Source organism: Bufo bufo, chromosome 6, assembly GCF_905171765.1.
Source record: "Bufo bufo chromosome 6, aBufBuf1.1, whole genome shotgun sequence".
Lineage (NCBI taxonomy): Eukaryota > Metazoa > Chordata > Amphibia > Anura > Bufonidae > Bufo > Bufo bufo.
This window is the reverse complement of record NC_053394.1, coordinates 22,385,278-22,529,456: the sequence shown is the minus strand read 5'-3', so window position 1 is coordinate 22,529,456 and position 144,179 is coordinate 22,385,278. Positions and strand designations below refer to the sequence as shown.

The 144,179-nt window shown below is 44.6% G+C and overlaps 1 protein-coding gene across 1 annotated transcript; it reads right to left on the bottom strand.

Annotated features, from left to right (window-relative positions):
* Positions 1-70,509: 70,509 nt before the first annotated feature.
* On the bottom strand, positions 70,510-140,090 carry LOC121005463 (transient receptor potential cation channel subfamily V member 6-like). The gene is made up of 15 exons (XM_040438232.1): positions 139,981-140,090; positions 124,444-124,541; positions 115,758-115,880; positions 113,141-113,281; positions 112,413-112,511; positions 111,602-111,765; positions 111,376-111,525; positions 83,808-84,020; positions 82,045-82,131; positions 81,755-81,831; positions 79,118-79,280; positions 76,381-76,447; positions 74,380-74,648; positions 72,933-73,033; positions 70,510-71,308 (listed from the first exon to the last, which is right to left on the bottom strand). The coding sequence occupies exons 1-15, from the start codon at positions 140,088-140,090 to the stop codon at positions 71,077-71,079; spliced, it is 2,094 nt and encodes a 697-aa protein (XP_040294166.1). The 3' UTR covers positions 70,510-71,076.
* Between the last annotated feature and the right edge of the window lie 4,089 nt (positions 140,091-144,179).

The following is a 144,179-nucleotide window of genomic DNA, read 5'->3' as shown; positions in this document are numbered from 1 at the left end:
AACTTAAATATGTGGACCTTGAGAGAGGAGGGAGAAGATGTAAAACACATAAACCATATAACACGGTACACAGGTTAAACTGTACGTCATGGAGAGAGAAACAGGTTTTGATGCAGAGAATTTATCTACAAGAATTTCACCAACTAGGACAAGCCACCTATCTGTGCACGGTGTATGGGACTGTTGTTAGCTACATTTGTGTAAACAGAATCGCGTGGTACCTATTCTCTGGTACATGGCTACTGACATGTGGCTGCTATATGTAAAAGAACATTGAAGTTGTTAGTGGCATACTTATGGGCACTGACATGAGTAGTAAATGTCCATGATTAAGTGGTAACTACTTGACCCGTACAGCTAAGCACAAGATAAGAGCCGGTGTGCGCTGGGCGCATGTGGTTTCAGGCAGCTGCACCGAGCCGAATGTGCCGAGCCGCATGTAATGGAGCCGAACGCTGGCCAGACGTGGGGCCCAGCTGTAGGAAGGAAGCGCCCGCGAGTGCAGGACTTACCCTACCCGGACCGGACACACACGCTGAAGAAACGATCAGGAACACAGTCGGTCGTCCGCTGGAGCGCGAAGGACGCTGACCCCGCTCGCGACCCGGAAGTGACGCCGCGCCTGCGCACACGGCTGCTGGATGGTAATCGGAAGTAGCTACACACCGCTGCTGTGGACGAGAATCGGAGGTAGCTGACAGGGGGGAGGGCGCAGCGGTGCTTTAAATAGGATGTGCGGGAGCCTCCCCTCCCACAAATACGGCAACTGCGTTGCCTACACTTATGCAATTTATTTAGCTTTATTGGGGGTTGTATCTATTATATAGGCGCTAATATAAAAAAAAAAAATAATGAAAAAACTGTTGTTACTTCCAAAAAATTTTCATTTTTAAACAGATTTTTAACTATATCAAAACTGTTGAAAAACTGGCTTATTCGTACATAGCAACCAATCGCATTCCATCTTTCAGTTTCCAAAGAAGCTCTGAAAAACGAATCCAGCGGAATCTGATTGGTTGCTGTGGACGACTAAGCCAGTTTTCCTTTAAACTATTTTTGACAAATCTCCCAAATGGTTTTGTATGGGCAACAAAAAATGAACAGTTAGGATTCCGATAGACAGGTTGGATCTGCCACCACCTTGGCTTGTAGAGTAGGGCACGCCTAGCACAGAGATAATAGAAAAAAATGCATATAGCAGCACAACGAAAAAATATAAATAAAACCTTTTCTTGTGGTGGTGCTAGCCGTGTTGGGAGCCAGTCTGAAGTTCCCCCTTGGATGCGTCAAATATGAAAAACCGCAGCACTCACTTGTCTTAAATTCTGCAGAACAACAATGCGACGTTTCGACGGTAGCGGTCTTTCTCAAGCCTAGCACAGAGATAAGGCGTGCATTTGTGAGCTTCTAAAATAGTAGGCCCAAAGAGAAGCCTCCTTCAGGAAAGCACCATCCCTAAGACTAAAACTTAGTAGTGTAAGTCCAATAGGTCGGCGCTGCAGGTAAATACTTTGTGGTGCTTGTATCCTAGGATTGGCATCTAATAAAACAAAATCAAGAAAGGACCGGCACTCACTATAAGTTGTCTGCAAAAAGTTCTTGTTTATTGTCACATAATCCTGTGACGCGTTTCGACACTCGCAGGTGTCTTTTTCAAACATAAAGACACCTGCGAGTGTCGAAACGCGTCACAGGATTATGTGACAATAATCTTTTGCAGACAACTTATAGTGAGTGCCGGTCCTTTCTTGCTTTTGTTTTAAGACTAAAACTTGTCAGAGAACAATCAAAGTGTACACCTGAGAGAAAGAGACTGATGATTTACTGGATAAAGACAGTAAAGTAATTGCGCGTTTATGGCCAAATACTTTACTGCATGTAGAATATATGTACTGTACAGTATATTGCTTTTGTGCCTACCACACCCTGAGACTGACTTACCATCCGTATCCATGGTGCACCTTGCAGCCTGGGCATTGCAGAAAGAGTCAATGAGAATGAATTTGCACACTTGTGGTTATTTGGGAAGATTGCAAAGTATACTTAGAGTAAGACTCAAGGAGGATTTCTACCATAATTGCTGCTGCCAATACACAGCTACTGGGAAAAGCCTACTCTGTAAAATTCCTTGGAACTGCACCTGACGCTGCCCTGTGTACTGCAACTCCCATCATCTATTCTGTAAAGCAAGACTTGCAACCTGGTCATTTTGACCCCATCCAGCCTCTAAATCTGTGCTCCTTCCTTGCATCCATTCAAATAACATCAAAGGCACCCTACCTAACACCAGATAGGAGCCTCAGGAACCCCAGGTTGTTCCTCAAGGGAAGAAAGGGGGCAACCTCCAACCACTGCACACTAGACCTAGATAGAGCTGAAAAAAAAGGACAAGCCACATGAACAACTACCACTGCCATCCCTCTCCAACGCCTCCATCCACCATGCCCTCCCCCTGACGTCCAGGTTACTGAACTCTTAAGAGAAGATGAATGGTGTATTCATGTGGTGTGGAACTGATCTGAACCATTACTGCCCTGTAAACTCTCTTTTTTGTTAAATTAGAATATGATTTTTGTTATCTATTTATGTTTTACTTTACACTTTCTGATACGTTTGTGATGTATATTTTTTATTTATGCAATTTGCACTAGGTATTACTATAGATATCTGCTTCATGGTTTTGCTTTTAGTCTGTTTAGTCTGTTAGTATATTACACTATAAGTGGGCACCTCAAATTAGGATCTCCTTATCAGCTAGAGTGGAGAACCACTGGTGGACTAAACATAGTCATGTATTACAGGGTTGCTCATTTATTTGAATGGCCTCCTTGCAGGGATCAACTGCATGGACTTGATCCGTTGTTCTCCAGTTTCATGGTCGAAGGGGTTGCCAAAAAGGTCAATGCTTTCAAGGGCAAATTCAGTGTTTAGAACTGAACATCATACACATGCGTTATGTTGTCCTGGACCTGGCACAGAAAAGGAGACTCAGTGCAAGTATCTCGTTGGTCCAGGGGGTGGGATTCGAATTTTTTACAGGTTCCCTACTCAACGGCAGACACGCAGCGTCACAACACGCGTTTACATATACATACACCATATATATGCAACACATGTTAATATACCATATACATGGTACACATACATAAATACACCATATACATGGTACACATACCTAAATACACCATATACATGGTACAAATACACACCACCCAACTAAGGAGCTAAACTATCAGCAGTGCGCGAAGCAATGGAAGTGAACATTTCCAGCTGCCCTGCAGGTAACATCTGGAGAGCACCTAGGAATTTTGTCTAGGGGGGGTCCGAAAGGCAAAAAATGTGGCACGTGTAGCGCGCTGTGCCAATTCTTTTTCCCACCCATTTTTCAAACCCCCCTTTATATTTAAAAATGCGGGGCATGTAGCGTGCTGCACCGATTCTTTTGCCTGGCCATTTCTAAATGCCCTGTAGGAGTGGAAAAAAATGCGTCTCGCCACACATTTTTTAACCCCGCCCTTTATTAAAAGCCCCTCCTACATATAATAGGCCACTCCCAAAAAACACTCTACAGGTGCAATTCTATTGTTGAGGCCGGTCTCTACACATCATACGGAGAGGGGGGGCCCGTCCTGGCTGCACTGCCTGCTTCACATTATACAATAGACAGCAGGCTACAGCCAGGAAGCTCCTCCGCTCTCCTCCCTCCCCAGATCCTGCTCAAGGCCTGTGGTTCCCCCCCACCATCTGCCACCCGCCCGTGGCCTGCTGCCCACCTTGGCCGTCCTCACCGAGCTCTGAGTCCTCCGTCTGCAAATGGCAGGAGAGGAGCCGGAACATCTCCTCTGCTACATAGCGCCACATACCTCTTACATCCAGTGATGTCACCTTTGTTGTAGACGTTCTCTTTCCTCATCTTCTCCATTCAGACCAGACCGCCATGATGATTTTTCAGCCATCTGCCGTCTCTGCAGAGATTGACCAACAGACATTAGTTTCCCACATTTCCATCATCTTCACATCTTCTGAACACCCTTTCCTGCCACCCCCAATACTATACTACAGAGAAAGTCCCCCTGGAAATACTACTACCACACAGATAGTGCCCCCTTCAACAATTATTGGCACACAGTGCTCTAAAAAACAACTGCGCCCAGACACTAATAGTATAAAGATAATGTTCCCCAAAAATAATTGGGCTAAGCTGATACTGTGACAGGGTGCCCCCCAAAGTAACAGTGCTCCCCAAAATCCCACCAATATAAATAAGTCTCTGCCAGAGCACACTTAGTAGTATTAATGCCCCTATAATGCACATACTAGTGATCATGTTCCTCATAGCCCCCCAGTAGTAGTAAAGCTCCCCATAATACCTCCTAGTAGTAATGATTCTCCCTATAATATGACAGTACATGAAATACCCCCGCTTAGTGCTCGCAGTTGAGCTAATGTCCCCATAATGTATGCCAGTATAAAATACCCCCTACCCCTTTGCCCCAGTAAATGCTCTCATAGTGCTCCTCTCCCCCTTCCCCATAGTGTCCCCCATAATATGCCAGTAAAAAAATGCCCCTTCTTAGTGCCCCCAGCAGATGCCCCTATAGTGCTCCTCTCCTCCATAATGTGCCAGTAAAAAATGCCCCCTTAATGCCACCAGATGCCATAGTCCCCCCATAATGTGCCAATAAAAAAGGCCCCTTTAGAGCCCCCACTTCCCCATAGTGCCCCTAAATAATGCCCCTATAGTGCCACCAGATGCCCCATAGTGCCGCTCTCCCCTATAGTGTCCCCATAGTGCCAATAAAAAAATTCCCCTTTAGAGTCCCCACATGCCCCCATAGTGCTCCTCTCCCCCATGGTGCCCCCCCATAATGTGCCAGTAAGAAATTCCCCCATAGTGCCCCCCCAAAATGGGCAAGAAATAAATGCCCCCAGAGTGCCACCCCCCAAAAAAATGGGGCTGTAAGAAATACCAGATGCCCCCATAGTGCCAGCTCCCCCCCAAAAAACAAAACAAAAACAGTGTCCCCCGCTCTGTGCTGCCCGGCTCAGGCGGCGTGATGATAATGACGTCATCGCGCCGCCTTAGCCTGCCTCTGATAGGCCGCAGGCATTAGTACCTGCGGCCTATCAGAAGAACAGGGAAGGGAGACGCCTCTCCCTCCCCTGTCCCGCCGCAGCACAGGCATCTGTATCGCTGTCCTGAGGACGGCAATACAAATAAATATGGAGATGAGCGCTTCCACAATGGAAGCGCTCATCTCCTACTGCCCCCCGGAAACTAGAACCGTGCTGCCTGTGGTGATCGGCGGTGCAGCCCTGAGGGATAAAAAAAATAAAAATTATTCACTGGTTGTTCTGGGGGGGGGGGGGGGGGCAGGCGCAACTGGGTAACATGGTTCTCTGATCCAGTTGTAATCTGGAGAACTGGAGGGAACTGGCTGAATCCTATGCTTGGGTCCAGGTGGGTCAAAAGATTAATTACAGGATTATTGTTTTGGGGGAAATGTGTAAAAAAATTTAATCTACTAAAAACATAATAAAACTTATTAAAGAAATAATCCTTGACTCGCTAGGCGTGTAGTATGAATGGCTATCCATGAAATACATAGACATCTTGAGCCCATCAGAATGGAAGCTGCAAGATGTTACTCTGGTTCATAGGTCATGGTCTTCATGACACACCACCTTTAAGGGATTAATCATAAGTAAGTTCCCTTCTGTATGAAACTTAAAGAGAATGAAAAAATAACTTCTGCTTGGATTTTTGACCCAGAACAAGTTTACAAAGAAAATTGGCCACAAACAAATTTACAACGAGTGTGGTTATATTTAAAACCTCATGAGTGTCAGCAATGCATTAGCAGTAAATTGGCCATAAATATTCTTAAATATTCTGCCTCGGGCTCCATGTGTTGTACATGTGAGATCAGGGGAACAAACTAGAACCGGATTAGTCAGCTAAAAGCTAGTGAGTAAGTGGTAATGTCAGGTGAAGGAAGAGTTTCACTTAGCGTGATCTGATGCCAAAACATGAGTGGTTCTTACCACCTGTGTCTAGTGTCAACAGGAGGAACATCTCGTGTGTACATCACTTGATATAATCGCTGCACTCAAGAAAGAAAGATATATGGGTAGATAAATATGAGCTAGATGGATAGATAGAAATATAAATTGATTATGTAATTAACTGATTCACATGTATGTACACTCACCTAAAGAATTATTAGGAACACCATACTAATACGGTGTTGGACCCCCTTTTGCCTTCAGAACTGCTTTAATTCTACGTGGCATTGATTCCACAAGGTGCTGATAGCATTCTTTAGAAATGTTGGCCCATATTGATAGGATAGCATCTTGCAGTTGATGGAGACTTGAGGGATGCACATCCAGGGCACGAAGCTCCCGTTCCACCACATCCCAAAGATGCTCTATTGGGTTGAGATCTGGTGACTGTGGGGCCATTTTAGTACAGTGAACTCTTTGTCATGTTCAAGAAACCAATTTGAAATGATTGGAGCTTTGTGACATGGTGCATTATCCTGCTGGAAGTAGCCATCAGAGGATGGATACATGTTCTCATTCTGTTTACGCCAAATTCGGACTCTACCATTTGAATGTCTCAACAGAAATCGAGACTCATCAGACCAGGCAACATTTTTCCAGTCTTCAACAGTCCAATTTTGGTGAGCTCGTGCAAATTGTAGCCTCTTTTTCCTATTTGTAGTGGAGATGAGTGGTACCCGGTGGGGTCTTCTGCTGTTGTAGCCCATCCGCCTCAAGGTTGTGCGTGTTGTGGCTTCACAAATGCTTTGCTGCATACCTCGGTTGTAACGAGTGGTTATTTCAGTCAACGTTGCTCCTCTATCAGCTTGAATAAGTCGGCCCATTCTCCTCTGACCTCTAGCATCCACAAGGCATTTTTGCCCACAGGACTGCCGCACACTGGATGTTTTTCCCTTTTCATACCATTCTTTGTAAACCCTAGAAATGGTTGTGCGTGAAAATCCCAGTAACTGAGCAGATTGTGAAATACTCAGACCAGCCCGTCTGGCACCAACAACCATGCCACGCTCAAAATTGCTTAAATCGCCTTTCTTTCCCATTCTGACATTCAGTTTGGAGTACAGGAGATTGTCTTGACCAGGAGCACCCCCCTAAATGCATTGAAGCAACTGTCATGTGATTGGTTGACTAGATAATTGCATTATTGAGAAATAGAACAGGTGTTCCTAATAATTCTTTAGGTGAGTGTATATCTCACTCTGGCTACATTGCTTGAGAAAGGCCCCATTGAGCTGGGCTGAAGCGCTTCATTTTGGGGTAATAAAGCAGGTCCATCGTCCTTCTACCTACATTAGAGTGCTGCCTCATTTTTTAAGTTGAAAGTTTGGACTAGAAAAAAAAAAAAACTACTGAAATAAAGTGGCCATGGGAGGAGTTGCTCAAAAACCCCAAACACTGTAGCGTGTTTATAACCGGGGAAACAATTCCTCCGCATGTGATCCGTTGCTAACGGCCATCCCCAGCAAAAATGCATACAATGGAGGATGTCGGCAGCGGACCACATGCACCACAATGGCATCCTACAAAAGATGGGATAATGTGTGGATGCAAATATAAAAATGCATAAATCACTGCGAAAGGTGCACCACAATGATATGCAGTGATTTATGTATTTTTATATTTATATAAAATATTTTTATATTTTATATAAGGCTTACAGCCTTATCATCTCTCCCACTGCCTGAGTGATCTCACTATGGAGGTATGTGGGAGCTTGGCTGTAAGTTGTATCTTAGCACCTCTCAGACCGTTGTTCAGACTCCGTAGGTAGTCTAGTGGTAGGAACCCATGATGCTGTTTCTTAGATAGTTAGATAGACAGACAGACATAGATGATAGACAGACAGATAGAGATAGATAGACATAAGGAGATACAGATGTAGAAGGGTTAACACACAAACTCTTAACTCAAATTTCTTAACTTATTGCGTTATCTTGAAACAAAAGCCATTGAAAAGCAATTGAAGGTGTTTACTTAACGCATTTAGTTTAGATTACACATCTCATAAAGCATGAGTGTTAACTCTACTACATCTGTAGATAGATAGCTTGACAAAGGACCCTTCACTGGAACAGAAGTGCTGCCTCATTATTTGTTTTTGGATATTATCTATGGGCTTTTTGCCTGAATTCCAAGAGAGATTGCACCCAACTTTACCACTGACTGCTGCTACTCTTTTTTTTTGTATTAGATAGATAGATAGATATTAGCCTAAATTTTCTTACCGAAACGTACCTTTCCTTGAGTCCAAAGGCAGCACAACACAAAGGGTTAATGTCTTGCTTCTCCCGTCTAGAACAGAAGATAAATCATTAGTAATTCAGAATAATAAACCCCCATATAAAGGAGAGCACACCCACTAGGCAGACGTGTTTTTTCTAAGCAATGTCCTTTTCAGAGAGGGATATTTGTGCTGCCTTTGGACTCAAGGAAAGATAAATTTCGGTGAGCAAATTTTGATTTTCCTTATCGTCCTTCAGGCAGCACAACACAAAGGGATCTGAAAAGCACTAATAGGGTCCATTCACATGTCCGCAAAATGGGTCTGCATCCGTTCTGCAATTTTGCGGAACGGGTGCAGACCCATTCATTTTCAATGGGGCCGGAATGTGCTGTCCGCATTCGCATTTGCAGATCCTCACTTTCGGATCTGCACTTTCGGATCTGCAAAAAAATAGAACATTTCCTATTCTTGTCTGCAATTGCGGACAAGAAAAGGCATTTTCTATGAGAGTGCCGGCGATGTGCGGTCCGCAAAATGCGGAACTCACATTGCCGGTGTCCGTGTTTTGCAGATCCGCAAAACACATACGGACGTGTGAATGGACCCTAAAACAAGGAGGGGTAGAAAAAGCAGCTTTAATAATCACTTGTCTGTCAAAGGCTGAATCGCAAGCACCGGATGCATCCAGGTTATATTGTTTTGTAAAAATGCATGGAGAAGACTAGTGTTAATCGAGCACCAAAGTGCTCGGGTGCTCGAGTAGAACACCTCGGGATTCTCGGGTGCTGAAGAGGGGAGGGCGTCTGGTTCACATGAAAAGGTCAAAAATTTATGGAAACACCACTGAAATGGTTCGAGAACAGCATGGGGAGGATGTCTGGATGCATCTTGGACTCCCAGTTCACTGCTGGGAACGATGTTGTCCGAGTAGTACGCCACTTTTACAGACTGACACTAATAAGCACAAAACCGAAGATAAAATTGATTTTAGAGGAAAAATTGTTCGGAAGCATTCTTTCCTGTATATTTACTTGTATATAAAGTGCAAATGCTGCCAAAAATTACAAGGAAGAGGCACTCCGATACAAACTGTATATCACATAAAGGAGGGCCTCATTCACATTGTGGTACAATTGTTCAGGTAGTGGGACTCCTACACTTATAAAGCCTATGCACTAAGTGAAAGGGCTGCCAAAAATTAAAAGGAACCGGCACTCCAATACACCCTTTATTACACATAAAGGAGGGCATCATACACAGCCTTGAAAAATTATGATTGATGGCCTGCTGGTGAGCTGACCCTGTAAAAGATTGTAGGTGAGGGCCTGCTGGTGAGCTGACCCTGTAAAAAATTATATGCGAAGGCCTGCAGGTGAGCTGACACTCTAAAAAATTATATGCAAAGACCTGCAGGTGAGCTGACCCTGTAAAAGATTGTAGGTGAGGGCCTGCTGGTGAGCTGACCCTCTAAAAAATTATATGCGAGGGCCTGCAGGTAAACTAACCCTCTAAAAAATTATATGTGAGGGCATGCAGGTGAGCTGACCCTGTAAAAGATTGTAGGTGAGGGCCTGCAGGTGAGCTGACCCTGTCAAACATTATATGCGAGGGCATTATATGCGATGAATAAGCATGTTGATATGATGGAAGAGGAGGAGGAGGATGAGAAAAGAAAGATTTCACCATATACCCTTGTTTGTGGTGGAATGGGTGCATGGGAATACAGTGTATTCAGTCCATTATAAACAACACATTTAAAGTGCCTTTATGTTCATCAGCTTTCCTCTGGTGGAGTCGAGAAGTCATGGTCAATCCAGGCCTTGCTCATTTTTGTAAGAGTTAACCTGGCTGTCAGCATTTTTAGTTGACAGGTGGATACGCTTATCTGTTATAATGCCACCAGCAGCACTAAATACTCGCTCAGACAAAACGCTGGCAGCAGGGCAGGCCAGCACCTCCAAGGCATAGAGCGCCAGTTCGTGCCCCGTGTCCAGCTTGGACATCCAGTAGTTGTCAGGCACTGAGGGATCATTGAGGACACTGACACGGTCTGCTATGTACTCCTTCACTATTTTCCAAAATTTTCCCCTCCTTGTGACAGTAGGCCACGCATCAGGGTGAGGGTGCTGGTGGGGTGTCCTGAAACTGTCCCAGGCTTTTGAGAGTGTTGCCCTACCTCTGTTGGAACTGCTGTGTGTTCCCCTTGTCTCCCCTCCTCGGTTGCCCAAGAAACTATGGACTCTGCTGCCAGCGTTGTCAGATGAAAATTTTTGGAGCAATTTTTCAACAAGGACCTCCTGGTATTGCACCGTTTTGCTCGTCCTCTCCACCAGAGGAATAAGAGATGGGAAGTTCTCTTTGTAGCGGGGGTCGAGAAGGGTGAACAACCAGTAATCTGTGTTATCTAAAATGCGTATAACGCGGGGGTAACGAGAAAGGCACCCTAACATGAAGTCAGCCATGTGTGCCAGAGTACCAACAGGCAAGACTTCACTGTCGTCATCAGGAGGATGACTCTCAATCCCCTCATCCTCTTCCTAATCTTATGCTCACCCACGCAGAACAGATGGAATAAAACTTCCCTCTGTAGCGGAGGCAACTGTCTCCTGCTCCTACTCCTCCTCCTCTTCATCGTCCAATTTGCGCTGAGAAGACGAACTGAGGGTAGTCTGGCTATCACCTTGTGTAATGTCTTCCCCCATTTCCACCTCTTCCACATGCAAAGCGTCGTCCTTAATTGTGAGCAGCAAGCATTTAAGTAGACACAGAAGTGGGATGGTTACGCTGATAATAGCATTATCGCCGCTCACCATCTGTGTTGATTCCTCAAAGTTTCTTAAAACCTTACAGAGGTCAGACATTCATACCCACTCCTCGCTTGTGAATAGCAGAAGCTGACTGGAAAGGCAACGACCATGTTGCAGCTGGTATTCCAATACTGCCCTCTGTTGCTCACAAAGCCTGGCCAACATGTGGAACGTCGAGTTCCAGCGCATGCTCACATCGCACAACAGCTAGTGAGCTGGCAATTTCAAGCGCTGCTGCAGCGTTGACAGACCGGCTGAAGCTGTCGATGACTTTCGGAAATGGGCACACACGCGGCGCACCTTCACCAGTAGCTCAGGCAAATTTAAGTAGGTTTTGAGAAACCACTGAACCACTAAGTTTAAGAAGTGGGCTAGGCATGGGATGTGTGTGAGCTTGCCGAGATCCAAAGCCGCCACCAAGTTACGGCCATTATCAGACACAACCATGCCTGGTTCTAGGTTGAGTGGCAAAAGCCACAGATCAGTCTGGTCTCTTATCCCCTGCCACAGCTCTGCGGCGGTGTGCTATTTGTCCCCTAAGCATATTATCTTCAGCACGGCATGTTGCCGCTTCCCCACTGCAGTGATACACTGCCTCTAGCTACCGACTGATGGCTGACTGGTGCTGCACGCGGATAATTCGGAGATGGAAGTGGAGGAGGAGGAGAAGTGGGGGTTGGAGCCACTAACATAGGTCCTGGCAGAAACCCTGATCGACGTAGGGCCTGCAATCCTTGGCGTCGGTAGCACCTGTGCCATCCCAGGGTACGATTCGCTCCCGGCCTCCACAACGTTCACCCAGTGTGCCATCAGGGAAATGTAGCATCCGTAGCTGAATGCACTTGTTCATGTGTCCGTGGTTAAGTGGACCTTCCCAGTAACTGCGTTGGTCAGGGCACGTGTAATGTTATGGGACACATGTTGGTGTATGGCGGGCACAGCACACCTTGAAATATAGTGGTGGCTGGGGACTGCGTAACGCGGGATGGCCACTGACATCAGGCTGCGGAAGACCTCAGTGTCCACAAGGCTAAATGGCAACATTTCCAGTGCCAGTAATTTGGAAAGTTGCGCATTTTGTGCTATGGCCTGTGGGTGGGTGGCTGGGTATTTGCGCTCGTGTTCAAATGCCTGGGGTAAGAACATTTGTACGCTGAGCTGGGACACGGAAGTGGATGTGGTCGCTGATGGTGCTTGCGAAGTTCGAGGTGCAGGGCGGGAGGCATCGGGGCCTGCACCTTCGACAGGGGATTGGCCAGCACGAAACACAGGGGAAGAGGAGGCAGTGGTGTGACCCTCAGACACAGATTGTGGACCCAGGCGTTAATCCCACTTATTACTATGCTTGGATACCATGTGGCGGATCATACTGGTGGTGGTGAGGTTGCTAGTGTTCATGCCCCGGCTCCTTTTGGTACAGCACAGGTTGCAAAGTACTATTCTTTTGTCGTCTGCACTTTCCTCAAAAAAACGCCAGACTGCGGAACACCTACCCCTTGGCAAGGGAGATTTTTGGAAGGGGGTGTTCTGTGGAACAGTTTTCGGGCCTGTTTGATGTGGCCCGCCTTCTCCCTTCTGCCACCCCGCTGCCTCTTTCAGTCTGTTGCGGTGCAGCAGATCTCTCCCCCTCCGTACTGCTGTCCTCGCTCGGCTTTCTACCTTCCCAGGTTGGGTCAGTGACTTCATTGTCCACCACCTCCTCTTCCACTTCCTCACTCTGCTCATCCTCCTGACTTGTTGACCTAACCACAACCTTAGTGATTGACAATTGTGTCTCATCCTCTTCATCAACCTCTTGAGACAGTAATTGCTGTTGACTTATTGGCAACTGTGTCTCATCATCATCCACCTCATTAAACAATAATTGCAGTTCCCCACCGTCATGTTCTTAGGACTGTGAATGCTCAAGAGTTTGGGAATCAAGGCACAAGATCTGTCCCTCTTCAAGCATGCTTGGCGAGAGGGCCAAATCAAGGAGTGGCGCTGAAAAGAGCTCCTCGCTATATCCGAGTGTGGGATCACTTGTTTGCCCAGACTCTCCATGGTGGTAGGAAGGGGGATCAGGGTGAGGATTGTGTTGAGCACACTCTAGGCTACTGAGACTGGACTTGGTGGAAGACAGGGTGGTGCTTAAGCGCCTGGAAGCATTATCTGATGCAATCCAACCGACCACCTGGTCACACTGGTCTGACTTCAAGAGTAGTGTCCTGCGCCGCCCTGCAAACTGTGACATGAAGCTAGGTATTGTGGATGATTGTTTTTCTTGTGCTCTTGCAGCAGGCAGGGTTTCACCGCGCCCAGGCCCACGGCCTCTGCGTGCACCATCAGCATCACGGCCACTGCCCCGTCCCTTACTGCTCGTCTTGCGCATATTAAATGTTATATATGCTTGAAAGTCTGTCACACGTACAGTAGCGTAGAATTTGGAAGTGTATGCGCAAACAAATTAAAAAAGGTATTTGGGATGTGGAAACGTCACACAGGAGATATCTCGCAGATAATGTCAATGCTGTCACCAGCTGCCAATAAAAAAATTACACGAAAGGTCACAGGTATTTGCGATGAGTAAACATTATACAGGAGAGGTACTACCGGACACCGTCTATTGAAAAAGTACACTAGATGTCACTGATATTTTAGGGATGCGCACACTTTACACTGGAGATGTGGCGCAGCTAATGTCACTGTCCACAGCAGACACCGTCTACGGAAAAAGTACACTGCATGTCACAGATATTGTTTGGATGTGCACACTTTACAGTGGAGATGTGGCGCAGCTAATGTCACTGTCTGCAGCGGACACCGTCTACAGAAAAAGTACACTGGATGTCACAGATATTTTTTGGATGCGCACACTTTACACTGGAGATGTACCCAAGGTAATGTCACTGTCCGCAGCGGACACGGTCTACATAAAAAGTGCACTGGATTTCAGATATTTTTTTGATGCGCACACTTTACACAGGAGATGTGGCGCAGCTAATGACGCTGTCTGCAGCTGCCTAACTATTGCACGCTATTTAGCGCAGGATGCGCTAAAAATAGATATTGCTGCCACACACAAGAGTCCTTAAAAGGACTTTTGGGTCTGTAAAGTTTTAGCAATTTAGCGCAGGATGCGCTAAAAATATATATTGCTGCTGCCACACACAACATTAGTCCTTGAAAGGACTTTTGGGTCTCTGAAAAGTTTTTCTAATAAAATTATTCCTATATCACTCCCTACACTGTCTGTCCCTTCCTCAGCACAGCGGTCCCTAAGACTGAGCCGAGCACGTGTCATCGGGTGCCATATAGCACCCGATGACGCGTTCCGGCCAGTCAATCACTGTAATGCCAATAACCAACATGGCTAGGGAATTACAGTGAGGGCAGTACTTATCTGCACGTTTATTGGCTGTGTAGCAGTCAAGAAACTTGCGGAGAGGAGACTCGAGCATTGTGCTCGCTCACATGCGGTATTCGGCCGAATACCGCCATGTGCCGAGCATCGAGATACTCGAGCCGAACAAGTGTTCGGATGAGCATCCTCGATCAACACTAGAGAAGACCATGTAGCGGCCCTGCATACTTTATCCAATCCCTTTTTTCCTCCTCTTGTCTCTACCCAAGCGACTAAGTGGACTGAGTTGAGTGTGCTGTAACTCCACCTGGTAACTGGAGTACTTGAAATCTAGAAGCAGACTTTAATTATATTCTTAATCCAAGCAGTGTAGGCTTGCTGGCTTTTATACTTCTCTATAAACAGCTGGTCAGCCGACCTGAAAGACCCTGGTTCTCCAATGACCAGTAGATGAAGCTTGTCTTGTTCAGCTGATTGGGGATTCTGATAGATTAAAGGGAACCTGTCATCAACTTTATGCTGACCTCATTGAGGGCAGCATAAAATAGTGACAGAAATGCTGATTTCAGCGGTGTGTCACTCATGAGCTAAAAGTAAGTGGTTGCCGAGAACCAGCATCATAAACATTGCAGCCCAGGCCTTGAAAATAAACAAATCTACCTGAGAAGAGTCATAGTTATTCATAATCTCCTGCTCTCCCTGCCCATCCGCTGATGGTTGGCAGTTCTCTCCTAGAGAGAAAGGGAGAAAACTAGATAGAAGACTATCAATCATCAGCAGGTGGGCGGGAGAGCAAGAATTCATGAATAACCAGGACTCTTCTCAGGTGGCCGTGACTCTTTTCCATATCCAGTCTGCAATAATTGTGATGTTGGTTCTCGGCAACCATTTACTTTTAAATGACAGACCTCTGAAATCAACTCACCTGTCTCTTCTTTATGCTGCCGTCAGTATGGGCAGCATAAAGTTGATGACAGGTTCACTTTAATTTCTTAACTTACAACTTGCAGGATAACAGGCCGAACTGGATGGACAAATGTCTTTTTTCTGCCTTATGTACTATGTTACTACTATGTTCATGTCAGATGAGAGCTTCAGTGGGATATAGGGCATCAACTTTAAAAAGTCTTCTTGATGTACTTTCAGATATGGCCCTTTACATGATAGAGCTTGCAAAGTATGACACCTTCTTGGCTGATGCCATTGCCAACAGAAATAAAACCTTCCAAGATACCAACCTTACTGGTTCTTCTGTAAGAGGCTGAAATAGAGCTTCAACTGGGGTCTTGAGGAGAACAGCCTGATCCCAGGCTGGAATAAGAGGCTAAACCAATGAATTTAAATTGAATAAAGAACGTAAAAAAATGCACGAAGGCTCCATCTATGCAAGCAGTGGCAGCCGTGAAATGCACTCTAAGCCTCATGCACACAAACGTTGTTTTGGTCCGCATCTGAGCCGCAGTTTTTGCGGCTTGGATGCGGACCCTTTCACTTCCGTGTGCTGTCCGCATACGTTGCTCCGTTCCGTGGTCCGCAAAAAAAATATAACCTGTCCTATTCTTGTCCATTTTGCAGACAAGAATAAGCAGTTATATTAATGGCAGTCCGCGCCGTTCCAAAAATTGTGGACCGCACATGGACGCCATCCATGTTTTGCAATTTGCGGACCGAAAAACACACAACAGCCGTTTGCATGTAGCCTTACAGTGTTTGATTTTAACCCAAACTGGAAACCTTCCTGTAAAAAAAATGTAAGACTTCAGACGGATCAGGATTCTGCAAAGTTTCCACCACCACATCTTACAAGCCCTTCAGTCCTGAACCGTCAGATTCCAGGCTGCAAGCTGAAACATCTCCAGCTTGGGTGCTGTAGGCCTGCTTGAACTAGAAGATTCGGCTGGATTGTATCTCCAAAAATTTCCTCTGGAAAGTTGTAGCCAGTGAGGGATCATGTCCTCCTTGCCAGGTGAGCACTATGTCTATGGCTGAGACTATGGTCTCATTTTCCTGAGCACTCAGGATATGAGGGGAAATGGAAGAAAATTTTGATGACAAATTCCTTCCCAACTGAAAGACAGGCCAACTATTCTTACTGGTGCATCCGCTGGATTCAGGAAGCAGAACTTCTTGAGCTTTGTATTGAAGACTGTCCCGATTGCATCTAAATGGGGGTACCCCATCTGCACACAATCTGTTAAAAATACAGTCGCTGAGACTTCAACTATGACCTACTTAACAGATCCGCCTGAACATATGTAGTGTCCCACTACGTAAAGGTGGGCACTACTCAAGGGTCAATTGGGTCATGTTGTTCCCCACCTCTTGTGGAACATGGTCATGGTGTTTGGTATTGCATTGTAATGCATATTTTCATGTTATTTCCTGTGTACCAGGCCTGCTAGGGGTGTAGTTTCTCCTCCCAAGCTGTAGAGGGAGTATATATAGACAGGTCCAGTCCAGGAGAGGGGTGTGTTTTAGAAGTCAAGATTCACTTCAGCCAGGCAGGAGCTGAGAACCAGCTTCTAACAGGCAGCTAGATAGTCCAGGTTCCTAACCTGCTTCTAGGAGAAGAAGTTTCCTCCTGAAGTGATCCTGCATCTAGCAAAGTACAGAGCAGTGCTAATTGTATCCAGCCAAGTAGAAAGTTGAAGGGCAGAAGTTTATTGACAGCAAGTGGATTTATACCAGAGGAAGGTTTCCCTATCCAAGGATAAAGCCAGCTATTAGGCATTTGGGCCTTGGAGAAAGTCAGACAGGATTCTGCAGAAAGTACAGCCTGATCTGTGAGTTTATTCCCTCTGAGTTATCTTGCTAGGATTCTACCTGCCATTTATGTAAAGCCTGCCTGTTACCAAATCTACTTCATATGGAACTGTCTGAAACTTGTATATAGTTGAACTGTTCAGTAAAGATCAATTCTAGTTCACTACAATCGTGTGCACCTCCATTATTCCTCCTAACAAATCGGTATGCCACCGTTACCGGCACTGGCGTCACGAACTGTAAGGGACCTTGCCACAGGCACGCTAAACCTTCAACACCCAGGGCACCTCACTAATCACCCGGCCTGGTCCCTATATCTAGAGAGTGCCCCAGAGGACCTACGTGCCAGCCTCTTCAACACTGCTGTACGCCTGCCATGGGTATACTACAAACTGCGAGTACTAAGAGCAACCCTCGGTCTGCCTATTGACCCGTGACCTCACATTCGCTCACACTGAAGCTGGCGTACTGCATATTTTGGCGTTACGAACAGGATGCAAATATTTCTACGCCATAGTGGAATCTGAACTGTGTGCCATAATTGCCTATTAAGTGATAAATGCCCTATCTGTTTATTTGAAAATTTGGGGCCAAAGAACTGTGGAAAATCGCGGTGTGAAACTGTACATTGTGGACTGTTTGCTGGTTTCTTAGTCACCGCTTGCTGTCAGTGAATTGACAGCATTATGCTGCAAGATGGCCGCCTAAGCTGACTGGAATTATTGCTGCGCCATCACTACATTTTGTTGGCGGGAAAAAATTGGCGCCTTCCACTGAGAGAGCGGAAAGGACTGTATGTTCGCCTCTTCATTTAATTTACATGTATGTCAATATGGACTCCGCCTCCCCATGTTGGAGTACCTAGGGAGCGGCCTCCTGGAGCAGTAGGAGGTCCTGTGCGAAGTCCTGCGTGCCGCCCTGCTGTGTGCAATAGAGGGATCGGACATGTCGCCGAGTGGAGATTCTCCTGCCGGAATGGCATTACCTGCGGACAAGACCCCGGAGCCTGAGATGGTCGGAGAGGGAGAGGAGCCACCCGCCTACACTCTGGGACCAGAGAGGCCACCTTGCCCCCCACCGCGGTCGCAGCCCGAGCCGTGCTCTGGCTCGCGCAGAGTATTCACTAGGCCTTCTGCGCAATGTCCTCTGCTGATGGCCGAGATACGTGCCGCCGCGATTCGCAAAACTACAGCTAAGAAGATTTATTTCGAGGAGCTCGTAAAGACTGTATTCGAGCACCATGCAAATACCCAGCCCCGTCTGGAGAGAAGGATGGGAGTGGTTGTGACTTTTGATAAAGGCCGAGGTTTCGGGTTTATAAAGGACTTCTCTACCGCCCGAGACCTTTATGTAAATCGGAGGTCCGTGAAGTGCAGCTACTTGCAAGAATCATCACCTGTACCTGCTGCGACAGCATCGGATCCCTGCTGCGCAGCATCACAAGAGACTCTGGAAGAACAGATCGCAAGGCTAGAAGTTCACCTTGATGGCCTGCGCCAAGTTGCTGCGTCCAGAGTAGCCCAAATACAATCGGATGATGGCGATTCGTTCATGAACTCTGTTCTCCACGGGCCTGCAACGGAGGATCCTGTCGCCACCAGTTCGGCGACCACCATCACTGCACCAGCAGAAAAACTTTGTTATGTTAGAAGTCGGGTCCGTCGTCCAGGACAGACGACCTCCAGACTTGTGGCGCCTGTACAAGGGACAGGCCCATTTGCATTCCAGCTTCCAGACAATACTATTTTGTGGGCCCAGCCAAGTGTCAACCTATGTCCCAGGCCAAGACTCAGAGCGGAACCAGGCTGCACCACTTCTGATGATCAGGACGAATTTGACACATACCTGTGAGTAGGCCTGCTAGGCCATGATAGCTGAGAGACCCATATAGTGAATCTAATTGTTTCAGGACAGGAGTCCTATGTCTTTGGCATAATTGAGCTGCTGCCAGTTTTTCCACGGCCCAGTGGTGATTGTAAGGCCACTGAGAATTCCATTGCTTTTCTGCCATGCTGTTTTCCAGGACTTCCTGCCTGCTTTAAGTGCCATTCCAAGTTTTGCCTGCTGTTTTGCACCTTACCCTTTTTAACCCCCTTTTCAGGTTGAGCGGGGATATTACAGCACCATTTTTATCTACCAGGACTTGCCAGGGGAAAGTATCCCTGAGATGTAGAGTTCTGTGCTGTGACTTTTATATGCAATATTAGTTCAAGAACTGTGCCCAGAGATGACCACAACGGATGTGGGCCTCTGAGATGCTGTTTTATGGGACTATTGCATTTTATTATTATGAACTATCCTGGTTATTCCTTTTTTTTTTTTTAATCAATAGATTTTTATTGAAAGGTATATTGTAAAAGGTACATTTTACAGGTTATGCACACTGGTCAATAATAATGATAATACATACAAAGTAAATAAATAATAATACAAACGAAATAAATAATAATAACACAAATAGGTACCGTCGATATTTACATCCAAAAGTGCAGACAGAATATGCACCGTGTGCGATGAGGCGGAACATCTATCACAGCTCCCCTTACATATCCTAGCATATGCATATTATATTTTTTACCACAAATCTAGAGCAAGTAGTGAGGAAGTGGGGCCGCATAAACGCTGGATAACCAAAGTAACCATGTGTTATGTGTTGCAATTCTATTTTTCATAGAGGAGGCAAAGGTGAATTCGCACTGCATATGATAGTTAACCAGCCCAATGACTTCACTAGTTGATAGAGACTGAAGACCCTTCCACTGGCGAGCAATCACTGTTTTTGCAGCTGAAAGAATCTTAGCTACTATATTTCTGCTATCATTAGGTAAATCCCCTAGACCGATGCTAAGAATCGCCAGCTCTGAGGACAAAATTCCCTTAATCCCCGTTACCTCTTCTAGTATTTTTGATATTGAGTCCCAGAAATGAGTTAAGGCTGTGCAATTCCACCACATATGATACGGCGTACCCGGCTGTCCACACCCTCTCCAACACAAAGGTGAATATTCTGGATTGGAATGGGCTAATCTATTGGGGGTGAGATACCATCTTAATTGGATTTTTCTATTCTGCTCAGCATGGTTTATGCATTTCGAGGATTTGATAGACCAGTATAGCGCATCATTCCATTCCTCTAATGTGAATTCTTTCCCCATTTCAGCCTCCCATCTAGACATGAAGGGCTTCTTACACTCTCCTTCTGAGGATTGCATAAGAGAGTACCAAAAAGATAGGCTGGAATGGGGATGGGCATCCACACTGAGAATCTTGATAAGAGAGTCTCCCATGATTACCTCTTTGTCTAAGGTGAGAGGTGAAAGAAAGTGGCGAATCTGAAGATATTGGTAAAATACAGAGTTTGGTAATTTAAAGATATTGTGCAAGGACTCAAAGGAGCGTAGGACAGAATTCTCAAATATACTCCCTATAGTACCTATTCCGCAGTTCAGCCAACCTGTAATTTGGAGCGTGGGGATGTGGTACTCAATGACTGATAAGGGAAACTGCTTCTTCTCAATAGGGAAGGGCGTTTTATTTTTAAATATATGGGCCCAAGCAAATATGGAAGCTTGCATCGTGTCTAATGGTAAGGGGAAAGTTAAAGGTTTTAATAAATATGCCGCCAGCAGTGATTTTAAAGATCTCCTTTTAACATAAACCTCTTCAATTGTTAACCATTTGTGTGGCGAGGTCGGAGACCACCATTCCATAGATTGGTCTAGTAAGTTGGCCATATAGTACCTGTGGAGGTCAGGGACCCCCAAACCCCCCTTACTGAGAGCTGGGAATAACACATGTTTGCTAATTCTAGGGCGGGTACCTCCCCAAATGAACCCTAGCATGTCGTCCTGCAACTTTTTTATGTGAGCTCTAGGGAATTTTAATGGGATACATCTGAATATGTACAAGATCTTTGGGAGCACCATCATCTTTACTAAATTAATTTTAGCTATCCATGAAAGTAACACTTTGCCATATTTGGAGTAATCTTTTTGCAGTTCCGATCTTAGTAATTTGTAGTTAAGCGAAATCATGCCCGTTAATGAGCTGGTTAACTCCACCCCCAAATATCTAATCGATTCAGATGTCCAATTGAAAGGATACCTATCGCCAAGGTCTTGATGTAGGTTGGCAGGTACATTGATGGGGAGCACGTTTGTTTTACTAACACTTAACTTATAGTAACATACGCTTGAATACTGGTCCAATATTTCTAGTGCAGCAGGTAATGAGATCAGAGGGTTTGCTAGCGTCAAAATGACATCGTCGGCATATAATCCTATGCAGTGCGAATGTTCCCCCACTGTGATCCCCGATATCCGCGTGCAGTTACGCATTTTCTCTGCCATGGGTTCCATCATCAGCGCAAATATCAGGGGAGACAGCGGGCACCCCTGCCTAGTCCCATTGGTAATTGAAAAAGGGGCAGATAAGAAACCCGAAGCCAAAACGTTTGCGCTAGGCGCTGTGTAAAGCCCTAATATAGCTTGCAAAAAGTGACCATCAAACCGCGTGCAGTTACGCATTTTCTCTGCCATGGGTTCCATCATCAGCGCAAATATCAGGGGAGACAGCGGGCACCCCTGCCTAGTCCCATTGGTAATTGAAAAAGGGGCAGATAAGAAACCCGAAGCCAAAACGTTTGCGCTAGGCGCTGTGTAAAGCCCTAATATAGCTTGCAAAAAGTGACCATCAAACCGCGTGCAGTTACGCATTTTCTCTGCCATGGGTTCCATCATCAGCGCAAATATCAGGGGAGACAGCGGGCACCCCTGCCTAGTCCCATTGGTAATTGAAAAAGGGGCAGATAAGAAACCCGAAGCCAAAACGTTTGCGCTAGGCGCTGTGTAAAGCCCTAATATAGCTTGCAAAAAGTGACCATCAAACCGCGTGCAGTTACGCATTTTCTCTGCCATGGGTTCCATCATCAGCGCAAATATCAGGGGAGACAGCGGGCACCCCTGCCTAGTCCCATTGGTAATTGAAAAAGGGGCAGATAAGAAACCCGAAGCCAAAACGTTTGCGCTAGGCGCTGTGTAAAGCCCTAATATAGCTTGCAAAAAGTGACCATCAAACCCGAATTTCCTAAGGGTCTGCTCCAGAAACCCCCAGTGCACTCTGTCAAACGCTTTTTCAGCGTCTAGGGATACAAAGATCGTGGGAGTCCTGGACCAACCAGCAATCTGGATTAGATCTATCATTTTTCTCGTACCATCTCTACACTGCCTTCCTGGCACAAAGCCGACCTGATCCTGATTGATTAGGGCTGGCAAAACCGTGTTCAGACGAGTGGCAAGTAACTTAGCGAACAGCTTGAGGTCCGCGTTTAATAAAGAAATTGGTCTGAAATTTTCAGGGGCATCCGGAGATTTTCCTGGCTTAGGCAGAGTTATTACAGTGGCTTTAAGCATTTCTGGCGGGATATTTCCTGACTGTAGGAATGAATTATACAGTTTGGTTAAGTAGGGGAGTAGAGTTGCATGAAATGTTTTGTAATATTCCACTGGAAAGCCGTCAGGGCCGGGGACCTTGTTAGACGGGGTGGATTTAATGGTTTTTAAAATTTCTGCCGGGGTGAATGACCGATTAAGACCTTGTAGATCAATTGCCGAAACTCTAGGTAACTTAAGGGAGTCCAGAAATGTTGATATCGCTTCCACGGATGGTTGTACTGTGTTATCATCTGCTCGTAAATTATAAAGGGAGGAATAATACGACGCAAAGGTATCCGTTATATCTTGTGGGTGCGTATATACTTTATTTTTATACTTTAGGCTTGTTATTCTAGCTGCGGCTTTGTTGCTTTTCAGTCTGCGTGCCAAAAGTGCACCAGCTCTGTCCCCAGCATGATAAAAGTTTGACTTCAACCTTTTCATCCCTAATTCTTGTCTATAAAGGAGGAGGGATCTAAGTGCAGATCTGCACTCCTGAAGAGATGTCAACGAGCTGTGATTATTATTGGTTTTATGACATTGCTCCGCATTTTGTAGGCGTGTAAGAGCATCTTGTATTGCCTGACTTCTGCGTCTATTCACTCTCGCCGCCATTTGCAATAATACCCCTCTCATAAATGCCTTGTGTGTAAGCCAAAGGGTATCTACTCTAGTGTCAGGAAGATCATTGAATGTTAGGAATTCCTGCATGGTGTCTGTAATCCCTTTCACCCTATCCGGACAATTGAGCAGGAAGGAATTCATTCTCCATTGCGGTCTGGGCAGGCTCGGAACACCATCATCTATAACAATGCTGACTGGGGCATGATCAGACCACGTCGCTCCCCCAATGTCGGACCGTACAACCCTATGCAGGAGGTTTTTAGAGACTAGAATGTAATCAATGCGGGACTGAGATAAGTGCGCAGTTGAAATATACGTATAATCACACTCATTACTGTGCTGATAGCGCCAAACATCATGAAATGCAGATTCGTACAGTACAGATTGGAGCTCCGCCCTACGACACCCTTGAGCTGATTTAAAATCCAGTACAGCATTAACCGGAATATTGAAGTCCCCTCCCATTATTACCTCTCCCTCTGCCACTTTCTCCACCTTATTGAACAACCTCCTACAGAAGGCCACCCGTCCGACATTGGGGGCATAAACAGACACCAAAGTGTACGGTTTACTGTCTAGCATACACAATAAAATGATATACCTCCCCGCCGAATCAGTTATACACTTTTTAAAGGAAAAGTTGATTGTAGCCTTCACCCCAATAAGTACCCCTGCTGCCTTCTTTTTCCTAGCATGCGAGTGGAAGAGAACTGGAAAATTTTTATGCTTACATCTAAATGCATCCTTAACCAACAAGTGCGTTTCTTGCAGCAGGATGACATCACTTTCAGTTTTAGATGCCTCTAACCAAAGTTGCGAGCGTCTGAACGGGGAGTTTAGGCCACGCACATTGAGGGATAATACTTTCAGCCCCATTGCTGGTATATTGGGACTCTTAGTGACTCACATCTCCACCGATTCATATGAGGACCCACCACGCTAAACGCACACATAGCACAGGTTGCATACATAAAGTACATCGGTACCGGCACAAAAACAAAGCATAACAAATGAAAAATAAAATTAAACGTTAACTGTAACGTGGTCATTAAGGCCTAAGTAGCCTGACCAGATGAATGTAGGTCAAGGGACCTATAGAACAAGTCCAGTAGGGGCGAAAAAGAAGACGAGCTTCAGCTCCTTACTACGGACTAACATTGAAAAATATGATCAGTCAATCGACTACCCCTTGTTAGGGAAAACTCACTCATCAAGCAACATCCCAGTCCGGCGAAATCCTATCTGGCCGCGAGGTTGTCTCCTTTGCTTTACGCCGATCCTCACACTGGATACCCCATTCGCTGAGCTGTTTAACCGCCCCTTGCGGTGAATTAAAGATCTGCAGGCCGCCATTGTAAGTGACCAGTAGCTTTACTGGAAAGCCCCAGCGGTACTTTATTTGCTTTTCCCGTAGAGTTGCTGTTATCAGGGCAAATTCTCTTCTTTTTGCGAGGGTGGCTGCAGAGAGGTCTGCATAAACCGCTATACCTTTAAAGTCCTCCGTTGGTGTCGCATTCTGCCTCAGGACTCTCAGGAACGCATCTTTGATGGTGTAGAAATGGATCCTGGCAATGGTGTCACGCGGAAGGGAAGGATCAAGGCCCTTTGGCTTTGGCACTCTATGGATGCGGTCTATAATCAGGTCTCTTTCAGCAGTTTCTGGCAGTGCGGCTTTAATAAGTTGCTGTAGAAAGTGCTCTAACTCATTCGCTTCCACAGATTCTGGAATTCCACGGATTCTGACGTTGTTCCGTCTGTGTCTGTCTTCCAGATCCTGAAGTTTAGCCGTTAATTTGGCTATGTCTTCCTCCATAGCCTCATGGGCATCTATTAGAGAGTTGTGGGATGTGGCGAATTCAGCCATCTTGGTCTCCATGTGGGAAGTGCACTCCTCTATGCTCTGAATATCTGCTTTAAGGTCTTTCAGCAGCCCCAGCATGTCCTCCTTCATGGAAACACGTAGGTTCTCCAACATGGAGCGCATAGTGTCTGCTGTTAGTAGCGGAGGATCCGGGGCTTCCCTTTCAGACCCACGCTTATCTGCGGAGAAGCACGCAGGTGGTAATGGCGTTCCCGCCAAAGAGGCCGGTGTACGAGCCGGAGATGGCGTCCCTCTCTGTCTGGATTCTGCCGGCGGCACTTTACCAAAGAATTCCATCAATTTAGCTGGAGCAGGTTGCCTCTTAGCTTTCCCCATGGCAGGAGTGATAATTTATGCTTCTAGGAGAAGCGATATAGCAGAGGAGTAGTAGCTGTGAGCCGCTTGAGGAATGTTAAGTCCGGAGCAGACGCGCTATGCGACCGGCGCCATCAGCGTGCAGGCCACGCCCCCTATCCTGGTTATTCCTGATACGCTGTACCAGGTCAGTGCCCCCATTCCATGTACCAACTTATGAAGAGAACGACACCCCTTTTCACCGCACTTGTCCTTTGCCGGCGGAGGTGCCTGTTAATTTCATTCGAAATATAGTGATTGTTGTATATGCCTGCTTTGAATTTTTGTCTTTCAGGTCACAGTTTCCAGCTGGGCGGGCCCCCTGTGTTGCGCCGAGGTCGGGCAACCTCAAAGCAGCGGTGTATGTAGTGTCCCACTACGTAAAGGGGGGCACTACTCAAGGGTCAATTGGGTCATGTTGTTCCCCACCTCTTGTGGAACATGGTCATGGTGTTTGGTATTGCATTGTAATGCATATTTTTATGTTATTTCCTGTGTACCAGGCCTGCTAGGGGTGTAGTTTCTCCTCCCAAGCCGTAGAGGGGGCTAGGGAACCCCTAGTATATATAGACAGGTCCAGTCCTGGAGAGGGGTGTGTTTTAGAAGCCAAGATTTACTTCAGCCAGGCAGGAGCTGAGAACCAGCTTCTAACATGCAGCTAGATAGCCCAGGTTCCTAACCTGCTTCTAGGAGAAGAAGTTTCCTCCTGAAGTGATCCTGCATCTAGCAAAGTACAGAGCAGTGATAATTGTATCCAGCCAAGTAGAAAGCTGAAAGGCATAAGTTTATTTACAGCAAGAGGATTTATACCAGAGGAAGGTTTCCCTACCCAAGGATAAAGCCAGCTATTAGGCATTCGTGCCTTGGAGAAAGTCAGACAGGATTCTGCAGAAAGTACAGCCTGATCTGTGAGTTTATTCCCTCTGAGTTATCTTGCTAGGATTCTACCTGCCATTTATGTAAAGCCTGCCTGTTACCAAATCTACTTCATATGGAACTGTCTGAAACTTGTATATAGTTGAACTGTTCAGTAAAGATCAATTCTAGTTCACTACAATCGTGTGCACCTCCATTATTCCTCCTAACAAATCGGTGTGCCACCGTTACCGGCATTGGCGTCACAAACTGTAAGGTACCTTGCCACAGGCACGCTAAACCTTCAACACCCAGGGCACCTCACTAATCACCCGGCCTGGTCCCTATATCTAGAGAGTGCCCCAGAGGACCTACGTGCCAGCTTCTTCATCACTGCTGTACACCTGCCCAGGGTATACTACAAAATGTGAGTACTAAGAGCAACCCTCGGTCTGCCTATTAACCCGTGACCTCACATTCGCTCACCCTGAAGGACTGGCGTACTGCACATTCATAATACCTTGAATGTGGTTGGCTGTCTACAGTTTGACATTTCATTGCCCAAGTCATAATTTGACTAGTGATGGACGAACATCTGCTGGGACGGTTCGCAAACGCGATCAAATGTTCGTGAACCGCAAGTTCGTGGCGGGTCCCATTCATTTTAATGGCAGGCGAACCTGAAAAACCTTCAGCTCATATTTGTAGCCAAGAAATAATTACTAGAAGTGCACAAATAGTCCCACAACATGTACAGTGACATACCAGATGGATTATTGGAATTTGCGATCTCCATTCATTATTTTTTTCAATGCAAAATATCGGCAATATAGTTTTTGTGTACGCGCATGCGCAAATGCACTATACAGTACCCAAATGCACTATAAAGAAAGTATATTGGTATATAACACCCCGCTTCAATCAGTTTTTTTGCGTTTGTCACTTTGTGTGGCTGCAGAACCGCTCACAACTGCTGCATAATACAAATGCACTATAATATGCTTTCTATGTTAGAAAGTATATTATAAGTATATTGCACCCCTCTGTACTGCACACCTATCGATAGCACACCTATACCAGTCCTTAAAAGGACTTTTGTGCCCTATTAGCTAGTGTTTGGTGTCCCTAACAGCCTGTCCCTGCTCCACACAGCAACCTCCCCCTACACTGACAAAAGACTGAATGTAAAATGGCGGCCAGATCAGGGCTATTTATAAGGTAGGGGGAATGTCCATGTGCTGAAATGTCTCAATTCGCTGATGGATGTGTCATGGGTCAAAGTTCTTCACAATGTAAAAGAATATGGCAGTCGCGAATTGCTCCATATGTTCGCATATTCGCGGCGAATAGCGAACGGGCAAAGTTCGCCGCGAACCGACCGCTGGGCGAACTGCAAGGCCATCTCTAAATTTGACTGTATTGACTGTTCCGTGGATCAGATCGAGTCCTGTGCCAATATAGCACAGATATTATTTGTTTGCTCGACCACTGACTGGAGGCTGCCCTAAATGAAGAGCTAGATATATTGCTTCCAGGTCTCTTATATTGGATATAGAAACATCTCCTGAGGAGACAATCTCCCCTGAACTCAAAGAATGTGGATGTGTACTTCCTGACCAGAGTTATTGGAATGGCCAGAAAAATCTACCTTGTTCAGTATTTCTCGGACGAAGCCATCAATACAGGTCTTTCCAAGTTTCTGGCTTGATCACTACAAGATGAACCAAACTTGAAAAATATTGGTCTCTTCCTGAAACAATACTGGTTTGCAATGTACACTAATGCCCATGTTACGGCTTCAAAGAGGAAAGTGTATATTTGTAGACAGAGCGGCTGCCTAGCAATCTTGACTAGTGACAGGGGTGGCGGTTGCATGGGGGGGGAGGTACTTGCACAGAAGTTGCTGGGGGGAGCCCTGTTCAAATATTCGCTGTGTGGCCCAGTTATGTCTAGTTACTAAACTGCGTCCTGACTGGCACTTGGTGATGGGACCTTAGATCTCACATCCACCTTGATTTCTGGATCCGCTCCTGTGAGAGCTTAAGAAACCAGTTTGTGGAGTCTAACTGAAAGCTAAGGGCTGAGTTAGTGCCACAACTAACTTAGTAAAAACACCAGGTGATGATGAGAAACCAAAGGCCAGTGACTTGAAGATGAGAAACCCTGGTGAGTGATGGCCATAAAATTTTCCTACTGGCGAAAGTTGATAACAAAACAGAAATTCACACCATGAATTTCTTACGGGAGATATTTGTTTAGACACGCAAGACCTAGCCTCAATCTTACCTGTGGCTTTAGTACTGCATCCACTCTTGAAAAGACCCAAGAAATTTCCTGTGAAAGAAGTCAACATTTTCCTTTGAAGTCCTGAAACAACCACCATATGAGGCTATGTGAAGGGTTGACTTATTTGCCTTGGGGGGGGGGGGGGGGGGGGGGGGCGGATTTCCTTAACCTGAGGGAGTTACCTGGATAGAAGATTCTACCCAGGTGTCTGACGTAATCCTTGCACAATTTGAGAAAAGGTTTTGTAATCTTGCTCCCACTGGAAGCCTGGTGTCATAAATTTGATGTTTCCCTGTTCCAAATTTCTACTTCCTAGTGCTTGGAGAGCCTGGACACTTAGAACTTACTCTTCTCTATCTGTCCCTTCTGAGCCCCTCTTAGGTGATCTTTGGAATGAAAATGATAAGAATGAAACTAGACCTAGAGGTATATTGTTGAAAGGAGACCCCTCTGTAACAACGACGGATTCTAAATAGAATTAATTTGATGAGGAACAAAATGGCGCTAACAGAATGTCCCTCTGCACAGAGTATCTATGGGGATCACATGAACTCAGAGGCACATTCAGGGCCCATTCACATGAATGTATTTTTTACTTCCGACACGTTACGCAATTTGCAGATCTCATGCGGACCCATTACTACAACGGACTGAGAGACACGGACAGCACACAGTGTGCAGTTCGCATCCGCACATCCATTCCGCAGCCCCGAAAAGAGATAGAAAATGCCCCACCTTTGTCCGTATTGCGGACAAGAATGAGCATTACCATCATAGGGCAGGATGTTGCAGCATACGGGTAGGTTACCCGACACTGCTATATTATAATGTGTATCTCCCTTTAAGAAAGTTAGGCCTGTTGCAGGCAATTCTTATTCCAGCCAGCAGAGGGAGCCCCCAGTTTAGTATAAATAGGCTAGGGCCTAGCCTAGAGAGTTAGTAGGAAGTTTCTAGAGTTAGTTCTGAGAGGTTCAGGACTCAGTAAGGAGTGCAGAAATTGCACTACTGGTGTGGAGGACCATTCCCACCCTGATTTCCATGTTAATTATACCTGAGGTACTCCAAAGATAGAGCCTGCCTTCAGGAGAGAAGAAACCTCTACCAAACCTTTACTCAAGGGTTATCACCAGGATTTAGGTGTCTGGACCTTGAGGGTATTGCCTACAGCCAGGAACTAAAGCAGGAGAAGAAATAAGTATACCCCTGCAGAGAGAATAGTTGCCTGAAGGGTATTGCTGCATTTTGCGTAAGAGGAAATCCCTGATCCTAGGAGGCCTGTCTTGAAGTTAGTCTTTTTGTGACTGTGAGTAAAAGCCTGAACTACTGCTGTAACTGTATGGTAAATTGTGGAACAACTCTGGAACTGTATTCACTGACTGTCCATCCAACTACAAATTCATTCAGTAAAGTTAACCTGTTAATATCCGGATTGCTCCATTATTCCACCTATCACTACACGGTGTGTCACCGTTAAATTGGCACTGGCGTCACGACATTTATCAACTGCCTGTTCCAGTGTTGACCCGGTTGAAGACGTCAGTGAATCCCAGGTTAGTGGGTTGCCCTGCACTACAAATCCCCGCATACTTAAAAGCTACACTACTGACCCCCTGGGACACTGCATCGCTCTTTTTGGCGTCACGAACAGGATACGCATGCTTCTGGAGTGCAGAGAAGTGTGAACTCTGTGCTTTAACTATTCTACCACCGTATTGCAAGGACTGTACCCTGTATTTCCGAGTCGGTGGATTACAATTGTGCCTGGGAGGAATCGGAGGCGCTGTGCTGTGTTGCGCAACCCCCAGGAAAAGAAAATCGTGTTTGTGGATTACAATTTATTCACTTGTCAACACCCCTGCTTGCTGTCAGGGAATGGTGACCAAGATGGCCGACGGCCGCCAGGAGTAAAGTTTCCCGCGCTGCTGAGGACCTTCGTGGGCGGATCCCTTCAAAGACACAGAGAATCCCGCCCCTCTTCATCATCGCACCGCCGCGGCCCTGCTTCTTCTACGTCAGCAACGTCACCGCGTCTACAGGACGTCCGGAGCCTCGCGAGAGTTGGCCTGCGCAACCCGGCGATACCGGTAAGGACTTGTAACCGGAGGGAAGGGGATTGTACCGGCTCCTTTAGTCGCCCGCGGCCACATCTGGATAAACTAACATGTCAGAACCGGGAGTTCCCGAGCAGCCGGCCCCGGGAGAGCTTGCGGCTCCTAATCATCCTATAGCCCCCAGCATGATGCCCTTTACTATGCCTTACTATTTTGGGGCCCCATGGTTTCCCCGCTATAAAGGAGAGACCCATACCTTAAGAGACTTTAAAGAAAAGTTGCTGGCATTATTCAAACTGTACCCCATAAATGCCGAACAGCAGATGGAAATCCTGCTAGCGCAACTGGAGGGAGCTGCCCGCAGAGAGGTATTATCCTGGCCTGCTGCTGAGCGGAGTACTCTAGAGCAGATATTCACCCGCCTCAGGGCCACTTTTGAAACCAGAACTGCCTCAGAGATAAAGATGCTGTAATGACCGACGACACGCACAGGGATCTGGAGGGTAGCGTACTGGACCAACTACCAGCGAACGCAGCAACACAGCTCCAGAAGGTCAGAATAGATGTCCAGGCAGGAAGCTCTATCTCTGGCAACCAGAGAAGTGTGAGAGAGAAATATAAGGAGGTTTGGGAGTGCTGGACAAGGAACAGCTGAGGAGAAGGAGCTACGGATCCCTGAGTGAGCCAAAAGGGTTTGCTAAGCAAACCCAGAAAGCTACCATAAGGAAAACAGCCCTATCTTAAATAGAGCGTGCAGCCAACCGCTGCGACTTCCTGACCCCGGGTATAACGGAGTCAGGCGTGGTCCTCGACACCCTCGTGACAGTACCCCCCTCTCTACGAGGGGCCTCCGGACACTCAGGACCAGGTCTCCCAGGATGAGAGGCATGAAAAACCCGAACTAACCTGTCGGCGTTTACCTCAGACGCAGGAACCCACATTCTTTCCTCGGGACCGTAACCTCTCCAATGCACCAGATATTGAAGAGAGCGGCGGACCCGACGAGAATTAACAATTTTGGATATCTAAAATTCTAGGTTACCATCTACGACAACAGGAGGGGGTGGCAGCGGTGATGGTTCTAGAGGTGGAACATATTTTTTGAGTAACGACTTATGAAAAACATTATGAATTTTAAAAGTCTGAGGTAACTCCAGGCGAAAAGCCACGGGGTTGATGATGGCTACAATTTTGTAAGGGCCAATAAACCTAGGACCCAGTTTCCAAGAGGGAACCTTCAATTTAATATTCCTAGTAGACAACCACACATAGTCATTCACTCCTAGGTCCGGACCCGGCGACCGTCTCTTATCAGCCATGCATTTGTATTTACCTCCCATATTTTTCAAGTTAGCTTGCACCTTCTGCCATACCGATGAAAGAGATGACGAAAACCGTTCCTCTTCGGGAACCCCAGAAGACCCCCCCCTCTTTGAAAGTACAGAATTGGGGATGAAAACCATATGCACCAAGAAATGGTGACTTGCCAGTGGATTCCTGACGACGATTATTTATGGCAAACTCAGCTAACGGTAAATATGATGACCACAACTCTTGGTTTTCAGACACAAAACATCTTAGATATGTCTCAAGGTTTTGGTTGGTACGCTCAGTCTGTCCATTCGACTGAGGATGGAAAGCAGAGGAAAAGGACAAGTGTACCCCCAAACGAGAACAAAAAGCTTTCCAAAATTTAGAAATAAACTGGGTACCCCGATCCGAAACAACATCGGAGGGGACCCCGTGAAGCTTCACGATTTCACTGACGAATACCTGAGCAAGAGTCTTAGCATTAGGTAGTGCGGGTAACGCAATGAAGTGTACCATTTTGCTAAACCTGTCCAATACTACCAAAATAACTGTTTTACCCGCAGACAAAGGTAAGTCAGTGATAAAATCCATTGACAGATGTGTCCACGGTCTATTGGGAATGACGAGTGGTAATAGAGACCCTGCAGGACGTGTATGTGAAACTTTTGCGCGCGCACAGGTAGAACAAGAAGACACAAAATCCAATACATCCTGACGCAACCTTGGCCACCAAAAACGACGAGACAATAGTTCCAAGGTTGCTTTACTACCCGGGTGCCCAGCAAGTGCCGAATTATGATGTTCCTTTAATAATTCGAAACGTAAGTTCAACGGTACAAACAATTTCTCTGAGGGGCAAGAGACCGGGGCGTCCCCCTGGGCCTCTAACACCTTCCCCTCCAAAACAGAGTGTACCGCAGAAACAACCACTCCTCTTTGAAGAATGGGTACCGGATCACTCACATTACCCCCTCCAGGGAAACAACGAGATAGTGCATCAGCCTTGGTATTCTTTGCCCCAGGACGATAGATAATCACAAAGTTAAACCTGGTAAAAAATAGCGACCACCTAGCCTGTCTAGGGGTGAGACGCTTAGCTGATTCGAGGTACAGAAGATTTTTGTGGTCCGTAATCACAGTGACGGGGTGGACTGCCCCCTCTAAGAAATGACGCCACTCCTCAAACGCAAGTTTAATAGCTAATAGTTCCCTATTGCCAATATCGTAGTTCTTTTCTGCTGCAGATAGTTTTTTTAGAAAAGAAAGCACAAGGACGCCATTTGCCAGGAGACGGACCCTGAGACAGCACCGCCCCCACTCCCACCTCTGACGCATCGACTTCAACAATAAAAGGCTGAGAGACATCAGGTTGGACCAGTACAGGTGCTGAGGTAAACCTCTCTTTTAGAGAGGAAAAAGCAACTTTAGCGGCGTCAGACCATTTAGAAAAATCAGTCCCCTTCCTAGTCATGTCAGTAAGCGGTTTTACAATAAGTGAATAATTTTTAATGAATTTCCTATAGAAATTCACGAAGCCCAAGAACCGTTGTAGTGCTTTGAGGTTCTCAGGAAGATCCCAATCTAAAATTGCCTGGACCTTCCTAGGATCCATACGGAAACCTGACGCAGATAAAAAATAACCCAGGAATTGTATCTCCTGAACGGCGAAGACACATTTTTCAATTTTAGCATATAATTCATTCGTCCATAGGACCTGCAGTACTTGTCTGACATGCACCTCATGTGTTTTCAGATCGGACGAATAAATTTAAATATCATCTAGGTATATTACCACAAACCTGCCGATTAGATGACTAAAAATGTCATTAACGAAATGTTGAAAGACGGCAGGAGCATTGGTCAGACCGAAAGGCATGACTAGATTTTCATAATGCCCCTCAGGGGTGTTAAACGCTGTCTTCCACTCATCCCCCTCCTTAATACGAATCAGATTGTAGGCACCCCTAAGATCAAGTTTGGAGAACCACCTAGCACCCGCAATCTGATTAAACAGGTCAGGAATGAGAGGAAGAGGGTATGGGTCTCGGATGGTTATCTGATTTAATTCGCGAAAATCTAAGCAAGGACGCAGGCCCCCATCTTTCTTTTTAACGAAGAAAAACCCTGCAGCCACGGGTGAAGAAGAGGGTCTGATGTGTCCCTTAGCCAAGCTCTCGGAGATATAATCTTTCATGGCTTGTCTCTCTGGACCCGAAAGATTATATAACCTGGTCTTGGGTAATTTTGCGCCGGGAATAAGGTTAACCGGGCAATCATAAGGACGATGAGGTGGTAACTTCTGACAACCCTTTTCAGAAAAAACATCCTCAAAGTCCGAAATAAATGTAGGTAGGGTAGTTATGGAGGCGACTAAGCAATTGCTATTTAAGCAATTTTCTCTGCACTGCTCACTCCACTCCAATATCTCCCTGGCCTGCCAATCCACCACTGGATTGTGCGCTACCAACCAGGGAAGACCCAGCACTACCGGAGTGGGAAGCCCCTCCAGAACATAACCTGAAAGCATCTCGTTATGGTGGTCCCCTACCCGAAGGTGTAAATTATGAACCATGTGTGTGAGGTTTCTCTGAGACAGGGGAGCAGAATGAATAGCGAATATGGGAATGGGTCTCTGTAAAGTACAGAGAGACAAACCCAAAGTGCGGGCAAAATGGGCATCTATCAAATTTACCCCTGCTCCACTGTCTAGAAAGAAAGAAATAGTCTCCGTCTTATCACCAAAAATAATAACCGCTGGCAACACAAATTGCGATGTACGTATGGAGGAAACGTATACCCCCCGGCTGACATCCTCCACACAGCCTGGGGTTAGTAGTTTTTCCGACAGTCTTTTGTTTCTGAGGAAAGAAGGACAGACATTAATGAAATGACCCCTCTCCCCACAAAAAAAACAAACCCCACGCCTACGGCGAGCCTCAGGAGGACGGACCTGACGAGTAGTTGCTCCTAGCTGCATAGGCTCGTCTAAGTCCGTACAGACTAACTGCTGCTTGGGAGGGGTTACCAATTGCTCTGTTTTTTTCAACCTGACCCTAAGGCGTCTATCTATTCGGATAGAAAGGGACATAACCGCATCAAGGGAAAAGGGGGTCTCATATAATGCAAGCGCATCCTTAACCCTTTCGGATAACCCAGAGCAGAACTGACTCCTGAGAGCCGGGTCGTTCCATTGGGTATCCGTAGCCCACCTACGGAATTCAGAGCAATACTCCTCTACCGGCCGCTCTCCTTGTAAGAGTCTCCGTAATCTTGATTCAGCCAGGGCGACTCAGTCAGGGTCATCATATATGAGACCCAAGGCCCCAAAAAACTCATCCACTGACCGAAGAGCCTGGGAATCAGTAGGTAAAGAGAACGCCCAGGACTGCGGATCCCCCTGCAGCAGGGAAATAACAACCCCCACCCGCTGATCTTCATTACCAGAGGAGTAAGGGCGCAGTTTAAAATATAACTTACAGGCCTCACGGAATGTCAAAAACTTGTCCCTTCCCCCAGAAAATCTGTCAGGGAGAGGGACCTTGGGTTCCGCAACAACCTGGTTACCAGTAGCAACCGCTGGGCTTGCAGTCAGTTGTAATTGCTGCTGTTGCTGGAGGACCGACGCCTTCAATCCTACCACCTCCAAAGACAGGCCATGAAATTGTTTGGACAGAGCAGCAATTTGATCCATACTGGATTCTAAGTAGGTAAAATTATTATTTTTTTTTTTTACCTACACAAAATAATGGCCAGAGATAATGTAATGACCGACGACACGCACAGGGATCTGGAGGGTAGCGTACTGGACCAACTACAAGCGAACGCAGCAACACAGCTCCAGAAGGTCAGAATAGATGTCCAGGCAGGAAGCTCTATCTCTGGCAACCAGAGAAGTGTGAGAGAGAAATATAAGGAGGTCTGGGAGTGCTGGACAAGGAACAGCTGAGGAGAAGGAGCTACGGATCCCTGAGTGAGCCAAAAGGGTTTGCTAAGCAAACCCAGAAAGCTACCATAAGGAAAACAGCCCTATCTTAAATAGAGCGTGCAGCCAACCGCTGCGACTTCCTGACCCCGGGTATAACGGAGTCAGGCGTGGTCCTCGACACCCTCGTGACAGATGCACTTCTTTGGCAAGAAGCAGAAGTCCGGTGAGTCCCTCCGTGACTATGCCCTATCACTTCAGGAGGCTTTGGGAGCTGTAATACAGATAGATCCCAAGGAGGCTGATAATCAAGACCAGACCCTGAGGGAACAATTTATCACAGGGGTGTCCAGTGAGCAAATGAGGACCCAATTAAAAATACTGTCAGCCCAACACCCTAGCAGTACCTTTCTGGATTTTAAAGAACTGGCTATAAAAATTCTGGGGTCAACAGTACCTGCAGAGTTGAACATCCCACCGGAGTCACCAGCCTGCAGGCCAAAATCCCTTATCCCTGCTCAAGCTGAGGCCGGCCAAGCTGTTCAAGCTTCAGCTACTGATGCCATTGCCGTACTGACGGAACGGGTAAATCATCTCACTAAAAGTCTAGAGAGAGTGTGCAGAAAGATAGAAGAATGGGAAAAACCCATAATGTCAGAGGAAGAGTTCCTGTCACCTCCTAAACCGTTCTCACCTCCATACCAAGAGACTCACCCCAGGGATCCTGGGAGGCGTAATAGAGATTGTTCCAAGGACCGCAAACGGCCCGTGTGTAAATACTGTAAAAAGGTGGGACACACAGAATCCACATGCTGGCAGTTAAACGGGCTACCCTCGAGGCTGAGGACCACCCCTCGAGAGGTAGAACATTAGGTCCAAAAGATCCAAGTTGGATGCCCCGGTATGTAGGATCCCATCCTAAAATCAATGTAGAGATCAACGGGGTCCCCTTTGAAGCCCTACTAGATACTGGGTCCCAGGTCACTACCATTCAGCTGCCCACATTTGAAAAATTCTGGGACACCAACCAGTTAACCCAGCCGCCTGAATCCTGGGTGGAGATTATCGCCAGCAATGGCAAGCCAGTAAAGGTTCATGGATACTGGGAACCCACTTTGCAGGTGGGAGAAGCAACCTTGCCCCAACAGGGGGTGATAGTAGTACAGGCCGGCGACAGAGGAGGACATCCTGTCATTCTAGGCACCAATGTCTTCAAAAACTGTTATTCTGAAATACTTGCCGCATTACACCAGACTTTGCCCACTGCTTCCTCTGCATCCAAGAGGGTGATTCAGAAGACTATTACTGTGTTAAGTGCTCAGCAGAGGTTTGCTAATGGGAAAGGAGAAATTTGTACTGCCAGGATCCGTGATATTAAGCCTGTGACTTTGCCTCCTAATTCTCAAACTCTTTTATGGTGTCGTGCTATCCTGGGAGTTCAAGGCCAAGATTATCCAGCCCTGGTGGAACCAATCCAGATGGAGAACTACCCTTATGTAAGAGCTGCCAAGTGCCTGGTGAACGTCTCCCAAGGTAAAGTACCTGTCCGTCTGATTAACCTGAGTGATCATCCTGTTGCGCTTACTAAGCATTGCCCTGTTGCCCAGCTGTCCCAGGTGTCCTTCCAAGACATCATTCGTCTTCCAGTGACAGAAAAGCCGCCAGCTGCAGTCAGCGGACGTCCGCCGGTGACCCAGCCACAAGTGCCCTGGTGGGAAGAGCTCCATGTCGGGGACGGGACTACCCCCCAACATCAACAAGAAGGGATTCTACAGCTTGTCAAAGAGCACCACCAGGCCTTCAGTAAACATGCTACTGATTATGGAGAGGTTAGTGCCATACAACACACCATACCTACTGGCTCTCATCCTCCTATCAAGGAGAGATACAGACCCTTACCGCCTACTTCATATCAGACTGTAAAAGAAATGATCCAAGAGATGAAAGACTCTAATGTAATCCGGGACAGCCGTAGCCCGTGGGCTGCACCCCTGGTCCTTGTAAAGAAAAAGGATGGTGGTATCCGTTTCTGTGTGGATTATAGAAAAATTAACCAAATAATCCACAAAGATGCATACCCACTGCCCCGCATTGAGGAGTCACTAACTGCTTTGGGCTCCTCCGCTTATTTCTCCACATTGGACTTGACCAGTGGCTACTGGCAAGTACCTATGGCCCCTGCGGATAGGGAAAAGACTGCTTTCACCACTCCCATGGGCCTGTTCGAATTCAATTGTATGCCGTTCGGGCTATGTAATGCCCCAGGGACTTTCCAGAGACTAATGGAGCGGTGTTTGGGTCACAAAAACTTTGAAACAGTGCTGCTGTATCTAGATGATGTCATTGTATACTCAAAAACATATGAGGACCATCTGAAACATTTAGCAGAGGTATTTGAAATCCTTATCAAATATGGCTTGAAAGTAAAACCATCCAAGTGTCACTTGCTCAAACCTGCAGTAAAATACCTGGGGCATGTGGTAAGCGAAGAGGGCGTGCAACCTGACCCGGATAAGCTAGCGGCTGTTCGTAATTGGCCGGTCCCCACTACCGTCAAAGAGGTGAGGAGTTTCCTTAGCTTTGCAGGCTACTACAGGCGTTTTATCCCCCATTTTGCTCAAATAGCTGATCCTATCCAGGAACTCCTGAGGGGGCAACCCAAGAAAAGTCCTAGAACTCCTGTGCCCATTGAGTGGAATGAGGAAAGAGAGATAGCGTTCCAATTGTTAAAAAAGAAACTGACCGAGCCTCCGGTGTTAGGTTATCCGGACTACAACAAGCCCTTCCACCTGTATACCGATGCTAGCAAACAAGGTCTGGGAGCTGTGTTGGCCCAGATCCAAGAGGGAAAAGAAAGAGTGATAGCTTATGCAAGCCGCTCCCTGAAAGGAGCTGAGAAAAATGACCAGAATTATAGTTCCTTCAAACTAGAGTTCCTGGCATTAGTGTGGGCAGTGACGGAGAAATTCAAAGATTATCTAGCCGCCACCCCCTTCATTGCATTCACCGACAATAACCCTCTGACGCATCTGAATACAGCTAAATTGGGGGCCTTGGAGCAGAGATGGGCCTCTCGCCTCGCCAATTATGATTTCTCTGTAAAATACCGTGCTGGACGTACTAATGACAATGCTGATGCTTTATCCAGGCTTCCCACAGAGACAGCTCCTGATGATGGGCGGGATGCTTGGGAAGATGTAGAAATGCCAGCCTTTTATAACAAGTTTGCTCAACAGGATCAGGCTCGAGCTACCAATGACAGAGCCGCAGCCCTTTCACCCTCCAGTAGGCCTGAGCCCAAAGAAGAAAGGTGGGTGAAATTACAGTCTGAAAGTAGAGTGCTGGGTGAGTTGTTGGATTTTATTACTAGTGGCAGAGCCCCTGAGAGGATTAGGCGTAAGAGTGCAGATCCAGAGCTCATCAAACTGTGGAGACAGCGCCATCAGCTCTTCATACAAAAAGGCCTATTGCTACGGAGAAGCCTAGACCCAGTATCCAACGAAAGAGTGCACCAGATTCTCATACCCCGGCGAGATGCAGGTATGGTGTTGGAGATGTACCACAATCAATCCGGTTATTTTGGGGTCCAAAAGACTGAGGCTAATATCCGCCAGCGGTTTTATTGGGTGGGCATGAGAGAAGACATTGAGAGGTGGTGTCGGGAGTGTATAGCCTGTGCCTTAAAACGAAGTGAGCACCACGACCAGAGGGCACAACTGAGACCCATTGTAAGTACCCGTCCTCTTGAACTTGTCGCCATCGACCATGTGAAACTGGAGCCTAGTCGCTCAGGGTATGCTTATGCCATGACTATTATTGACCATTTCACTAAGTTTGTTGTAGCGGTGCCTGTGAGAGACCAGACGGCCAAGACTACAGCCGAACTGTTCTGGAAACACTTCCTCCTGCCCTACGGATGTCCAGAAAAGATCCTCACTGATCAAGGACCTGCTTTTGAGTCCCATCTGTTCCATGAACTGTGCCGCTTACACAACTGTAAGAAGATCCGGACAACGGCCTACCATCCTCAAGGTAATGGATTGTGTGAAAAAATGAATCAGACCTTGATAGAGATGCTGAGGGCCGTGCCTCCTGAAACCAGAGGAGATTGGCCCAGTCTGTTGCCACAGCTCATGTACACGTACAACCATACCATCCATTGTTCCACGGGGTATACCCCTTTTTATTTGATGTTTGGGCGCCAAGGGACATTGCCTGCTGATCACTCATTGGACATACATGTACCTGATTGCATTAACCCATTACCTAACACCGACTGGGTTGCTGAGCATCAAAGGCGATTGAATACAGCCAAAGCCATTGTTCAGGAACGTATGGATTATGCTAGAGACCGACAGCAGAGAGACTATGATCAAGCAGCCCATGCAGAACCCTTGACAATAGGGGCTGTGGTATGGTTGAAAAATAACCGCCGTACAAGTAAACTGGACAGTAAATGGGAGCAAAATCCCTATGTTGTCACTGCAATCCCAAATGTTGGGACCCACACTTATGAGATCACCCGGGAAGGCAGGGGATCCCAAATTGTGCACAGGAACCGGTTAAAGCTCTGTCTGACGCAAGAACCCAGTGCTGAGAGTTCTAGATCTGAATCACCTGTGTCAGAGCCATCAATACAGCCCGAGGATCCTATGCAGGCTGTCAGTAATCTAAGGTATGACTCTGATCCTATGCATTGGCTCCTGACACCATGGTTGAATTTGTTGGTGCCCGCTCCGGCACCCACTGTGCCTTCCCCTCCAGAAGAGCCGGTTCAAAATGCCCCGGATCCAGTCCCCCTTATAGGGGATCTTGTTGTTCCTGTTGTTCCTGACCAGGGTCTCACTGATGGAGACCCTCCTGTTGCTCCTCTCTCTTCTACCTCGATGCTAAGGGAAGAGGAGACCCCTGTGTTGAGAAGGTCCACCCGGATGAACAGGGGACGTCCGCCAGTCCGTTTAGGGGACTTTGACTATGCTGGTGGTGTCTCCTCCCGAGCAGTTGCTACTGGAAATAGCTTGCTTGACGTTTGTGCGCAAGAATGGACTCCTCCACGTGAGCCCTTGCCTGTTATACACCCGCAGGAAACCCCTGTGTAGTTCCTTTATTATACTGCAGCCAAGAAAAATGGACTAACCTGGTTCACCTTAAGTCCGCTGTGCCAGGTCAGCGGCCGTGTCTAAGAAGCAAGAAGACGCCCCTTTCCCTTGCGTCATTTGTTCATTAAGTTACAAATGTTATATCTTCTGTGTGAAATAATTATTTATCATATTTATAATGTAATGCTTAAATTATGTACCATTTTATGCCGGTTCAGGAAGGTGTGTGTGAGTACGAGGCCTTACTCACGTTAAAGTCTGGGGGTGTGCAGCATACGGGTAGGTTACCCGACACTGCTATAGTATAATGTGTATCTCCCTTTAAGAAAGTTAGGCCTGTTGCAGGCAATTCTTATTCCAGCCAGCAGAGGGAGCCCCCAGTTTAGTATAAATAGGCTAGGGCCTAGCCTAGAGAGTTAGTAGGAAGTTTCTAGAGTTAGTTCTGAGAGGTTCAGGACTCAGTAAGGAGTGCAGAAATTGCACTACTGGTGTGGAGGACCATTCCCACCCTGATTTCCAGGTTAATTATACCTGAGGTACTCCAAAGATAGAGCCTGCCTTCAGGAGAGAAGAAACCTCTACCAAACCTTTACTCAAGGGTTATCACCAGGATTTAGATGTCTGGACCTTGAGGGTATTGCCTACAGCCAGGAACTAAAGCAGGAGAAGAAATAAGTATACCCCTGCAGAGAGAATAGTTGCCTGAAGGGTATTGCTGCATTTTGCGTAAGAGGAAATCCCTGATCCTAGGAGGCCTGTCTTGAAGTTAGTCTTTTTGTGACTGTGAGTAAAAGCCTGAACTACTGCTGTAACTGTATGGTAAATTGTGGAACAACTCTGGAACTGTATTCACTGACTGTCCATCCAACTACAAATTCATTCAGTAAAGTTAACCTGTTAATATCCGGATTGCTCCATTATTCCACCTATCACTACACGGTGTGTCACCGTTAAATTGGCACTGGCGTCACGACATTTATCAACTGCCTGTTCCAGTGTTGACCCGGTTGAAGACGTCAGTGAATCCCAGGTTAGTGGGTTGCCCTGCACTACAAATCCCCGCATACTTAAAAGCTACACTACTGACCCCCTGGGACACTGCAATGTTCTGAACTGCACCCAGCGGCATCCGTGTCCTATGTATCCTTAGTGACTAAGCGAGACTTTATGGGGAAGCAATCTCTATGTCACTAGGAAACTGAAGCCAAAGATGCTTTGCCCTCTGCCAGAGACCAGCAGGGAAACAATCTTTCTGACCATAGGGTCCCTACCAGAAAAAAAGGTCTTCCTGGGACCACACTCCTGCCATACATGCCTTTAATATAGGATCATCAGGAAATACCCTACAGTTTCCAGAGATCTGTAACGTATTACTTCGCTCACATATACATACAAGCTACATACAGTATGAGCCATTCCAGAACACAGGATCCTTAATTCTGCTGCTGCAGTAAGATCTCACACTGTGCAGAGTCACGACTCTGATAACACAAGGCACAGAGTTATCTCCTACCATCTTGTGACAAAATATTGAAATACATTAAGAGAGTTAGTTAACCTCTTGTGCCATTTTATACCTAACATGTTACCCATCAAGTTTAGCTCAGCTGCACCTGTATACTTCTACTCCAAAATGGCTCCTGAGATGGAGACACTGCCTGCAGGCCTGAAGGTAATAACAGCTGACCCAGCACTTCTGATAGGGACCCGCCCTGAAACATACATGGATAGTCTGCAGGGAACACCCGCTGCATATGAGAAACTCACCAGGAACACTCCAGGATAAATCTCAGCTCGACCCTCCCATGGAACATCCAATGGGGAAAATAAACCCTGGAAACCACTTCCAGCTCAGAAATGTCATGCAGTTAATTCTGGAGAACACCTCCAGCTCTATAACATGCAAATAACTCTGGACACTTCCAGCACCTCATATGAATCATGAGACTCTGGAAAGCACTTCCAGCTCTATAATATCCAGACATTCCAACCTGCAAAAACTCATTTCAGGGAGGTGCACTTCTCATTTCAGGGAGGTTTTCTTTTTTTTCTTTCACAAACTTTTTATTACATTTTCCAAACATATGCAGTATCTGCACACTTTGCTCTATGGTGTGGAGGACGGGGCTCATTACCCTGCCCCAAATTATCATATTTATGTATATGATTAGAGGGATTCTGTCACCACCTATAAGCCCTGTGAGCTAAACATCTGCTCATGTCCAGGGCAGCATTCTGATTTCTAAGGTGGCCTTATAAAAGCTATTTGTGGCTTTATTCTGCGGAAAATCAGGTTTTACTAACCTGTCAATCATTGAATTAAGGTGCCCAAGCAGGGGAGGTCTGTGGATGCATGGTGCCCGGCCGCACGCATCGCCGTTCGTGCCCAGCGCCGCCTTCTACTACTCAGTGCCGCCTCTCCCTCCCTCCCCCTCCTCCCGCTTTGAGATCCTGCGCGTGCGCACAGGCTCAGCCTGATGCGCCGTTGCGGACTACTGGCATCGGCTTCTTCTTGCATTGTGCGCACGCGCCGAGAAGGGGACGCTGCTACAGGTTGCCGGAAAGGTTTACTGCGAGTAAACTAGAGATGGGAAGTTCGGATCTTTCAATGCGCATGCGCGGGTGCTTCCATTAACTTGCTGACTCGGCTCTTGGTCTGAGTCAGGAAGTTTATTCTTTAAAACCCTGTGTGTAATTATCTGCCCCACTGTAGGAAAAAAACAAGCATCCGGGGGGGGGGGGGGGGGGGGTATGAGACAGAAGAAGGGATGCCTTTAACATATATATCTCCTTGAGAAGCCAATTTGACCCTAAAGGGTTAATTCAACCTGTAATCTAAACTCTGTCCTGTCACTTCTCTTATCTCTGCTCTGCTATCAGTGAACCTTTCCGGGATATATTGTCTATCTAATAGCGGGAGACTCCCTGAACCTCCGGGAGACTTGAGATCCCTGAATATTAGGCTTAGCAGCCATACTGGACATCACAGCAGCAGGAGCCTCTGTATGTGTGAGCTTCACTGTCCTAGACAGAAGAAAGAAACATCTACCTAGTGGATGTGCCCTCCTTTATAGGGGGGTTAATTAGTCTGATTTACTAATGATTTATCTTCTGTCCTAGATGGGAGGAGCAAGACATTAACCCTTTTGTATGTGCTACCTGAATGACAATACGGAAAGATAGATAGATATGAGATAGATAGATATAGATGAGATAGATAGATATAGATGAGATAGATAGATAGATAGATAGATAGATAGATAGATAGATAGATAGATAGATAGATAGATATGAAAGATTGAAGAAATTGAACTTCCTACATTAAACCAATGAAAACATAGTGAGAACTTTGCTTAGGAGGACTTTTCCATTACATAAATCTGCTCTAAGAAATCTAAGAAAAATTACGGGATGCAGAGGTCCCCAGCATGCCACTGCCACCACTGTGGACATTTCCCAAAGTGCAGCACATTATACTTTGCTAGCAGAATCTATTACCAGCAGAATATAATGCTTTGCTAGGAGAGGAGGTCAAAGATGAAGTGCTTGCTTCCTGCACTTTCCTATATAGATCAGATAAGGCCACCACTTTTGGCTGACCCGTCAACCTACCTGTCATCAGTGACCTGCCAGTCAGATGCCCATGCTGGTTAAACAGCTGCAATGCATACAGATCTAATAAAATAAGGACGTTGGGAAGGGGGTCCATCAGAGAAGCAACTGACCAGATGAGGATACCCAATACAGAAGGGGTTAAAACAACAACTGGTTCCCAAAACCGGGGGATAAGTAGTATGCTGCCCCTGTCCCCTTGGTCAGCATTGAAATGAACATCCTGAGAAGAGATCCCTGCCTCACCACTGGTCGCCATCAGCGATGTCCTGCCGGATCCTGGCCAGAAGACTTCAGGCCTAGACTGCATTGCTATAAGACATTGCGGGAACAGGGGCTGCTCACTGCTATTTATTGGGCAGATATTTGGCAGGTAGGCTGCCAACAGAATAAAGAGGGCAATTGTCAGTGGACACATGGCAGTAATATTTTTATGGGGCATTTTTCTTAGGGTGCACAGTCTGTGGTGACTTTTTTGGGGTACACAGGAGGAATCTGATTCTGCTCAATCTTCCTGTTGTCCTGCTGCCATGTGATAGAATAGAACAATGACTTGTGATATTGTGTCATGGGATGTCTATCCTATAGCTCTCTATGAGCAGCCACCCAGTGGTTGTCCTGTGATTTGGGTCCTGTAAAGAGTTTTGCTTGCATGTTGTGTCACTTTAGGAGCTGGTTCTTTAATGTAAGAGCTGTGAATCTAAGTAATAGTCACCTTAGGAGCTGGTTCTTTACTGTAAGAGCTGTGCATTTGTGGAATATGCTGCCTCAGAAGCTGGATCTTTTCTGTAAGAGCTGTGAATCCATGGAATAGTCACCTCAGGAGCTGGTTCTTTACTGTAAGAGCTGTATATTTGTGGAATATGCTGCCTCAGAAGCTGGATCTTTTCTGTAAGAGCTGTGAATCCACGGAATAGTCACCTCAGGAGCTGGTTCTTTAGGGTAAGAGCTGTACATTTGTGGAATATGCTGCCTCAGAAGCTGGATCTTTTCTGTGAGAGCTGTGAATCTGTGGAATAGTCACCTCAGTCAGGAGCTGGTTCTTTAGGGTAAGAGCTGTGAATCCACGGAATAGTCACCTCAGGAGCTGGTTCTTTAGGGTAAGAGCTGTGAATCCACGGAATAGTCACCTCAGGAGCTGGTTCTTTAGGGTAAGAGCTGTGAATCCACGGAATAGTCACCTCAGGAGCTGGTTCTTTGCTGTAAATCTTTTATGTAGTCACCTTAAGAGCTGGTTCTTTGCTGTAAGAGCTGTGAATCTATTACATAGTCAACTCAGGAGCTGGTTCTTTGCTGTAAGAGCTGTGAATCTATTACATAGTCACCCCAGGAGCTGGTTCTTTACTGTAAGAGCTGTATATTTGTGGAATATGCTGCCTCAGAAGCTGGATCTTTTCTGTAAGAGCTGTGAATCTGTGGAATAGTCACCTCAGGAGCTGGTTCTTTAGGGTAAGAGCTGTACATTTGTGGAATATGCTGCCTCAGAAGCTGGATCTTTTCTGTGAGAGCTGTGAATCTATAGAATAGTCACCTCAGTCAGGAGCTGGTTCTTTAGGGTAAGAGCTGTGAATCCACGGAATAGTCACCTCAGGAGCTGGTTCTTTAGGGTAAGAGCTGTGAATCCATGGAATAGTCACCTCAGGAGCTGGTTCTTTAGGGTAAGAGCTGTGAATCCACGGAATAGTCACCTCAGGAGCTGGTTCTTTAGGGTAAGAGCTGTGAATCCACGGAATAGTCACCTCAGGAGCTGGTTCTTTGCTGTAAATCTTTTATGTAGTCACCTTAAGAGCTGGTTCTTTGCTGTAAGAGCTGTGAATCTATTACATAGTCAACTCAGGAGCTGGTTCTTTGCTGTAAGAGCTGTGAATCTATTACATAGTCACCCCAGGAGCTGGTTCTTTACTGTAAGAGCTGTATATTTGTGGAATATGCTGCCTCAGAAGCTGGATCTTTTCTGTAAGAGCTGTGAATCTGTGGAATAGTCACCTCAGGAGCTGGTTCTTTAGGGTAAGAGCTGTACATTTGTGGAATATGCTGCCTCAGAAGCTGGATCTTTTCTGTGAGAGCTGTGAATCTATAGAATAGTCACCTCAGTCAGGAGCTGGTTCTTTAGGGTAAGAGCTGTGAATCCACGGAATAGTCACCTCAGGAGCTGGTTCTTTAGGGTAAGAGCTGTGAATCCATGGAATAGTCACCTCAGGAGCTGGTTCTTTAGGGTAAGAGCTGTGAATCCACGGAATAGTCACCTCAGGAGCTGGTTCTTTGCTGTAAATCTTTTATGTAGTCACCTTAAGAGCTGGTTCTTTGCTGTAAGAGCTGTGAATCTATTACATAGTCAACTCAGGAGCTGGTTCTTTGCTGTAAGAGCTGTGAATCTATTACATAGTCACCCCAGGAGCTGGTTCTTTACTGTAAGAGCTGTATATTTGTGGAATATGCTGCCTCAGAAGCTGGATCTTTTCTGTAAGAGCTGTGAATCTGTGGAGTAGTCACCTCAGTCAGGAGCTGGTTCTTTAGGGTGAGAGCTGTACATTTGTGGAATATGCTGCCTCAGAAGCTGGATCTTTTCTGTGAAAGCTGTAAATCTGTGGAATAGTCACCTCAGTCAGGAGCTGGTTCTTTAGGGTAAGAGCTGTGAATCCACGGAATCGTCACCTCAGGAGCTGGTTCTTTAGGGTAAGAGCTGGGAATCCATGGAATAGTCACCACAGGAGCTGGTTCTTTGCTGTAAATCTTTTATGTAGTCACCTCAAGAGCTGGTTCTTTGCTGTAAGAGCTGTGAATCTATTACATAGTCAACTCAGGAGATGGTTCTTTGCAGTAAGAGCTGTGAATCTATTACATAGTCACCCCAGGAGCAGGCTCTTTGGTGTAGGAACTAAAGATTTGTGAAATAGTCAACTCAAGAGCTGGTTCTTTACAGTATGACTTTCGAATCTGTGGAATTAGCTACCTGATGAGCTGGTTTTGAATATTTATTCCATATGATTGCCTCTTCAGATCAGGAGGGGATTTATTTCCTTCTTAGGGCAGATTGGCTGGTGTCTTTTTATGTTCCTCCAGTCAATAGGGCGATACAAAATTATACATTTTACCTATGATCCTTCCCTTCATCCACATTTTCTCCTATCTCCTCATTGAACTTGATGATGAACATACAGATAAACATTAAAAGTGTTGTCCCACAAACGTATTCTACATTCTTCAAACCAGCACCTGGGTCTGAATACTGATTACATGTAATTACAATTTTATTATAGCTACTGAGCTATTCAATTAAATTAAATCTGTCTGTATAGCGCCACCTGCTGTTTGCTCTTTTTCTAATTTCTCTGTCCTGCTCATTGAGTTGGAAGCACACGCTCAGTTCCATCCTTCAGCTGCCACCAGCTGCAGCAGAAAGGACTCCTGAGAAAGGACACATCCTCTAAGCTGACAGCTTGAAATAAATATAGCCGAACAATTGGAGCAATGAATGTGGAGATCTCTGGATCCATGTGAGTTACAGGGCTGGTTCTAGCTTTGTTAGAAAGAGACTGTCATGTATTAAATTATGTTTGATTTTCCATTTTATACATTATTCACGGGATAACCCCTTGATCTTGACACTTGAAAAATTCAAGTTAAAGTTCACGCCACTGTGTATTGTATTTAATGCGTTAAGTGTGAATTTAAAATTTCTTACACCAGCATGTCCTCTTTTAACCGAAAGTAGCAACGGGGAAACATACCACGTCGTGTTAATGTTTGTTACATCTGTATGTCCTCTTTTAACTGTACTAACTATGCAACTGGGAGACATACTGTACCATATTTACATATTTCAAACTATGGCATGCAGAAAATAGGTCAGAGAGTAAGATCAAATAAATAGATGAAAGTTCAGAGCGCATTGAGTTCTTCATGGCGCATAAAATAGATAAAAATGCAATATCAAAAACATATGGTCATGTCCAAAACTATTACAATTTTTTGGGAAGAAATATTGAATAACTTGAATTTGATATTTAAGCCTAACTTTACTTTTTGATTAAGTTCTATATTTAGGGAGATTACTGTATGGCGCACCTCCAAGATATGTCCTAACCATAAAAAAATATCATTTTTGGTTGCGAAATGTTACATTTTAAAGAAATAATTACCAAAAATTGATATATTAAAAAAAAATATATATCTTTATAAAAATGGAAAGATAGTGTTGCTTATATAATCTTTTGAATTGTGGCTATTCGCTATGGATGGAATTGTACTGGTTGTAGGGATAGTTTTGGTGTGCTACCAGGCCATGAACTACTTTTGTCTCACTTCCTTTTAATCATTTCTTGAACTAAATTTTTTTTTTATTTCTTTGATTTTTCCAACCTATTTACTATTGGCAGTAGGGTGTAAAAAAAGCAAACTAACATAGTAATATAATTTATAAGGCTGAAAAAAGACATGTGTCCATCCAGTTCAGCCTGTTATTCTGCTAGTTGAGAAAATCCTGCAAGAATAGAGAAAATTCGAAATGTACTGGTAGTGTTGGGGGCTTCTAAGTTTTATGATTACTTAATTTTTCTGGATATTTTTTCCATTATTAAAAACTGAATAACATACCTATATTTGCTGCTGTTTTTTAATCATTTTTTTTCTGTACATTGTTATAGTGGTAGCTCTGTTGCCTTAACTGCTGTTAATAGCATTTAAAGATTTGCTTTACAGCAGCCACATGGACCATGGAAACCTATAGTCTGCTGATATTTATTGACATCTATGGGAAAGTTTTGTGGCACATGCGTTTCCTCCAGTTCTTAAAGGGGCAAAGCACACCCAATCTTCACCAGCCAATGGCTGGCAACTGTATACTGGATTTTGATGCTCCTCTGCCTAACTTGACCTGTGTCTGACTTCCAGATTGACCATTCGCTTCCTGCCCTGACCTGGGACTGTTTACCATACAGCTCATACTCTGCCTTCCCTGAGCTCAGCCTGTCCCTGACTATTAATTTGCCTGATCCCTCAGTGTCTCTTAAAAGGCCAGCATTCAATCCCTAATTTAACCCCAGCCTATGGTTGGCTGTCCTTGGGTATTTAGGGGATTGTCTTCTGTGGGAGGGTGCCTGAGTAATAAGTGTAACATTAACTTGTCTGTCTGTGTATTGACTTCTGCCTGACTTCTGGATTGGATCCTTCACTTCCTGACCTGATGTCTGCATGGTCTCCATGCAGACCATAAGCTGCTTGCCGTGATCTTGGTTTGCTTATTAGATTGCATGTACTCTGCCTGCCCTGACCTCGGTCTGTCCTTGACTACAGCTTTGCCTGATCCCTTGGTGCTCTGCACTGGTGTCTCTTGTCCCCTGTGGGTCAACAGTCTACTGAACAGAGACTACTCCAAGAAGTAGTGGCCTGGTCTTTCCCCATGCACTGGAGTTCAGATTCCTGTACAGGGGTTTAAGGGTAAACACTAAAGAGGCCACTTAGATAAGTCTTTAAGGAGTAACTCCAAGACAAATCTGGTAAGTAGACATAGAGGATCCACATCTTCTCCGTAACAGTGATAATATACAATAAAGTGCTGCCACCACCAGACAGTGTTCGAAAAATACCAACAAGCAGTGATCAAATAACATCTCTATAACTCATGTAATAGTGCTATACAATTTCTACCTAATACTGCTACACAATTAATATTCAAGGGAGTCTGTCAAGAAAGCATACTGCCATATAGGGTTGGTGCCCCGAAACATAATCATAACTTTATTGTGAAAATCCGGTCCTCTAAGCCTGAGAAATGGTTACTTTGAACCCAATTATGGAGATGACAAACATCTCGAGTGCCAGGCTGTCTACGGCACCACCTTCTGCAGGAGTGTACAGCCTTGCTTACGGATAGGCTGCTTTCACACTGCCGGCAGGCTGCTCCAGCATAGAATGCCAGAAAATTGACAGATAAAAACCACTGCATGCGGTGGTATTTGTCCGGCCGATTCACGGCATATTTGCCAGATCGCACCCGGATTACCGCGGGGCCCCATTATAGTTAATTAGACCGAATGGCATTCCGGTAGCTTCTAGCCATGCTGGAACTGGCAGGCTGCTCCTGACCGGAACAGCCTGCTGGATCGGCACATGCAAATGGGAAACAAGCCTTAGAAAACAATCAACTAATTTCTTAGCCATAACTACAACTCCTTGTCGATGGATAAAATGCAGGGAAGCAAATGGTGGTTGGAAGATTTCTGGTAATTGATTGCAATTTATGGGTTAAGTTGTTGCACAGAATACAAGTTTTTGTGTTAAATGTAGCAGAGTTTAAACCTAAACACTCACTGACAGCCCTCCAGCAATAAGCAGCCACAGAAAATTCTTCAGCCGACCAGACCGGTGGAGAGGGTCAGTCAGGACATTGGGGTAGATTTATCCGAACTTGTGTAAAGCAAACTTATCTTAGTTAACAATAGCAACCAATCAGATTCCACCTTTCATTTTTGCAAAGCTCCTTTGGAAAATGAAAGGTGCAATCTAATTGGTTGCTATGGACGACTAAACCAGTTTTCCTTGACACCAGTTTGATAACTCTCTCCCATTGTCTCTGGCTTGTGGTTAGTCCGGTCTGACAGTCATCTATCCCTCTATCTTCATTGAACTGCGGAGAAAAAGTTGTCAGGTGGCTTCATTCTAGGATAGTTATTTAACCTGCTACAAACCAGGCTGCGGAAAGTAAATACCCTCATGTATAGCAGGCTAAAAGTCGTTGTTTTTTTTATGATTTTGAGATAGTTACACTAAGTACTTGGCCCATATCATGAAGGTGCAAATATCATGTCTATGAAAACTATGTGCATGCAAGTTTCAGTTCAGTTCAAGACATGGAGTGTAAAGTGCTGACGAGCTTACAATGACTACTGTGTTTTACAGCGTGACACAATCATTTGTGATCGAAATCATTCATTTCAATGCTTTAGTCGTCCCATTTTAGCCACTACATAGGTATCGTTTTAAGAGGCAAACCTCTTAAAAAATGTGGCATTTCAGTGGCTGCCCTGCTCCACACAAAGTTTAATCTATGGCAGATTTAATTTACACCAATTTTTGTTGTAAATTGTAGTAAATGTTTCGAGCTGGGGACACCATACCCTTTCCCACCATGTCGGAACAACTTTTCAGTAAATTAGCAAGAGGGTGGTGAAAAAGGATAAAAAGCTACATACTTTTGCACATGTAGGACTTTTGCTAAATCTTCAACTTTTTGAAGTCGGACAGGCCGTTCCTAAATTCCCTCCATACACTTTTCAACTGTAGTGTAGGGGGTATTTTCAAATGGTTTGTTACTTAAAGGAGCACTCCCACAACAGTTTTTATCATATGACCTGTTAGAAAGGTGCATGATGTAATCTGTAGTGAAGGCAATCTTCTCATCAGTGACTGTATTAGTTAGTTATAACCTCGCTTCTGATCCTCAGCTGTGTCCTGTGACCAGCACTCTGATCTCCAACTGATACAGGACAGGAAGTCAGTTACATCTCTATTCATTCTTATAAGACTTAGAGTGAGGCTCCCATAGGGATACATAGGGATACTTCCTGTCCATACATAAGGTGCTGTGTTCTTTGGAAAGTTTGATTGTTGGTCACATGACACAGCTGAGCATCAGAAGGGAGGGGATAGCTCATGAATACAGACACAGGTAAGAAGATTACATTAATCACAGATTACATCATGTACCCTTCTAGCAGGTCAGAGAATAAACATTTTTGCTGGAGTTATTCTTTAAATGTTATGTAATTCATTACTATATCATATCGTGTATTGAACCTAGTATAGTGTATATGGATGGCAAACCCATGGGTAACAAACCCTGGCTCAGCCCCTGTAGAAGGGTAGATGTGGGCTGACCCCATCCCTAACCTTTAGGTGAATTCTAGTCTGGAGTTTCAGAGAGGAAGGAAGAAAAATCCATGTGCTCCTTCTTCTCAGGCCCAAGAAAACTTCAGAGACTAACTGATCTCTGTGTGTATTACTGCAAGAACTACAGAAAGAAAGAGATAGAATTGGAGAACTGAAATATGCATGGCCAAGCATAGGAGTCAGTAAGGTAATCTTCGACTACAGAACTTTCTGCAAATGAGGGACACTGTTAAGACTTCACACTTGGGCATATCCTGGCTAGACGTGCCACCAAGACCCTGTTTCCCACAGTGGACCATACAAAACCATTTCTAGAGGACTTTATTAAGATAAAGAGGAAAGAGGGCCATAACTCCCATTCTTGCCTAAATCCATACACTGCTATATGGCAGAGAATTGTGCTGTGTACAGTTGGAGCTGTGTTATGCTATAGTTGGATGTACAGTACTACTACTTCTATGTTGCACTACAGTAAAAAGAGACATTTATTCTTCTAACTCTGGCTTGGTTTCCTGACTCCTACACCATACGCTGGCCATTACACTTTACACCCCTTGCATTGCACCCATTCAAACACCTATTATCAAGGGCACCCCAACTACCTTCACATAGGAGCCCGCCCCAGAATAAGGGTATGCCCTGAGGAAAGAAAGGGTGCCCCCCCCCCCCACCTCCTCTGCATGGCCAGATGGAGCAACAGTGTATAGTAGCCATCGTAATTGACTGGAAAAGCTAGAGCAGTTACCATTCTCATCCTCAGCTTTGGATTCTCACTGGTCGCTGCACAAGCAGAAATAATATAAAAAAAACATTGTGTTAACCTTGGATATATGATGACATACATTTCTCAACATTCAAATTGCAACACCTGGAAGGAATAGTCGTGGAATTACAGAAATATTTGCCAATGATAAAAATGTATTAAGATGTTCAAAACATCTCAATTTATGAAGTATTGAGTATGAGAGCCATGAGCAGTGAGGTTATTAATGGTTGTCAGAGGAATTTTCTGCCATGCTGAACACACTTGGGCACACAAATCATCAAGATCCACTGCTCGCAGCTACCTTTGCATTTGTCTACCAATGATGTGTCAGATATCCTCGATGGGAGACAAGTCCAAAGACGCTGCAGGTCATGGTGACACGTTTAGGCCATGAAGACATCTCACAGTACCAAGAACAACATGCGACCCTGAACTGCTGTTAATAGCATTTAAAGATTTGATTTACAGCAGCCACATGGACCATGGAAACCTATAGTCTGCTGATATTTATTGACATCTATGGGAAAGTTTTGTGGGCACATGCGTTTCCTCCAGTTCTTAAAGGGGCAAAGCACACCCAATCTTCACCAGCCAATGGCTGGCAACTGTATACTGGATTCTGATGCTCCTCTGCCTAACTTGACCTGTGTCTGACTTCCAGATTGACCATTAGCTTCCTGCCCTGACCTGGGACTGTTTACCATACAGCTCATACTCTGCCTTCCCTGAGCTCAGCCTGTCCCTGACTATTAATTTGCCTGATTTCTCAGTGTCTCTTAAAAGGCCAGCATTCAATCCCTAATTTAACTCCAGCCTATGGTTGGCTGTCCTTGGGTATTTAGGGGATTGTCTTCTGTGGGAGGGTGCCTGAGTAATAAGTGTAACATTAACTTGTCTGTCTGTGTATTGACTTCTGCCTGACTTCTGGATTGGATCCTTCACTTCCTGACCTGATGTCTGCATGGTCTCCATGCAGACCATGAGCTGCTTGCCGTGATCTTGGTTTGCTTATTAGATTGCATGTACTCTGCCTGCCCTGACCTCGGTCTGTCCTTGACTACAGCTTTGCCTGATCCCTTGGTGCTCTGCACTGGTGTCTCTTGTCCCCTGTGGGTCAACAGTCTACTGAACAGAGACTACTCCAAGAAGTAGTGGCCTGGTCTTTCCCCATGCACTGGAGTTCAGATTCCTGTACAGGGGTTTAAGGGTAAACACTAAAGGGGCCACTTAGATAAGTCTTTAAGGAGTAACTCCAAGACAAATCTGGTGAGTAGCCATAGAGGATCCACATCTTCTCCGTAACAGTGATAATATACAATAAAGTGCTGCCACCACCAGACAGTGCTCGAAAAATACCAACAAGAAGTGATCAAATAACAGCTCTATAACTCATGTAATAGTGCTATACAATTTCTACCTAATACTGCTACACAATTAATATTCAAGGGAGTCTGTCAAGAAAGCATACTGCCATATAGGGTTGGTGCCCCAAAACATAATCAAAACTTTATTGTGAAAATCCGGTCCTCTAAGCCTGAGAAATGGTTACTTTGAACCCAATTATGGAGATGACAAACTCCCTTTACCCTTCATGATTGCACATCTCGAGTGCCAGGCTGTCTACGGCACCACCTTCTGCAGGAGTGTACAGCCTTGCTTACGGTTAGGCTGCTATCACACTGCCGGCAGGCTGTTCCAGCATAGAATGCCAGGAAATTGACGGATAAAAACCACTGCATGCGGTGGTATTTGTCCGGCCGATTCACGGCATATTTGCCAGATCGCACCCGGATCACTGCGGGGCCCCATTATAGTTAATTAGACCAAATGGTATTCCGGTAGCGTCTAGCCATGCCGGATCTGGCAGGCTGCTCCTGACCGGAACAGCCTGCTGGATCGGCACATGCAAATGGGAAACAAGCCTTAGAAAACAATCAACTAATTTCTTAGCCATAACTACAACTCCTTGTCGATGGCTGAATGCAGGGAAGCAAATGGTGGTTGGAAGATTTCTGGTAATTGATTGCAATTTATGGGTTAAGTTGTTGCACAGAATACAAGTTTTTGTGTTAAATGCAGCAGAGTTTACACCTAAACACTCACTGACAGCCCTCCAGCAATAAGCAGCCACAGAAAATTATTCAGCCGACCAGACCGGCGGAGAGGGTCAGTCAGGACATTGGGGTAGATTTATCCGAACTTGTGTAAAGCAAACTTATCTTAGTTAACAATAGCAACCAATCAGATTCCACCTTTCATTTTTGCAAAGCTCCTTTGGAAAATGAAAGGTGCAATCTAATTGGTTGCTATGGGCGACTAAACCAGTTTTCCTTGACACCAGTTTGATAACTCTCTCCCATTGTCTCTGGCTTGTGGTTAGTCCGGTCTGACAGTCATCTATCCCTCTATCTTCATTGAACTGCGGAGAAAAAGTTGTCAGGTGGCTTCATTCTAGAATAGTTATTTAACCTGCTACAAACCAGGCTGCGGAAAGTAAATACCCTAATGCAGTGATGCCCTACCATTTTTCGTCTGAGGGCCGCCTAGACTTGGTATAAATTTTGCGGGCCGGAACCAGGTAGCTTTGCCAGGAAAGAAATGCAAACGCTGTGAGGGGGCACATGTGAGCATTACTACTGTGAAGAGGGCACATATCTGGCATAACTACTGTGAGGGGGCACATATCAGGGTATAACTACTGTGAGGAGGGCACATATCAGGGTATAACTACTGTGAGGAGGGCACATATCAGGGTATAACTACTGTGAGCTGTGAGGAGGGCACATATCCGGGCATAACTACTGTGAGGGGGCACGAGTGAGCATAACTACTGTGAAGAGGGCACATATCTGGCATAACTACTGTGAGGGGGCACATATCTGGGCATAACTACTGTGAGGGGGCACATATCTGGGCATAACTACTGTGAGGGGGCACATATCAGGGTATAACTACTGTGAGGAGGGCACATATCAGGGCATAACTACTGTGAAGAGGGCACATATCTGGGCATAACTACTGTTAGAGGGCACATATCTTGGCATAACTACTGTGAGGGGGCATATATCTGGGCATAACTACTGTGAGGGGGCATGTGTGAGCATTACGTCTGTGAAGAGGGCACATATCTTGGCATTATTACTGTGAGGGGCATGTGATGTATACATGTATGTAGTGCAGTATGTGATGATCACAAACTGCACTACATATATTACACACATGTATACATCACATACTGCGATGTCACCTTCTTCTGCAGGTCTACCTTGATGTCTGGTCTTTAGGCTTCAGTCAGATCCTCCACCGCCATGCTTGCGCCGTGTGCCCGACACCACCAGGAGCTGGCCCCTCCTCCTTTCATCTCCCGCCGGCTTCTCCTACAGCAGGGCGCTCTATTGCTCCAGTGCCCGCCCAATCTTAACAATCAGGGGCGTAGCTAGAAATGACTGGGCCCCATAGCAAATAAAATTATGGGCCCCCCCTCCCAGATCTCCCACCCCCACATACCTATCGGACCTCCCACCCCTTCCAGAGCTCCCACCCAAACACCCCTCCAGGACCTCACACCCCAACATCCCCACAGCCCTCCCTAGATCCCCCTTCAGTGTCGTCCACAGATATCCCCCCCTTCAGTGCCGTCCACAGATATATCCCCCCTTCAGTGCCGTCCACAGATATATCCCCCCCTTCAGTGCCGTCCACAGATATCCCCCCCACCCAGAGCCGCTTCCTAGCTAATTTATTCACTGCACTTGCCTCTGTGAAATTGAAGAGAAGCGCCGTAATCTCGCACAGGCGCACTGGCAGAGGCTAGGAAGACGGTGCATGCGCACTTCGATGCCTCTGCCAGTGCGCCTGTGCGAGATTACGGCGCTTCTCTTCAATTTCACAGAGGCAAGTGCAGTGAATAAATTAGCTAGGAGGCTGCGCTGGGCGGGGAGATTGCAGGCACAGGCAGCATCGCTTTGCTGCCTGTGCCGTTCGCAGCGCGTCCTGCGCTAGTGCGCTGATAAAGTCTGGTCACTGCGTGGGTCGCATGACACGGCTTTGCGGGCCGCATTTGGCCCGCGAGCTGTAGGTTGGGTATCACTGCCCTAGTGTATAGCAGGCTAAAAGTCGTTGTTTTTTTATGATTTTGAGATAGTTACACTAAGTACTTGGCCCATATCATGAAGGTGCAAATATCATGTCTATGAAAACTATGTGCATGCAAGTTTCAGTTCAGTTCAAGACATGGAGTGTAAAGTGCTGACGAGCTTACAATGACTACTGGGTTTTACAGCGTGACACAATCATTTGTGATCGAAATCATTCATTTCAATGCTTTAGTCGTCCCATTTTAGCCACTACATAAATATCGTTTTAAGAGGCAAACCTCTTAAAAAATGTGGCATTTCAGTGGTTGTCCTGCTCCCCACAAAGTTTAATCTATGGCAGCTTTAATTTACACCAATTTTTGTTGTAAATTGTAGTAAATGTTTCGAGCTGGGGACACCTATACCCTTTCCCACCATGTCGGAACAACTTTTCAGTAAATTAGGAAGAGGGTGGTGAAAAAGGATAAAAAGCTACATACTTTTGCACATGTAGGACTTTTGCTAAATCTTCAACTTTTTGAAGTCGGACAGGCCGTTCCTAAATTCCCTCCATACACTTTTCAACTGTAGTGTAGGGGGTATTTTCAAATGGTTTGTTACTTAAAGGAGCACTCCCACAACAGTTTTTATCCTATGACCTGTTAGAAAGGTGCATGATGTAATCTGTAGTGAAGGCAATCTTCTCATCAGTGACTGTATTAGTTAGTTATAATCTCGCTTCTGATCCTCAGCTGTGTCCTGTGATCAGCACTCTAATCTCCAACTGATACAGGACAGGAAGTCAGTTACATCTCTATTCAAGACTTAGATTGAGGCTCCCATAGGGATACATAGGGATACTTCCTGTCCATACATAAGGTGCTGTGTTCTTTGGAAAGTTTGATTGTTGGTCACATGACACAGCTGAGCATCAGAAGGGAGGGGATAGCTCATGAATACAGACACAGGTAAGAAGATTACATTAATCACAGATTACATCATGTACCCTTCTAGCAGGTCAGAGAATAAACATTTTTGCGGAGTTATTCTTTAAATGTTATGTAATTCATTGCTATATCATATTGTGTATTGAACCTAGTATAGTGTATATGGATGGCAAACCCATGGGTAACAAACCCTGGCTCAGCCCCTGTAGAAGGGTAGATGTGGGCTGACCCCATCCCTAACCTTTAGGTGAGTCTAGTCTGGAGTTTCAGAGAGGAAGGAAGAAAAATCCATGTGCTCCTTCTTCTCAGGCCCAAGAAAACTTCAGAGACTAACTGATCTCTGTGTGTATTACTGCAAGAACTACAGAAAGAAAGAGATAGAATTGGAGAACTGAAATATGCATGGCCAAGCATAGGAGTCAGTAGGTAATCTTCGACTACAGAACTTTCTGCAAATGAGGGACACTGTTAAGACTTCACACGTGCCACCAAGACCCTGTTTCCCACAGTGGACCATACAAAACCATTTCTAGAGGACTTTATTAAGATAAAGAGGAAAGAGGGCCATAACTCCCATTCTTGCCTAAATCCATACACTGCTATATGGCAGAGAATTGTGCTGTGTACAGTTGGAGCTGTGTTATGCTATAGTTGGATGTACAGTACTACTACTTCTATGTTGCACTACAGTAAAAAGAGACATTTATTCTTCTAACTCTGGCTTGGTTTCCTGACTCCTACACCATACGCTGGCCATTACACTTTACACCCCTTGCATTGCACCCATTCAAACACCTATTATCAAGGGCACCCCAACTACCTTCACATAGGAGTCCGCCCCAGAATAAGGGTATGCCCTGAGGAAAGAAAGGGTGCCCCCCACCTCCTCTGCATGGCCAGATGGAGCAACAGTGTATAGTAGCCATCGTAATTGACTGGAAAAGCTAGAGCAGTTACCATTCTCATCCTCTGCTTTGGATCCTCACTGGTCGCTGCACAAGCAGGAATAATATAAAAAAAACACTGTGTTAACCTTGGATATATGATGACATACATTTCTCAACATTGAAATTGCAACACCTGGAACGAATAGTCGTGGAATTACAGAAATATTTGCCAACGATAAAAATGTATTAAGATATTCAAAACATCTCAATTTATGAAGTATTGAGTATGAGAGCAATAAGCAGTGAGGTTATAAATGGTTGTCAGAGGAATTTTCTGCCATGCTGAACACACTTGGGCACACAAATCATCAAGATCCACTGCTCGCAGCTACCTTTGCATTTGTCTACCAATGATGTGTCAGATATCCTCGATGGGACACAAGTCCAAAGACGCTGCAGGTCATGGTGACACATTTAGGCCATGAAGACATCTCACAGTACTAAGAGCAACATGCGACCCGGCATTGTCCTGTGGAAAAACGGCTCTTGGGACGCTTTGGAGAAATGGCTATGCCACTAGTTCCACAACCAAATCAATGTAATGCCGAGCTATTTGTTTACATGAAATGAAGACAAGAGGGGTCCAGCTACAGTACATTATGCAACCCTACACTATAATCCTGGGAATAGGAGTGGTATGACATTCCTTTGTAAAAGCTTCTTCATGGCTTTGCCCATGTTATCTCTAGCTATCATTGTGTCTGAGACAAAAGCAGGAATCATCCCTGAAAAGGATAAACCTCCATTCCAGCCTTCATCGCCGTCTTGATGTGCACCATGATAGCTTTTGAAAACAGTGGTGTGAGGTCAATAGAACATCTAATGTTGTGCCAACACCATCTATTGGTTTGTGTAGACACAGTTTGCTGCCTTAGGCTTCGTATGTGACTTCCAGTTTCATTTGCAGTACAGAATGGATCACTACGTGCCATTCTCCTAAACAGTTTGTCATTATTCTTCCAACCCCTGGGACACTCAAGCTAGCTGACAGATTGATAAACCAAGGTCTCTAAAGGATGTATTACACTGGCAGATAGTCTGCCAGATCATCGCTAACAAGCGTTCGTAGTAACGCTTGTTAGCGATGATCTGGCAGTGTATAACTGCTGCCAATTGCACGATGAATGAGCACATTCATTGAGCAATCCAGATCTGGTTTAAAAATCATCGTTTGCCGGCGGCAGATTGTCCTATCTAATTACCATCTGCTGCCGGCAAACAACTAGTCAGTATGGGGATGAGCGATGGCACTAGTGATCGTTACTCCCCGTACTATGGAGGAGATCACTGCATGTAAATAATGCAGTATCCAATGCTGCCAACGATTGTCAGGAAGGAACACCTCCAACCCGACAATTGCCTACATGATCACACAGTCTAATACAGCCTTAAAAGGGTTCTCCGGGAATAAAAAAAAAAAATGAAAATACTTACATATTACTTTATTATAAATATTATCCCAAATACATTACATTAGTTATGATGGCTCATTTTGTTTTAAGAGCAATTATCAGGGGCAATAAAATGGCCACCGTCCTATTAGTACAGACAAAACCCGTCCTAATCACAGCAGGGCAAGTTACTTCACAACACTGAGGTAAAGAACTGCCTCATCCTCCTCTCTGCTTGTCAGGGATTATGATCCTGAATACAGCTGATAAGATCTTCAGCTGAATCTCCGTAGGAATGAAGTTCATGAGGAGACATGAAGTACAGAGAGGATGGACAGGATAGACTGTGGTAATGGAGACTGCATACAAGTGCTGCTGCTCATTACACCCACCCTCCTCTCTGTACTTCATGTCTCCTCTGATGAACTCCATTCCTACAGAGATTCAGCTGAAGATCTTATTAACTGTGTTCAGGATCATAATCTCTGTCAAGAAAAGCAGAGAGGATTATGAGGCAGTTCTGTAGCTCAGTGTTGTGAAGTAACTTACCCTGCTGTGCGATTAGGACAGGTTTTGTGTGTACTAATAGGACGGCGGCCATTTTATTTCTCCTGGTGATTGGACCCCAGACAAAATTAGCTATTACAACTAATGAAATGCATTTGGGAATATATTTATAATAAAGTAATATTTACGTAGTTTCATTTTCATAATTCCTGGAGAACCCCTTTAAGCTTAAGGATTCTGTTCCTCTTAGTTTGTGACAAGTGATAACTGGCACATCAACGAACTGGAGGCATTGATCAATCATCCTACACTAATTAATTAGATTTTTGTGGTATCACGCGGCTAATAAAAAATTTGGCTTTCAATCTGGCTTTTGTGCTCCCCCCACATATTGGAGCTAGGTGCTTGAATATGTGATAATTTGTAGATCTTAGCGACACCTACTACTTCCTCGATTTGAAGAATCTTACAGCTTGTCCTTCTTTGTGTAATTTTAGTATTGAGGAGTGTAATATAAACATACAGGGGCACATTTATTCAGGGTACTTTCACACTAGCAATTTTCTTTTCCGGCACCGAGTTTCGTCATAGGGGCTCAATACTGGAAAAGAACTAATCAGATTTATCCCCATGTATTCTGAATGGCGTTTTGGACGGAGGAAATACCGCAGCATGCTGCGGTATTATCTCCGTCCAAAATTCCGGAACAGTTGCCGGAATGCCGGATCCGGCATTAATTTTAATTGAAATGTATTATTGCCGGATCCGGCATTAAAATACCGCAATGCTGGATCAGTCCTTTCGGTCTGCGCATGTGAAAAAAAAAAAAATACTGTATAATGGATCCGTTTCCCCGGATGACATCCGGAGAGACGGATCCGTTCTAGCAATGCATTTGTAAGACGTATCCGCATCCGGATGCATCTACAAATGCTGTCCGTTTGCATGCAGATCCGGCGACGGAACTGCTTGCCGGATCACTCTGCCACAAGTGTGAAAGTATCCTAAGACTGACGTTTTAGATGCCGGTCTTATTAAGCCCCTGTGCTGGCGGTTCATCCGCCTAAGTTATCAAGAGGCACCGGCCTCTCCATAATTTAGGCGCATCCAGCCGCAGTTCTAAATGTAAGACAGCTTCCGAACTGTCTTGCATTTATACAATTTTCTATGCCTAAAACAGGAGTAGAAAATGACGAATGAGACGGACCTGCGGGCCCGACCCCTTCCCCGCCACGCCACCAATTTTTGAACTGGCTTGAGCGAGGCGAAGTCACAGATAGCAGCACAACTAACCGCTGAGCCGCCACCTGTGCCTGAAATATGTCTAATTTATGCGTATTCCAGAATAGTAAATGATCCCCATAGTGCTCACTATCTACTTAAGACCCTCATTGGTCCCGGTAATAAATTGGTAACACTACTTATCAGCACTGAAGCCTCAGATCTATTCCCAGCACAGTTAGTTAGTGCTCTGTAGTGCCGAGTATGTACTGTAGGAAACAACAGCACTGACCCATTCGCTGTGGCTGATTCCCAGGATCAGCGGAGGCACTGACAGTCAGACCCCCACCGATTGGACATGAAGACATATTCTGGCAATATGCCATCACTTTAACAAGAACTTTCAAAGTCCTCAGCCCCCAGACTCTCTACCCTTTCTTGATATTGTCCATACACATTAAAGGAAGTCAGCCAATCTCTCCGATTTTGGCAGATCGGGCTACTGTCTTATGAAGGTTTCCCGAATAGATCTCTATTCTCTACATGTAATTCCATCTCCACATTGAAAACACATGAAAGTTAGCGTGCATGTGTGTACGTGTGTGGGTGGAGAATGGGAGAAGTAGGTGTCGGCTGGCAGCTATGCGGGGTGTTTTGGGAGCTTTACATGTCATTCTGTAAATGTCAACAAAGTGACCTGCGCTGGAGCAAATCTGAAGAACATAATCAGTAGCAATTTGCAGGTGCTAAGATATATGCAGACCTTGAAAATGTGAATACTTTTATCTAGTATATAAAGCTAGGTGTATCAGCTCTCTAGCAAGTACCGTTCCTGAGATATTCCCAAAAAATGCATTAGCTAATAGAAGCTCGCAGGCCCTTGGTCTCCACATACACACAGTTTTACACCAGGTTTCCATAACAACCGAGCCATTTTTCTTCACTGCTGTAGGTCAGCTTTAAAGGGGCAGGGCGCTGTGGATGACACTGTTAAGGGAGCGGAGTGCTGTGGAGGTCACATTTCAGGGGCAGGTAGTGTGGCCCTCAAAAGACTGACTTAAAAACCCTGTCCCCACTCCCGCTAAGCCATGCCCCTGACCCGGTTAGGCCACTCCGCAACCGGCAGGGATTGAAAAAATGAAGGTAAAAATCAACTTCTGTCAGCTGCAGGGGCGGAAGGGAGGGTGACTTTCTGACTGCAGCTCACGCTCAGACAGCACAGTGCTGCTGTCTGAGAGTGAGCTGTTCAAAAGGACATCCCTGTGTCCGTCCAGGCCCTGCGCCGGATCGAGGAAAGGGAGTCTAAAAGCTGGACTGTTCTGCCCAGCAGAGTCTGAGAGTCATTACAGATCACATCTGCCTCAGTTTTGGTATTGCTGTAGTGATTAGTGTAGTTTTAGCACCATCTAGTGGTGTTAAGTTGTATTACACTTTGTTTTTCCTATTACAAAGACTGCTGCATTGTGGGTGGTGCAAAGCATTGTGGGAGTGCAAAGCATCCTGGGAAAGAGAAATCTCCAGTCACCAGGACACATCAGCAGAGCTGTCCTTCTGCATATCTCCTTCTTAAACTCCACCATCCTTGTAAAAGCATATCTGTTTTAACGCACACTTGTGCAATCTCTCACTCACGTGCATCGCGCAAAGAGTACAACCTGTTGACCAATAAACAAGTTAGACTACAAAGAACAGTCCTCTTATTTGGAAGACAGGAATGGTTTATGCTGAATGTCAGACTGCACACTGTGTGAACGTGTAAGAAGACAGAACACGGACTGTCCGCCCTAAAACCGGACCTCTGGCCACCATAGGGGCAGGCTGCTCTGGAGGTCACAGTTTAGGGGATGGTCCACTATGGAGGTCAGTGTTAAGGGCAGTGGCGTAACTAGAGTGTTATGGGCCCCAGTGCAAACTTTGTATCGGGGCCCCCCTACCCCCCGATTTTTATAAAGAAGCGGCAGATTTTCTTACTAATGGCTTTCCCGTGTGGCTAGTCCGCTGCGTGAATGAGGGCCAAGCCCCATTCCGGACAGCAGAGACACGGAGCAGTAACGCGATTGATAATGCTCCGTGCCTCTCTGTGACCTTTTTACTAAAAAATCACAGGGAGATAAAGTGGTCACCGTGATTTTGTAGCAAAACGATCATAGAGAGGCATGGAGCATTATCAATCATGTTACTGCTCGGTGTTTCTGCTGTCCGGAGCGGGGCTTGTCTCTCTTTCACACAGCAGATTAGCCACACGGGATCCGCTCGTGTGAAAGAGCCCAATGCATGGCTACACTCACCCAGTCCTAATAAAATCTGGTCCTACCTCATCCAGGGTGTCGCTGGCGTCGGTGTGATGTCCGCTGGATCCAGAACAAGGTCCCTGTGGTGATAGAAAAAAAAAGAATAATCACATAAGGAAGGGATGGTGACTACCCCTGTGAAACTACCAGCTGGGGGCGCTCTGCTGGCCTGGTAGACTGAGCTATGCCAATGTATAGCAGGGTAATTTAGGACATTTCCCCTAAGTGCTACCACACAGTACTAATGTCCACATTGTGGCCCCTCACAGTAGTAATGCCCATCTTGTGGCCTTTCACAGTAATTAAGCCCACCTTGTGGTCCCTTCACAAAAGTTATGTCCTTCTTGTGGCCCCTCACAGCAGTTATGCCCACCTTTGTTCCTGTCACAGTAGTTATGCCCAGATATGTGCCCCTCACAGTAGTTATGCCAAATATGTGCCCCCTAACAGTAGTTATGCCAAATATATGCCCCCTCACGGTATTTATGCCAGATATGTGCCCCTCACAGTGGATATGCCCAGATATGTGCCCCTCACAGTGGATATGCCCAGATATGTGCCCGCTCACAGTGGTTATGCCCAGATATGTGCCCACTCACAGTAGTTATGCCCAGATATGTGCCCCTCACAGTGGATATGGCCAGATATGTTCCCCCTCACAGTAGTTATGCCAGACTATGTGCCCCTCACAGTAGTTATGACCAGATATGTGCCCCCTACAGTGGTTATGCCATATTATGTGCCCCTCACATTAAATATGCCCACATATGTGCCCCTCACAGTGGTTATGCCAGATTATGTGCCCCCCTCACAGTAGTTATGCCTTTATATGTGCCATCTCATAGTTATGCCTTTATATGTGCCCCCCTCACAGTAGTTATGCCAGATATGTGCCCCCCCTACAGTGGTTATGCCAGATTATGTGCCCCTCACATTAGATATGCCCACATATGTGCCCCTCACAGTGGTTATGCCAGATTATGTGCCCCCCTCACAGTAGTTATGGCAGATTAGGTGCCCCCTCAGTAGAGATGCCCACTTTTGTGCCCCCTCACTCTAGTTGTGCCCATCAACCCCCCCCCCCTTCCCCTTTGCCCCCAGTCTGCAGTGTTAGGAAAATAAAAAAAAAACACATACTTACCCTCTTCCCTGATGTTGCGCTGCCACACTCACATCGCGCTGCTGGCTGTACTAAAGGCAGTTTCCCGGGCCTTCAGAGCTCCTCCCACAGCCAGCAGCCCGATGTGCGGCCAGCAGAGGGAGCGCTAGAGCTCCTGCTTCACTGATGATCTGGAGACAGCCCGGCAGTGACAAGAACTGCCGGGCCGAGTGTATGTGAGTGAGTGCGCGCGTCCTCCCTCTTCCTCCCACCCCCTCTGCGCAAACCTCCCCCACCTTGCCTCATATTAAACATGTAATGGAGCGCCCTGACGGGGCCCGGCATTGTCACTGTACTTCATGCCGGGCCCCTTCACAGCGCTTCATTACATGTTAGTACAGCGGGCCCCCTCCCCCCGCCGGGCCCGGTCGCAGTCGCACTCCCTGCGACCGCGATCGTTACGCCCCTGGTTAAGGGGCAGATTGCTGTAGAGGCCACTGTTAAGGGGTGTGGTGTTGTGGAAATCACTGTTAAGGAGACGGGGTACTGTGAATGTCACTAATAAAGGGGCAGGCTGCGGTGGAGGTCACTTATAAAGGGGCAGGCTGCGGTGGAGGTCATTGTTAAGGGAATGGTCCACTATGGATGTCAGTGTTAAGGGGCGGGGTGCTGTAGAGGTCACTGTTAAGGGGGTGGGGTGTTGTGGAGGTCACATTTTAATGGAACAAAGCTCTGTGGAGGTCACTGTTAAGGGGGCAGGATATTGTGGAAATCACTGTTAAGTAGACGGGGTGCTGTGGAGGTCACTAATAAAGGGGTGTCCGCTGTGGAGGTCAATGTTAAAGGGGAGGGCACTGTGGATGTTACTGTTAAGGGGTAAGCCACTGTGGAGGTCACTGTTAAGGGAGGAGGGGACTGTGTAGGCCACTATTAAAAGGGGCAACGGGGTACTGTGAGGTCAATGTTAAGGGAGCGGGGTACAGTGGGGGGCACTGTTAAGGGAGCGGGGTACTGTGGCAGTCACTGTTAAAGGGGCAGTCATTGTGGAGGTCTCTGTTAAGGGGGCCGGGAATGGTGGAGGTCACAGTTAAGGGGACTATAACCTATGGTCAGTGTTAAGGGGCGGGTGTTGTAGAGGTCACTGTTAAGGGGGCGGGCCCCTGTGGAGGTCACTGTCAAGGGGGTGGGGTGCTGTGGAACTCACTGTTTAAGGTGCATGCTGCCGTGAAGGTCAAAGTTAATGGGTTGGGCTGCTGTGGAGGTCCCATTTTAAGGAGACGGGTCACTGTGGGGGGCTGTGGAGGTCACTGTTAAGGGGGCGGGGTACTGTAGATGTCACTGTTATAGTGGATACTGTCGATATCTTTTAACAACACACAAACATTAAATGAAATAGATGAAATATACCTGTGCAAAGCCGAGTCCTTCAGCTAGTATTATAATATAATTGCTGCCATTTATGGCATTTTAAAGAGCATCTGTCAGCAGGATCAACCCCATTAAAACAGCACTCCTAGGAGAGGGGAACAGAGGATAGGAAGTGTGGTAGTTGCTATGTTGGTGGCAGTAGTACCCACAGTTCACAGTAGCAATCCTCAAACTGGCTCTCCCTGGGGCCGTGCAGCGACTGGAAGGCTCACCCTTACTTTTCTTGAGACACACCCTGGTATTGGAGCTCCTACCTGATGGTAGTTGAGGTGCCCTTGATGTTAGGTGTTTGGCAATATGCAAAGCATGAGTGTGGATGCAGCAGCTCATGTAAAGTGGAGTCAGTAGCCAGGTCAGTTGGTATCAATAAATAAGTCTCTCTTTACTAAAGTGCAGAATAAGGGCAGTAGTCAATCCGGCAATAACAAGGCTCAGTTCCAAGGCATATAACAGTGAAATACATCCCTAAGGCATTATGCACACGACCGTTGTTCTGGTACGCATCCGAGCCACAGTTTTTGCGGCTCGGGTGCGGACCTATTCACTTCAATAGGGCTGGGTGCTGTCCGCATCCGTTGCTCCGTTCCGTGGCCCCGCAAAACAAATACAACATGTCCTATTCTTGTCTGTTTTGCGGACAAGAATAGGCATTTCTACAATGGGCCGTGTTTTGCGAATCCGCAATTTGCGGACCGCAAAAAAAATGGAACGGTCATGTGCATGAGGCCTAATAGGAATGTAGAGACAACAGCAATGATAGGGCAGTACTGCTTCTTCTCTCTGTCTCTCTAAAGTCTTTCTGCAAAACCTAAGGCTGGCAATGAGCATCTTGTTAAATGCTTCTACTAATTGCTGAGGGGTGCAGATTTAATATACAGCTGACCAAACCATCTCAAAGCATGGAAAGGTGCGCTGGCAACGTTCCTTCTCACAACAGTAAGGTTTCTCTGCCATAAACGTGCACAATACAGGCTAACATAAGAAATGAGCAATTTAGCTATTACCATGCTTCTCTATAGAACATGGTAATATTGAGGGGGAAAAAAATAATGAGTCTTGTAGCCTCAAACATTGGCTACAAAAACATTTAAAAAAGTAAGAAAAAAAAAATATTTGAAACCACCCCCTTTCCATAGAATAAAGTAATAAATACATAAATAACAAAAAATATAAACATCATGTGAATCACCGCATCCAAAAATGTACTATTGAAATATAAAAAATATTTTTCCAATATTGCAAATGGAAAAAAGTATCAAAATGACCAATTTTTTCATCGTTTCTCTTAACCAAAAAATGTAAGAAAATGTTATAAAAAAGTTACAAACACTCCAAAATGGTATCAATACAGACTACTGATCGTCCCGCAAAAAATTAGCCCCCACACGGCTCAGTAGACATACTGTAACTATAAAAAAGTTATGGGGGTCAGAATATGGTGATGTAAAATTTATTTTTTCAAGGTTTTAATAGATTTTTACACTATTTAAACATACAAAAACTATACATATATGATATCGTTGCAATCATACTGACCCAGAGAATGAAGGGGACAGGTCAGTTTTGCTGCAAAGGGAACATTGTAGGGACAAAACCGGTAAAATGGTTGAGTAATTGCATTTTTTTTTTTTCATTCCACCCATTTGTATTTTTTTTCTCTTCTTCCCACTACATTGTATGCCATATTAAATGGTGGCATTCGAAAGTACAACTTGTCCCACAAAAAAACATGCCCCATATGGATATATGAACGGAAAAATAAAAAAGTTATGGCTCCAGGAATATAGGGTAGAAAAATGAAAACGAAAAAATGAAAAAACCTGCGGTATCCAAGGGGTTGACAGTATAGTGTTATATTAGTTAACCCTTAGCAGTGGCATTTTGGGGTACTGCATCAGCTAGGCATAATGCCAAATATTGTTGTTCCTGATGAATAAGGCCTCTTTCACACAAGCAAGTTTTCCACGTGGGTGCAATGCGTGACGTGAATGCATTGCACCCGCACTGAATCCGGACCCATTCACTTCTATGGGGCTGTGCACATGAGCGGTGATTTTAACGCATCACTTGTGCGTTGCGTGAAAATCGCAGCATGCTCTATATTCTGCAATTTATTTACTTAACGCAGGCCCCATAGAAGTGAATAGGGCTGCGTGAAAATCGCAAGCATCCGCAAGCAAGTGCAGATGCGGTGCGATTTTCATGCATGGTTGCTAGGAGACAATCGGGATGGGGACCCGATCATTATTAGTTCCCCTTATAACATGGTTATAAGGGAAAATAATAGCATTCTTAATACAGAATGCATAGTACAATAGGGCTGGAGGGGTTACATTTTTTTTTTTTTATAATATAACTCACCTTAATCCACTTGATCACGCAGCCCGGCTTCTCTTCTGTCTTCTTCTTTGCTGTGCACAGGAAAAGGACCTTTGATGACGTCACTGCACTCATCACGTGGTCCGTCACATGATCCATCACCATGGTAAAAAGATCATGTGATGGACCATGTGATGAGCGCAGTGACGTCATCAAAGGTCCTATTCCTTAAAGAAGAAGACAGAAGAGATGCCGGGCTAAGCGATCAAGTGGATTAAGGTGAGTTAAATTATTTTTAACCCCTCCAGCCTAATTGTACTATGGATTCTGTATAAAGAATGCTATTATTTTTCCTTATAACCATGTTATAAAGGGAAAATAATACAATCTACACAACACCTAACCCAAACCCGAACTTCTGTGAAGAAGTCCGGGTTTGGGTCTGGGTACCAAACATGCCAATTTTTCTCACGCGCGTGCAAAATACATTGCAATGTTTTGCACTCGCGCGGAAAAATCGTGCATGTTTCCGCAAAGCAATCGCATCTTTTTCCGCAACGCCCGTGTGAAACCAGCCTAAATCTTGCTGTTCCTGTGTAAATTCACTTTTTATTAATATGTTAATTATGTTGGTGTTGGCAGGCCTGAGCCCCTTGGAGCAACAGCGCTCCCCCTCGCCTTGATTGCCTGAGCCACAACTTATACTATCTGTGCAAGCGCTTTAAATCAGCTTCTGCTTCCCAGCAGTGCAGATGACTACTGTGCATGCGCTGATGATGTTATCCTCCACCTAAACAAAGCAGTGAGTTTCCTCTTCCTGGTGGTAGATGACCTCATTGGTGCATGTGCAGTCATCATCTGCACTTCTGGGGAAGCAGAGGCTGATGAATATTGTTTGGTCTCCCTAATGATAAAGAGCACCACAAAAAGTACTCCAGTACAAAGGCCAGGCAGCTAAGCAAGGCAATTTTCTCTTGAGACATTTTGGTTCTTTCGTTAATGGAAGTTTCTTTTTTTTATGGAAGACACTGTCATTGGCCGTTCTGACCTGGAATTGTTAAGGAAATGGCTTATGCCACAGATAGAGGAAGATCTGCCAAACAGAGTCCATCAGCAGGATTGTGCTTCTCCTCATTTCCAGTTGGACTTTCACAGATACCTGAATGAAACCCTACTGGAACATTGGATCGGCCGTGCTGGAATTAACAAATGACCAATACTGCGCAGGTCTCCACCATCACCAAATTTAACACCCTGTGATTTCTTTCTGTTGGGCTACATCAAGAACTCAGTTTATTTGCCCTCCTTCACTCCCTAGCCACTGGTCTGAATGACCTGAGATGACTAATCGCTGAAAAAGTGGAGTCCGTATCTGAGAACATGCTGGCACGCATCTGGACCGTACTGGACTACTGCCTAGACATCTGTGGTGTCACTAACAGATCTCTTATCAAACATTTATAGATGAAACTTGGATAGGTAGTGTGTCTTTTCATGTTGATAAGTTTGTATTTTATTATGAATGCTGAGGCTATCATTTTGCACCATTGTATTTGATACACCCTGTCGATTAATTCAAAACTCTTAAAGCTCATATATCTCTGCTTGCCAAACGGCATTGTCATTTTGATCAACTTTTGCTCTGTCTTTATCTTCAGTTCCATCAACAGTAACTGTTCTGATCGCCTCTTGGGAATCTAGGCCTGGATTCCTCTCTTGTGACTTCTGAGGCGGCATGTCTTCATCTGATTCATCATCACTTGATGACCCGCTGACTTCATATAGGTGGTATGAGTGCCACTTCCGCTCTTCCACGCTAGAGAAATAGTAAAATAATTCAGAACATATTTTGCAGGCCTGAATATGATTTACCTTTATTTCCCATATAGGACCAAGATATTTGGCAGAGATGTACTCAAATCTTAATCACACCACTCACTGTGGCCAGTTGGGATCACCTAGTTTTCTTATGTATATCCACACAGGAGCCGACTGTCATAGGAAGACAGTTCACCTGTGTGTAAATTATATTTTGATAGTGTGGGTATACACCTTCACAATCAAACGAAGGAGATGCATTGTCCCTAGATGGGTTCAAACCCTAGATTTGGGTGCTAACTAATAACCCACTATATCAACTTGATATCATTAAACTATATTGATATGTGACTGAAAATTTAGGAGGACTACAATTTGAAGTGTGCTTTTACTTTAATAGACCCTGAGGAGGTGGTGATGGTGAGTTCACTAAAAGAGTTCAAGAGGGGCCTGGATGTATTTCTGGAGTGTAATAATATTACAAGCTATAGCTACTAGAGGGGGGTCGTTGATCCAGGGAGTTATTCTGATGCCTGATTGGAGTTGGGAAGGAATTTGTTCCCATAAAGTGAGGAAAATTGGCTTCAACCTCAAAGTTTTTTTTTTGCCTTCCTCTGGATCAACTTGCAGGATAACAGGCTGAACTGGATGGATAGATGTCTTTTTTCAGCCTTATAAACTATGTTACTATCTCTGCCTATACTCTGGCACCATACTCTAACACTTTAATAAGGACACTGGGCTTCAAACAAATGTATCAGATCTTATTCATTTTCATTGCATTAGTTAAAAATAAAGATAAATAGATTTTGATGTTTCAGTTTTTACAGTGGCCACTCATAACAAGCTGTCATCTCCTGTTTTCTGCAGCTCTGTTGTCAGCTTTACTGTATAGACTGGGACAATCTCAGCAGAGTCATCTCATGATCATTGAAGAGCAAGCCGTTGGAGGTATAGATAAATTAGACATTAAACACACACTGATAAGGCTCTATATACAGCTCTTATGTTGCTCCCTGGTCTCTAGAGGAGGGGCCGTATGCCATCATATTCTGAAGACTATAAAATCAATTACATTTTTTCTATCATAGCAAAATCCTATTCATGGAGCAAAAAGTGCCTGCATCTTGCTGCACAGACTAGGCAGGCAATACAAGAAAGAGTATAAATGAAAATTTGGATCAGCAATATGAATAACTACAATATTTATACAAAAATAATAAATACATTATTTTTTCTTCTAGAGCTGACATCTATTTTCTGAACTACAGCTCCACACATGATCCTTTCCCTTTAATTTCCACTTATTCAAAATAGGCCACTTTTCTTTTAACTGACAATCATTTAACTTTCCCTAGAAGTGATGGTGCCAAATCAGCTTCAAACAGTCCTTAGGGAGCCATTACTGTGGGCATCGGAGAAGCCACTGGGACTCTGATGGGTCAATCAGCACCTGAACTGCATGCATTTGGTTTCTATTGGTTCTCTTTTCACCTGTATTATAGCTTGAAGACAATAGACACTGATGGCATCAATGACTAGATGTGAACAGAATTGAAATGGGCTTTAATGTAGACCTCTGGTAGCTGACTTTAAAATAATTTTCTCTGGTTGTCACATACCAAATATATTGCCTTTCTTCCAAGTCTTGCTCATTGGATTTTGACCCAAAACGAAGACATTTTGGAAATATTTGCTCCATCTTTACTGTGGCACCACTGATCTACAAGAGAAAAAAAAATACATTACTTCTATTTATGAAGCAATTGTTCAGTCTTCCAATTCTACTTGATGTTAAGTAGGCTGAACCTCAAACACATGCAGTTTGTGATATATTGCTGTGCTGTTAGACTCCTTAACTTAGATGAGAGTGCATACACAGGGCTGGATTATTGGGGGTGGAAGGTACCTGGGGCATGTGCCTTGGGGTCTCTAACATTGATCATCCTTCACGGCCACTTGGTGATCCCATCCAGTTGAATTGGCCAAGCATATGACTGGAGTCACCGGATTTGGTGTCTCTATGACTTACACTGACTTCAGTGAAGAAGACTACTGTACATGTGAAGGGGCCTTTCACGATATGTGGCTATGATAGCATTTAGGCGAGTCCCATTCTGAGTTGTCGACCCCTAAGAACCATAATCTGGCTCTGCACATTCATCTAGTATTTTTATAGTGAAGGAGTGGCGTAGACATAAAAGCTGGAATGAGCTGCCCTATGCTGATGAACAGAGATCCCTCTGCTGACTGCATGTCCGCTGAACAGAGGCTATAGTACTGGAGGATTAAACCCTGGATTTCAATGCTTTTATGTTTATTTAGACTTTATTGGGTGGTTAGATATCCAGCCGTAGAGAGTTGTGTGCCTGCCTCTAATCAGTACAGAGGATTGCCAATAAGTCTCCTTGTCATGCAGTACTTCCAGTAGGTCTCTGTACAGGACTGGTCTCTTTAAGGAGATTCAGCACTCTACCTAAGCTGCTCCTAAGGCATCACAGTGAGCCAGCCAGAATAGTACTCCATACTGAGGGGCAAGTACCCCAAGACAGCTGGATATCTAGCTTGGCTAGGCTATATTCCCTTGTCAAATCCCAAGGATGGTTGGAAAGTTGGATCTTGATTCATAGGGAGCCACTTCAAATCATTGCTGATGGCGAGATGGTTCTCTTTTTTTGAGAGATACCTATTTGCATATTCATTTCTCATATAGCATTACCAATAAGTCTCCATACCATGGAGTACTTCCAGTAAGTGTCCGTACAGGGATGGTCTCTTTAAGGAGATTTGGCACCCTGTCTAAGGCTACTTTCACACCTGCGGCATGACGGAATTCTCTACATCAGGCACTGTTAGATGAAACTGGAATGTCTGCCAGCCCCATTAAGTATAATGCGGTCCAGCGGAGATCCGGCTGCATTCCGCCAAAAATGCAGAGAATTTTCCGGTACTGGCAGCCGGATCACAGTGCCACAGATGTGAAAGTGGCCTAAGCCATCTCCCTAAACAATATTTTTTGCTAATTTGATAATGAAAGGTTGACACTACTTTATTCTACTAATACCTTACCTCTGCTTTCCATAACTCTTCTTTCTTCTTTGTCATTGCTCCTTGTGTGTCCCCCATCATTGCGATGAGCAGATTGAACATGAGGAGGAAGGCAAGGGTATAAAAAGAGCCATAGATGGGGCTGTACATCACTGGGGAATCGACGGTATAGTTGGCTGGTCCATTAAGAATATTACAGAATAGCCAGTAGGTGCTAATCAGGGACATTATATAGGGGAAAAAAGCACCAAAGGCTTGTGGATCTACTGTCTGGAAAGAGACATAGAAGGCTGGGAAAGTGAAGGAAAAAGAAGAAAAAAATGTAAGACTATATTTTCCGCTATCTTCCACCATATACACATCATCTGCACTCTTCTAATGTTCAGCAGAACCATTTCATAAAAACTGCCATCACTCAATCTCTTTAAAGGAGTTGCCCCATCTCGGTTTTCCATAGGCATGATGGGAATCACCCACAGCAGGCCGGGTAGGCAAAGTTGCAAAATCGGCCAGGCAGCCAGAACACCGCTGTTTCCAAAACTTCCATAGCAGAGAATGGGATCTACGTGAATAGTGTACAACAGCAAGCTATGCTGTTTCAGCAACTCTCGAGTTACGGAAGCAGCGTAGTTTGTGTTTCTACACTGTTTACGTAGCTCCCATTCACTATTATGGAAGTCATGGAGGCAGCAGAATGCTGGCCGTTTCCATAATTTCGACCACTCCCATCCATTGCTTACTGTAGGTTATTTCATGGTCAAGATATGACAAGTGCTACAAGTGCTTCACAGCTCCTTTCCTCTGCTTTGAATGACATTTGTAGGCTTCTCCTGGTTGGATAATACACCTGTCAGTCAGAGCAGAGGGGAAGGGCTGTGAATCAGCTCAGTCAAGAGCAGAAATCGCTCCACAGTGAAGCTCCGTGTGCAGGAGCAGAATCAGGCAGAATAAAAGTTCATATTCTCACTACTCCTATGAGAAAAGCTCAATAATAGGTATGCTTGTAATGCTCTCCCCAGTCCCTATGTCTTACTGCCAGTAATTTAGCTTGGTCAAAACTGCTGACAGATTCCTTTATATCAGATCAGCTAGGGTCACACTCCCGGGACCATCAGCTGACTAAAAGAGGAGTGGCCCCTACATTGCTTACCAGTCTAGCTCTGTCCTTTTGGTAGTGGATGTGCCTGGTACTGCAGCTCAGTCCTATTCACTGTAAAAAGGTGGAACTACAGGGAGCTGCAATACTGGGCACAACCACTACAAAAAGTTGGAGCTGTGCTTAGTAAATAATAAAGGGATCAGCAGGCCTACTGGAAGTAAGACCCTCCAGTGATCTGATATTCATGGCATATCCTAAGGATGGGTCATCAATGTTGTCGTCCCACAAAAAACTAACTTCATGGGGGTTGTCTCTGGTTTCTCTAGCCCTGTAATCATCAAAACAGGGAAATGTACCATTACATAGATGGGCCGAAAAGGAGCCATTGTGTTGTATAGGGAGTCTCAAGCAGATGACCCTCCTCTATGACATCCATATTTCCCAATAAGTATATTGACCGGGACCATCTTTGAAATACATATGCTTTCGACGTTTGTTTTTTTTCTAAAAAGTTCTATTTTCAGATTTTTTGAAATATTACTGATAAAAACCCTTTGTGACCCCTTTTTGATAAGTCCCAAGGATCACTTGCTGTTCTCTGTGCAATGTTGGGGCGACCCTCTGCACAGCTGAATAAAATGCTCCACAATAGAAAGATCCAGGACACCAGAGATTCCTGTTACATTCCAAAGTTTAAGTGGGTCATCTTTAAGAAGGTAACGTTTCGGGCACTCAGGGCCCATGATTACTGATTGTCCCGTTCTTTCGAATGTCTTGTTGGCTAACCAAAGTTGTTTCAGGAATCATCATTCCCCTTAGGGGGCCATAGCTCAAACAATGGCTGCAGAGACATCTGTAATAATTCTTATTAAATGTTTTAGGTTGAATAAGTCGATGAAAAGTCAGATATAAGTGTTTCTTACCTAAACTGTAACCACAAACCACCACAGCCATGAGCCAGCAGAACTTCAGGAGGTCACTAGCAGCCATCTGTGTCACACAAGAAAGTAGACTGTAAGATATTATCTACTGTATTACATTTAATAGGCTCTCAGTGTCATCAGTGCAGAGTCATTAATGGTTTGGTTCCCTGTTTGCAATCATTGGGCCTTGCCTAACCTTTCCTAAAGGACATCATTTTTGACCAGGAAATTTAATTGAGGTGGGCTTCTGCTTATGCACAGCAGCTAAGCCGAACAGGCAGAGCTTCCCTTTGATTTCAGAGATGTCCACATTTTGTTTTCAAAGATTTGAAGCGGAGACACATTTTTTACATTTCATAATCACTGACTTAACTAGATTGTAAATGATTTGGTAAATTTTTGGTATCTGTCCTCTGAATTGTACTTTTTACAAACTTGTAATAGATTTAGAGCTTTCATATACTAACCCAACATCTTGACTGCGAACATGTTGCCCAAATGTGAAAGATTGAAAGAATGCTGTTTTTTTCTTTTCTTTTTTTCCTTTTCACTGCTATAACTTTTGAATTTTTCCATAATTTGTTTTTGTTGGTCTCGTACTTTTTAATGCCATCATTTTAGCTTATACATAATGCATTGAAGAAAAAACTTTTGGTAATGTGGGATTTAAAAACAGCAATTCCTCCGTAGCATTCGCCATGTCACAAATGATTTTATTCTGCAGGGCCGTAGAAATGCAATGCTACCAAACTTCTATGGTTAATGTAGTAGTTTTACTACTTTTGCACTTTTTAAAAACAATTTGGGGGACATTTATCAAATCAGATACGTCAGTTTTTCTGGCTTTAAAAAGTTGTTGATTGAGATTTTTTTTTTTGACATTTGGTCAAGTGATCCTCACCACTTTTCAAAGTGGTCTGTGCTTAAGAGCTAAAACTGGATTATGGGTCACTTACGGTACTATGCGCGACTTTTGTAAAAGTGTCAAAAAAGTCACAACCTCTGGTGTCCTTTAACACATATACCTGCAAACCACATTGCGCTCACACCTAATATATTATTAAGGATAAATTTGAAGCCGACACGAAAGCAAAGTAAGACAAAAATGACACAAAAAGAATGTCTCCCTTTGTTATTGTGTGGCCAAGGTTTTGACCTACAACTTTATTTTATTTTATTTTTCGTGGCATTATGAGGGATTTAAAAAAATATTATTTTTCTTTGCAAGGAAAGCTATATTTTTCATTTTTATCATATTGATTAACTTTTTTTTGGTTAGGGAAGGAACAAAATAACACAATTCAGATTTTTTTTTTACTGTGTATGATAGGGATTTCATAGCATGGATAGTGATGGCTTTAGCAATTCTAAGTATGTGCAACTTTTTTAAATAAATAATCTTCTATGGTGAAAAGTTTTTTTTTTTACTTTGGATTTTTTTCTGGCCATTTAAATTATATATATATATATATATATATATATATATATATATACACAGTACAGACCAAAAGTTTGGACACACCTTCTCATTCAAAGAGTTTTCTTTATTTTCATGACTTTGAAGGCATCAAAACTATGAATTAACACATGTGGAATTATATACATAACAAACAAGTGTGAAACAACTGAAAATATGTCATATTCTAGGTTCTTCAAAGTAGCCACTTTTTGCTTTGATTACTGCTTTGCACACTCTTGGCATTCTCTTCAAGAGGTAGTCCCCTGAAATGGTCTTCCAACAGTCTTGAAGGAGTTCCCAGAGATGCTTAGCACTTGTTGGCCCTTTTGCCTTCACTCTGCGGTCCAGCTCACCCCAAACCATCTCAATTGGGTTCAGGTCCGGTGACTGTGGAGGCCAGGTCATCTGGCGCAGCACCCCATCACTCTCCTTCATGGTCAAATAGCCCTTACTTTCAAAGTTTTCCAAATTTTTCGGCTGACTGACTGACCTTCATTTCTTAAAGTAATGATGGCCACTCGTTTTTCTTTACTTAGCTGCTTTTTTCTTGCCATAATACAAATTCTAACAGTCTATTCAGTAGGACTATCAGCTGTGTATCCACCTGACTTCTCCTCAACGCAACTGATGGTCCCAACCCCATTTATAAGGCAAGAAATCCCACTTATTAAACCTGACAGGGCACACCTGTGAAGTGAAATATGTATATAATTCCACATGTGTTAATTCATAGTTTTGATGCCTTCAGTGTGAATCTACAATTTTCATAGTCATGAAAATAAAGAAAACTCTTTGAATGAGAAGGTGTGTCCAAACTTTTGGTCTGTACTGTATATATATAATTTTTATTTTTTTTAAGGAACTTCACCATACAAGCAAAGACCTCAGGGGGCATCAACTGCCACAACTGTATTATAAGGCAGCTGATGGGGTGACAAGGAGGTTCCCTAATCCTCTGTCCAGCCATTTAGACACCGATGAGAGGTAGAACGGCCTGGATTGGAGTTATCTTCAATGGAAGACGTTGCGGCAGAATATCACCTGTACCAGTAGTTAAATGGTTACTCCCATTTGGGACATTCAAGGCATATCACTAGGATACAGTCCTCATCCATTGGACATTTATGGAAAATCCAGTTGGGATGCCAGGAATGTCCCAGTTGGGACAACCCCTGTATGTCCATTAACAGTGTCCAGTAACATAAGGAACTTTTTTTTTTACACATGCCAAGATTTACAGTAAATTTACAATGTTGTGTGTTTTATAAATGTTCTTACCTTTCGTATAATGATGGTGAATGGTCCCAGCATTTGGAAGCCGTGGGCAAAGTACATGGTATAACACCAGCCCAGTACTAAGGCCACAGCCATGGGGTAAATTTCTTCTGAATCAGTCAATCGCAGAACAAGGATGACCAAGATCAGACAAGAGTAGGAAATTCTGTAAATACAGGAATCATTTGGTAGAACAGGTCATTGGTTGGGATTAGAGATGAGCGAATTTCATATTTTTAAATTCGTTCACACTTCGTTTGTTGGTAAAAGGTGAATTGCGTTATGGATTCTATTACCACGGACCATATCGCAGTTCTATAACGGAATGCATAACGGAATGCCTTTAGAGGCATTCCGTTATTCATTCTGTCATAATAGAAGTCTATGGGCTCCAAAACGTATCCGTCCCATTTCCATTATGCAGGGGAGTCCTCTCCTGCCTCTAAAGGCATTCCGTTATGCATTCCGTCATAGAATTGCGTTATGGTCCGTGGTAACGGAATCCATAACGCAATTCACCTTTTACCAACAAACGAAGTGTGAACGAATTTTATAAGCGGAAATTCGCTCATCTCTAGTTGGGATTAGCTGTATTTGCCTGTTACATTTTCAGATTATAATTTACAGACCCAACAACGATAAGTTTGTCATTTTCAGCTGGCAAGATGTACTGAGATATCATGTTATTGGTACATTTCCAAGAAATGCTGATAATTGTAGTTATTTTACAAATCATGGTAAAAAAAAAGAAATCGTTTAATGTCAAATTCAGCCCTGCTGCATCCTATATTTACAAGGGCTTCAATCCAACTGAGTGGGCATAGATAGTGTCGCGAACAGGGCGTGGTGGTTGGGGTCGGCTATAACAGATTTCAAAGGCTTCAAGTCCAAAACAGCATAATGGTAGCCAAACTTATGTGGTCACTTTGGAACAAGTTCACAGGAACATAAACACCAAACAAAACACCTGCCCATCTGGGTGCTAACTATGCAGAAGTTCACCTCACCTAAGTACTTCAATACAAATAGAGGGAAGAGGCTTTTCACAGCCCACAGGTCAGGCAGCTTCCAGACATTGGCACTGAATAACCATTTCAGCCCTGTATTTATTCCCCCAGTAATGAGCCCATAAGCTACATCTGGATGGTGCACTAGAGTTGGGGAGGGAATGGCAGGTCCCCCTACCTGCCATTCTATAACAATCCAGCTCATAAAACTACACTTTACTGAAACAACCCACTTTCTGGATTTTATTTTTACCCATCTGAGCATATAAGATATACACCACCTCAAGTACTCTACCTGCCACCATCTTATACTAGAAACTACATGATTTTAAAGGTAATGGGTCATCAGAAAATGATCAATTGTTTAAATCATGTTGTAATGACAACTATATTTTTAAGAATTCTTATTTATTTATTTTTATTCTCCAAGTCATTATCTGTATACTTCAACATAGTCCTTAAATCTTGCAGTTTTTACTTTCTCATAAAAGGCTGACACTTCCTGTTCTGCAGTGATCTCTTCTCAGTATTCATCTCTTTGTCATCACAGGCAAGATACCAGTGCCAGGTAAAACCTCTATATATACAGTAGGTAACACAGGATACAACATTCACAATAGGCGATTTTAAAGCTTGCATCCTTCCTACACAGTGACCTTTGTACAGCGAATGCCCACAATATTCTCCCTTAGAAATCAATGAGTCATCTCCAGACTACAGGCTCCTATGGTCCTTGTAAAGCATATTTATAACAGAAGCTAAGGAAAGATAGTCACCCCATAATCATTGTTATACTTGCACTGTGTCTGCCACCATCCTGATTTTCTGGGTGGGCATGAGTCCTGGCTTTCTTACCTTCCTGCTGCCTCTACTGGCAGCCAGATCCTGCTGGCCCTCCTCTGCCCTTCAGTAGTCTGTCCGGCCTCCGGAGTCCTTTGTCCCCTGTTGAGGCCACAGCCTGTACTGGTCTTCCTGCTCTCCTAATTTCTCCCATAGATCATGGGCACATGCACTTAAAGGACCAGCTTGCGCATGCTAAACTGCACCTGTGGGTACTCAAGGCAGCTTTTCCTGGGGAGAGTTTCCTGAGTAACAGGTTTACTAGCATGCTAGATCCTGCAGAGGTGCTGTAATCTGCTTGTCTGCCCATGTACCGACTTCTGCCTGATTACCAGATTCAGACCCTCTGCCACCTGACCTGACCTGAGTCTGATCACCATATGTACTCTGTGCCTGCTCAGACCTTTGGACTGTTTCTCAAATTTGCATGAACTCTGCCTTGAGCCCAGCCTGTTACTGAGTACATGTATTGCCTGATCCCTAGGCACCTGTTTCTCTGACCCCACAGATCAGTTGTCAAACACATCAGGGCTCCAGATCCCTGTATAGGGGTTAAAGGGTAAATACCAGGGTACTGCAAAGATAACACCCTTAGTTTTAGCTCTTTTTAGTCCAACAGGTTGGTTAACATAGTGGTTCCACACCACTGCCCTTAACAATCAGTGTAATATATCTAATACAAAAATAGGTGTCAGTATCTAGTCTAAATTGGTACAATAAATATAGGTAATATATTTCCTATAAAAAATAGGGGCTTCCTTCCTGAGACATCCCCTTTACCATGGTATCTCACTTGATTATGCTGAATTGATTTCTCCAGAATGTGTGACTGATGAAGTACTTCAAACCATTTCTAGAGATGTCTGAAAGCTGGAAGAAAAATAAAATTTTGTAAGAATTTTGCACTAATTAAAAAAATTATTATCAATGGTCTGATGGGCCTAACAGTGTTCATATGTGTTCTATATGAATCAAGGTGACCTAACACATTAGATTAGATTAATGTTGGTCGAAACCACCGATATCGGAAGGAGTGTTCTAACTGGCAAAGGTTGGTGGGAAACCAAAAGGTACCAATCTTACCTCGCTCAACAAAAGTATTAAAGCTCCGATGACTGAAATCACCTCGCCCACAAGTCTTAGATGATCAGAATATGTTAAATAAGATTCCTAGGGATGGAAGAGAGAAACCAAGTAAGCTAAGGTTAACCCCTTAATGTCAGCTCCATGACTAAGAGATTCTGAGGCTTTTTTATTCGTGACACATTGTGCTTTACGTGATTTTTTACATTTTGGTCAATATATTTTGCTTTCATTTTTTTATCTTTTTTTTTTAAATCACAAATTTTACAAAAATGAAAAACAAAATGCAATTTTCAAGTCAGCTAGTCATACCTTACTAAATAGTTAACTTTTACCATATATCCTCTTTACTGCATGTTGGCATAATTTAAAAGGCACTTTTACATTTTTAGGACGTTAGAAAACATAAGTTTAGCAGCAATTACTTTAATTTTCAAGGATTTTTGTTGTAAAACCAAATATATATACATTTTTTTTTACGATATAAAGTTCTGGATGAAGGAAAATTATGCTTTTAATTGAAAGTTGCCTTTTCAAAAACATACTGTATTTTTCACCTTATATTCAACAATTCGATCACTGGTAAAATACAAAACAATACTTCAGGGTCTAATTGCTATTCCTACATGGTAATGCTAGAGCCCATTTTTGGGCCTCAGTTTGCCATAGTAACCATCAGGATCCTGCAGTCCCAGTTAGATGCCCTAGTTATTATTGAACATGGCATCTAAGGGTCGGGTTTGGAGCAAGCGGTTCCCACTGTAGATTGCATGGGCTCAGCACAGTATATGTACAGCATTTTGCAAGAAGGGGGTTAAGGAATTGCAACTACAGTAAGTAGCATATTTTCAGGTTAACCATAAGATAGGTCATGGTGATTCAAATGAACGGTCAAGTGAAATTTGAGAATACTTTGGTGTACTAGGCATAATCACTAATGATCAAGTTAGGGTCATCAAGGTTTCTTGGAGTCAAAATGCATCCCACGATTCTTGATTCCTGAAGTTGCAATAAAGATCTTGGATGGACAAATTAACACCTGCAAAACTCAATTTAGGGTCAGTTGTTCACCATACCATACATCTGTTGTAGGGCTTTCTTCCGTTTCCTTCCACCATCTTTCTCTATATAGTGTGTCACCTATCACTCACCTTCAACCAGTTGATTAATTGGGTAAAGAAAGTCTGTCTTCTCCAGTGCACTAAAAAAAAGCACTCATCATACCCCATACATGGGCTACCTAGACCGCCACATACAGTACCTACACCTCGTCTCTGACCCAAACATTATTCTTGTCTTCTACAGTTCTACATCAACATATTTAAACCATGGTACGGAAAACATTAACTGATCAAGTGACTTAAGGTCACAGTATGACTCAACTTTTTGGATCCAGTTACCAGGGCTGCCATAGGGTAAGTACATTTTTAAAGTTCCAAAGTTATTGATTTTTCTTTAAAAAAATTGTTGCAAACAGGACTTGACCAAGACTTGCGATATCACTAGTTCCATGGTCGATGTTTAGCAAGCTGATGGGTATAATTAAAGCATAATGTAAGATTGTCTACCAACTACTTAAAATGGATTCCCATCACTGAGCTACACTACCTTATTGGAATGGAAGGTGGTGTTGGTGGGACTACCTGGGAAACGTACTAAACATTGTGGCTATTGATAACATCACCTGTTTTACTTTCTGTAAGACATTATTTACTTCCCTGCAAAGATTATTTTTAATGTATATAATTATCTATGTGTCCCACCTTCAGGGGTTTCTTAACATACAGAGTAATATCTCTGAGGTCTGTGATGTTTTCTTCTCGTGGCATCAGAGGGCGGTTGGCGCAACATAGGGAGAAGCAGATCATATACAAAACATACACTAGGGCCAGGAACCAGGTGTATGGCCTCCCTAAAGAGTTCCATTTCTTTTCAAGGAGCTCCTTAACTGGAGAAATATTCAGTATTTTATGAGCCTAAGAGATAAAAGACATCAAGATTGTTAGATAGGCACAATACTATAATACTTACACAATATACTACTATTAGTATTGTTATTATTATTATTTATATAATATACATAAAATATATTATACAATATAAAAAACACAAATAGGATTCACATGAAACTATTAACAAACTGAAACAGAGGGAGAGAGGACCCTGCCTGTGAAACCTTATATTCTACAAGGGAAGGGGAAGAACATAGTAGGTGAGGGTAAATGCTGCTCATCTGGCTGTGGCTGCATGCTCATAGCAAGTGGTAGGTTTTCCTGAAGAGGTGGGTTTTCAGGTTGCTTATGAAGAGTTGGATGTCGGGGCAGAGTCTGATGTGCTAGTTCCGGAGCATGGGGGATGCACATGAGAAAACATGTAAACGATTGTCTGAAATGGGGTGGAGTTGAATTAAACTTTCTCCATGTTGAGTTTTAATAAGCGAGAGCAGAAGAATGAAGATATAGCTGATAGACACGCAGGGTGTCTGGATAGCACTGAAGTGACATCTGGACCAAAGAGGTAGATTTGAGTGTCATAAGCATAGAGGTAGAATTGGAAGCCATGGGACTCTATGAGCTGTCCTAGGCTGAATGTATAAATGGAGAAAAATAGGGGAGCCAGGACAGACACCAACAGAGAGGTGGAGTGATGAGGAGATAGTATGTAAGTGGGAAACAATAAAGGTTCTGTTGGTGAGGTACAAGGAGATCCAGTAGAAGGACAGGTCTCTGATGTCAAAGGATGAGAGAGTTTGCAACAGAAGAGAGTGGTTGAAAGGTCAAGAAGGAGGAGCACAGAGTAATGATGCTTAGTAGTGTTGGGCGAGCATGCTCGGCAGAACACCAGTTAGGCTCAAGCATCGGTATGCTTGGCCGAACACTGCGTATACTTGAGCGCAATGCTCGAGTCAGTGTATTTAAATGTAATTTAGCATCTATTTCTGAAAAGTTTCTGCCAGGATTTGAACTCCCAACCCCTTGTACATTAGAGGCAAGGACCTTATCCACTCAGCTATAAAGCTGAATGCTAAACTGTGTCACAAAAACCTCATAGTAGTTTCTGATGTAGTGAGTATTCCTATTCAGCAGAAGACTTATTTTATATTTCTGTGCAGGTTAAAATGTAGCTCTATAATGTATTGGTTAATGACCTTGCCTCTAATGTGCAAGGTTGGGAGTTCAAATCCCGGCAGAAACTATATATATATATATATATATATATATATATATAAAGTTTTTAGCCATAATATATTTACATATATGATATATATATATATATATATACAGTGGGGGAAATAATTATTTGACCCCTCACTGATTTTGTAAGTTTGTCCAATGACAAAGAAATGAAAAGTCTCAGAACAGTATCATTTCAATGGTAGGTTTATTGTAACAGTGGCAGATAGCACATCAAAAGGAAAATCGAAAAAATAACTTTAAATAAAAGATAGCAACTGATTTGCATTTCATTGAGTGAAATAAGTATTTGAACCCCTACCAACCATTAAGAGTTCTGGCTCCCACAGAGTGGTTAGACACTTCTACTCAATTAGTCACCCTCATTAAGGACACCTGTCTTAACTAGTCACCTGTATAAAAGACACCTGTCCACAGAATCAATCAATCAAGCAGACTCCAAACTCTCCAACATGGGAAAGACCAAAGAGCTGTCCAAGGATGTCAGAGACAAAATTGTAGACCTGCACAAGGCTGGAATGGGCTACAAAACCATTAGCAAGAAGCTGGGAGAGAAGGTGACAACTGTTGGTGCGATTGTTCGAAAATGGAAGGAGCACAAAATGACCATCAATCGACCTCGCTCTGGGGCTCCACGCAAGATCTCACCTCGTGGGGTGTCAATGGTTCTGAGAAAGGTGAAAAAGCATCCTAGAACTACACGGGAGGAGTTAGTTAATGACCTCAAATTAGCAGGGACCACAGTCACCAAGAAAACCATTGGAAACACATTACACCGCAATGGATTAAAATCCTGCAGGGCTCGCAAGGTCCCCCTGCTCAGGAAGGCACATGTGCAGGCCCGTCTGAAGTTTGCCAATGAACACCTGAATGATTCAGAGAGTGACTGGGAGAAGGTGCTGTGGTCTGATGAGACCAAAATAGAGCTCTTTGGCATTAACTCAACTCGCTGTGTTTGGAGGAGGAAAAATGCTGCCTATGACCCCCAAAACACCGTCCCCACCGTCAAGCATGGGGGTGGAAACATTTTGCTTTGGGGGTGTTTTTCTGCTAAGGGCACAGGACAACTTATTCGCATAAACGGGAAAATGGACGGAGCCATGTATCGTGAAATCCTGAGCGACAACCTCCTTCCCTCTGCCAGGAAACTGAAAATGGGTCGTGGATGGGTGTTCCAGCACGACAATGACCCAAAACATACAGCAAAGGCAACAAAGGAGTGGCTCAAGAAGAAGCACATTAAGGTCATGGAGTGGCCTAGTCAGTCTCCGGACCTTAATCCAATCGAAAACCTATGGAGGGAGCTCAAGCTCAGAGTTGCACAGAGACAGCCTCGAAACCTTAGGGATTTAGAGATGATCTGCAAAGAGGAGTGGACCAACATTCCTCCTAAAATGTGCGCAAACTTGGTCATCAATTACAAGAAACGTTTGACCTCTGTGCTTGCAAACAAGGGTTTTTCCACCAAGTATTAAGTCTTTTTTTGTTAGAGGGTTCAAATACTTATTTCACTCAATGAAATGCAAATCAGTTGCTATCTTTTATTTAAAGTTATTTTTTCGATTTTCCTTTTGATGTGCTATCTGCCACTGTTACAATAAACCTACCATTGAAATGATACTGTTCTGAGACTTTTCATTTCTTTGTCATTGGACAAACTTACAAAATCAGTGAGGGGTCAAATAATTATTTCCCCCACTGTATATATATATATATATATATATATATATATATATATATATATATATATATCATATATGTAAATATATTATGGCTAAAAATTATGGATAAAAACCATCAGTAGTAGTTTTCCATATATTATGCATTCATATATATCAGAAGTATGTCACGGAAGTATGTATATATAAATGTCACGGAAGGTGTACAGCAAACTAGAAGACACAAAAAGGAAGATCCGGCTGACTGGATCCAAAACTAAGGAACCAAAGGGATAGCCCTGCACCAGACCTGGCTCTCTCCCTAACTACTCAGCCTATGCGAAATTCTCAATGGTAGAAGATCGCATATCCACGTACCTCGACTGATTAACCCCTAAACACCCTATAATAGTGAGGGGACGCGACCACCGGCTCCCTACACTTGATACGGAGGGAGTCAGGGTCTCCTGGGATCCAGCAACAGGAAAATACAAATGAATGAACAAAACTTATCTGTAGAAGACTCAGTAGTAGCATCCAGCATGCATATACTCCAGGAAGTTGTATAAACCGCAAAGTGATGCAGTATGGGAAGGGATTTAAAGGGATGCAATCAGTGCAACTACATGACAGCTGAGAGAGACTAACGAGATGAGAAAATGAAAGCAAAACAAAAGGAACCTCAAGGAGGAGGTTCTGAAGGATGTCTGTCAGAGCTTCTCAGATGTCTGGTGGTGACAGTACCCCTCCTTCTACGAGTGGACTCCGGACACTCAGAGCCCACCTTCTCAGGATGGAACCTATGGAAAGCCCTGATGAGACGAGTGGCCTTAATGTCTGTCACTGGGACCCATATCCTCTCCTCAGGCCCATAACCCTCCCAATGAACGAGGTACTGGAGAGAACCGCGGACAACACGAGAATCCCCAATCCTAGAGACCTGAAATTCAAGATTACCATCAACCACAATCGGAGGAGGAGGCAAAGACGAGGGTACAATGGGTTGGACATAAGGTTTTAATAAGGACTTATGAAAAACATTATGGATCTTCCAAGTCTGAGGAAGATCAAGATGGTAGGCAACAGGATTGATGACGGACAAGATTTTGTAAGGCCCAATAAACTTAGGACCCAACTTCCAAGAGGGAACCTTCAATTTGATATTCTTAGTAGACAACCATACCAGATCACCAACATTCAGGTCCGGACCAGGCACACGTCTCTTATCCGCCACACGCTTATATCTCTCACTCATGCTCTTTAGATTATCCTGAATCTTTTGCCAAATCGATGACAAAGATGAGGAGAATCTGTCCTCATCAGGTAAACCAGAAGACCCCTCTCCAGAGAATGTCCCAAACTGCGGATGAAACCCATATGCACCAAAAAATGGTGACCTATCAGAGGACTCCTGACGACGGTTATTTAAAGCAAACTCAGCAAGGGACAAAAAAACACCAATCCTCCTGATTCTCCGCCACAAAACAGCGCAGATATGTCTCCAGATTCTGATTGACGCGCTCTGTCTGACCATTCGACTGCGGGTGGAAAGCAGAAGAGAATGACAACCGAACCCCCAAGCGAGAACAGAAAGCCTTCCAGAATCTGGAAACAAACTGTGTGCCCCTATCAGAGACTATGTCTGAAGGAATACCATGCAATTTGACAATGTGATCAATAAATGCCTGCGCCAGCGTCTTAGCATTGGGCAAGCCAGGAAAAGGAATGAAATGCACCATTTTGCTAAAACGGTCCACCACCACCAGAATCACAGTCTTCCCCGAGGAACGAGGCAGGTCCGTAATGAAGTCCATGGACAGATGTGTCCAAGGACGGGAAGGAATGGGTAACGAAAGGAGAGGACCCGATGGCCGTAAATGAGGGACTTTGGCACGAGCGCAGGTCTCGCAGGCTGCCACAAAACCCTCAACCAACTTACGAATCGCCGGCCACCAGAATCTCTGAGCGATGAGATCCACTGTGGCTCTTGCCCCCGGGTGCCCAGCAAGGACAGTATCGTGGTGCTCCTTAAAAATCCTGTGTCTTAAAGCGAGAGGCACAAACAACCTCCCAGGAGGACAAAGATCAGGAGCCTCTGACTGGGCTACCTGAACCTCTGCCTCCAATTCAGGATAAAGAGCAGAAACCACCACACCTTCAGCCAAAATGGGACCCGGGTCTTCAAAATTCCCACCTCCCGGAAAACAACGTGACAGGGCATCCGCCTTCACATTCTTAACCCCAGGGCGGAAGGTGACAACAAAATTAAACCTTGAAAAGAACAAAGACCATCTGGCCTGTCTCGGGTTCAGACGCTTGGCTGACTCCAAGTAGGCCAGATTCTTATGGTCAGTAAACACGGTAATAGGGTGTCTGGCTCCCTCTAGCCAATGGCGCCATTCCTCAAAAGCTAACTTGATGGCCAACAACACCCTATCTCCCACATCGTAATTTCTCTCTGCGGAGGAGAGTTTCTTCGAGAAAAAGGCACACGGTCGCCATTTGGCAGGAGAGGGACCCTGAGACAAGACCGCACCCACACCCACCTCAGAAGCATCAACCTCAACTATGAAGGGTAGAGAAATATCAGGTTGTACCAAGATAGTAGCGGAATCAAAACCCTCCTTGATATTAGAAAAGGCCTTACGCGCCTCTACCGACCAGGAGGAAAAATCTACCCCCTTTCTAGTCATATCAGTAAGTGGTTTAACAACAGAGGAATAATTCAAAATAAACTTCCTGTAATAATTGGCAAAACCCAGAAAACGCATCAGCGCCTTCTGATTCTCAGGAAGCTCCCACTCAAGCACAGCGCGGACCTTCTCGGGGTCCATGCGAAAACCAGAAGCGGAGAGAAGAAACCCCAGAAATTGAATTTCTGGAACCGCAAACACACATTTTTCCAGTTTAGCGTACAATTTATTCTCCCGCAGGATGAGCAAGACCTGACGTAAATGTTCCCTATGAGTTTTGAAATCAGGAGAAAAAATCTAAATGTCATCCAGATACACTAATACAAATTTCCCCATTAAATGATAAAAAATGCTGTTCACAAAATGCTGAAAAACAGCTGGAGCATTCATCAAACCAAAAGGCATAACCAAATTCTCAAAATGGCCCTCAGGGGTATTGAAGGCCGTCTTCCATTCGTCTCCTTCTCTGACCCTGACCAGGTTGTATGCCCCTCTTAGATCCAATTTGGAAAAAACTGTAGCCCCCACAATCTGGTTAAACAGGTCCGGGATCAGAGGAAGCGGATAAGGGTCACGAATTGTGATACTGTTCAGCTCCCTGAAATCCAGACATGGTCTTAAAGAACCATCTTTTTTCTTAACAAAGAAAAAACCAGCGGCAACAGGTGACTTCGAGGGTCGTATGTGTCCCTTTCTCAGACTCTCAGAGATATAAGCACGCATAGCGAGCCTTTCAGGTTGGGAGAGATTGTATAAACGAGATTTAGGCAGCTTGGCGCCTGGGGTGAGATTAATAGGGCAATCGTACTCCCTGTAAAGGGGGCAATTCCTGAACAGCACTCTCAGAAAACACATCCGAAAATTCAGAGAGAAAAGATGGTACAGTCTTAGTAGAAAACTCTGAAACAGATGTTGTGACGCAATTCTCTCTGCAAAAGTCACTCCAACCATTTATTTGTCTCGCTTGCCAATCAATGGTGGGGTTATGTTTAGTGAGCCAGGGTAGCCCCAACACTAGAGTAGGCAACCCGTTTAGGATGAAACATGACACATCCTCAACATGAGTATCACTCACAATCAAACGGATATTGTGAACTATGCCCTTTAACGATTTCTGAGAAAGTGGAATGGAATCAATAGCAAAAACAGGTATATGCTTTCCCAAAGTGCATACCTGGAAACCATGAGTTATAGCAAATTGATTATAAATAAGATTGACAGCAGCTCCACTATCTACAAAAATCTCTCAAAAAATATTCTTGCTCTCTAGTGCCACCCTGGCAGGTAGGACAAAACGGGAACTACAAGCAAACGGAAAACCTTCAATTTCCGCATCAACCTTGCCAATAGTAACAGATGGAACGTTTTTAGAGGATTTTTTTTTTTTTGTTTCTTTATTACTTTCAAAAAACTGCCTGAATCTCCTAGAGGGACAAACATTTGCCAAATGATTTATACCTCCACAACAGAAACAAACCTTCCCATGAGAGCTGAATCCTCTATTGTCAGAGGCAAGCAAACCCAGCTGCATAGGCCCCTGCTCAGAAGGGATTGAGAGCGACTGAGACCCCTGTGCACTGAATGAGACCGCCGCACTGTCCTTGGACTGAGTATGACAGGAAGGAGTGATCTCTCCTCTCTCTCTAAGACGCCTGTCAATACGAACGGCCCGAGACATGGCAGAGTCCAAGGAGGTAGGTCTCTCATGAAAGGCAAATGCATCTTTTAATCCCTCTGAAAGACCATGGCAAAATTGACTTCGGAGTACAGCATCATTCCAACCAGTATCAGCTGCCCATCTCCGAAATTCTGAACAGTATATCTCTGCGGATTGTTTACCCTGGCATAAAAGACGTAGTCTAGACTCAGCCAGAGCAATATGATCCGGATCATCATATATCTGACCCAGGGCTAAAAAAAATTCATCCACTGAACGGAGGGGCCGTGCCCCCACCGGCAGCGAAAAAGCCCAAGACTGAGCGTTATCCCTGAGCAGCGAGATGATGATCCCACCCTCCGCTCCTCATCACCAGAGGAATGGGGAAGTAAGCAAAAATGGAGTTTGCAAACATCTCTAAAACGAACAAAATTCTCACTACCCCCGGAGAACGTATCCGGAAGCGAGATCTTAGGCTCAGAACAAACTCCATGAACGTAAGCAGAAATGGTCACCTCAAACTGAGAGACAGTTTTCCGGAGATCTTCTACCTCCAGTGAAAGACCCTGCATGCGGTCAATCAAGGTTGAAACAGGATTCATGCTTAAGACGGTTTTGGCGGTTTATAATGTCACGGAAGGTGTACAGCAAACTAGAAGACACAAAAAGAAGATCCGGCTGACTGGATCCAAAACTAAGGAACCAAAGGGATAGCCCTGCACCAGACCTGGCTCTCTCCCTAACTACTCAGCCTATGCGAAATTCTCAATGGTAGAAGATCGCATATCCACGTACCTCGACTGATTAACCCCTAAACACCCTATAATAGTGAGGGGACACGACCACCGGCTCCCTACACTTGATACGGAGGGAGTCAGGGTCTCCTGGGATCCAGCAACAGGAAAATACAAATGAATGAACAAAATTTATCTGTAGAAGACTCAGTAGTAGCATCCAGCATGCATATACTCCAGGAAGTTGTATAAACCGCAAAGTGATGCAGTATGGGAAGGGATTTAAAGGGATGCAATCAGTGCAACTACATGACAGCTGAGAGAGACTAACGAGATGAGAAAATGAAAGCAAAACAAAAGGAACCTCAAGGAGGAGGTTCTGAAGGACGTCTGTCAGAGCTTCTCAGATGTCTGGTGGTGACAATATATATATATATATATATATATATATATATATATATATATATATATATATACATACACTGCTCAAAAAAATAAAGGGAACACAAAAATAACACATCCTAGATCTGAATTAATTAAATATTCTTCTGAAATACTTTGTTCTTTACATAGTTGAATGTGCTGACAACAAAATCACACAAAAATAAAAAAATGGAAATCAAATTTTTCAACCCATGGAGGTCTGGATTTGGAGTCACACTCAAAATTAAAGTGGAAAAACACACTACAGGCTGATCCAACTTTGATGTTATGTCCTTAAAACAAGTCAAAATGAGGCTCAGTAGTGTGTGTGGCCTCCACGTGCCTATATGACCTCCCTACAACGCCTGTGCATGCTCCTGATGAGGTGGCGGACGGTCTCCTGAGGGATCTCCTCCCAGACCTGGACTAAAGCATCTGCCAACTCCTGGACAGTCTGTGGTGCAACGTGACGTTGGTGGATAGAGCGAGACGTGATGTCCCAGATGTGCTCAATTGGATTCAGGTCTGGGGAACGGGCGGGCCAGTCCATAGCATCAATGCCTTCGTCTTGCAGGAACTGCTGACACACTCCAGCCACATGAGGTCTAGCATTGTCTTGCATTAGGAGGAACCCAGGGCCAACCGCACCAGCATATGGTCTCACAAGGGGTCTGAGGATCTCATCTCAGTACCTAATGGCAGTCAGGCTACCTCTGGCGAGCACATGGAGGGCTGTGCGGCCCTCCAAAGAAATGCCACCCCACACCATTACTGACCTAATGCCAAACCGGTCATGCTGGAGGATGTTGCAGGCAGCAGAACGTTCTCCGCGGCGTCTCCAGACTCTGTCACGTCTGTCACATGTGCTCAGTGTGAACCTGCTTTCATCTGTGAAGAGCACAGGGCGCCAGTGGCGAATTTGCCAATCTTGGTGTTTTCTGGCAAATGCCAAACGTCCTGCACGGTGTTGGGCTGTAAGCACAACCCTCACCTGTGGATGTCGGGCCCTCATATCACCCTCATGGAGTCTGTTTATGACCGTTTGAGCAGACACATGCACATTTGTGGCCTGCTGGAGATCATTTTGCAGGGCTCTGGCAGTGCTCCTCCTGTTCCTCCTTGCACAAAGGCAGAGGTAGCGGTCCTGCTGCTGGGTTGTTGCCCTCCTACGGCCTCCTCCACGTCTCCTGATGCACTGGCCTGTCTCCTGGTAGCGCCTCCATGCTCCGGACACTACGCTGACAGACACAGCAAACCTTCTTGCCACAGCTCGCATTGATGTGCCATCCTGGAAAAAGAGGCTACAATTTGCACGAGCTCACCAAAATTGGACTGTTGAAGACTGGAAAAATGTTGCATGGTCTGATGAGTCTCGATTTCTGCTGAGACATTCAAATGGTAGAGTCCGAATTTACAATACTAAAACACGGGGGGCACACCAATAATGATGAAGCAGAGTGCTGGCCTGGTATATGTAGCAAGTATGAACAGAACAAGACAAAGAAATACCATACAATGGCCGCACCTCAAAAATACAATTTATTGAAATATATAAAGATTAAAAACAAACAACATGTACATGGGGCAAACCCCAAGGATGGTACAATTGGAGTATGACAGTATATATATCTTTGTGGTGATGTGCCACAGAGAGAGCTATGCAAGAACGGGTAAACAATGTAATCCCTGAAACAACTCCCTCAATCCTGTAGTGATGGCACAAACATAATGGTATCACACAAGGCATACAAAACCCATCCAAGAGGAGTGCACTTGAAGCCTGACGCGTATCGCTAGTGCCTCGACTAGCTTCCTCAGAGGTCCATGTGCATTTGAGTCCTAGGAACTCATCCTATATAGTCAGTAAAGTCAGATATCACAATTAATATATAAGCATCAGCTGTGGTCATACCTATTAAAAACTCATTTAGTGAAGAGGTCAGGCGAGAGAACGTAGATAGGTATCACCTGGATGTGTCCCAGTGCATGGTCCGTGCGCCCCTGCAGACGCCAGCGAACCGGCGTGTTGACTAAGCAGGCGCGCATGCGCAAGATGGCTCCCGGATAGAGATGGCCCGAACTATCCGACGGCGAACAGTTCCCGGCGAACATAGCTTGTTCGCGTTCGCCTCTGCCGGGGCGAACACATGCGATGTTCGGTCCGCCCCCTATACATCATCATTGAGCAAACTTTGACCCTGTACCTCACAGTCAGCAGACACATTCCAGCCAATCAGCAGCATACCCTCCCTCCCAGACCCTCCCACCTCCTGCACAGCATCCATTTTAGATTCATTCTGAAGCTGCAGTCTTAGTGAGAGGAGGGAGACTGTAACTGCTGCTGATTTAATAGGGAAATCGATAGCTAGGCTAGTGAATTCAGTGTCCACTCCAGTCCTGAAAGACTCATCTGATCTCTGCTGTAAGGACAGCGTCCTGACAGCACCCCAAAAAGCCCTTTTTAGGGCTGCAACATTAGTCTGCTTTTTTTTTTTCCTTTATATACATATTGCAGTTGCCTGGCCTGCCTGTGTGTGAGGAGCTGCAGGCCCACAGACTGTAGTGTGCCCACTGCCAGTGCTCACCCCTGTCATTCCGTGTGGCACAGGACTTTGCTTAAAAAAAGGCACTTAATTTTTACACTTTAATCTAAGGTTAGTTGCCTGCCAGTGTGTGTCAGGCTGACTTCCACTGACTGTAGTGTGCCCACTGCCAGTGCCCACCACTCATACCGGCTGGCACAGGACTTTGCATAAAAAAGGCATTTAATTTTTACACTTTAGTGTAATTTCAGCTGCTTGCCTGCTGCTAGTGTGTGTCAGGCCGACTTCAACTGACTGTAGTGTGCCCACTGCCAGTGCCCACCCCTGTCATCCCGTGTGGCACAGGACTTTGCTTAAAAAAAAGGCACTTCATTTTTACACTTTAATCTAAGGTTAGTTGCCTGCCAGTGTGTGTCAGGCCGACTTCAACTGACTGTAGTGTGCCCACTGCCAGTGCCCACCCCTGTCATCCCGAGTGGCACAGGACTTTGCTTAAAAAATAGGCACTTAATTTTTACACTTTAATCTAAGGTTAGTTGCCTGCCAGTGTGTGTCAGGCTGACTTCCACTGACTGTAGTGTGCCCACTGCCAGTGCCCACCACTCATACCGGCTGGCACAGGACTTTGCTTAAAAAAGGCATTTAATTTTTACACTTTAATGTAATTTCAGCTGCTTGCCTGCTGCTAGTGTGTGTCAGGCCGACTTCAACTGACTGTAGTGTGCCCACTGCCAGTGCCCACCCCTGTCATACCGAGTGGCACAGGACTTTGCTTAAAAAATAGGCACTTAATTTTTACACTTTAATCTAAGGTTAGTTGCCTGCCAGTGTGTGTCAGGCTGACTTCCACTGACTGTAGTGTGCCCACTGCCAGTGCCCACCACTCATACCGGCTGGCACAGGACTTTGCTTAAAAAAGGCATTTAATTTTTACACTTTAATGTAATTTCAGCTGCTTGCCTGCTGCTAGTGTGTGTCAGGCCGACTTCAACTGACTGTAGTGTGCCCACTGCCAGTGCCCACCCCTGTCATACCGAGTGGCACAGGACTTTGCTTAAAAAATAGGCACTTAATTTTTACACTTTAATCTAAGGTTAGTTGCCTGCCAGTGTGTGTCAGGCTGACTTCCACTGACTGTAGTGTGCCCACTGCCAGTGCCCACCACTCATACCGGCTGGCACAGGACTTTGCATAAAAAAGGCATTTAATTTTTACACTTTAGTGTAATTTCAGCTGCTTGCCTGCTGCTAGTGTGTGTCAGGCCGACTTCAACTGACTGTAGTGTGCCCACTGCCAGTGCCCACCCCTGTCATACCGAGTGGCACAGGACTTTGCTTGAAAAATAGGCACTTAATTTTTACACTTTAATCTAAGGTTAGTTGCCTGCCAGTGTGTGTCAGGCTGACTTCCACTGACTGTAGTGTGCCCACTGCCAGTGCCCACCACTCATACCGGCTGGCACAGGACTTTGCATAAAAAAGGCATTTAATTTTTACACTTTAGTGTAATTTCAGCTGCTTGCCTGCTGCTAGTGTGTGTCAGGCCGACTTCAACTGACTGTAGTGTGCCCACTGCCAGTGCCAACCACTGATACCGGGTGGCACAGTAGCTTGCCGATAAATAAGGCATTTAATTTTTAGACAGTAGTCTAAATTCAGTTGCTTGCCTGCTGCCAGTGTGTGTCAGGCCCTCTTCCACTGACTGTAGTGTGCCCACTGCCAGTGCCAACCACTCATACCGGGTGGCACAGTAGCTTGCCGATAAATAAGGCATTTAATTTTTACACTTTAGTGTAATTTCAGTTGCTTGCCTGCTGCCAGTGTGTGTCAGGCCCGCTTCCACTGACTGTAGTGTGCCCACTGCCAGTGCCAACCACTGATACCGGGTGGCACAGTAGCTTGCCGATAAATAAGGCATTTAATTTTTAGACAGTAGTCTAAATTCAGTTGCTTGCCTGCTGCCAGTCAGTGTGTCAGGCCCTCTTCCACTGACTGTAGTGTGCCCACTGCCAGTGCCAACCACTCATACCGGGTGGCACAGTAGCTTGCCGATAAATAAGGCATTTAATTTTTAGACAGTAGTCTAAATTCAGTTGCTTGCCTGCTGCCAGTCAGTGTGTCAGGCCCTCTTCCACTGACTGTAGTGTGCCCACTGCCAGTGCCAACATCATACCTGATCGTATACACACACTGGATGTTTTAAAGCACGTTATTCCAAACAATTTAGGAATGTTAGTTGATTTATGCCCTTTATGGATTAAAACCCGACTCTGCGTCCACTACGTAATTTTCCATGGGAGTTTTGCCATAGATCCCCCTCCGGCATGCCACAGTCCAGGTGTTAGACCCCTTGAAACAACTTTCTCATCACTATTGTGGCCAGAAAGAGTCCCTGTGGGTTTTAAAATTCGCCTGTCTATTGAAGTCTATGGCGGTTCGCCCGGTTCGCCAGTTCGCGAACATTTGCGGAAGTTCGCGTTCGCTGTTCGCGAACTGAAAATTTTATGTTCGCGACATCACTACTCCCGGAACAGACATCGACGCCACGATGCGTTCCAAACAGCGGAAGCACAGTGGAGCCTCAGACGTCATATCCGGGAGCCACACTGCAGCTGAATCCCGGTGGAGCGCAAAATGTAAATAAATGTGAATACAAGCGGGCACACCAAAATTAGATATTTGATCATAGGATACGCATGGTTATGCATAGTCAATTACATGACTATTGCATACCACAAAAAATACATACATACACAGTTATACAGTTACAATATAGTGCAGTTGCAAATACAATAAAACCTCTTGAACACACAGTTCATCTCCAATATGCAATATAGTTTATAAATCCTACGAATAAACCTTCTCATGCATGATCAAGGGGGAATCAAAATTCATATGCATAATAGCAATAATAGTGTACATGATTATTGCATACCACAATGAAAAATAAAAAATAATAATGAAAAATATATATATATATATACACATTACAGTGTCGTACAATTGCGGATACAATATAACCTCTTAAACACAAAATTCATGTCTACTGTACAATGGAATTAAAAATGTGCCCTCACATACATGATCAAAAAGGGATCAAAAAGCACATAGCGTAATATCCCTTGACATAGTCTACTAAAGTGCTAGATCAGTGCTTTCTTAAAAAATGTAAATAATACATAATAATAATATATGCGAATAAAGTATACCATAGTAAAAAAAGACAATAAATTTGTTTCAATAACACCTAAAAAGTCCTCCACTCACCACTTAACATGGTGAATGCATAGACAATCTTATACTAGAAAAGTGGTCACATATACATTTTGCAAACCACGGGATGTGGACCATGCACCGGGACAGGCGACCAGAGAGCGCAGGCGCAAATTCAAAGAAGAGAACGTCCAAGAATACATACTTGATTAGAGATTATTAGATCCTATATTTGTCCATGAAAACCATTCTCAGACAAACAGTGATCTAGCAAGAGTGAACCAAAACATACATATAAATAAATGGTTAAGTGATGGTACGGTTAACTCCTCAGAAGAGGGGAATGTGAGGTAAGCCAGAGGAAAGGGCCATGAGAAAAGAAGGTGCTATAAATATTCATATTCATGACCCGGGGTCATTGGAGTCACATGATCAAAGTCATACCAAGTCCAATCACCCGAGGTCAGTGAAGGTGCAGAAAGTGCCAATAAATTATTCCTATGCTTATAGTAGTGAAGACGAAAAGGATCCAGGAGGGGGAGATCCGTGATGCGGTAGGTCCTGTATCCCAGTGGACAACATTCCTGTGATCCTAAAAAATATATAAAAATGCGATAAGCATGTGCTAATGTGGAGAAAAAAGGAAAACAAAAAAGGTGAGGAAAAACAAACATTGTAATACATAGGCGCATGGAATTAGCAATGGGCCTACATATAGAAACCAGTGAAAGTGAGTTCCTCATTCAGACCCCCTGGGGATTGTGAACCAAGATTAAATATCCATCTTGATTCAGAACGGAGCAAGCACCTGGAGATATGCGTGCCCCTGATGTTGCTCCGGACCAAATCCAATCCAACCACCCTTAGGTCGTCATACCTGCCATTATGATAATCCAAAAAATGAGCTGCCACTGATGTAAGTGGTTTTTCCTTGCTTCTATCTCTTGCTGCCAACCGAATGTTTGATGTATGCTGCTGGACTCTCTTCCTCAGCTCCTGCATGGTCTGGCCCACATAGATCTTCTCACAGGGGCACAGAAGGGCATATACTACATTCCTGGAACGGCAGTTAATGTAGTGTTTTAAGTACAATCTAGAATTCTCACCATGCGAGAAAGTGTTGGAATTCAACATAAATTGACATATGTTGCAGTCCCCACAAGAATATGTACCTTTAAGGGCCACACCCCTGCCCGTAGATGTACCCGGGCGTTGAAAATGACTGCATACTAAGGTATCTTTTAGGTTAGTTGTCCTTCGTGCTATAATCTTGGGTTTGTTATCAACGTATGCTGCCAATTTGCCATCTGATTGAAGTAAAAACCAATGGGTATTCAAGATTTTATAAAGATCCGGCCATTGGTAATTTATACGACACTGTACGACACTGTAATGTGTATATATATATATATATTTTTCATTATTATTTTTCATTTTTCATTGTGGTATGCAATAATCATGTACACTATTATTGCTATTATGCATATGAATATGTCAATTTATGTTGAATTCCAACACTTTCTCGCATGGTGAGAATTCTAGATTGTACTTAAAACACTACATTAACTGCCGTTCCAGGAATGTAGTATATGCCCTTCTGTGCCCCTGTGAGAAGATCTATGTGGGCCAGACCATGCAGGAGCTGAGGAAGAGAGTCCAGCAGCATACATCAAACATTCGGTTGGCAGCAAGAGATAGAAGCAAGGAAAAACCACTTACATCAGTGGCAGCTCATTTTTTGGATTATCATAATGGCAGGTATGACGACCTAAGGGTGGTTGGATTGGATTTGGTCCGGAGCAACATCAGGGGCACGCATATCTCCAGGTGCTTGCTCCGTTCTGAATCAAGATGGATATTTAATCTTGGTTCACAATCCCCAGGGGGTCTGAATGAGGAACTCACTTTCACTGGTTTCTATATGTAGGCCCATTGCTAATTCCATGCGCCTATGTATTACAATGTTTGTTTTTCCTCACCTTTTTTGTTTTCCTTTTTTCTCCACATTAGCACATGCTTATCGCATTTTTATATATTTTTTAGGATCACAGGAATGTTGTCCACTGGGATACAGGACCTACCGCATCACGGATCTCCCCCTCCTGGATCCTTTTCGTCTTCACTACTATAAGCATAGGAATAATTTATTGGCACTTTCTGCACCTTCACTGACCTCGGGTGATTGGACTTGGTATGACTTTGATCATGTGACTCCAATGACCCCGGGTCATGAATATGAATATTTATAGCACCTTCTTTTCTCATGGCCCTTTCCTCTGGCTTACCTCACATTCCCCTCTTCTGAGGAGTTAACCGTACCATCACTTAACCATTTATTTATATGTATGTTTTGGTTCACTCTTGCTAGATCACTGTTTGTCTGAGAATGGTTTTCATGGACAAATATAGGATCTAATAATCTCTAATCAAGTATGTATTCTTGGACGTTCTCTTCTTTGAATTTGCGCCTGCGCTCTCTGGTCGCCTGTCCCGGTGCATGGTCCACATCCCGTGGTTTGCAAAATGTATATGTGACCACTTTTCTAGTATAAGATTGTCTATGCATTCACCATGTTAAGTGGTGAGTGGAGGACTTTTTAGGTGTTATTGAAACAAATTTATTGTCTTTTTTTACTATGGTATACTTTATTCGCATATATTATTATTATGTATTATTTACATTTTTTAAGAAAGCACTGATCTAGCACTTTAGTAGACTATGTCAAGGGATATTACGCTATGTGCTTTTTGATCCCTTTTTGATCATGTATGTGAGGGCACATTTTTAATTCCATTGTACAGTAGACATGAATTTTGTGTTTAAGAGGTTATATTGTATCCGCAATTGTACGACACTGTAATGTGTATATATACAGTGGGGGAAATAATTATTTGACCCCTCACTGATTTTGTAAGTTTGTCCAATGACAAAGAAATGAAAAGTCTCAGAACAGTATCATTTCAATGGTAGGTTTATTGTAACAGTGGCAGATAGCACATCAAAAGGAAAATCGAAAAAATAACTTTAAATAAAAGATAGCAACTGATTTGCATTTCATTGAGTGAAATAAGTATTTGAACCCTCTAACAAAAAAAGACTTAATACTTGGTGGAAAAACCCTTGTTTGCAAGCACAGAGGTCAAACGTTTCTTGTAATTGATGACCAAGTTTGCGCACATTTTAGGAGGAATGTTGGTCCACTCCTCTTTGCAGATCATCTCTAAATCCCTAAGGTTTCGAGGCTGTCTCTGTGCAACTCTGAGCTTGAGCTCCCTCCATAGGTTTTCGATTGGATTAAGGTCCGGAGACTGACTAGGCCACTCCATGACCTTAATGTGCTTCTTCTTGAGCCACTCCTTTGTTGCCTTTGCTGTATGTTTTGGGTCATTGTCGTGCTGGAACACCCATCCACGACCCATTTTCAGTTTCCTGGCAGAGGGAAGGAGGTTGTCGCTCAGGATTTCACGATACATGGCTCCGTCCATTTTCCCGTTTATGCGAATAAGTTGTCCTGTGCCCTTAGCAGAAAAACACCCCCAAAGCAAAATGTTTCCACCCCCATGCTTGACGGTGGGGACGGTGTTTTGGGGGTCATAGGCAGCATTTTTCTTCCTCCAAACACAGCGAGTTGAGTTAATGCCAAAGAGCTCTATTTTGGTCTCATCAGACCACAGCACCTTCTCCCAGTCACTCTCTGAATCATTCAGGTGTTCATTGGCAAACTTCAGACGGGCCTGCACATGTGCCTTCCTGAGCAGGGGGACCTTGCGAGCCCTGCAGGATTTTAATCCATTGCGGTGTAATGTGTTTCCAATGGTTTTCTTGGTGACTGTGGTCCCTGCTAATTTGAGGTCATTAACTAACTCCTCCCGTGTAGTTCTAGGATGCTTTTTCACCTTTCTCAGAACCATTGACACCCCACGAGGTGAGATCTTGCGTGGAGCCCCAGAGCGAGGTCGATTGATGGTCATTTTGTGCTCCTTCCATTTTCGAACAATCGCACCAACAGTTGTCACCTTCTCTCCCAGCTTCTTGCTAATGGTTTTGTAGCCCATTCCAGCCTTGTGCAGGTCTACAATTTTGTCTCTGACATCCTTGGACAGCTCTTTGGTCTTTCCCATGTTGGAGAGTTTGGAGTCTGCTTGATTGATTGATTCTGTGGACAGGTGTCTTTTATACAGGTGACTAGTTAAGACAGGTGTCCTTAATGAGGGTGACTAATTGAGTAGAAGTGTCTAACCACTCTGTGGGAGCCAGAACTCTTAATGGTTGGTAGGGGTTCAAATACTTATTTCACTCAATGAAATACAAATCAGTTGCTATCTTTTATTTAAAGTTATTTTTTCGATTTTCCTTTTGATGTGCTATCTGCCACTGTTACAATAAACCTACCATTGAAATGATACTGTTCTGAGACTTTTCATTTCTTTGTCATTGGACAAACTTACAAAATCAGTGAGGGGTCAAATAATTATTTCCCCCACTGTATATATATATTTTTCATTATTATTTTTTATTTTTCATTGTGGTATGCAATAATCATGTACACTATTATTGCTATTATGCATATGAATTTTGATTCCCCCTTGATCATGCATGAGAAGGTTTATTCGTAGGATTTATAAACTATATTGCATATTGGAGATGAACTGTGTGTTCAAGAGGTTTTATTGTATTTGCAACTGCACTATATTGTAACTGTATAACTGTGTATGTATGTATTTTTTGTGGTATGCAATAGTCATGTAATTGACTATGCATAACCATGCGTATCCTATGATCAAATATCTAATTTTGGTGTGCCCGCTTGTATTCACATTTATTTACATTTTGCGCTCCACCGGGATTCAGCTGCAGTGTGGCTCCCGGATATGACGTCTGAGGCTCCACTGTGCTTCCGCTGTTTGGAACGCATCGTGGCGTCGATGTCTGTTCCGGGAGCCATCTTGCGCATGCGCGCCTGCTTAGTCAACACGCCGGTTCGCTGGCGTCTGCAGGGGCGCACGGACCATGCACTGGGACACATCCAGGTGATACCTATCTACGTTCTCTCGCCTGACCTCTTCACTAAATGAGTTTTTAATAGGTATGACCACAGCTGATGCTTATATATTAATTGTGATATCTGACTTTACTGACTATATAGGATGAGTTCCTAGGACTCAAATGCACATGGACCTCTGAGGAAGCTAGTCGAGGCACTAGCGATACGCGTCAGGCTTCAAGTGCACTCCTCTTGGATGGGTTTTGTATGCCTTGTGTGATACCATTATGTTTGTGCCACCACTACAGGATTGAGGGAGTTGTTTCAGGGATTACATTGTTTACCCGTTCTTGCATAGCTCTCTCTGTGGCACATCACCACAAAGATATATATACTGTCATACTCCAATTGTACCATCCTTGGGGTTTGCCCCATGTACATGTTGTTTGTTTTTAATCTTTATATATTTCAATAAATTGTATTTTTGAGGTGCGGCCATTGTATGGTATTTCTTTGTCTTGTTCTGTAGAGTCCGAATTTGGCGTAAAGAGAATGAGAACATGTATCCATCCTCTGATGGCTACTTCCAGCAGGATAATGCACCATGTCACAAAGCTCGAATCATTTCAAATTGGTTTCTTGAACATGACAATGAGTTCACTGTACTAAAATGGCACCCACAGTCACCAGATCTCAACCCAATAGAGCATCTTTGGGATGTGGTGGAACAAGAGCTTCGTGCCCTGGATGTGCATCCCTCAAATCTCCATCAACTGCAAGATTCTATCCTATCAATATGGGCCAACATTTCTAATGAATGCTATCAGCACCTTGTTGAATCAATGCCACGTATAATTAAAGCAGTTCTGAAGGCAAAAGGGGGTCCAACACAGTATTAGTATGGTGTTCCTAATAATTCTTTGAGTGTATATATATATATATATATATATATATTATATATATATATACACATACACAGTACAGACCAAAAGTTTGGACACACCTTCTCATTCAAATAGTTTTCTTTATTTTCATGACTATGAAAATTGTAGATTCACACTGAAGGCATCAAAACTATGAATTAACACATGTGGAATTATATACATAACAAACAAGTGTGAAACAACTGAAAATATGTCATATTCTAGGTTCTTCAAAGTAGCCACCTTTTGCTTTGATTACTGCTTTGCACACTCTTGGCATTCGCTTGATGAGCTTCAAGAGGTAGTCCCCTGAAATGGTTTTCACTTTACAGGTGTGCCCTGTCAGGTTTAATAAGTGGGATTTCTTGCCTTATAAATGGGGTTGGGACCATCAGTTGCATTGAGGAGAAGTCAGGTGGATACACAGCTGATAGTCCTACTGAATAGACTGTTAGAATTCATATTATGGCAAGAAAAAAGCAGCTAAGTAAAGAAAAACGAGTGGCCATCATTACTTTAAGAAATGAAGGTCAGTCAGTCAGCCGAAAAATTGGCAAAACTTTGAAAGAAAGGGCTATTTGACCATGAAGGAGAGTGATGGGGTGCTGCGCCAGATGACCTGGCCTCCACAGTCACCGGACCTGAACCCAATCGAGATGGTTTGGGGTGAGCTGGACCGCAGAGTGAAGGCAAAAGGGCCAACAAGTGCTAAGCATCTCTGGGAACTCCTTCAAGACTGTTGGAAGACCATTTCAGGGGACTACCTCTTGAAGCTCATCAAGAGAATGCCAAGAGTGTGCAAAGCAGTAATCAAAGCAAAAGGTGGCTACTTTGAAGAACCTAGAATATGACATATTTTCAGTTGTTTCACACTTGTTTGTTATGTATATAATTCCACATGTGTTAATTCATAGTTTTGATGCCTTCATAGTCATGAAAATAAAGAAAACTCTTTGAATAAGGTGTGTCCAAACTTTTGGTCTGTACTGTATATATATACTGATGTTTTAGCCATAATATATTTACATATATTATACTATATTATATATTCTAAATATATAATAATACATGTAAATATAATATGGCTAAAAACATACATATATATAAATGTTTCCGAATTGTTTCTGTCAGGATTCAAACTCCCAACATTGTACATTAGAGGCGAGCACATTAACCACTACACTATAGAGCTACATGTACACCTGCACAGAAATATAAAATAAGTCTTCTGCTGAATAGGAATACTTACTACATCAGAACCTACTACAAGGTTTTTCTGTCACAGTTTAGCGTTCAGCTTTATAGAGTGGATAAGGTCCTTGACTCTAATGTACAAGGGGTTAGGAGTTCAAATCCTAGCAGAAACTTTTCAGAAATTAGATATAAATACAATGGGGTGTCCCCAAGCACTGACTCCATATATGGATATAGCTATATATGAAGTCAGAGCAGGGACTTTGAACTAGAGTCCTGACACCCTCCCCTCTTCAGAGCAGGGGTTGCCTGGGGTTCTCCCATTGACTCTCATTGTGCTCGGGTGCTCGGTAGAGATGTCGCGAACGGCGAACGCAAATGTTCGTGAACGGGCGAACCGCCATAGACTTCAATAGGCAGGCGAATTTTAAAACCCACAGGGACTCTTTCTGGCCACAATAGTGATGGAAAAGTTGTTTCAAGGGGACTAACACCTGGACTGTGGCATGCCGGAGGGGGATCCATAGCAAAACTCCCATGGAAAATTACGTAGTTGACACAGAGTCGGGTTTTAATCCATAAAGGGCATAAATCACCTAACATTCCTAAATTGTTTGGAATAACGTGCTTTAAAACATCAGGTATGATGTTGTATCGATCAGGTAGTGTATGGGTTACGCCTGCTTCACAGTGACAGACCAAACTCCCCGTTTAACGCACCGCAAAGAGTCCATTTGCACAACTGCAAACTCCCCATTTGCACAAGGTTGGATATCAAGCTAGCCATGTCCCGTTCCTTGTCCTCACCGATGTCATTGAAGGTCTCTTCCTCCACCCAGCCACGTACAACACTAAGGGTCCCCGAAAGGTGACAAGCAGCCCCCTGGGACGCCTGCTGTGGTTGGTCTTCCACCTCCTCAAAGCCACCTTCCTCCTCTGACTCCTCTTCTTCAGACTCCTCTCTCTGCGTTATTATAAGGTGTGTTAAGTAGTACTATTCCTATCAGTTTAATCCCTGTTACGTCCCCTATAAGGGAACGTGTATATGCATCGATTTTAGGAACGGGGAGATGGAAAAAGATGCTTGGTCGGTCCTCCTACTTCAAATTTGGGGCACTGCGCGTGCAATCTAATGTGCCGCCAGATAGTTGTGGTGTGTTATGTTGTTCTATTCTTATCAGTTTAATCCCTGTTATGTCCCCTATGCACTGGTGTGACACTGTGCCCTTGCAGGCCCTGAAACGCACACTTGTGAAGGAAAATGACTGCTATTATTTCACAGTCAAAAAAGTTTTTTTTTTTTTTAAATGCAAGCTATTGTGACACCAGATATGAGTGGTGGCACTGGGCAAGTGGGCACAATATACGCTGTGAGCCTGACACACACACTGGCAGGCAACTGCAATTAGATTACACAGGAAAAAAATAAATAAAGCAGACTGATGTTCTAGCCCTAAAAAGGGCTTTTTGGGGTGCTGTCAGAACGCTGTCCTTACAGCAGAGATCTGATGAGTCTTTCAGGACTGTAGTGGACACTGAATACACTGGCCTAGCTATCCATTTCCCTATTGAATCAGCAGCAGCAGCAGCACTGTCCCTCCTCTCACTGAGAATGCAGCTTCCGAATGAATCTAAAATGGATGCTGTCCAGGAGGTGGGAGGGTCTGTGAGGGAGGGTCTGCTGCTGATTGGCTGGAATGTGTCTGCTGACTGTGAGGTACAGGGTCAAAGTTTACTCAATGATGACGAATAGGGGGCGGACCGAACATCGCATATGTTCGCCCGCCGTGGCAAACGCGAACAAGCTATGTTCGCCGGGAACTATTCGCCGGCAAACTATTCGGGACATCTCTAGTGCTCGGTAGAACACCTGAGCATCGTAAAATGTTCTACCCTAGCAATTTGGTGCTTGCCCAACACTAATGCTTAGCTCTGGCAAGTAGCAGATCATTGACGACTTTGGTTAGGGCAGTTTCAGTGGAATGATTGGGTCTGAAGCCGAATTGTAGTGGATCAAAAAGTCAGTTGGATGAGAGGTGGGAAGACCATTCAAGATGAACATGTTGTTCTAGGAGTTTGGATGCGAATTAGAGTAATGAGAGTGATAGCTGGAAAAAGAAGATGGGTCCAGGGAAGGCTTCTTGAGTACGTGCATGATGGGAAGGGAAAATGGCAGTGGTTAGCAATAGGTTTAAGAGGTGGGTTATGACAGGGATAACTATGGTGGTGAGGTTACATTAGGGCAGTATAATAGCATTTGCATGCCACCGACCCCTCCCACAGGTATATTAGGGCATATGTGGATGGCACTATTATGGGGTGGGGTATATGTGGATCGCACTGTTATGGGGGGGGAGATCTGTGGATGGCACTGTTATGGGGGCGGTGATCTGTGAATGGCACTGTTATGGGGGGTGATCTGTGGATGCCACTATTATGGGGTGGGGGATATGTGGATGGCACTGTTATGGGGTGGGGGATCTGTGGGTGACACATATATAGCAGTGCCATCCACAGATCCACCCCCTATAACAGTGCCATCCACAGACACATAAGAACAGTATTATATTAGTTATATTCTTGTACATAGGAGCAGTATTATAGTAGTTATATTCTTGCACATAGGAGCAGTATTATGGTAGTTATATTCTTGTATATAGGAGGCAGTATTATAGTAGTTATATTCTTGTACATAGGAGGCAGTATTATAGTAGTTATATTCTTGTACATAGGAGCAGTATTATAGTAGTTATATTCTTGTACATAGGAGCAGTATTATAGTAGTTATATTCTTGCACATAGGAGCAGTATTATAGTAGTTATAGTATTGTACATAGGAGGCAGTATTATAGTAGTTATATTCCTGTACATAGGAGCAGTATTATAGTAGCTATATTCTTGCACATAGGAGCAGTATTATGGTAGTTATATTCTTGTATATAGGAGGCAGTATTATAGTAGTTATATTCTTGTACATAGGAGGCAGTATTATAGTAGTTATATTCTTGTACATAGGAGCAGTATTATAGTAGTTATATTCCTGTACATAGAAGCAGTATTATAGTAGTTATATTCTTGCACATAGGAGCAGTATTATGGTAGTTATATTCTTGTATATAGGAGGCAGTATTATAGTAGTTATATTCTTGTACATAGGAGCACTATTATAGTAGTTATAGTCCTGTACAAAAGACGCAGTATTATAGTAGTTATATTCTCGTACATAGGAACAGTATTATAGTCAGGCGCGTACATACAGGGGTCGCAGCGGTCGCAGTTGCGACCGGGCCCGGCACTCCAGGGGGCCCGGCCGCCTGTGGACCCCTGCAGTAGTGCTGTACCCAAGGCAGCTGGGGCCCGCAGATTTTAAAAGCTTTAATAGTATATGGCTGGTCGGGCCCCGGCCTCTGTGCCTGGCCGGTGGTGCAGCACTGAGCACTCGCAGTGAGTAACTTACGCGGCGGCCCCTCCTCCATCCAGGGCTGCTGCCAGACCCGTGACCCTCGCACCAGGCCTCGCACCAGGCCGACGCACGCCAGAAGACGGGATTATGAACAAGACGGCGGGAGCAGAGCAGGTTCAGAGTAGGTAAGTTTTTTTTTATAACACAGGGAGCATCTGGCAGAGTGGGAATCACAGCAAATCCCCCGACCCCGGGGGCAAATGTAATTAAATATTTGGCAAAATGCAAAAAATTAAATATATACAGAGGGGGTAAAAAATAGAATACATACACAGGGGACAAATGGAATATATACAGAGGGGGCAAAATGGATATGGATATATATATATATATATATATATATATATACAGGGCCCCTGTGTATATATATATATATATATATATATATATACACAGGGCCCCTGTATATATATCCATGTTGCCCCCTTTGTATATATTCTATTTGTCCCCTGTGTATATATTAAATTTTTTGCCTCCGCTGTATATATATTCCATTTTGCCCCCTGTATCTGTGAGAGGGGCACATATCTGGCCATAAATACAGTGAGGGGGCACATATCTGGACATAACTACTGTGAGGGGGACACATATCTGGCCATAACTACAGTGAGGGGGCACATATCTGGATATAACTACAGTGAGGGGGCACATATCTGGATATAACTACAGTGAGGGGGCACATATCTGGATATAACTACTGTTAGCGGGACACATATCTGGATATAACTACTGTTAGCGGGACACATATCTGGATATAACTACTGTTAGCGGGACACATATCTGGCCATAACTACTGTGAGAGGGGCACATATCTGGGCATTACTACTGTGAGGGGGACACATATCTAGGCATAATTACTGTGAGGGGGCACATATCTGGCCATAACTACTGTGAGGGGGCACATATCTGGACATAACTACTACTGTGAGGGGGACACATATCTGGGCATTACTACTGTGAAGGGGATACATCTGGCCATAACTACTGTAAGGGGGGGAATATATCTGGCCATAACTACTGTGAGGGGCCACAAGGAGGACATAACTATTTTGAAGGGACCACAAGGTGGGCTTAATTACTGTGAGAGGCCACAAGGTGGGCATTAGTACTGTGTAGTAGCACTTAGGGGAAATGTATGCTATACATTGGCATGGCTCAGTCTTACAGGCCAGCACAGCGCCCCCTGCTGGTAATTTGACTGGGGCAGTCACCATCCCTTCCTTATGTGATTATTCTTTTTTCTCTATCACCACAGGGACCTTGTTCTGGATCCAGCGGACATCACACCGACGCCAGCGACACCCTGGATGAGGTAGGACCAGATTTTATTAGTTAGGACTGGGTGAGTGTAGTCATGCATTGGGCTTAGGGCTCTTTCACATGAGCGGATGCCGTGCGAGTAATCTGCTGCTTGAAAGAGAGCCAAGCCCCGTCCCGGACAGCCGAGACACGGAGCATTAACATGATTGATAATGCTCTTTGCCTCTCTGTGATCTATTTTCTACAAAATCACAGTGACAACTTTAACTCATTGTGATTTTGTAGTAAAAAGGTCACAGAGAGGCACGGAGCATTATCAATCCCAATCCAGGGGGCCCAAGTAAATTCTTGCGGCAGGTTGGGGGGGGGGGGGGGGGCGACAGGGGGGGGCCCCATGGATCAGTTTCGCACCGGGGCCCCATGGATTTTGTGTACGCCACTGATTATAGTAGTTATATTCTTGTACATAGGAGGCAGTATTATAGTAGTTATATTCTAGTACATAGGAGGCAGCATTATAGTAGTTATATTCTTGTACATAGGAGCAGTATTATAGTAGTTATATTCTAGTACATAGGAGGCAGCATTATAGTAGTTATATTCTTGTACATAGGAGCAGTATTATAGTAGTTATATTCTTGTACATAGGAGCAGTATTATAGTAGTTATATTCTTGTACATAGGAGGCAGTATTATAGTAGTTATATTGTTGTACATAGGAGCAGTATTATAGTAGTTATATTCTTGTACATAGAAGCAGTATTATAGTAGTTATAGTCCTGTACATAGGAGCAGTATTATAGTAGTTATATTCTTGTACATAGGAGCAGTATTATAGTAGTTATATTCTTGTACATAGGAGGCAGTATTATAGTAGTTATATTCTTGTACATAGGAGGCAGTATTATAGTAGTTATATTCTTGTACATAGGAGCAGTATTATAGTAGTTATATTCTTGCACATAGGAGCAGTATTATAGTAGTTATAGTATTGTACATAGGAGGCAGTATTATAGTACTTATATTCTTGTACATAGGAGCAGTATTATGGTAGTTATATTCTTGTACATAGGAGGCAGTATTATAGTAGTTATAGTCCTGTACAAAAGACGCAGTATTATAGTAGTTATATTCTTGTACATAGGGGCAGTATTATAGTAGTTATATTCTTGTACATAGGAGCAGTATTATGGTAGTTATATTCTTGTACATAGGAGGCAGTATTATAGTAGTTATAGTCCTGTACAAAAGACGCAGTATTATAGTAGTTATATTCTCGTACATAGGAGGCAGTATTATAGTAGTTATATTGTATTTATAGCTGGGGGAACTGTACTGGTAACAAATAATGGAAACTGAATCTTTATTGCTATGATTATTTTTATTTCTTACTTGACTCTTGTTGGATGATGCAATTATCTCAAGCACTGATGGCTGATCTTCCCAAGAATCAATTTCTGACATGTCATACATCATGGTGGTGACAGGAGGACCATATGTACTTTGTATTTTTCTTTTCTTCTGAATTAAGTGCTGGAACATCTGTCATGAGTTGAGAGAGGAAATGATGAGATGTCTCAATGGCGTGATAAAAATCAAGAATATTGTGTACACTCACAACCACATTTCCTTCAAAAGCAGCCAACTGCAGTGGTGTAAGTCCCCGTCTATTCTGACTGTGAATTAGAGTTTTTCCACCATCCTGTGATAAGAGGTAGTCAAACATCTGGCACGATAGACTTTTGTTGGGTTGAAGAACAAGGATGTGTAGAACTGAGTTACCTGTGAAGAATATAAAAATAATAGAAGTACCATTGTGTTGTGTGTAGACCAACATTGCCCAGAAATAACTGGGACTAAAGAAGAGTCCTATCAGTAAGGACATTTTGTGAGGGTTGCGAATTTACCACCTCATAATGCTGAAAACAAGACTTGATATTTTAAAATACATCAGCATATAACATTAATTGGGTTTGAGCACAATATCGGAGCCTGCAATCTGATAGTAGCATGGAGTGGGTGGTGTTGAGATTTTAATTGTGCTCTGTCATGAGCATTGCATTGGCAAGACATTTTTGCTAAGAAAAAATATTCTACTGAAATGAACACTAAATGCAGAATGTACAAAACATACAATAGAAAAGGCACACAAATTATTTTTTTCTGTCTCATACTATCCTGCAGCTCCTTCCCTATTACAAACCTCATATACAATCTGTCTCTGGCTTTAACGTATCTGGCAGGAGGTCCCACAATGCTTGGTCTGACATAGGGGACTTTGCTAATCTTCATTGTGAAGACTGAAGAGCTTAACAGAGGTGAGGACATTGTGGAGAAAAACTATGGACCCAAGTAGATAAAACCAAATAATTGTGTATTAATAATTCCTGTCATTCTGCTTATTATCAAAAAGTCCAAAACTTCCTTACCCCAAAAGTCTGTGGCATGAAGATCAGCTCCATGATCTAGAAGTATCTTCACGATCTCAATGTCCATTACACATGCCGCAAAGGTTAGTATATGCTCACCTAGAAGATACATGAGACAATTTGAAATCCATGTGCAAAGGCAGGCCATGTAAAACCTAGATATAATGACTTATTTAGTTGCCTTTAAGCCATTCCTTCATCATGATGTACATCTGCGGCATGGGTGAAAAGTAATTCCCATGGCGGGAATGGAATGGGCACAAGTGGGACATAAAGCCAAGGTCCTCCTGGCCAGGATCAGAAATTACTCTCAACTAGAGTTGAGCGAATCAATTCCAAACAAATTGGATTTGACCTAAATTATGTTAAAATCTGAGGTAGATCCAAAGCCAAATTTTGGGTGATTCAATCTCCGACAAATTTTGTAGAGAGAGGGAGAAAAAATAAAATAAAAGATGTAATAAAAAAGTGAGAAACAAGAAGAAAATTTTGCATTTCTGGGTTAAATTATTGTAAACCGTATGATTTACTGCCTCAGAAGGTGTTAAAAGTTCCTTGCATTAAATCGCTGTTCATTGCATCTGATCTACAGTATAAAGAATCATTATAGGTATATCACAAAAAGTCTTCTTGCCTTGTTGATCCTTAAAATGTAAAATTAATCCAATATAATAAGCAATACCATTCTGGATGGTACATAAATATTTTATTCATGTTTCCTCACTCACCAAAGTAAAAGAGATTATTTTTACTAAGTGCAAAGAACGTCCCTGTAGCTCGAGGTGAAGAGACATCGGCACCTCTACGTATCAGCTCTGCAACGAGGTTGCCATTCTGATTGACCGTAGCAATATGTAATGCAGTCTGACCTGGAAAGTAAGACATAGAAATCAATCAGGAGCAGTGTCAAACAGTCAATGGAAGCAGACCAAACAATTGCCTGGCTAGGACTCAGTAAGGAGTCCCTGTTCTTCTAGAGAGTCACAGTTCCACCCCTCCACAGTTCAGCTTCCCTGCTCTTTACTGGAGTCCTGGCATATTATGGTTGTTTACCAGATTGTCCCTGCAGGGTCTTAAACCCATGATCTTTTGTAAAGGGGGCAGGAACCTTACACGTTAACCCTCAGAAAGGATTTTTTCTCTGACTGAAAGCCTCAATAGTATTCTTCCCATTCATAATATACTGGTATCTACAGGTGCACCTTTTCTATGTATTCCAATAAATTGTATATTTTAAAATAAAAAAAGTGGTAGTATGTATTTAGTCATTGCAAAAACTTTATAATTTATATACACATACATACACAAATGTGTTTTTATTGCAATTTATTTTGTGCCATTAAAGGAGTTGGCCAATCTGGGACATTGATGGCATATCCCTCCTATCTCTAGAAGGCCAACCCCACCCCCACCCCAAGCAAACAGAGAACAGCTGTCCATGCACGGCCACCCTCCATTCACCTATATGGGAGTTCCAAAAATTGCTGAGAGCAAGCTGGACTATTTCCGGCAGTCCGGCAATCTGATACCAATGAAAGGAGGGTTGGCAGTCCTTGTGTGAGATTGTGGAACAGCTCTTCCTGTATAATGCTGGTGCATAATTAAACTTTAGGATTGTCATTTTACATTTCGGCCACAGGAGGCCGCTGGTTCTCTGTTACAGCTAAGTTACTGCTGGATTTAAATTTGCAAAGTAGAGGATGACTCATGCTGCTGCTGCTGGAAGAAGAACCAGGAAGTGAGAGAGAGCTGACATTGGGGAAGGACTGGTTGTGTGAGACTGAATCTGGTCCAATCCTGGTGTTCAAGTGTCCTGGAGTGATCGGGGATGCAGTGGAGTGGGACTAGTCGTTGTCCCTCACCTAGATCCTGTTCTTAGGAACAAGGATTGTTCCAGGAGGACTGTTCACAACGTTTGAACAGAAGTTTAACTACCAAGCAAGGTCGCATGAGTACTAAGGGCCTGGTGATCATCTCGGTTAAAAGACATCCTCTGACACAGAACGGACGCAGGTCAGTAAACCTGTTTACTCATTGCATTATATTAGTGGCGCCTGAAGCATCAGAGAATAAGTCTAGACCTGGAATTAGTTATTTATTTAGTTAGGACTTGCATGTTGGCAGGCTTTACAAAGTTGTATTGCGGCACAGTATTGACTTGCAGGCTCTGCTGTGTGCGCCATCGGCTAGGTTTGTCCTCTCTATTGCGGCACAGTATTGACTTGCAGGCTTTGCTGTGCGCACCACCGCGATAGGTCTGTCCAACCGGACAGGGACAGTGACTGTGGGCCCGGGGTATAAGATATTTGGTGCACCTTCATATTGTTGTGTTTAAATTACTGTTTTAGTAAAGTTTCTGTTTTTGCACAAAGCTGTGTGTTGTCGCATTCCTCGTCTGTGACTTCGCTGTATCCTGGGGATCCCTCCCCGGTTCACGATCTTACACTCGCACCATTGCTCTCTCCATTCACTGCTGTAGAACTTCAAAAAATGGCAGAGAATGCTTGTTTGGCTGTCTTCATAACTCCCATAGCGATGAATAGAGATCACAAGGCACATGCTGGTGGGCACTCCTTCAATTCGGGGGCTCCGTTCTGGAGATAAGATTGCCGTTTGGACTGTATATGCAGTAATATAGTAGTCATATACTGACATATAGCAGTCAGTGGTACGTAATGATAGCTATTCCTTCTGACTCCTCTTCGATAGAGTGTGCATGGTTCTGTCAATGGGGAGAGGGAAGATAACCACAGCCAGACCAATCTGGCATCTTTTCTTCTTCTGCAGGAACAAAGGATCGGGCATGGTGATGCGCAATATTCTTGACCTTTCTTCTCTAGCTTTCCATTGAGAAGATTTTAGTGGCCTTCATACACATTTGATGGTGGACGGTCAGTGAATGCCATCATAATTACCAGGTTTGGATAACATTTTCCTAATGTATATGACCACCTTTGGTTGGATACACAGCATAGGCTGGCAACTGGCATAGGAGAAGGCTACTCCCAGGGCAAAGAGAACATGAAATCTTTGCTACACCATGTGGAGTGGTCAAACAGCACAATATTGTATTTGAGTATTCTCTTTTGTATCCTTACCATATCATTTAGGCATCATAGCTGTACTAATTATGTTGAACATGTAGAAATGATTCCCATATTGCAACAATTGGACCAATATACTATAATGTTACCACATCTACTGCTGAGAGAAGTCTCATCTTTATATGATAAGAAGTACATTATCCCTTTAGTCACCGGATATGTCGGTTGAGCGGTTGAATAACCTTTGAGTAGTAAACTATAAGCAATGAGACCAAAAACGAAAGATGTATGATATATCTACCTTTATAGACATCAGAGGTCATGGGCTGGTTAATTAGCTCAGGAGCTTCATCCAGTAGAATTTCTGCGGTCTCCAAGTTTTCATACTGGACCGCCACATGCAATGCTGTCTCTCCCACCGCTCCTGCGTATGTATACATAGGGAATAAAGTTTAATACAGTTATGTCTAATGTATGTATACCATATATATATATATATATATATATAAAGGAAAAAATCCAGCGGGAGCACCAACCAAGGTTTGGGTGCAAGGTCCAGCACAGGGTAACGGCTATACCCAATATTGTAGAGACAAAGAAAGTAGGACTGCACTCCAGAGTAATGGTGAAATAAAGTGTTTAATCACCCATAGTATGGCAAACTTGCAACGTTTCGGCTCACAAGAGCCTTCCTCAAGCCTAAGGAAGGAAGGCTCTTGTGAGCCGAAACGTTGCAAGTTTGCCATACTATGGGTGATTAAACACTTTATTTCACCATTACTCTGGAGTGCAGTCCTACTTTCTTTGTCTCTCTCTCTCTCTCTATATATATATATATATATATATATATAACACAACCACTGAACTGTCACTCATGATATTACTACATAGGTTTTGGTTCCTCAAAAATTTGTGTGTACAGCCAAAGTTTTTGTGACTGGTGGATAGGGGAACAAATCATTGTCTATGTCTGCACCTTTTTATGGCATGTTTAGCTAATATGAGAGTTGGTGTGATAATTATTTTTTTAGACTGACTCCCCTATTGGCCATTTTAGGTTGGGACTACAATACAGTCATAAGAGATTCACCTGAGTTGGATTTCTTGCGAGTCGCAGCAATTTATGAGTCGCAATGCCATTCCATTTACTATGCTGCGAAAAAAAATTTACACTGTATTATCGCTTTCAGATGCCGCGATCAGCGAGGAACACAGCATCCGAGGGGTACAATGACAGGGGTGGCGCAGTCGCACCCGCTACTTACAAAGAAATGTGCTTCGTGACAAAGTAATTCACCACGAAACGATTTAATTTTGCAAAATTCAGTGCAGCAGCCGATTCTAATTTTTCAATACTTTGCTCATCACTAGTCACAATGAAAGAAAGTCAGATCGGCGCGGCACCAGTGATGTCAGAAAGTAACGGTAAAAGGAAAGGCAACCAAGAATAGTGGAGCACTGCAAGATTGGTTTCAAACGCACATACGATTTATTGTACTCAAAAACATCAGCTTCATCAAACATGCATATCAAAAAGATAAAAACCACACTGACGGCGTTACGTCTACGGTGCCTCACTATTCTAGTTTTTTTATTTTATTTGGATGAGCCAGCCTGGATCAGGAAGAAATCTATGAAAACGGTTGCAGTCCAAATGGATTGGTGAATAACGATATAATTGTGTGAATTGCGTCCTTGAGCGGATTTTTGCCAGTGAGACGTGTCATCTAATTCCTGTCACTATCTGACATCACTGGAGCAGCAGGGATCGTTTATTGTGACACCTGTTCTGTTGAAATGACCATGTACTGGCGGCAGCAGTGACCCACCTTGGTCAGTTATTGGCTGACTTTTCATTTCCTACGTATCAAGAGGCACCAGGAAGTAGAGGCCAGCAGGGGACCAGGGAAAGGGTGCGGTGGGGTGAGGAGGATCGGTAAGAAGATTATGACTCACATGGCCCAGATTTATTATTGACTCAGTGACTTGATTTTGTCTAATATTTAGTGCAATTTGGAGCAAAAAGTCTCACGTAGTGTTTTTTATTTGCCAGACTTGTCTAAGAGGGATGGCTTGCTTGTAAAGGGGCCTGGCCTTGTGGGGTGAGGAGTGGGGCCTAAAATGCACCAACATTTCTGTGTTAAAAATTGGAAAGTAGGACAACTAAAACTGCTGATCTTACGGGTAGCGTAGCTCTGAGTGCCAAACACCCAACGCGTTTCGGATAGATCGCTATTCTTCGTCAGGGGTGAAGGATGTCACTTGGTGCTCCTGTGGAGCGCAAGCTTTCTAGATACAGGAACGGAGCTGAGCCGCTGGCCAAGGCGCACTTCAAGGAATAGATACTGCCCTAAAAAACCTTGGATTTAATCGCCGCAATCAGCAAGAGAGGAATGCGCCGTGGATCAAGATACAGATAGAAAGATAAGCAAAGTAAATGTTCCCGGCACTAGTTGTTTGAGGATTTGCCGCTAGGTAGAGCAGGTGCGGTGGATGCGCGGCATTCACTAGATTATTTGTATAACAGTCTATAGGTTTACCAGATTTATCATACAACTTGAGATATTGCGGGCACATTTAAAGACTCACCGTCTCCATGTCTAGTCTGTCTAAGGGCTCCTGCACACAAACGTATTTTTGTCTGTCTGTTCCGTTTTTTTTTTAAGCCACAAAAACCCCCTGAAATTACGTGTGCATTCCCTATCCACATGTCCGCAAGTCCGTTTCACCAAAAAATAGAACATGTCCTATGTTTGTCCGTTTTGCGGCATTCTTATAATGGTTCCGCAAATAAAACTGATGTAACATGAACAACGTCACACGGATTTTCTCAGTATTTTTGGCGGATCCATTGATCCGCTACAGCATTGAATATGAGAACTAGAAATGAGTGAAATGTATGAAGATTGAGTTCACGGTCATCTTACCAATTGGCGAGGTTCCCATTATGGAGCCATAGTTGTCATATAGAAGACGATGGAAATATTTGTATTCAATCAGTAATTTCAGAAGGGAAAAAAGTGAATGGAAGCATCTCTTGCTCTAAAGATAAGGACTTTACAATCTAAAACATCCAGGGTTATAAACACGAATAAAAAATTTATTGGCTTCATAAAATGCGGCAAGCAAACCCGATGACCTGAAGTTGTTTTCATGCATAAGTTATAGTTTCTGCCACTGAGGGTGCAGGCTCAAGCTGGGGCAGATTGGAAACCTGAAGTGACCCTGGAAAAAAAATTCCTAAAAGTGGCCCTATATTGTAGGAGGGTCTAAATGGACAGGAGGTGGGGCAATGAAAGAAGAGGTGTGTGTGTAGGGAAGGGGGGGGCTCATCAGCACCGTAATGCAAAATACCACATTCAAAAGTGTCACACAATATCTTGCCCTAAAAGTTTTCCCTATGAGTTGGCCATCAATAGAGGCCACTTTCTCTCCTCCTCTTCCAGTTGTCTCTGATTAAGATATGGAGCAGGGGCTTAGGAGGTGATATGTGGGATATAGTTGAATTCGGGAGGACATGTGCAGTCCCTGGCCGGGTACATGATTAATTACCACCGATTGCCTATTATGTACCCAGCCAGCGGCAGAGATGGGGGCTTGGGCGGCCCCCTAGGCATCAACCCATCGGGAAATTTCCCTGTAAGGTCTGTGGCCAATCCGCCCCTGGGCACAAGTGGTGTAAGCGCTGTGGATGCGCAGCAGAACTGCATGCAGAAAATCAGCAACGTTCATAGTCGTAGCGATGTGGATGTCAATCCACGCACTGAGGAGTGTCCACACCGGAATCCGCGCATAACTTAACATGCGGTGTGGATTTTAAAACAATTCATGTTTTGGCTGAGGGTGATTTCACCCCTTACAATGCTGAGGGTGTAATCTATGAGAATTTGGCTGCATATCTACCAAAAATTTCACAACAAACTCTGCCCAATTTGGTGCACATTTTGAAACTGCGAATACCGGCAGATCTACCCTAGATTTCAGCAGTGTACTAGCTATGTGTGGCCGTACCCCAGGTATCAGCAAGTAAATAAAGGAAAATAGATCCAGGTCATGGACATCTTCTGCAGTGTTAACATGTGTCTTAGGCCTCATGCACTGGGCCATTGTGCAGCCGTTTCGTTTATTGGGGACCGCAATTTGGGTCCCCAATACACGGGTAACGTCCGTGCAGTGGCCGAAACAGATCGAGACCCATTCAACTTGAAAGGGTCCGTGATCCGTCCACACCGTAAGAAAATAGAACAAGTTAGTGCTTCCGTGGGGTTCCGATACGTGCTTCCATTCCGCATCCCCGTGATTGCAGACCCATTCAAGTGAATACGGCCACGGGCACACAATGGCCATGTGCAAGAGGCCTAAGTTTGCACAACCTGGCCAGAGTCAGATTGTTGTGTGGGCAGGGGTGTAGCTAAAGGCTCATGGGCCCTGGTGCAATAGTTCAGCTTGGGCCCCCTTTCCCTGTGCTTTGTGTCCAGGGGCCGGGAAGCACATAGCATTCATGCTGCCTGAGGCAAAAATTAAAGTAACAGCTCACCGCCAAAATGGACCAGGGGGCTACCAGACTTGTATCTAAAAGAACAGTTCAGAGACAGTACAATACTGCATATGGTGCTCCAAAGGAGACAAATGGTCACTGCACTTGTGTTAACCAAGTTGCATCGGTAGAAAAGGCTTCGATCTTTGCATCAGTACCAGAATTGGACCTCTGCTGATCGGTAAAGGGTTGCCTTCTCTAATAAGTCACTCTAATAAGAACAAACCCCCTGCAGCCATTGCTGTACGAACACAAGCTGTTGGTGGGGGCAGCTTAATGGTGAAGATTTTCGTGGCATTCTCTGGGAAGGCACTCCATCCCTCTGGAAGGCAGATTGTTTCCCTGGGGCAGATGGAATCTTCCAGCAAGACAATGTGACATGTCACACAGCTAGAAATGTCCGACATTGGTTGGAAGAGCATGACCAAGACTTCCAAGCACTACCCTGGCCCCCAATTCCCCAGACCTTAACGTCTGTAGGACCACTTCGATCGTCGTGTTCTCTCTATAGATCCTCCCCAACGCCCCCTTCAGCAGCTGTGGGATGCACTGTAGTCAGTATGGCTCCAGATACCTGTGACAACCAGGACCTTATAGAGTCACTTCTAGCCCGTCTAGCTGCTGTCCATGCTGCACACGGAGGTTGCTCTGGATGTTAGTTGCTGGTCATAATAATGAGACTCGACTGTGCAAAGGCCCCTTTACACCAGCCGAGTATCGGCCAGATAATTGCTAACAAGCATCTGTAGGAATGCTCACTAGTGATTATTTTTCCAGTGTAAAGGTGCCGCCGATTACCCTTTCAATGAGCAAAACGCTTGTTCATCGGGTAATATGATTGTGTGGACACCAAAATCATTGTTTGCCGGCAGCAGAGCTTTAGACATCTGCTGCCAGCAAACAAACAATAGTTCTGTATTGAGATGAATGATGGTATTAGCAATTGTTACTCCCAATACTGTATAGGAGATCGCTGGGTATAAATGCAAAGGTCTCCTTCACTGACGAGCAGGCGATTGCCAGAAAGCAACAATGGCCTGTGAAATTGTCTGCTAAAAGTGTAATTTATTATTATTATTTATTATTAAAGCGCCATTCATTCCATAGCGCTGTATGAGAAGAGGTATACATACATAATACAGACAATTGAACTAATCATAAACCAGACGAGTTACAAACTGGTACAGAAGGAGAGAGGGCCCTGCCCGTGAGGGCTTACAATCTACATGGTATGGGAGAAGGACACAGTAGGTGCGGGTGAAGTTGGTCATGGCGGTATAGAGGCAGCAGGGTCACTGCTTGTAGGCTTGTCTGAAGAGGTGGGTTTTCATGTTTCTTTTGAAGGATTCCACTGTAGGTGAGAGTCTGATATGTTGGGGTAGCGAGTTCCAGAGTGTGGGGGATGCGCGGGAGAAATCTTGGAGGCGATTGTGGGAAGAGGTGATAAGAGGATAGGAGAGAAGGAGGTCTTGTGAAGATTGGAGATTGCATGTGGGGATGTATCGGGAAAGTAGCTCAGAGATGTAGGGAGGGGACAGGTTGTGGACAGTCTTGTATATATTTGTTAGTACTTTGAACTGAATTCTCTGGGCAATGGGGAGCCAGTGAAGGGATTGGCAGAGGGGAGAGGCAGAGGAGTAATAGGGTGAGAGGTGGATTAGTCTGGCAGCAGAGTTGAGGATAGATTGGAGGGGTGCGAGAGTGCTAGATGGAAGGCCACAGAGGAGAGTGTTGCAGTAGTCTAGGCGGGAGATGATAAGAGCGTGTACAAGCATTTTTGCTGACTCAAAGTTGAAGAAAAGGGCAGATGCGGGAGATGTTTTTGAGTTGGAGGCGGCAGGTGGTGGAAAGGGCTTTGATGTGTGGTTGGAAGGAGAGGGCAGAATCCAAGATCACTCCAAGGCAGGGGATTTGGTTGATCGGGGAGAGTGTGCAGCCATTGATCGTGATAGATAGGTCTGTTGGGGGGTTGAGCAAGATGGGGGAAAGATGATGAATTCTGTTTTATCCATGTTAAGTTTTAGAAAGCTAGAGGCAGGGGCGGACCTCAGGGCCCCCGGGCAAAATAAATCAAGGGCCCCCTTACAGGCCCCACCCATGTTCTGCTGAAAGCCCCACCCTTGTCCCGCCTCCATGCCCCGCCTCCAGCCACACCCTACACAATCTTTAATAAGATTTCAAAGTTAAAGCGACACAAAAGGCACCCAGACCACTTCAGCTCATTGAAGGGGTCTGGGTACAGTGTCCCTTTTGCAAATCGAGCTGCAATGTTCTAGAGAAACTGCATTGTTTACGTTACAGCAATAAGTCAGCCTCTAGTGGCTGGCAGCCACCTGAGGGCTTCCTGGAGTAGAACAGACCTTTGGTCTGGTATCTGACGCTGGACGTCCTCACACTCTGCATGATGACCTCCAGGGTCAGATTTTTCCCCATAGGAAAGCTGCTTTCGTATGGGGTGATCTAATCTCAGCGTCCATTAGTGAGCCCCTGTTAGAAACAGTCCCCTCCACCTTGTACTTGTTCCACTAATCTGCTACTTGCATGCTACGTGGGCATGAGTTTAGTCACTTCGGCGCGTGATCCCGCGAGACCCGTGACCTACAGCGGCGGGTCTCGCGGGATCACGCGCTGCAGGAACGGGATTGCGCACCGAAGTGACTGAACTCATGCCCGCGCAGCCCACAAGTAGCGGAACAATTACAAGAGGGGTGGGGAATAGCCAAATTAAAAAATATTTTGAACCAAAAGGTGTGCTTTTGGTGGGTTTTGAACTAATGGTGGTCTGTGGATGGCACTGTTGTGGGGGCTCTGTGGATGGCACTGTTGTGGGGGCTCTGTGGATAGCACTGTTGTGGGGGCTCTGTGGATGGCACTGTTGTGGGGGCTCTGTGGATGGCACTGTGGGTGACACATATATAGCACCTTATGCTATATATGTGTCATCCACAGATCCCATAACAGTGTCCCTGTGAGTGAATGACCACCAATACACGGTCTGACTGCTGGCATCTGGTGTTGTAATGGCAGCGGGGCCCAGTGCAGTCACTGTATTCTATTACCCCGGGCCCCGCTCACTGTAATACTAATTTTCATATGTGAACAAGAACAAGAGAAATCCTCTGCAATTCTCTCCCTCTCTGTACTCACAAACTCAGTAGCAGGCAGGCCGGGCGGCAGCGCAACTCACCGACGTCACGCGCCTGCTCCTCCCACTTTATGAATAAAGCAGGCGCGTGACGTCAGTGAGTTGCGATGCCGCCCGGCCTGCCTGCTACTGAGTTTGTGAGTACAGAGAGGGAGAGGATTGCAGAGGATTTCTCTTATTCTTGTTCACATATGAAAATTAGTATTACAATGAGCGGGGCCCGGTGCGATAGAATACAGTGAGTGCACCAGGCCCCGCTGCCATTACCACCATTACCAGGCCAGCATAACACATTGTTATTCTGCGGCGGGCCCCCATCCCGGCCGGGCCTTCGGACCATGCCCGAAGTGCCCGACCGGTCAGTCCGCCCCTGGCTAGAGGAGAATAAGGAGGATATGGAAGATAGGCATTGTGGGATTCTGGATAGTAAGGTGGTGATGTCTGGACCAGAGAGGTAGATGTGTGTGTCGTCAGCATAAAAGTGATACTGAAAGCCATGGGACTCTATGAGATGTCCCAGGCCAAAAGTGTAGATAGAGAAGAGCAGGGGTCCTAGGACAGAGCCTTAGGGGGCACCAACAGAGAGTGAATGAGACGAGGAGGTGGTGTGAGAGTGGGAGATGCTAAATGTCCGCTCTGTGAGGTATGATGTGATCCAGGAGAGGGCCAGGTCACTGATGCCAAGAGATGAGAGAGTTTGTAACAGAAGGGAGTGGTCGATAATATCAAAGGCAGAGGACAGGTCAAGGAGAAGGAGGACAGAGTAATGTTTTTTTGTTTTGGCTGTTAGCAGGTCATTGGTGACTTTGGTAAGGGCAGTCTCAGTTGAGTGGTGGGGTCGGAAGCCAGATTGTAAATAGACCTTTAGTTCCACTGAAGCGAATGGAGCTATGTTGCGGCTCCCCACACAACCTGTGGTGTGGTCCTGTTTTTGAAAGAAAGCAATCGTGTTTTTATAATCTTGGACAACTTCACTCCCTAGGATCTACTCAGTGTTGAAAGCCACAAAAAAGCATTATTCCTCCTTCCCCAAAAAATATAACAGGGGGCAGTGAAGTGATGCATGTGGTGGTAAATTTTGCGATATTCACTGTTTTTTAAATGTTGATTTATGATGTCCCTTTAAGATGCCAACATTTAAGATGGCACAGTGTTAAAACTCTGCAAACCATTGGTAGAACTATTGATCTTCCACGTCAGGGTAGTGATAAAATCCAACAAATATTGCGTATTCCATAGGTCATATCCATGTTGCAATGTAGAATTTAATTGGTTACTGCAGATTTTTACTTCTGGTTCACTTACCTCTCTGGAATGGATCACAGGTCTCATCTTCTAGAAGTTCCTTTAGTCGTTGAATATCATTTTCCTTTGCAGCTCGTAGGAGTGGAAGCTCTTGGATCCTTAGATAAAAAGATGGATCAGTAATATTTTACCACTGAACTGTGTGAATCTGAAAGGACTAAAAATACTAAATGATTTGACCGACCAGTGTGGAACTGGGGTTCCTTCTGTCCCCAGGAGAAATGACTTTGTGGTCCACCCAATCTTTGTCACCATTGTACACACAGGACTTAGCATCGATCTAATAGCCTATTACTGAACCATCCCATAAGATTTAGACCCTAGTGATAAGTGATTGGCTCCAAAGTCACCTCCACATAGGACTGTCTTCTGTTGGACCTTGTAGGCCATTATTGTATCAGAGTCTTGACCTACTGGAGGATCCTCTGCCACTCAGGTGGGCCATTCTAGCTAGAGATGAACGAATCAAATCCAACAAAGTGGAATTCGATCAGAATTTCAGGATAAATTTGATTTGCAACGAAGCCGAATTTCCTCGGGCTTCATGGTGGCGAATCAATTTAACCTGAAATAGTGTAAAAAAACAAAACAAAAAAAAGGGCTGCGGCCCTTCAAACTGCTAATCGGCAGGGTCCTGGAAGTCGGACCAGTCCTGATCTCATCCTATTGATGCCAATACATATGAACACGATATGAAAGTTGAAACAATGTTGGATTTTTGCAGAAGCAGCAAATGACAAAATCCCCCCCCCCCCCCCAGGTTTGTATTTAAGTTGTTTGCTGCATAAAGCAATTGCAATTCTATGTCATTTTGCATTGTGATCACAAAATATGAGACGTTGCGTGCAGTAAGTCCCCACAGCCTTACTGAGGTTCATTCCCTTTAGTATATGTATTCCAGATACCTGACAACTGAAATCAGCTCTACATACAGTGGCTTCCGACAACTCGTGGTGGGCTTGTGCCTATACACAGCAGCCAATCGGAATAGGCAAAGCTGTGGCGCAAAGCATAAGGAGGGGACAAAGATGCAGATTCTGGTGTGGCTGCTTTTAGAGTACCGTAGTGCGCCATTACACAGGGACCAGTACTGAGCAACGGTATTCAACTCTATAGGCAAGATGCAAAGGGAAAGGGGGAGGAACAATCATTATTACGATCGTTCATCCAATATTCACTTTGCATATTGTCTTGCTCAGAAGTAGGCATGTTAAGAAAATGCTATAAGTGTGTATAGTTCCTCTTAAAGGGGTTATCCACTATCAAGGCAAACAGCGGGTCTGCAATATGTGGGCACCGGCCGTGTGCTCCCCGCATCACGGATGCGGAGCCATTCACTTGAATAGGTCCGCAATCTGGAGCTGCGGTGCGGAACGGAGGCACGGAAGCCCACAGAAGCACTACGGAGTGCTTCCGTGGAGTTTCTCTCCGTACCTCCGCACCGCAAAAAAAATAAAACATGTTCTATTTTTTTTACGGTGCGAACGGATCACGGACCCACTCAAGTTGAATGGGTTTCAATCCGTCCCGGGCGCCGCATGGATGTTTTGCATTAGGGACCGCAAATTGAAGCCTAAGGCCTCTTGCACGCGGCCTTTGTGGGTCAGTTCTGTGCATTGGGGACCGCAATTTGCGGTCCCCAATGCAGTGGCAACGTCCGTGCGGCGGCCGGGACGGATCGAGACCCGTTCAACTTGAATGGGTCCGTGATCCGTCCACACCGCAAAAAAAAATAGAATGCGATGCGGAGGCACGGACAGAAACACCCCGGAAGCACTCCGTAGTGCTTCCATGGGGTTCCGATCCGTGCTTACATTCCGCATCTCTCATTCAAGTGAATGGGTTGGCATCCGTGATGCAGAGGGCACACGGGCCGGTGCCCGTGTTTTGCGGGCCACAATACGGCCACCGGCCGTGCAAGCGGCCTAAGGCAGTAAAGACCTATCCAGATGAAACGGAGTTCTCTGGGACTAAGCACAGGACTTCAGTGATTGATTGGGGTGCTATCACCAGGATCCCCATAGTGAGGTCACAGTGGTACCCCATCCTCTTCACTGGGCTGGTCTGGACGAGCGGCCCAACTCTGCTGCTTACCCCATTCTAGAAGCTAAAAACCTAAAACTCCATAGTACTAGATAAAAACGCACTATACATAACATGTACCGTTTCCTCTGGAGCAGCTCCGCTTTCTCCTCCTTGGATGACTGATGTTTTGCAGCCCAACTGCTTATCCTTTCCTTGAGTGGATTCAACATGACGTTGCCGTAGTCAATGGTCGACGGGTCAGGAGATCACATCATTGCTGCTGTCCCTTTAAATGCTGAAATTGTGACAGTCACTGATCATAGTTAGTAAGGTCTGCAGGTAGAGTCTCGTGAGGAGTCGTCAGGTGTCTAGTGTCTCACCGAGCCTCCTTCACTCCTAACCCCCAACCTCACCAGACCTGTTCCTCTTCAGTGTTAACTCAGTCAGTGCTGGATCAATGTGTCAGAGGTCGTATATGGGGCCGGGAGTGCACAAGAGCCTCACAGATTATAACATGAATACATATTAGAAATGATGGCTCCCCTGTCTGTGAGATCTCTTCCTGGGAAAGCTGGGTGACAACCTTACAATATCTATATATATTTTTTTTCTCCTGACGGATCAGGAGAAAGGAAAGCTAAACAGTGATATGAACTCAGCTTTACTAAAGTGTTTGCACCTGTTTTTAGTCTAAAAAGTTCTGTTTTAGACAGTCTTATTTTTTTTTGTCGCATTTAGGTCTCATGCACACGGCCGTTGTTGGCTGGTGTCCATATTCTGGCCCGCAAACAGCGGGTCCGCCGCAATATACAGGCACCGGCCATTTGTGCACCTCATCACGGATGTGGACCCGTTCACTTGAATGGGTCCGCAATCTGGAAGGTGCGGTGCAGGATGGAGGCGCGGAACCCCACGAATGCACTACGGAGTGCTTCCGTGATTTTTGTGTCCATGCCTTCGCACCGCAAAAAAGTAGTGCATGTGCAACGAGCGCCTCCCCCAGGGCCCTTTAAGAGGAAAAAGTACTTGTTTTCGTGACGCCAGTTGCAGTGAAGCAACAAGGGCACAGGGCCCCTTTTAGTGATGTAGTAGATAGTACCCAGGTGTTGGAATGCCAGAGTGGTGTAGGGTGGCCTAAATGTCCCTTAATGTTGGTGCACGTGTCACAGTGCTCCTACCTGGATATGCTGGACCCTAGGCATTGGCTCCGAAGCAATGAAAAGGGGGTAGTTGAATGGTGGGATTAAGAATAAATTGAGTACAGACCTTGTGATGAAGTTGATAACAGCTTTACTTTGCATAAACGTTTCCCCAAACAGTTGCAGGCTTTGTCTTGGTTCCAGCAGGCTTTGGCATTAACTGTGGCAGGCAAACTCCTCTCTGCTACATCTGTTACTCTCTGGCTCTGCTATGCTGACAAGCTGACTGGATAACTTGGCTTTTGCTGTATGCTGCAACTTCCTTCTGTAGTCTGTCTCTGAACTGGTCCAGGGAACTTTACTCCTGGCTTCAGAGGCTTCCAGATCCAGCAGAGCTGAAGGTGCTCTAGCTGGCCTAGACAATGCACGTCTAGCAGGGACGTGCACCTGCTGCACAACCTCCCTTTGAAGGGGGTAAACTACAACTGACTCTAACTAAACTCCTCCCTCCCTCTTTCTATTTAGTATTAAATCCTGTGCTGAATCTTCCCTATAATACTGCACCATGCTTCATAAGCTTTGTATTGCATGTATTATTTAGTTTTACTTATTGGGGTCTACTTAGGGCTAGTTCCTGTAGGGACCTCACTGTATGCTATCATTTATTGGCATTACTGTTATTGGACTGTGCACTATTACTTATAATTTTTTGGATGTACCTTACAATTTGAAATTATTTATTATGGTCAAACTATATATATGTATATTGTACATTCTTTGAAGATTGAATGGTATGGTCTTGTGTGCCTGAGAGGGAGCTTTCCTGTCATGGCATCTCATGCATTGCTGCTATTTTATTAATTATGAGATTTGATATGTATTGTATTTATTTATATCAATAAGCTATCATGTTACATTATATGTGTGCTTTCAAATATCTTTTGGTGAGCCTTTGTACAGTGTCACACATATTGAGTTATTTGTGTTTGATAATATTGGACGTTTTTACACATAACAGTTACATAACTAAATAGGAAATTTTGTATGGCTTGGAAATGAATACACAGATGACATTAGGTTAACCATAGAGGATAGTGGCTGGGTGCAAAGGTGGTAATGCCACTCTGGAGCATTACACATGCACAACTTTTTTGAGGTGCGGATCGTCGGATGCGGATCGCAGACCCCATTCAAGTCAATGGGTCTGCGTCTGCAGATGACTGCCACACGGAAGTCCCACAGCACGGGCAAGGCTGGCACAGGGTGAACCCTTACTACTGAAATTGTATCTGTTTTGGAGACTTTTGCACCTATTTCAGCTATTTAGATTTTTTAGACTAAATTTTCTGGCCTATTTATGTAGGTGCACCTTTTTTTGTGCCTGAATTTGTCGAAAAACCAGTCTAATTTCTCCTCCACTCCAGGGCTGGTATACTTTTCTTCGTCTGTTTTCAGTAGTGAAGTGCAACTTTTTTCCACAAAAATGCAGAGTTTTCATGTCTAAATACATTAGACCAGTCTAAGTGAATATGAACCTGTCCTACTGAGAAACAACCACCAGAGGTCAGACCAATAACAATACGCCGAGTCTAATTCATGAACTGCTGTACAACTTTTAAAAAATACTCGGCAAAAGTAATTTTATGGCCAAAAACAGACTGGGTTTGATAAATGCTCCCCTTTATATTTTACACCCTTTTATAAAGAGCGGGTGGGGCCACCACAGCTTGATACATTTATTAATAGTCGCGCGACTATTTTAAAGCTGTGATTTGGCTGTGAAAACGCAGGCAAGACCCACGTTACCTGCCACGTGCAACACAATAACATTTTGGCATGTTGTCATGCCCTGCTCAGGCTATGTACGGAGGTCTGCCAGGTTAGCAGCACGTGTGTAGCCTTTTGTTTTGGAGTTGAGCTATATCCACCTCCCTTCAGGTGCACTGGGTGGGGTCGTTGGTTTGAGTTTAAATTACACCCACTCCCAGTGTCCTGTGCGGGTTATAGCTTCTGTCTGGCTTTGTGAAAGGAAGGAAGGAAGGATTTGCTGTGCCTGCTCAGAAAAGATTGTTGTTTTTTGTTTTCTTGTGGTTGGCTGTCTAGGCTGTTAGAGAGACGCCTGCCCCGCCAGGTTCTGAGGGAGCAGGCTGCCTCTATCCCCCTTTCACCATCTTAGGGATTTTAGGGAATTTTCAGCCCAGGCACGAGGACACGTTATTCCCACCTTCAGGGTCTGAACGTGGGCATAGAAGTATAGGGAGAGCTGGTAGGGATTTGTCAGGAGGTGACCTTGATCCCCAGCTTCTCGCCTAGACACTTGTTTGTTTATTTTCTGTGTATCTGGTCAATTGATGCGCTAGTTGATCGCATGCAGGGATTATCCCTAAAGATTGCGGATCTGCATAATTCGGTCACACGGTGTCAGAATGCTCTGGCATCAGGTGCAATAGGAGGAAGTCAAATTTATGGGGAACCTAAAGTCGCTCTCCCTGATAGATTTGCAGGGGGTGTGGATGACTTTATCCACTTTAAAGAGTCATGCAAGTTGTATTTTTGGCTGCGTCCATCTTCGTCTGGTGATGAGAGTCAGAGAGTAGGGATAATAATTTCTCTGCTTAAAGGGGACGCGCAATCCTGGGCCTTTTTTTTTCTGCCATCCGGTTCTCTGGCCCTCCGGTCGGTGGAATTTTTTTTTAAAGCCTTGGGATTAATTTATGATTACCCAGATCGGGTCTCGATGGCGGAATCTAAATTGCGTAATTTATTACAAGGTGAACATACTGCAGAGGCTTACTGCGTTGAGTTTAGGAGATGGGCTACCGAGTCAGAGTGGAATTACCCCACGTTACGTAGTCAGTTTTGTCAGGGGTTATCTGAGAGATTGAAAGATGCCCTTGCTTTTCATGAGTACCCGGATACATTGGAGAATGCTATGTCTTTGGCAGTACGGTTAGATAGACGTATTAGAGAGAGGTGTAAGGTTCCCTCCGTGCAAGGGATCCCTTCGGTGAGTGGTTTCGTCTCACCTGCTCCCCAGAGTGATATGACATGTAACTCTGGGGTAGGGGAGGAACCCATGCAGCTAGGTCAGGTATCTTTCCGTTCTGGTAGTAGGAACTTTAGGAGGTTGCATAAACTATGTTATTACTGTGGAAAAAGTGGTCCTTTTATTTTTGCTTGTCCTTTTGTTAAACCGCATGTTGATGAGAAGGAATCACAAAGAGGTTTACTTAAAGAAAAAAACAAAACATCCCTGACTCTTGGTAGTGTGAATGGAGTGGTGGAGCAAGCAGGTATGCAAGCTCTCTGTAATACTCGTTTTCTCCTTCCAGCTATGGTGACGCTAGACTCAAGAATTTTTTTTGCTAAAGTAATGTCACGGATGGTGTACAGGAAACAAGACAATGCAATATAATCAATTACTCACTGGATCCACAACTAAGGAACAAAAGGGAGAGCCCTGCATGGACCTGGCAGACTCTCCCTGACTGCTCAGCCTATGCGAACACCCCAAAGGTGAATGGTCGCATATCCACGTACCTCGACTATCTAACACCTGAAGACCCTACAATAGTGAGGGGACACGACCACCGGCTCCCTACACAGACACGGAGGGAGTCAGGGTCACCTGGATCCAGCAGACAGAAAATCACAAATACATATACAGCACTTATCTTGCAGACGACTGGGAACTGGGAACTAGGAACAGCAGGCATGCACACACACTCCAGGAAGTTGTATAAGCCGCACACTACTGCATTATGGGGAGGAATTTAAAGGGAAGCAATCAGTCCAACTGCATGACAGCTGAGATAGGCTAACGAGATGAGGAACTGAAACCAAAACAAAGAAAACTCAAGGAGGAGGTTCTGAACGGTTTCTGTCAGAGCTTCTCAGCAGTCTGGTTGTGACAAGTAATCATTGACTGTGGTGCTGGGGTAAACCTTATTGATTTTCTTTTTCTTCCAAATCTGGGTCTAAGTACTTGCACTTTAGAAAGAGAGATTCTGGTTTTCGCAATTGATTCTTCCCCTCTTTCTCAAAGGAGTCTCACTTATATTGCTCATGGTATTCTGTTAAGGGTGGGTGATTCACATGTTGAGATTATGTCTTGTTTTGTCATGAAGGACTTGCCCGCTCCTATAGTCTTAGGGTTACCGTGGTTGACAAAACATAACCCAATTATAGATTGGCAAGCAAGACAGATCATTGGTTGGAGTGAATTTTGTTCGGATAATTGTCTTGGCACATCTATCTCTGGTGTGTCTACTACGGCTCTACCTCAGTATCTCTCAGATTTTGCGGATGTCTTTTCGGAAGGTGGGACTCAGTAATTGCCCCCTCATCGTGACTATGATTGTCCAGTTAATCTCATCCCAGGGGCTAAGTTGCCAAAGTCTCGGCTTTACAATCTTTCTCAACCTGAAAGAGGTGTCATGCGGAAGTATATTGCCGAGAGTTTGGCAAAAGGTCATATTAGGCCATCTAAGTCTCCGGTGGCAGTGGAGACCTTGTTTGGATTTCCGGGAATTGAACCGTATTATGGTCCGTGATCCGTATCCCCTTCCTTTGATCTCCGATCTTTTTGATGAGATTTTTGGAGCCAAGGTGTTCTCCAAGTTGGATTTAAGAGGGGCCTACAATCTGATCAGAATCAAGGAAGGGGATGAGTGGAAAACGGCCTTCAACATGCACGAGGGTCATTTCGAGAATCTGGTTATGCCTTTTGGGTTAACTAACGCGCCATCGGTATTTCAGCGATTCGTCAATGACGTTTTCCGTCATTTTGTGGGGAGGTTCGGGGTAGTTTACTTGGATGACATTTTAATTTACTCTCCTGATCTGAAGATCCATCAGGATCACGTGAGACAGGTTTTGACGATCCTTCGGGAGAATAAATTATATGCCAAATTGGAGAAATGTGTGTTTTCTGTGCAGGAGCTTCCGTTTCTGGGATATCTGCTTTCTGACTCTGGTTTTCGTATGGACCCCGAAAAGGTCCGGGCGGTTCTGGAATGGGACCGACCGGAGAATCAGAAAGCTTTGATCCGGTTTTTGGGGTTTACTAATTATTATAGAAAATTAATCTTGAACTATTCTACCATTGTAAAACCTCTGACCGATATGACTAAGAAGGGCGCCAACGTCTCTGTCTGGTCGGATGAGGCATTGCAGGCCTTTTCGGCTATTAAGGAATGTTTTGCGTCTGCTCTCATTCTGGTGCAGCCCGATGTGTCTCAGCCATTCGTGGTGGAGGTTAATGCATCAGAAGTGGGGGTTGGAGCAGTGCTGTTGCAGGGTTCATCTCCTGGCAAATGGGTTCCATGTGCTTTCTTTTCCAAGAAGCTCTCGGTCGCCGAGAGGAATTATGATGTAGGAGATAGGGAATTGCTGGCCATCAAATTGGCCTTTGAGGAATGGCGTCACTGGTTGGAGGGGGCATCTCACCCCGTTACAGTATATATGGATCATAAGAATTTGGCTTACCTGCAATCTGCCAAGCGTCTGAATCCTAGATAGGCCAGATGGTCACTGTTCTTTACCAGGTTCAATTTTGTGGTTACTTTTTGCCCGGGGGTTAAAAACGTCAGGGGATGTGATTCAGAGGATCCTGCTCCGATTTTGGCTGATGGGGTGGTGGTCTCCACTCTGTACCCCGAATTAGAGATGGAGGTGTTGGGAGCCCATGAGGGTGCTCCTGGTTCTTGACCCCCAGGGAGGTTGTTTGTTCCTGATGGACTGCGATACAATCATCCTGGTGGTAAGTCCACCTTTGATCTTGTGTCCCGGAGGTTCTGGTGGCCCGGGTTACGTAAGAGTGTTGAGGATTACGTAGCAGCTTGTGAAACCAGTGCACGGTCAAAGGTTGCTCCTACTCGACCTGCTGGTTCACTTCTTCCTTTGTCTATTCCGTCTCATCCTTGGACGCACTTGTCTATGGACTTTATTACGGATCTGCCGAGTTCCTCCGGGAAAACAGTAATTTTGGTGGTTGTTGACCGTTTTAGTAAAATGGCTCACTTTGCATCGTTACCCAGTCTGCCCAATGCCAAGACTCTTGCTCAGATTTTTGTTGATAATATCGTGAAATTGCATGGCATTCCTTCGGATGTGGTTTCTGATAGGGGCACGCAGTTTGTCTCCTGGGTTTGGAGGGCGTTCTGCTCTCGGCTTGGCATTCAACTTTCGTTCTCTTCGGCTTTTCATCCGCAGTCGAATGGGCAGACAGAGCGTACTAATCAAAACCTGAAGACCTACTTGAGGTGCTTTGTGGTCCTCAATCTTGTCCCTAGCAGAGTTTGCTTTGAATAACCGTAGGCAGGAGTCCACGGGTAAATCGCCATTTTTTGGCGCATACAGTTTTCATCCTCAGTTTGGTACCTTTTCTGGGACTAGTTCCTCTGGGATGCCAGAGGAGGAGAGATTTTCTTCTGCCTTGTCTTCTATCTGGCGGAGGATCCAAGTGATTTTGGAGAAGATGGGTGAGAGGTATAAGCGAATGGCTGACAATAGACGTATGACTGGTCCGGACCTGTGTGTGGGTGATTTGGTGTGGTTGTCTACTAAAAATATCAAACTGAGAGTACCATCTTGGAAACTGGGTCCAAGATTTATTGGACCTTACAAAATATCTGCGGTGGTCAATCCAGTAGCGTTTCGTCTGGATCTTCCGCAGACTTGGAGGATCCATGATGTGTTCAACAGGTCTTTAGTGAAGAAATATGTGAAACCGGTGGAAATATCGCCATTGCCTCCTGACCCTGTTCTGGTTAAAGGAAATTTAGAGTTCGAGATCTCCAGGGTTCTCGACTCAAGAGTTCTTCGGGGTTCCCTTCAGTACCTGGTACACTGGAGGGGATACGGCCCTGAGGAAAGGATGTGGGTTCCGTCTCTGGATGTTAGTGCCAGCCGACTGGTGAGGGCTTTTCACAGATCCCACCCGGATAAGGTTGGGCCGGGGTGTCCGGAGGTCACCCGTAGAAGGGGGGTACTGTCATGCCCTGCTCAGGCTATGTGCGGAGGTCTGCCAGGTTAGCAGCACGTGTGTAGTCTTGTGTTTTGTTTTGGAGTTGAGCTATATCCGCCTCCCTTCAGGTGCACTGGGTGGGGTCGTTGGTTTGAGTTTAAATTACACCCACTCCCAGTGTCCTGTGCGGGTTATAGCTTCTGTCTGGCTATGGGAAAGGAAGGAAGGAAGGATTTGCTCTGCCTGTTCAGAAAAGATAAGTTGTTTTTTGTTTTCTTGTGGTTGGCTGTCTAGGCTGTTAGAGAGACGCCTGCCCCCTCCAGTTTCTGAGGGAGCAGGCTGCCTCTATCCCCCTTTCACCATCTTAGGGATTTTAGGGAATTTTCAGCCCAGGCACGAGGACACGTTATTCCCACCTTCAGGGTCTGAACATGGGCATAGAAGTATAGGCAGAGCTGGTAGGGATTTGTCAGGAGGTGACCTTGAACCCCAGCTTCTCGCCGAGACACTTGTTTGTTTATTTTCTGTGTATCTGGTATCCTGTCCGCCGTGTCACATGTTCACAATCTGCTCCATCCGGATTTGGAAGCATTTTCAGCAAAATGGATTAGATATTAAAGGGGTTATCCAAAACCTATAACCTATAACGCCCTCCCATATGCCCGGACCGGACCCCTCAGACAGATAGTGTGCGAAGCTAGGTAGGCTCGTTCCCATGGCGGCCTGCTATTGTCCCATCCTCAACTCACCGTCGCCGGATGTTTTTATCTGCGTGACGGAAAGATGCAGCGGTGGCCCTGTCAGCATCAGTAGCGACGCAGGTGTCGGGAATAGGGGTAAGTACAATCTGTGTGAGGGGCCCGGGCATATGGGGGGTCATTATAGGGTTTGGATAACCCCTTTCTCAACCACAAGCCGCAGAAAGAAATTCTGCGTGGAAATTGATCTGCGGTGCGGTCAGCAGCATGTCAGTCCTTTCTGCCGGATTTTCATGGTGGCTGGGTGAAAACTGCAAAATTCTCCTCGATATCCATGTGCGATATACAGTATGAGGATCAAATATATACTTTTTCTTATATAATTAAACTCGGAAAATAAAAATGTTCTTTGCATCGCCCTCTACGGACACCTGGAACTTTCTTAGGCCTCGTTCACATCTCCGTTTAGGAGATCCAGCGCAAACACTGGCTGTCGGCTGGAGAAATAAAAGTTGCATACAGCGTTTTTTTCCATCCAAAACACGACAAATATTCCAGAAGGAAGCCGGATCATCGCCAGACCTCACTGCAGTCAAAGGGCATCCGGTGGTGAAGTAGAGGATCCGGCAGGCTGCTCTGTGCCGGAACGGCTGGCCGGATCTCCTAACACAGATGTGAATGAGGCCTTATATTTCCATCTGCAGAGCTATGTGAGAATTATCCCAGGATCTGTCCAAAATGCAGGTGAGAAAACTATTCAGATACTGTCTAAATATATTATACGAGAGAAAAGCTGGTGTTAGCCTGCTGCGTACATTACCGGGAGGAAGTCATTACATGTGATTGTACACGGACGCTTCTTTTGGGCACAAGTTCTTGGCAACTCTCTTACAGATTTGCTTGTACAAATATGACATGATTTTTTTTCTAAAATGTTTCTGGTACTGGCCACCGGAGGGCACTGTTTCCCAACATCTAACATCAAGGGAGAGTTCATGTCACTGCTATTTTTCCATTATTCTGATCCAAATGCAAAAAAAAAAAAAAATCATTCCTGTGCATCAGTTATGCACATTTGAGCCGTTTGAGCCATTTCCGTCTGAGATCCATTCTTTTTTAGACGGAAACAAAAGAGTCCTGCATCCCGCATGGCTCAAACGGATACCAACTGTGCATAACTGATGCACAGGATCTGTTTTTCTTTTTTTCAGGATCCTGTTTTTTTTGTTGTTAAAAGTGACGAATCAGAATAAAGCAATGTGATGTGTACTCTCCCATATACACACCTCAACATTGAAATTGGAGCACCAAGAAGGACCAGCTGTAAGGTTATGCAAATTTAGGAAGTAGGAGGTGTTAAAATTTGCAGATGATCAAATTTTCAAGCACATAGCTCCAATCTGTGGCATGTGGGAGGAACATAATAGCCAGACTGAAAAGCAAAGTAGATCTTGGTTTATCAATCCGGCAAATTGCAACGCGCCTAGGCCGAGATGTCAGAACTGTTCAACATTGCTTTTCACGGTAGTTGGAAGTACAATGCAAGAGGTGCAGAGAGGAGAACATCTGTATGGATGGATCGTCTGATTAGAAGAATGGTGTGCATTGATCCATTCTGTACTGTAAGTTAAACTAGACATCATATACCAAGCCTAGGGCGGCAAACAGTGTCTACAACAACCATCAGAAGGCATCTGTATGACACCGGACTACAAGGCAGATGTCCAGCTGGAAGTCTTCCAGTCTTCCATTGACCTCACCCCACCGCTCTTGAAGGCTATAATGGTGCACAGCAAAACAGCAATGAATAAATGAAAGTAATGCTTCTGAGGGACATCACAAATCATTTTCCCAAGACAGGTATCATTTTAATTAGCAGGATTGACCCTACCAGACGGCATGCCTGGTTTAATAGGGTTGACCCTGCTGCCAGGCGCTCTTTAAAGCTGCCTGCAGGACTCAAAATTTATTCCAAAAAGAAGACCCATGGGGTGGTATGGATATGCATTAGCTTATATTTACTGCCCCCCCACCCAAATATTCCCCCCTACTCCAGTGAAACTTGTGCGGAAAAATACAGTACTAGTAAAGTGTATGAAATTGGACAAATCCGTGTGCGAAAATTCAGCTTCACTGTGAACCGAATTTATCTTGAAATTTGGATCGAAGACTTGGATTCGCTCATCACTACTTAGGGCTCATGCACGCAAACGTATTTGCATTTTTTCAGTGGGGCCGCAAAAGATGCGGACAGCATTCCGTGTGCTGTCCACACCCGCTAGTCCGTTCCGTGCCGTCTGCAAAATTATACATGTCCTATTTTGTCTGCTTTATGGACAAGGTTAGGACTATTCTGTTCTGCAAAATGTGGTCAGTATCCGTGTTTTGCAGATCCTCACTTTGCTGACTACAAAACAGCCAATGGTCATTTGCATGAGCCCTAAGAAGGTGTGCAATGGGGAATCTATGGCTGAGGTAGACATAAGGATGCTATTTTGGGGTATCCATTCCAAACTTTTTTGAATCAAGTCTTATAGCATCCCATTGTCTTAGAAATATCCATCTGCTTGCTGCACCTTTTAATTAAAACAGACTAAAATTTATAGAAAATAAATAATAGTAATAAATTTATAATAAATATAAAATGAAATAATAAATTTTATTGACAAAAATAACTTTTCAAAAATTAAAACGCAAAGCCAAATAACGTTGCTTAAAGTGTCAATTGTGCTTCATGTTTACTAGACCAGTGTTTCCCAACCAGTGTGCCTCCAGCTGTTGCAAAACTACAACTCCCAGCATGCCCGGACAGCCTTTGGCTGTGTGGGCATGCTGGGAGTTGTAGTTTTGCAACAGCTGGAGGCACACTGGTTAAGAAACACTGTACTAGACAATACATCATTTTCCAGCATCATATATCTGGATAGGAAACTTCCTTGGAAAATAAAAAGTGGAATTTTCCTTTAAGTAAAAAAACAGCTTGGCGCATATGTTGCTTCATTCTGCTTTGCCAAATAGCAGTGCAGAGAGGGGTCACATGACTTTACTTATATTGCCTTGACCCACAGGAAACAAGAAGATTCCTCCTTAGGTGATAGAACCAAGTTCTTCAAGTGTTGTTGGCACTTAGTGGGGTCAATTCAATTCTGCCCACTAGTTAAGCCTTTATAGCCTTTCGAACAGATATCATAATTTAAAGCAGGGGCGGATTGGCCATAGACCCTACAGGGAAATTTCCCGGTGGGCCGATGCCCCAGGGGGCCACCCAAGTCCTCTCTGCTGCTGACCGGGTACATAATAAGCTCTCAATAGTAATTAATGCTGTGAGAATCAGGAACCTATGTGCCCAGCCAGCGACCGCATATGTCCTCCTGTATTAAACTGCTGTGGTCGGCACCTCACCTCTTAAGCCCCCTGCTCCATAGACAACTACAGAAGAAGGACAGAAGATGATAGCTATTGATGACCACCAAAGAGGGCCAGCTTTTGGGACAGTAGGTTGTGCCACACTGTGTTATTTGGTTCTGCATGAATGTTATTTGGCACTATGGTATTGTTGACCCCGCTTACTTGTGTTGCCCAACCTTCTGTTAATTTGGACCTGCCTACAACTTTTAGTTGTTGTTTTTTTTCCAGGGCCACTTTTATTTTTATTTTTTTCCAGGGCCACTTTAAGTTCCCAGTCTGCCCCTGATTTAAAGGAACCAGGTCGTGGTGACCAATTCCCTTTAAGGATGTTATAGTTCCAATATACAGTAGTAAGAAATCAGTTACATAATTGTAGGTTATTCAGGGCAGATACCTGAGCAGTCTTGAGAAGAAAAGACTGAGCCAAGACTATAATGAGTCATGCCACATGAGTATACACTATATGATATTGACCCTGCCAAGATTGACCTGCCCAGCAGAAAACCAACAAACATCTGAGTAAAGTACAGAAGACAGCTGTGTTCTGTTCTATAAGAAGAGCCATTAGTAAATATTAGCTCTGGGGAGCATCATGTATGGATTAATGGGATTATTCTCTGATCAGTAATCCGTGACTATAAACACATGTGCCGAGGATTAGATACACTAGCATCAGACTATCACAAGCCTGAACTAAGTGTTTACCTTACCTACACAAAACCTTTAAAGCGGTCATATCATTTTTATTAAAATATCATATTTCCCCAGTTGATTTCCAACATTGGCCAATGGTGGACATATGAAAAAGGTATCCCATAGGACTGGTATAGGATCTATGGAGAGGGGAGCTGAGCTTAGGTTGGTTCTATCATCATTGGTGGTCCAATCCAGCACAGGACATTCCTATACATGAAAACCACCACAGCAATCAAGAATGGGGAGTGGTTGAAAATCCCATGGTCTACATAGCTATGTTCTCCTAAAAGAGATAGGGATTAGGGAAAACAAGCACCTGGATCCTCATGTCCAAAGAGAGAAGAAGACCTGGGGGTGGTAGTGGTGAAAAATATTAACTTATTGTTTAGCCTTAAAATTGAATTTCTGAGATCTTCTTACTGATGACCTATCCTCTGGATAGGTGGAGGACAGAAGGACGGGGTCTTCATAATCGCACGGAATAGATCGGTAACCCATGTTGAACTAATAATGATAACACTCTCTCTTTATATAATAGACCCTGAAAGACCATGATTAGTCCTGTGATGCCCAATACACTGTAGCGCGCAGTGGGACGACTTACTTTATGGAGATGTGTGCCGCTGATGCGCCACTCGGCTGAGACCATCTCCATGGAGTCTTGGGACGTGTCTGGAGCTGGGCGTGAACAGTAGGGTAAGGTAGATGTGACATATTTGGTTATGTGGTCGGGAGTGAAGCGCATGATTTGATGATGTCAGTGAAATCTGAACGAATAGAGATTTAGGGGTGGAGTAGGGAATGAAACATGCGCAGTTGCGCTGAGGAGACGCTAGATCCATGTGCGTGATGTTAAGAGACGGTCCACCTGCCTTCATGATGTCACACTAAATGCACCCACAAAGATTGGTTACTCATTATGACAATGACTTATATGGGGTATTTGATTGGTGAACAGTGAATGTGATTGTGATTTAATAATATTGTCACAGAATTGATTGGTCAAATGTGATAGGGGAGGTGCTTTTTATACTATATATGATATTATGATTTGCTCTGTATTATGTTTAAGAAAGACTATGATGTAGTCGAAAAGTTGCACAATCTTTGGCATTGGCCGGTGTCCAGCTGAGAACATCCATCCGATCACCGCGCCTGCGCACTGGCCCGTAATTTTTCCATACCCTAACCGCTGGTGAGGCTCCTGGCGCATGCGCAGTGTCAGCCGGTGTCCAGCTAACTCTGCTGTGAAATTTCCCTACCCCGTCGTTGTGCGCCTGCGCGGCGCGGCACACCTCCTCACGTCATGTCCGGTGTGGCCGGAAGTGACGAGGGTAGGGAAATCTCATGAGGTAGGAAAATGTAATGGAACAGGGGCAAAGACCACTTACTCTAATTTATGCTTAGTTCCAAATTATTATTGCCCATAAATTAATAATGAGTACTCATGGAGCATTGATTGACCGATACTCGAGTGATCAAACAAGTCTCTGTTTAATTTTTCATGGTAGCAAATACTTATCATTAGGGCCAGTTCCGGTTATACACCCACACACTTACCAGAAAACATCTTGACATATATAAATGCTTATGAAGCAGAAGGTGTAAAATGTCAGTAAGGCCTCATGCACACGACCGTTGTGTGCATCCGTGTCCGTTGTTCCGTTTTCCGTGATTTTCTGCGGACCCATTGACTTTCAATGGGTCTGTTGAAAACTTGGAAAATGCACCGTTGTTCATCCGCGGCCGTGATCCGTGTTTCCTGTCCGTCAAAAAAATATGACCTGTCCTATTTTTTGGACGGACATTAGTTCACGGACCCATTCAAGTCAATCGGTCCATGAAAAAACACGGGTGCACACAAGATTGACATCCGCGTCCGTGGCCGTAGGCTACTTTCACACAGACTGATCCGCAGATCCGTCTGCATAAAAGCTTTTTCGGAGCTGAGTTTTCACTTCGTGAAAACTCAGATCCGACAGTATATTCTAGCACAGAGGCGATGGGGACGCTTCAAGTTAGAATATACTACGAACTGTGTACATGACTGCCCCCTGCTGCCTGGCAGCACCCGATCTCTTACAGGGGGCTGTGATCCCCACAATTAACCCCTCAGATGCCGCACCTGAGGGGTTAATTGTGCGTATCATAGCCCCCTGTAAGAGATCAAGTGCTGCCAGGCAGGAGGGGGCACACCCTCCTCCGTCCCCTGTATTACATTCATTGGTGGCCAGTGCGGCCTCCCCTCTCCCCCCCTCCCTTGGTTAGTTTAATAGCGGTCTGCAACCAGCGCAGGATAAATGTCTGCATTTATCCTGCATATAAATGTATCAACCCATGGAGGTCTGGATTTGGAGTCACACTCAAAATTAAAGTCGAAAAACACACTACATCCAACTTTGATGTAATGTCCTTAAAACAAGTCAAAATGAGGCTCAGTAGTGTGTGTGGCCTCCACGTGCCTGTATGACCTCCCTACAACGCCTGTGCATGCTCCTGATGAGGTGGCGGACGGTCTCCAGAGGGATCTCCTCCCAGACCTGGACTAAAGCAACTGCCAACTCCTGGACAGTTTGTGGTGCAACGTGACGTTGGTGGATAGAGCGAGACATGATGTCCCAGATGTGCTCAATTGGATTCAGGTCTGGGGAACGGGCGGGCCAGTCCATAGCATCAATGCCTTTGTCTTGCAGGAACTGCTGACACACTCCAGCCACATGAGATCTAGCATTGTCTTGCATTAGGAGGAACCCAGGGCCAACCGCACCAGCATATGGTCTCACAAGGGGTCTGAGGATCTCATCTCGGTACCTAATGGCAGTCAGGCTACCTCTGGCGAGCACATGGAGGGCTGTGCGGCCCTCCAAAAAAATGCCACCCCACACCATTACTGACCCAATGCCAAACCGGTCATGCTGGAGGATGTTGCAGGCAGCAGAACGTTCTCCACGGCGTCTCCAGACTCTGTCACGTCTGTCACATGTGCTCAGTGTGAACCTGCTTTCATCTGTGAAGAGCACAGTGCGCCAGTGGCGAATTTGCCAATCTTGGTGTTCTCTGGCAAATGCCAAACGTCCTGCACGGTGTTGGGCTGTAAGCACAACCCCCACCTGTGGACGTCGGGCCCTCATATCACCCTCATGGAGTCTGTTTCTGACCGTTTGAGCAGACACATGCACATTTGTGGCATGCTGGAGGTCATTTTGCAGGGCTCTGGCAGTGCTCCTCCTGTTCCTCCTTGCACAAAGGCGGAGGTAGCGGTCCTGCTGCTGGGCTGTTGCCCTCCTACGGCCTCCTCCACGTCTCCTGATGTACTGGCCTGTCTCCTGGTAGCGCCTCCATGCTCTGGACACTACGCTGACAGACACAGCAAACCTTCTTGCCACAGCTTGCATTGATGTGCCATCTTGGATAAGCTGCACTACCTGAGCCACTTGTGTGGGTTGTAGACTCCGTCTCATGCTACCACTAGAGTGAAAGCACCGCCAGCATTCAAAAGTGACCAAAACATCAGCCAGGAAGCATAGGAACTGAGAAGTGGTCTGTGGTCACCACCTGCAGAACCACTCCTTTATTGGGGGTGTCTTGCTAATTGCCTATAATTTCCACCTGTTGTCTAACCCATTTGCACAACAGCATGTGAAATTGATTGTCACTCAGTGTTGCTTCCTAAGTGGAGTTTGATTTCACAGAAGTGTGATTGACTTGGAGTTACATTGTGTTTAAGTGTTCCCTTTATTTTTTTGAGCAGTGTATATTGTTTGATACCTCCATTTTCAATATAACACGAAAAAACCTAACATGAGCAAAAGCTGTTCCCTTAGACAAAATACAGTCAAAAACAAATATTGACTCAACATCATATCTTCTTAAATATCTCTGTGTCTCACTATCTACACACCGCGCACGTCTGACCTGGACATTTAAAATCTTCACAAAAAAAAATATATGTATATTTTACCTGTTTATAAGATTATGCTGTTGCTATTTCTTAGCAATTTTAGAAGCATTATACTTACCTGCGCTGTCTTAGCCGGCCGGGCGCACCTCCTACTGGTAAGTGAAAGGTCTGTGCGGCGCATTGCTTATAGCACAGACCTTTCACTTTCCAGTAGGAGGAGCGCCCGGCCGCCTAAGACAGCGCAGGTAAGTATAATGCTTCTAAAATTGCTAAGTAACCATGGCAGCCAGGACTGCAGTAGCGTCTTGGTTGCCATGGTTACCGATCGGAGTCCCAGCGATTAAACTGGGACTCCGATCTGAACTCTCCGCTGCCACCAATGATGGGCATCTACACCTGGTGCCAGCCCAGACTTGAAGGCCATACAGAAGTCAGCACATGCTTGCTGAGATATATGTACATATACAATGAGAAATAGCAACAGCATAGGCTTATAAACAGGTAAAATATACATTTATTTTTTTTTGTGAAGATTTTAAATGTCCAGGTCAGACGTGTGCGGTGTGTAGATAGTGAGACACAGAGATATTTAAGAAGATATGATGTTGAGTCAATATTTGTTTTTGACTGTATTTTGTCCAAGGGAACAGCTGTTGCTCATGTTAGGTTTTTTCGTGTTATATTGCAAATGGAGGTATCAAACAATATATATACATTTATATGCAGGATAAATCCAGACATTTATCCTGCGCTGGTTGCAGACCGCTATTAAACTAACCAAGGGGGAGGATTTTAATTAGGAGGGGGGGAGAGTGGGGGCCGCACTGGCCACCAATGAATGTAATACAGGGGAGGGAGGGGGTGTGCCCACTCCTGCCTGGCAGCACCTGATCTCTTACAGG

Coding starts and splice junctions, on each gene's coding strand:
- LOC121005463 (XM_040438232.1), bottom strand. CDS start 140,090: ATGTCACATCTACCTTACCCTACTGTTCACGCCCAGCTCCAGACACGT. Junction 81,832..82,044: donor TAATACTTTTGTTGAGCGAG/GTAAGATTGGTA, acceptor TTTTTCTTCCAG/CTTTCAGACATCTCTAGAAA. Junction 73,034..74,379: donor AAGAGTTATGGAAAGCAGAG/GTAAGGTATTAG, acceptor TTTCTCTTGTAG/ATCAGTGGTGCCACAGTAAA.